Source organism: Podarcis tiliguerta (assembly GCF_965153285.1).
Source record: "Podarcis tiliguerta genome assembly, chromosome: 13".
NCBI lineage: Eukaryota > Metazoa > Chordata > Lepidosauria > Squamata > Lacertidae > Podarcis > Podarcis tiliguerta.
The window spans coordinates 1,815,537-1,953,800 of NC_139546.1; the positions used below are offsets into that span (position 1 = coordinate 1,815,537).

Sequence of the window (138,264 nt, forward strand, 5' to 3'; positions counted from 1 at the left end):
CTGCCTAAATACCAGCCAGCTTGCACTTTACTTGCCTCCAGGTAAAAGCAGTTTATTAGGCGCCTCCACACTCACTTAACATGCTGATCCATGTCAGCAGAGAAGCAAAGCAGCTTGCCCAGAGCTAGAACAGCACCTCTTCACCAGTTTTCATGTTGAAATGGCCTAAGGAATAAATTTAAGAAGATGTATCCGTATCCCTCCCAGCTGAAAAATAATAATCTTTTAACTGTAATCAGTTCCAGTAATTAGAGATAAAAGAGAGAATACCAGGGGAATATGCAGAACATGACATTTTCAATAGCCTACAAATCACACTTTATGCTCTTTAAAAAAATGCAAATTATCTAATGCATGGGTACGAATTTAAATGCTTCGCTTGATTTTAAATGGCAGGACACCTTAGAAGTATAGCCTGAAGATTGAGATGGAGTTCTTGATGGGAGTCTAGGATGAGACACACACCAACCCCCAGCCCCATGTGTGTGTTAATATAGACACCAGGTTTTCAGGCCTGTGAACGGCCTCATTCATTTCAATGGAGGGAAAACATTCGCTCACAAAAGAACCTCTACTCAGAAAAAAATGTGAGCAAACTTCCAAACGTGGAATGAATGAGCTCCTGCCTGCAGAGCTTTGCCTCTGCATTGGTGCTCCCATATACCCAGAAAGAAATACAGGCTTGGGGAAATGGTCTATATCTTTCTGATTCTACCTGTCCAATATGGAAGTTCTTTCTTTCTTGCTATCTTTACAGATGCCTGATGAGCATTAACTGGAAGTGATTGATTTTAGTGATAGCATTGTGTTTTGCTTAATCATAATACTGTTTATTCTGATCTGTGGAAACTGGCAAAAGAACTTCAAATCCTGGATCCTGAAGATGACATCTGTGAGGGTGGAGGGAGAGACAGTGGGGCAGTGGTGCTTTGTTTCAGCTGCTCAGCCTTCCCGACTATCAGCTGACGTGTGCAGTTGGGCAGCAGCTGTTTCCTGCATGTCCTCCAGTCTCCTGCCAACCCCAAAGCTTCAACTCCAGATGTTTTCGTCTGAATTGGTCTGGATTGTAACCAAGGGTCATAATGAAAGCCTCAGATGCATAACCCTTTCATCCAATCTATGCAGTTCAGCACATTATTTCTCTGACATTTCTTATATGGTTAAATGTCAAAAAGTACCGTACATGCTCGAGGATGAAATGTCCTGAATTTTAATGACTCATCAGGGAACTGCATTTCTTCCAACCCATTCTTCCTGGTTAGCTCATGATTTCCCCTAACAAAACACCTGCTTTGAACTGAAAGAAGCTATAATGTGCCGTTTCTATTTAACATTTAGAAATATAAAGTTCACATTTTGGCCCCTCCAAAATATGGACTATGAACTTATACATTTTTCCAAACAATTTCAAAGTAGTTTTACAATTTAAAATGCAACATTTAAAAGCAACTAACTGAATGAAAATACAGTTATGAACAACAGTACAATATAGAAGCAATTGAGGAGCAAGATAAAAGTGATTCAAACAAATGATTGAAAAATATAACAGGCCCACTTTTCCCCATTATTATCAAATCTTGTCTTAGGCAGATCAAGTTTAAATTTATTCACTCTCACCCAGTCCATAACAGATTGCAGACACGCATTCCGGGACCCTCTCCGCAGGGGCATACGAAGGGGGGGGGCGGGGGCCGCCCCGAGTGGCACTCTGGGTTTTTCCCGCTCACAAGATGGCCCCTGCCTCCCTCCAGCTGTAGAGTGGCTGAGGGCATGCGCAGTCAGCACACGGCATCTGTACAGGCTGCTGCACGCGCCGTCCATATGGACCACCTCGTGCACGGTGACCGTACGGGCTGCCACCCGTGCGCTCTCTGAATGGGATGCCGCTTGCGTGGCAGCCTGTACGGTCGCTGTGCAAGTGGCAGCCCATACGGAGGGTGCATGCATGGCAGCCCGTATGGTCGTCGCATGTGCACACTCTGTATGGGATGCCACCCATGCACAGTCCATACGGGATGCCACACATGCGCACTCTGTATGGGGATGCTGCATGTGTGGCAGCCCGTATGGTCGCCGTGTGTGCGCACTCTGTAGGGGATGCCGCACATGCACAGTCCGTACGGACATTGCGCGTGCGTCACCAGGGGGTTCGACAACCTCTTGGTGTCCTGCCCCGGGTGCCGGAGAAGGTTCCTCCGCCACTGCCTCTCCCAGATTCTATGAAAATGAGAAACAGAGTTGGGTGTCATCAGTATATTGTGACACAATACCACAGACAACTGCCTCCCCAGTGGTTTTGTGTAGATGTTAGACAGCACAGGGAGAAACACCCAACTTACCATTCAAAAAGAGCCAAGCCCCATATGAGGCTTGAATATAGGCTCCAGTGTATAGCACTGCCTTGCTCCACCCCCAATCCAGGAAAGAGAAAGGGGTGGTTAAAGGGATTTCAAGGGAATTGACAAGGTTCCGCTCTTATCTCTCTTTCCTAGTGTAGGTTGTGATCAATGGGATATCAGTGACAAAACTAGGCCTGAGATCAGGCTGAAATATTACCAGATAATCAGCTTCATGCAAGAGACTGGAGTTATCCAGCCACCATCTGCTAAAACATCTTGCTAAGTAAATAAATATGAAACTGATTTGCAAGTGCCCAAGATGGGAGCACTCGAAGGCGACTTCTTCAACAAGGGTGCATTTACCGCTCTGTTTACTTCTTCCATGACCCCCAGCTAGTTATTTAATGGGAGAGGCCCCCTGCAGCACCCGTATCAACATCCTTGAAATTTCAGTGCTTTTGACATCTCTAAATGCATCAACATTTCAACAATCACAAGTTAAAATCACATGAACATCTGCCTTCACAAATCCCAAACTTCAAAACTAAGCTTCTCAAGATTTACCAAATTATTATCAGTCAATATGGCTATCAATACAAAGTTTCACATACCAATGAATTCAACTTATACATTCTGAAAACGTTTCAGGGTTTCTTTATTATACTGGAGATTTTTTGTGATTTTTTTAAAATTGGGTTTTATAAACAAGAATGTTATACTAACAAGTATACCAAGTTTTCTCATGTCATTTGTATATCACCAAAATAGCATAATAAATTTGGAAAAATATCTACAACATGTTTCATTATTAGTGGTCAATGTATATGGTCTTGGCTTATGAATTGGTTTAAACAATTAGGAAGAAGAAAAGAAAAGAAAAGAAAAGAAAGAGGGAAGGGGTGAGTGGGGTTGGGTTGGGTGGTTATGCTTCCGTTATTCTGCGTGTGTGTGAGGGGTTGTGTCAGCATTACTTGTATGGATCCTCTTACTATTCACTTTCCACTGGAGACTGGAAATGATTTTCTTTTTTGTCAGCTTCCTCTCAAGCTTTATATGCTCCTTGAGGAGCATAAAGTTTTTTGGTTTTTCATGTGGGGTTTTTTATTCAGAAGTGCTGACCAGTTGACCTCTTTGGGTTTTTATGGGATGGGCTTTGACTGCATGGCTAGACCAGGTGAGGTTGGCTGATGGTCTTAATGACCCCTTGGTGAGTTAAGGCCTTCTCCTGCATGCAAAGACAGGCGAAGGAGACCCAGAGTGGGTCCAGTGGTCAAGAAGGCAAGATGGGGCTCGTCCACCTGGGAAGAAGGGAAACTCTGATCCTAAGTCTCTGCTGGCTTCCAGGATCTCTTCAGGAGAAGAAAAGGCGCAGGAGTAAACCCTCCACAAATCTGGAGTAGAGTCCGTAAGGGAGCTGGGTGGCACCTTGTATGCCTCCTTCTGTCAGCTCCTGCAGCCAGGTTGTCACATGGTAGCCCAGGACCTCCGTGCCCCAGGAAGGGCACCTGGGTGCTGCAAAGATTGGTTTCACATCACCCCTGGAGGCACACTCCATTGTCTCTTGAGGCGGACGGATGCCATCAAGCAACCGATATTAATAACAGTATGCTTGTAATAGATCTTTTAATATACAAGGAGTCTTTTTTCTATTAATGTTGAATGGTTTTCAAATTCTTGGTTCCCCTCCTTCCCCTTTTGAGCTGCTCTTCTTTCCCTCTTCCCCCTTCCTGGAGCCCCGTCCGCAGAAAAGAGCAGGGGGCAAATGAAGGGAGAACCAGAGGAATCCTGCGCGTCGTCGCGCTGTCTCTTCGAAGGGCGGTCGTCCTGCGGAGCGCGAGGGAGCCGGAGCTGCTGCCCGCCCAGCCGCCGCCGACTCGGGAGCCCGGCTCGGCGCGCCCGCCGGAAGAGCCGCCCCGGGGATCCCGGGCGGGGAGCCGAGCGGGGGCTTCGCCTCAGGCGCCCTCCTGCCTCACTCGCCGCCCCGCCGTCCCCCTCAGCCTCCCCGAGCGGGCGGGCGGGAAGCGGGCGGCTCAGCTCGGCGCCCTCGGCCGCGGCTCGCCTTCCGCGACACCAGCGCCCCCGCCCCGCCCGCGTCAGCAGCTCGCCGCGCGTCTGAGGCGGAGGCAGCGCGAAGGACGGCGGCTGAGGGAGCGGCCGGAGGAGCCGGGCAAGCGAGGAGCCCGCGGCCGGGCGGAGGAGAGGCCAGGGCGGAGCCGAGGATGGCGGGCAGCCCCGAGGAGAGCCGCCGCTGACGGGAAGCCGAGGGCAGCTGCTGGGCTCGGGCTATGCGCGCAAAGGTAAACGGGCGGGCGGGCGGGCGGGCGAGGGGATCCTTCTCCCCTCGCGAAGGGGAACTTTTGCCTGTTTGGGGAGCAGGGAAGTTGCGGGTCGTGGGTCGCGGCGTCGGCAGCCCCGACCAGCCTCTGCAGCCGAGAGCCCCGCGGCGCCTTCCAGGCAGCGCCACCGAGCCGCCAGCCTCTTGCGGCAGCCGCCTCCCGCCCGGGCTGGGTCCTGCAGCTGCAGCCCCGCCGGCTCCCCGTCCCCCCGGCGCCGCCCGCCCGCCCTCTCGCCCGCTGCCCCTCGGCCGCTCTCCCGCCCAGCCTCCCTCCGTCCCTCGCTGCCCAAATGCGGCTTCCTCGGCTCGCTCCCGACATGCCCACCTGGAATTGGCTGGAAGATGGAGAGGCGACCTGCATTTGGTTTCCCCGGAAGGAGCGGGGCTGTCTTCCAAGAAGGCCATTACAGGCTCAGAGTGTTTGTCCGTCTGTTTGTGTGTTTCTCTTGCAAGCCATCGCCTTCATAGCACATATTTTCCTCCAAAGAATCGTGGGAACTGTAGTTCACCCTTCAAAGAGCTGCAGCCCCAACCGGCCCCTGTGCGGCTTTTCCTCCGATGCGTGTGGTGTGCAGCCTCCCTGAACCCTGAGGTCTTCTCTTCATTTTATTATTGTCACTGTTTTGTCATTTTCTTTGGGACTTTTGGAAACATGAAATGTTCCTTACAGTCTTCATTCTCCTGACAATCCCCGGGGGTGTTATTTCTCATTCTCAGAGAGCCCATTACTCTGGGGTTGCATTCACATCATACATGTTACACCTGCCTGCCCCAAATCCTGGGAATTGTAGTGTACCCCTCACAGAGCTACAATTCCCAGCACTCTTCACAAACTACAGTTAAGGCATATATGCAGTCTTTATTTCTGGTGTTGTTTTTTTTAATGTATTGAAATGTTTTGCCTTGTTTTTCAACTCAGAGGTTTTAGCAGTTCCCAAGTGTCTGAACCCTGAACTTTTGAAACATGAAAAGTGCTTTACAGTCTTCATACTCCTTACCAACCTTGGGTATTATTTCTCAGATAGGGAAACTGAGGCTGAAGGTGAGTTGAGGTGTAAGATCCTAATTAAATTAAAGGCAGGAGACAAGAGCAGTGCTGGAATTAGAAGTGGGTTGGGAGCAGTGCTGTTTTTCTAGGAAGCGAGGCACCAGAACTCAGCTGGAGCATCTCCCTCGTTCTCTTACAAAAAAGCCCTGGTTGGGAGAGCGATCTCCATGGTCTACAGTTGCGCATATTGTTTTTTTTTTGCCATTCTTTAAGGGGCCCTTTGCACGCTTTGATCACGAGAAGAGAATGTGAAAAGATGGAGCAGACCCTTCATAATGGTGTCTGTTTCCAAGCATCTGAACAGATGACGTAGGAGAGCTCAGGACACTCTAGTCTTTAAGGTATGCAAATGTAACTGACTTGTTCAAGTGAACTTGAATATAAAGGTAAAGGGACCCCTGACTGTTAAGTCCAGCTGTGAATGACTCTGGGGTTGCGTGCTCATCTCGCTCTATAGGCCAAGGGAGCTGGCATTTGTCCGCAGACAGCTTCCGGGTCATGTGGCCAGCATGACTAAGCTGCTTCTGGCGAACCAGAGCAGCGCACAAAAACGCCGTTTTACCTTCCCGCCGGAGCGGTACCTATTTATCTACTTGCACTTTGACGTGCTTTCAAACTGCTAGGTTGGCAGGAGCTGGGACCGAGCAATGGGAGCTCACCCCGTCGCCGGGGTGCATTCCTGATGTTGGCCGGGGGTTGATGAACAAAAAGCAGTATAGAAACCCAGACAAAAATAAAACAAAGTTCTGAGCACGGTCATCTTCACATTTTATACTCTCTTAAATCATAGCACTATAATGATTACAGGAATAAAATGGAACTTGCCTCTGCTGCCCTGATGTGAATTTACTTGAATTATAAGCATTTTCTTGTGGAAAAGGATAATATGTTTAAAAATAATAAAATGAGCTTCTGTAGCCAGGTATACACTGTTTGTGTCTGCATATATGAGAATGAAGTGATGCTGTAGCAAGTGGCATCAGCCCTGGTGGGCCCTTGCATGCCCATGGGGACTCAGCTGCTGACACGAAACCTTTCTGCTGTGAACTTGGAAGGTGAGATGAGGTGTAAAAGGTAAAGGTAAAGGTACCCCTGCCCGTACGGGCCAGTCTTGACAGACTCTAGGGTTGTGCGCCCATCTCACTCAAAGAGGCCGGGGGCCAGCGCTGTCCGAAGACACTTCCGGGTCACGTGGCCAGCGTGACATCGCTGCTCTGGCGAGCCAGAGCCGCACACGGAAACGCTGTTTACCTTCCCGCTAGTAAGCGGTCCCTATTTATCTACTTGCACCCGAGAGTGCTTTCGAACTGCTAGGTTGGCAGGCGCTGGGACCGAACAACGGGAGCGCACCCCGCCGCGGGGATTCGAACCGCCGACCTTTCGATCGGCAAGCCTAGGCGCTGAGGCTTTAACCCACAGCGCCACCCGCGTCCCTTTAGAGATGAGGTGTATTTACCTTTAAAAATAGAGGACCTGAGTGGAAATGGTGGGAGTATTAATTTATAACCAATCTTCAACCGATTGATTGATTTATAGATAGGAACATACAGTCATACCTCGTGTTGCGTTAGGTTCATGTTGCGTCTTTTCCGCTTGCAAATGTGGCAAACCCGGATGAGTATACTTCTGGGTTTTGCCACACGCACAGAAGCACTCTAGCACGCTCCGCACTTGTGTAGACGTGCCACTTTAGTTGCAGACTTTTTGGGGTGCGAACGGCACCCTGGAACGGATCATGTCCACAACTAGAGGTACCACTGTTTGAATCAAGCTAAAGACCCATCTAGTCCAACGTCCTGTTCTCATAGTGATCAACCATGGGCCTGTGGAAAGCCTATATTGTAATTTTACCTTACAAACTGCCCTTAGATCTACAGATGAAGGGTGGTATACAGATTTAACAAATAATAATAACAATACATGGGGGACCTGAATGCATTCAGAGCGCTCTTCCCTCTGGTGATTCCCATCTGCTGGTACTCGGAGACATAAGAGAACAAAGCCATGTGACAAGGAGCCGCCTTTTCCTCCTCCATGAATTTGCCTGATCCTCTTTTAAAGCCATACAGGTTGGTGGCCACCACTATATTTTGTGGGAGCAAGTTCAGTTGTTTTACTATCAGTTGTGTGAAGTATTTTCTTTTCATTGGCAAGCAGCAGAAGAGGTTGCATGTTTTACATGCTGATTAATGTGGAGGGTAATTGATGACACATCTAGATTCACCTTTCTTTAATCCAGGGAACTTATTATTCGAGACTGCTGTTTCTAACTTATTTTAAATTATACACCACAGTTCTCTAATGAGAAGCATTCTGTATATGAGAAAGAAAAGTTAGGGAATTTTGTTGGACGGAATTCACATGGAAGTTTGGTTTTAGTTTGTTGAACTTAGCTTGTTGGACTGTGAGATTTTTCTCTGTGTAGGCTTTTTTCCTTTATGTGTGTGTGTGTAGGCTTTCCCCCCATAAACCTAGATTATAATTTTATTCTCTGGTATGCAAGTCTTCTACCCAGACTGAATGAAAAATTAGTGAAAATGCTGGCACATGAAGTCAGAATATGGAAATATTTTGACAGATGCTTGCTATGTAGTCTGTTGTGATTTGAGGAGGTTCATTTCCTTCCATGGACATCCAGTTTAAACAAAGCTATCTGTGAAGTTTGTTCCCTCTTCAGAGTGTAAAAAAGAAAGGAAGATGGTTTAAAGCTATGCAAAGCTTATCTTATTTGGAGCTCTTCGTTGTACTAAAATACAGTAATACTTCCCTCTCCAGTCTTCAGCATCTGCCCCTCTTAGTGTAATCTTTTTATAAATAGCATTTATTTTTGTATGACTATCTATTTATCCAGATGTTTTGGATTCTCATACGCATTATATTGATTTATCCTTTCTAATGATTTACGGTGAGCCAATGGGTCAGTGCATTATTCAGAAGGTTGGTGGTTCGAGCCCACCCAGGGTTAGCTATGGGCAGGATTCCTGCATTGCAGGGGGTTGGACTAGATGACCCTCAGTGTTCCTTCCCTGATCCTATGATATGATACCAAATCTCTGACCTATCTTTTAAAAATAAATAAATATGCTAACTGTGCAGGTCTTTTTTCAAGAATGCCAGACAAACCCATGGCTGTGTTGCAATTCAAAATCCTTGACTTTCTATACATGACAGATAAAGGTGTATATATTCTGTTTGCAATGAACAAAAAATGCATGCTGAAAACTGAGGTATCTGCTCTCTTTCCAGGGACTGTGGCCTGATAGAGTGGTTCCCTTGGATGTGAATGAAGCGTGCCCTGCCCTTCTGGGATGCCTTAGGTGATGCCACGCTCTTCTGCGATGGCAATTGGGGCTCTCTCTGGCTCTCTCCTTGTGACTTGCTGCTTGATGGCTGCTCTCTGCAGTTCCACTGCATCTTTCCCAAAACTGGCAAAAGTTCAAGACAAGCAGGAGATAAGACCAAGCCAAGAAAAGCGGGATCACACATCAGCCCGGGAGAGCCAGAACCAGACAAGACCTGGGAAAATGAACGAAATGGGCAGGAGTGGGAGGGAGGAGGGCGCCAGAGACTGGAAAAGCAAGGGCAGCAGAAATTATTCCAATAAGGAATCTTGGACTAAGCAAAAACAAGCTTTGAGTAGCCAGGCAACAAGTGGCAAGTTTGGGAGTCTCCAAGCCCAAGGGCAAATGGAAGTTGTTCAGGAGGAGTTTCCAGCTGCTGAAGAGTCTTCCTTTTTGGATGTTGCTGGTGGCACCCCTGAGCCTCCAGAGGAATATGCTTATCCAGATTACCGTGGGAAAGGCTGTGTGGACGAGAGCGGCTTCGTTTATGCGATTGGGGAGAAGTTTACTCCAGGTCCCTCTGCATGCCCGTGCCTTTGCACTGAAGAGGGCCCTCTGTGCATTCAGCCCGAGTGCCCCGGACTCCACCCTCGCTGCATTCATGTGGACACCAGCCAGTGCTGCCCACAGTGCAAAGAGAGGAAAAACTACTGCGAGTTCCGGGGCAAAACCTACCGAACACTGGAGGAATTCACGGTAAGGAGAAAGGGGCGCTGGGGGTGAGCAGAAAGGGGCTTGTTCTCGTGACGTTGCCCTCCTGTTGGCTTTTGTGTTCACAGAATGGTTTCTTTGACATTTCTTTCACATCCTTTCTTGCACTTTATAGTCCTCCAAAAATACAAGCTTTTACATTAGACAAAAGCACAATATTTTAACAAGGAGGTTCGGATCATTCTTCAATTCCTTTGTTATATAATTTTCTAAAAAACGTCTGTAAAGCTCATAATCACAGTTAAGTAATTTAATAATAGCTGGGATGTCCTGTGGATGTCCATTGTATTTTAAGAATAATAATTTTATTGTTCCTGTATTTCATTAGCATTATGGGGTTTTGTGGGGGAAGGTGGAGGAATATTATTTGTGGTTAAGAACACAGTATTTCTGATTTGGCTTTGTACATTTTCTCCTGCTTTTGCCTCTTCAAATGAGGATGTCAGAGTTATATAATCTTTCTGTCAGGTCTGTTAGTCTGCAGTCTAACACTAAGAGCATATTTCAGGGAGCATGCTATGGCTAGTTTAATCAGGGTTGGCATTTCTATCTGGTAAAACACTCTAATGAGGCAATATTTTCATTAACTTGGGAAATGTAATTAATCTTTGACAGAACACTGAAATGATTTGTCCTATAGGCTCAGTGACATGGTTGATTTCAGGGGAACTTTTTAAAAAAATACTGGGCAATGTGCTGCCTGCTTATTGTTTGCAAGAGTTCTTATCTATCAGTATGTAGAGAACTGCACTTTATTGACATGCCACTTGGAAAGCATGTTTCTAGGGCTGAAATTATATGTGACATGCAGGGAGGCGGCGTTTTTCCCAATTTTTTCTTTTAAAAGCAAACAAACCACAAGCTGCCATGGGCGAGTTCAGTCTACAGCAGAGGACCAATGGGGGAGGAACTGCTTAACTCTTCTTCTTTTTAGCAGAAAACCTCTGAAGGTGGAAAGAGTTGAAATAACCTTTTTGGTCAGCAGAACAAACCAGCTAACTATGCTTAAAGTTGACTTCTGAATTTTGACTTGCTTAGAAGCCGTTAACCATAGTTCTTGGTTCAAGCAAGGCTGGATTACCAGTGGTACAATTGCACCAGGGGGCAGGGCTGCAAGGGGCGCAGATTCTGAGCTTCCTTTTTAAAAAGTAGGAGATGTGAATGTCTCGTTGTCCTTGAGCCTCTTCTGCTCCGCTTCCTCCTCCACTGCTACAACTTGCTGCTCTGATTCCCCATGAACTTGCTCTCATTTCCTAACTCCTCAAAACCTCTCTCCTGGTTACTTCTTAACTTATTTGAAATATGTCTCATATAATTGGCAAGCATTGAACAATCCCCAAATAACTGAATTTTAAACGTTAGCAGGCCTTACAAAAAGTCATACACCTTACTTGATTGTTTTAGTGGCCTGACAGATTTAAAACATTCATCTTCCCAAATGCACAAACACTTCACTGGGAGCTTTTCTAGAAATGTCACAGCTCCTTCCTTGCTAAGCAGCCTCTTGACAGCACATGTTGGTGTGGCAGTCGGTGGTTCTGGCAAGGTTTAAAGATTTTTCTGCAATCGTGAAAAAGTTTTACCTGTTGCTTATGTCACACACGGAATATGCTTTCTCCTTCTAAAACTGGCTTTTGTCCCAGATGCAGTTGTGATCAGGAGTTGTGTTCCAAGGCACTCTATGAAAGTGAGGCCACCCAAACCTTCAAAAGCAGAAATAAACTATATTGAGACCTATGTTAATCTCACCTAATATATTTTAGAACTACATAAAATGTTCCAAAATCCAATATGTATTGAAGAAAAAAATTGAGACACTCCTTTGTGTTCTTCTGTCTCTGGTATTAAGTCTGGCCGATGGTCGATAAGTGTTTCCAAGGCAACTGCAGAAAGAAAATTACCTAAATTTTAATGGAACATGAACAATTAGGGATTCCACTGAGTCTTCCACAAAGACCCTAGACATTTGCAAAACCAGCCTCTGCCTTTTAAGTACAAACCCTCCCATGAGATGATTAACCTCAAAAGAAAGAATATTCAAAGTATTTGCATGAAAACTGAGGATGGGTGCAAGTGTTACATAAATTTAGGGGTCCACGGGTCAACAACTCTGACATTAAATTTTGTTGGTTTCAGCTTCAAAGCCCTCAACCTTTAAATCAATGTGGTTTGGCTTGAAAGCCCTAAAACTTTAGACACATGACACTCTCTCTCTTTCTCGATTGGCAGTTAAGGGAAAGCTCACAGAAAGCTATAAACTAGAACTAGAAGTTTCATACTGCCTGTCTCCACATTTTGTGAATAGCTTGCAAACACTCTGACCCCCCCCCCCCAGGTGTACTCAGAAAGGACCGGATTCTTTTGCAGAGAGTCAGTATATGCATCCACTACGAGAACGTGATTACCCTTCACCTTATGCTCAATAAAGGAATACACCAAAGGAATGAAGAAAGATTGGTTTATTACATGAAACTGAAAGAGACTGAGTATATAGATGCTGCTTCAGGGAGCAAAATTTGTGGGCAATAAATACAGTCACTAACAGTGGCGTAGCGTGGGTTGTCAGCACCCGGGGCAAGGCAAGTAATTTGCACCCCCTAGCCCGTGGATTTGCGCCCCCTAACCCTAACCCCCAGATGTTGCGGCCGGTGCGGCCGGCCCCCCCTACGCTACGCCACTGGTCACTAAGCATTTATACACCTTAATTATAGAGTGCAAAGAGAGTCTCTAAGTACCTAAGCCTGAAGAGTGAGTGCAACAATGTGCCACAGACTCACATTAAAAGAGCAGATAGGGAGGGATCCAGATCTAGAAGCAGGCCCAGCGGAAAGCCAAGGATCAGAGATCTGTATCTCCTGTGAGAGTTAGGCTCCCCCTTCAGAATCCTGTGCCAGAAAAGCAACAGGTTTCTCACCTGTTCCTTTGCTTATGATCCATCAAAGCGTAAGGTTGGTCCTTGAGAATGTAGAACAAAAAGAGGATACCAGTGGAGATTGTGAGCAACCCAAGCTTTGAAAATCTGGGGTTTAAGTACAGTTTGGGGCCAACTGTACTCTATGGAGAAGAAAGAGGGTTTCCTTAGTGAGTTCTTTCAACCATTGGTTATATGTGCTAGTTTACTATTCTGTTTACTAATGTATTTTGAAGCTGAGGGGACGTGGTCTTTAATTTGGGAATATCACATGACCATACAGTTCCTGAATAAGAATGGCATCTTGAAAGGAACTTCATTGTCTGTACAAAGTCTGTTTCCTACTTACATAAGGGTGTTAATTACGTTTCCCAGTCAACACCAGATTATTATGCTGATCCTTTCTGTAAGCATTAAGGGTCAAGATGGTTGCTTGTACCTTCCAAGCTAGGTCTTAGATAAAAGCTTGTACCTGGGTCACAGATAATTGATGAAATGCATTTTTGTATTAAACTCATTCTAACTGCACTGATGGCATGATTCATAGAGATAAATGGTGCCAAAAGCAGACAAGCACCCACCATTACAAAAGCCAAAAGAGTAAGCAGTGCGTCGTGTTCTTTGGAAGGAAGTAGTATGCCATATGTTTTCATTTCAGGTGTTATCCAACAGGCAGTTTCTGTGGGTGTTTGCAGTCCCCCAAAATAGATCTTTACTGTCCTACCAAGTTATAGTGGCCAAATCTAATGTTACTGCTGTCCCTTACATAGATATCTTACACAACTTCCAGTACAGCTGCTGTTTTCTCCATATGTTTCTATTCACAAATCAATGACCCATCTAATTGCCTGTTAGGTAGCCATCTGCCTTTAGGGTTATTGGCTGTCTAGGACAGGGGTTTTCATCCAGTGTGCCGTGGCACCCGGGGTGCCTTGAATGATGGTCAGGCATGGGCGTAGCCAGGGGAGCAGAGGCCAGCTGCCCCCCATCAATAAAAATCAATACAAATACGAGGTTCTGCTGCCCCAATGAAAGCCTGCCCCTGGCTATGCCCTTGTGGTCAGGGGAGCCGTGGGCAACACTAGCCTGAATCCCTCTTTCCTTCCACCCCTCCTCTGATGCCCCCTCGCGTCTCTGCCTCCCCAATACATGCATGGCTGTTTGTTGCAGCAGCCCTAGCTACAAGCTCCACATTCGAATGGTGCCTCTGGGTCTGGCCAGGAGGTGCCAGTTGGCAGGAACTGAGGAGGCCTCGGAGTAAGCAGGTAAGCAGGTGAGGGAGCCCAGATGGTTAGTCCACCAGCCCTTGCTGTTGGGAATGGACAGACAAGTGGGAGGCTGGGCAGACAGGCAGGTGCTGCCCTTGCTCTTTTTTCTTTTGCTTGCTGTGTGCAATGCCTGCCTGGGAGCTGAGTGCCCAGTACCGAAGGGGAGCCTTTCTGCCATGCAGGTCCAGTGGGTGCCCACTGCTGCCACTGGTGCCTCCCAAGGTGAGTAAGGTGCTGGCCTGACATTCACCTTTGGCCAGTCTCTGTCGGGCCGTGAAGGCTAGGGTATCCTCGTCCCAGGCCCCTGGGGGGCAGTGTGAGGAGGTTCCTCTGTTTGGGGTGGGCAGGCGCAGCTCAGAGAGCAAGGGCAACTGTGGTGGTTGCCTGGAGGACTCCCAAGGAGAGGGGAGAGGAGGCTGAGGGAACATTCCACAAGGGAGGGTGTTCGAAAAGGGGTGGGGGGCTGCTGGCTCTGCATTCAAGGGCTGTGCTTCTGAGGCTCAGAGCACATTTCCCTGGAGGGGAGCCACAGAAAGAATGTAGTCGGTCAAGGGAGCCATGGACTTTAAAAGGTTGAAAGCCTCTGGTGTAGGACGTGAATGATGGCATGGCTGTGCTCCTCACCCCACTCCCCCACCCCGTGATGATGGAGATGTGATGAGGCTTGCTCATCTGAACAGTATTATTTTTAAGTATATTGCAATGGTTGAACCTCATAAGTTTGAGGTGATGCCAAAAAGGGCACGTGGAAAATTTACTCCAGCTTTATTGTGCACAGCAGCACCCTGGTGAATGCTTTGGTTCTGTTTTTGTGATTTTCCTAAATATATTGTTCAATGTTTGAATTGCAGCCACCAACACCTGGTTCACAAACAACCCTGGGAGGTTGTGTGGCAGGCTTCAGTTTTTAAACCATCACAAGGTCACACAGCGAGCTTCATGATTACATGTTTTTTATGCTGATGTCAAAGGACATAGTCTTTACGAAAGACTGGTTATGGCTCCAAAGCATATCTTGTTTGGGAGTTTGTTAAATGAAGTAATTATACCTAGAGCTGACCCCCCCTCACAGGTTTTTGTATGCGTTGTAATATGGTGAGGACCAGTAGAAAGGGGGGGGGGGTGGAATTGGACTGCAACCCTGTGTAGGCTCACCTGGGAGTAAATCCAGCTGAACACAATTACTTCTGAGTAAACATGTACATGATTGCATGCTCTTATAATTCTGGTTAGTAGGTCCTATGCACTTACCTCCTGTTTTATTGCGTATTTTAATTATGAATATTTGTATTTTAGTATTTGTATAGTTGGTTTTCATGTTGAACCATTAGAAGCCTATTTTGGCATTGAACAGTATATAAACAATAATAATGATTCCTAAAACCTCAAGAAATCTATACTGTGAAACTTTCATTCACCTTTATGTTCCAGCTTCGCTCATTACAATTATGGTTGGAGCCCTGCACACATTCAGTGTGTTCAGAGTTTTTGCTTCAGGCATCAGACTTCTGAAAAACATTATTTTTGTCATTCCATTGACTGAATTTGCCACAGTACCAGTGTGACAAACACCCAGAGAAGTTAGCATGAATGGAATAAAATAAAACCAATGTTGAAAGTGATCTTTTTCTGTTAATGATGTCGTAAAGGCGCTTTGTGCTCACATGGCCAATGTGTGAAGTGCAGCAGAACTTCTGTTTGAGCTTTGGACTGGAACAGATTTCTCCCCCACCCCTAGTCTTTGGTGCATGCCCACTCTCTTATTTGGATAATACTCGTGGTGAACTAGTAACAAATTTGAATTTGGAAAGTTGCCCAGAGCATCTTAACGACACATAATTTCAGGAACATGAGTTAATTATGTAGATTACTGGTGAAACAAATAGGTTGAGAAGCAATTAGTGCAACCCAAATGCAAAATCCACCAGGATTTCCCAGCTGAGTTGTGGCGATGCTGGCATAAATCCTTCACCCCAGTTCAGCCGGTGGAACCTGTGCCCACTTAAGTCCCTCCAAGGGGGGCTCTGGGGGGGTGGCAGGAGGAGGATGGGGCAAGGAGAGTCTTGCACCTATTCTGAATCCTGCTCAGCTTGGTCATGGGACCTAGGACCCAATCCTCTAAACTCAGGCCGACACTCACCTGCTCCCTCAGCCAGCACTAGCCCCCTCCCAGGGGCTTCTCAACAGAGTTTAGGATAGGGGCAGCTTGCCGTCAGGTACGTTGCACCAGTTTCCTATAGTCAGGATTTCTCTGTCTGAAATAGCAAGGATCATAGTGGGGTGTCATTAGTATTTGCAGTATTACTTTTAAAAAAGTATCCTCTTCATGCTAACATTAAATTGCTTTATACAATAGATAATTTCTATATACTGTATTGGCCTGAATATAAGCCTCACTTTTTCCCTAAATTCCAACCGTGAAAAGTTTAAGTGTGGCTTAAATTTGCGACCTTACAAAAATTGGTTTTTATGACATCACTGCTGAAACAGTAAAACAGAACAGGTGTGAGTGCCTGCGGAATTTTAAGGGAGCAGCTTATATTCGTGTATTGTCTTTTTTATATTTTCCCCTTGAATTTTAAAGGTACGGCTTATATTCAAGTGCGGCTTATATTTGGGCCAATACGGTATTATGTAGCCAAGGCAAGGCGAATCGCAAGTAGCCTGTTGCCATTTCCCTCCTTCTTTTAGCTGATGTGGAGCAAGCAGAGAACTCTGTCATTTGCAACAGCTAAATTGGCATCCTATGCAAGAAAGTGGAGCAAAGTTATAAAACCTGTCTAAACTCTTGTTATACTTTTTTTTTGCCAGCATTACATTGGGCTGCTGGACAGAAGTACTTGGACTGTCCTTAGGATGCTCCTGCATGTGTGTTTCTCCCTCACGTTACTACTAAAAGCCATTCTTAAAGGTGGGGCTGGCTCTGGGGACAGAGCAGTAATGCTTGAGTCCAGTGTTAGAAACTAGGATAGGAGAGCTTTCTGTCGCACGGCTCCTGGAACCTACATTATGGGCGCAAAAACAGAAAGTCTAGTTGCCATTTTGTCCTTTTCACAAGAGCTACTCCTGCTGCATTGGGGGAAGTGGCATTTCCCACAGAAGCCGCAGTGATCTCTCCTACTGTGGAGGTGGGCACGGGGGCATTTCTCCTTCTGTGCCGTCAGTGCCAGCAGCGGCAAATTTATTCTTGAGTCTCAGTTACCATACATGGTGACAAGATTTCTCGAAATGCTCACATTCTGACAGTTCCGTTGCAAAATGCGCCTGGTGCCTGACTAATTTCAAATGCTGCTTGACCCTGTGCAATGTTGCTATTTCATTCCTAAGCATAGTTTAGAAATTATGTTCTATTCAGTTCTAGTCAGCAATACTTATTTTCAAGCTAAAGTGTCCGTGACTGAGGTATAGAACTGTAGTCCTCAGCTTCTGTTCCTCACTAAATTGTTCTATTCTTAGTTGGAACACTACACTTTGGATATGAACTCTTGAGAGATTATCTCCTAGACACCTATTTTCAGCCTTCCTACAAGCAAGACTTGTTCAGAAGGCTATTAGAAAATGGTTATGATGACCAGAAGTGCTGAGCTTTTTGCAGTGTTCATAAAGCAGTGGGACAGCAGCGCCTTCACTTTTTGAAACCTGCCATTCTGTTCCCTGCAGGCGATACACATGTGCATAAAAGAGTTTGGTTCCTTTCCCTTTTTTAATTTCAATTTTTATTGGTTTTCCATAAAGCCAAGATACACAGAGTCAAGCACAAAACATTTTGTTTCATATAAACAAAACAGAATAGAAAATTTAAACTGGATTCTAAGAGGACATGGCAATATTGACAGTTTTGGCAATACAGAAAGGTAGGTTATACCAGTTAAACAGAGAAGTAATACTTGGTTGTTACCAATAACAATTACATTTGTGCACTTTTAGTTATATCCATTAGTTACAGACCTCTTACATCTGTTTTCCAATACAGTGGTACCTCAGGTTACATACACTTCAGGTTACATACGCTTCAGGTTACAGACTCCGCTAACCCAGAAATAGTGCTTCAGGGTTAAGAACTTTGCTTCAGGATGAGAACAGAAATCAGGCTCTGGTGGCACAGCGGCAGCAGGAGGCCGCATTAGCTAAAGTGGTGCTTCAGGTTAAGAACAGTTTCAGGTTAAGAACGGACCTCCGGAACGAATTAAGTACTTAACCTGAGGTACCATTGTATAAAATAAAGAACATACAGTGGTGCCTCGCAAGACGAAAAGAATCCATTCCGTGAGTCTCTTCGTCTAGCGTTTTTTTCGTCTTGCGAAGCAAGCCCATTAGCGGATTAGCGCTATTAGCGACTATTAAAGGCTTAAGGGATTAGCGGATTAGCTGCTAAAAGGCTATTAGCAGCTTAGTGCCTTAGAAAAAGGGGATGGGGAGTGGAAACCCCCCCCCCAGGAATCGCAAGACATTTTCGTCTTGCGAAGCAAGCCCATAGCAAATTCGTCCTGCGAAGCACCTCCAAAACGGAAAACCCTTTCGTCTAGCGGGTTTTCCGTCTTGCGAGGCATTCGTCTTGCGGGGCACCACTGTATGGGAAAAACAAGAAAGCAGAGAAGAATTAACCACCTATAGACTCCACCATATTATAAACTGTAGGCATCTCTCTTCCATGGGCTTCAACATTTGTGTCATCAATAAAATCAAACGACATAAAAACATCTCCTATTATTTAGCATGAGAAAATGAACTGATTCTTTTTCCCTGTAGCTTTTAGGGGAACGAAGAAATTCACTGGCGTTTGGTCAAGGAACACTCGTGTAAGATGGCCTTAGGGAGTCCTCAAGGGGCAGAGTTAATGTTGCTTTAGCATCGCTTTACCTTCAGTTACAAATTATTCCCCAAAAGTGTTACTGTCAAGAACTGTTTGAAAAGTGATGAAAATCTAGGCCACGTATGACTAGACTGTGTGGCGTATTTATGAACATTTATGCAAGAAGGCCTTTTTGTTCACGTAAAGCTGTAACCACGTCTTCATTAATTAGAGCCAGCATTCTGTTATCCTTCTAAGCCATGCTCCCTCACATGTGTCCTTTATGCATCGCAGTGCATTTGCTCTGCAGTTGTCAAGAGTGACCTGTGCAGGGGAAACTCCTGGCCATTGCACTTCCATAGCAGTGTGTTTAATCACACAATTTGAGCTACTGCTAGCTCACTTTTCCTGCCGTTCTAATACAGAGCCACAAAGGATTTAAAATCAGGTTTAATGTGAGAAAGAGCTGGAAGATTATTGAGAGCAAATAATTCCATTAACTTCCTAGGAGATACACAAGTAGACACCAGAAGACAACAGGGCAACCCTTAATATTCATTTTTCAACAAACACAAAGATAATCTTTAGAACCAATTTTCCAGAACATGGACTCTAGTTTATCATAGTTAATCCGCACCCCCATCCTGCCAGCCCCTTAAACTTCAATCTCTTGGTGAAGGGCAGGCAGAGTGTGGAGAAAGAATGGGTCAAAATCCACTTCTACCAGTGTGGGGCTATATAATCTAGATACCAGGGCCATCTCCAAAGTGGTATTTGTGAAGAAAAGTATAGAAAAAGACCACTCAGTGCAGTCAAAGGCCTTTAAGGGTACAAACCAGGGGATTTCTGTTTTGTCTGCTGTGGCGTATATTTAATACCCTCTGGATGGAGGAAACTATCTTTCTACTTGAAATAAACCCTACTTGGTCCAGATGAAATGCATGCCACAAGTACAGCTGTGAATATTTTCTGGTCCTGCTGAAGGAGGGAGATGGGGCCATAAGACTCCAGCAAGGGAGGGCTCTCCCAGGTTTAAGTATCAGAATCACCCACTTCCCCAACTAGGACTCAGGAATGGCATCTCCTTGCATAATGTTATTAACAAGAACAGACAACTGCAAGACAAAAGACATCCTTCAAACACTTGTTTGGATCACCCAGAATTCCCATCTGGGCCTGTTGACTTGCGACTTTTAAGCTTCTAATTATGGCCTGTTTCCTTCTTAGAAATTATTTGAGAAAGAGCTTCCCTGAAGAGATTGAAAGGTACAAAATAGGGACAGAGTGAGTCCAAAAAGATGTTGTAATTTGTGCAACATCTGGATTGGTGGGGAAGTATATATCTACATAATACTTCAGATTTGTTGGTGCTGACCTTTAAAGCACTAAATGGCCTTGGCCCTGTATACCTGATGGAGTATCTCCACCCCAATCGTCCAGCCCAGACACTGAGGTTTTGCTCTGAGGGCCTTGTAGCAGTTCCCTCAGTGCGAGAAGTGAGGCTACTGGGAACCAGGCAGAGGGCCTTCTTGGTGGTGATGCCCACCCTGTAGAACGCCCTCCTATTTAAGGAGATGAGTAACTATATAACTTATAGAAGACATCTGAAGGCAGCCCTGTATAGGGAAGCTTTTTAATGTGTGATGCTTTATTACGTTTTTATATATGTTGGAAGCCGCCACCCAGAGTGGCTGGGACAACCCAGTCAGATGGGCGGGGTACAAACAATAAAACAACAACAACAACAACAACAACAACAACAACAACAACAACAACTCACAAATACTTTCCTAAACCTGAGACCCAGAAGGATCATTCACTGATAAGATCTTGTGTGTAGCTCTACCTTTTAAACACATTAGTCAATAATTTGGAATTCTTGTTTCTAAAATTTGTAGTATTTTTTATTAACATAAATAAAAGACTTAGCAATCATTGAATCCTAAAGCTTCAAGTATGCACCGCTTAGATTAACGATATTTTAGGTCCCTTGGAGAACCGGTGTGCTTCTGTTTCCATTCCAGTCCCAGGACATCGGTGGCTAATTGGGTTTTGAAACAGGATGAGTTTTTTTATTTAATAGATTTGCCTGTAGGGGCTCCACAAAGGACCACCGTCATGGCATCCTAAACTGCTGGGTATGCCAGACCAATGTCCACATTAAATTGAAAATATTGTGAGAGAGAATCGCTAATGGTTACAGAGTGGTATTGTAAGTGAGCAAGGTGGAATTAAAGTACCAAGTTGGAGAACACACAGCAGAACTATATAAGGTGCTTGTCTCCCAAAGTCCCTTTGAGAAAAAAGTATCAGTACTTTGATACTATGAATCACAGTATCCTTCTGGATATGTTGTCCAGGCTGAGTGGCTGAATGTTTCCATGTGGATGGATGTTTCCAAAAAGTGGGCAGGAAGATTACTGCTTGACCATTGGCAGTAATTTTGGGGGAGCTCCACAGATATCTAATCTTTTTCTTGTGTTGTTGAACATTCACCCAGAAATTTGGCCCAGGGTTTAGCTAGTATTTACTGTAGTATATGACATCAGGCTTTAGTTCTATTTTTTCAGTAGGCTGTGCTTGTCCTTGACCAGTGATGGCCTGGATGAGATGGAAACCAAGCCTTAGGAGGAACAGCAGAGGGAGTTGGGTACATTTAGCCTGGTAAAGAGGAGACTGACAGAAGACATGATAGGCCTGTCACATGGAGGATGGAGCAAGCTTCTTTTCACCTGCTCCAGAGGGTGGGACCAATGGATACAAGTCACAAGAAAGGAGATTCTGACTAAACACCAGGGATAACCTTCTGACAATAAGAACAGTGGAATGGCAGTGGAATGGACTCCCTCAGAAGGGACAGATTGATGACCACCTGTCAGGTGTGCTTTAGTTGAGATGATTCTGTTCTTGCATTGCAGGGGGTTGGACTAGATGACCCTTGGGGTCCCTTCCAACTCTGCCATTCTATGATTCTATGCATAAATGGAGTCTTAGCCCAGACAAGATGGAGGTCCTGCTGATTGTTGATTCATCCACTCAGGTGAATATTCTGGACGGGACTGCACTTCCTCCAAACCAGGTCCTCAGTCTGGGCATGCTTATTGATCCAGCACTGTTTTTTGAGACTCAGCTGACTCTGTGGTCAAAGCACCTTTATAGAGCTTCAGCTGGTTCACCAGCTTTGCCCTTCCTTGAATGGAGACAGCTTGACTTAGAAATCTATTTATTATTAGCCAGACATGCTCACAGGGCAGTTTACAGGAATATAAGGTGACCTAAAATGTAATATGCAAGAGCATCAAAAACAGTGCTTATTAAATACACTTATTAGATAACTAGAAGCTTCATAAACATAGCAAAAAAGTGAGCATCTATAAAAAATACCAAAGCTGGTGCTAGACAGACACCCTTCAGTGGAGTGGTCATTCCACAGACATGGAGCCACTACTGAAAAGGCCCTTCCATGGGACCCCACATCTTGTATCACACCAGGGAGCCCTAATCTGCTGATCTTAATGCATGGGCAGGTTGGCATGGGAGAATGAGATCTTAACCTATTGCAATGTGTTATGTGTGGTGTTTTCTTTAAAAAACAGTCTGGAAACTGCCACAAGATGATTAATTGCAATGAACAGCTTGACCATATTAAGTCTGCACTTTTTAATCTGCACTGGTTCCCAGTCTATTTCCAGGTCTTGCCCTCCTTCTTTGAAGTCTCACATACAAGAGCCAAAGCCAGTTGGTGAGTCTTGGTTTGCAACTTGTGAGTTTCTTAAATATGTGATTATTTTTAATTCTGGAAGTGCTGTTCCAATCACTGTTTTTATTTCTTACATAATTGTTCTGCTCAGGTTTCTGTTACTATATTAGGCTACTTATAAGGACTTCTCTGTTGAAATGCGTTTGTCTTATGTTGTCATATATGGTTATGATTTGGCCTCTTGCGGGTATTTTATTGTCATTGTTTATTCATTTGTGTAGCTGAAGCCAAAACAAGAAACACACAAACAAAATATGTTGTGCAGTTAAAATAACAATTTAAAATAGGCATTCTGCCAAATAGAAATTTGCACCACTGAAGAATTTAACTTAGCACCCTCACAAACGTTTCTCCTTAAAATTGCTGCTCTGAAGGCAAAACAACCTGCCTTTCAGAAATGTCAGAGAACGGGTCTCCTAATAGAAAGTTAACCAAGCACTCAATTGATCTGTCAGCTGAGATATTTAAGTCTTTGAACAAGGCTGCTCTTAAGGCCTTATAAATGGGGCAAACAAGTAAGCAGTGGGATCAGTCGTCAGGCACATTGCCCCACCTGGATGCGCTCGCCTCCCGCAGAATCCACCAGTGGCGTCCTTCAGCTAGAGCAGAGAGCAGAGACTGGAATTGCAGAGCTGTAAACTCACTTTTCCTATTTAACATTTGTAATGCTGGTAAGGAGTCTGAATGAGTAATTTTATTGTACTGTCATGCTTCCCCCCTCCTTTTTTGCACATGTTTATCCTTAACTCTGTTTGTGGTTGTTCAAATTCATTTACAGCACAATCTGAACTGAGATGAGATGAGAGAGTTTGGATTTGGCAGATCTAAGGATTTTCTGGCTGATCTAGGGATTTTTCAGGGGGGCACCTGGCACCAGCATGTTCACATGAGCTCATGCTATCTCCTTGTTCAAATTACTATGAAGAGGAATTTACAACATGAAATCAAATGCTTAGAGCCTAACCTGCTGAAATATACTGACTAAAACAAGGGTATGCAGAAGATAGATGAGGATCTATTGGTGTATGTCGGACGGTCTGAAGTAGATTGGCCAGGAGTTTACAGTTCAATACTGGTTAACAGCAACACCAAAAAGTTTCCCCTGCATGAAATTTGGCTGTTTGAACCCTGATCAATAGTAATCAGATGTCTTTTTTTCTCTTTGTAATTCTTGTTTTGTATTTTGTGAATGTACCACCCTCCAATCCATATATAACACCCATCTATAACATGGGGACATTTATAGAAGCTGGTAATAAGCCCAGTGGGGCTCTGTCCCCTGAGCTACCATTTTGCATGGAGCTCAATAGCATCCCTCCTTCCCCAAGGAACTACTTTGTACCTGACTCTGCTTGGTGGCCATTTGGATTCTAGTAAAAACAATGTAGACCTCAAACTTGAAATCTGACAGCCCCCAAGCTAAAACATAGTTTTGTTTTCAGGTTTCGCCTTGTGAAAAATGCCGCTGTGAAGCCAATGGCGAAGTAGTGTGTACAGTGTCTGCATGTCCTCAGACGGATTGCGTGGATCCCGTATATGAGCCAGAACAGTGCTGTCCTATCTGCAAAAATGGTAAGCAACAAATTCAAGCGACAGTTGGCTTAAAGCTTCAGCTATTTGAAAAACTATCCCTACAACATTAACAAAAGTGCAGTTTCGACAAGCCTTTCTTGCAGGGAATGGTATTTGTTACCTGGTGGCCAAATAAAGAGCCCAGCACCCAGAGGTGTATGAACTAGGTCTACTTAAGTTTAAATCGGTAAGCAACGGATGCAGAGGGTAACAATTATCAGCGCAGGAGCTAACTGTAACGTAAGGCGAAACCGCAGCCGCTTGTGTGATGGAGCTCATGCCTTTTGCAAATGGAAGTGGGCTGCCTTTCCCCAGGCCACACCATGAAGGGAGAGTAGATAGGCCTTGCTGCACCCCCCCCCCCCGGGCAGATGAGGCAGGTGGGCCTCAAAGGGGGCTCATATCCCACTCCAAGGCCCCATAACCTAGAGAACAAGCCTCGAGGGCAGGAAAGGTGCCTCAGGCTAAAATTTGGCTAAAACTTAACTCTTTTCCTTCTCGTACCTAACCACCAGTAAAGAGACAGAAATCTTTTTAGTCACCCTTTTCTCCATTCGAGAACAGTTTATCTCGTGCAGGCCCTTCTGAAGGTTTGTCAAAAAATTGTTGTTGCCAACATCTGTGAGGCGAATTGCATCTGGCCTATGCAGTTCAGTGTTACTGGGCATGATATCTGGGGAGCGAATTAGTGACCCTCCCTGTTTATGCACTGCCAACCTCAGCTTCTGCATTAAGTTTTGAATGGGCCCTGTTAATCACACTAGGGTCCCCTTCACAATAGGCAGATAGTTGTACATGTGACAGTGGGAAGTCCCCACTCTCCGGCTGGCACACTATGTGCATAATTGTCCATGTAGCTTACTGAGTTTCTGCACAGAGAGCTTGGGTTTCCTTTAGGACAAGGAAAGGAGGGGCACAATGGTGTTCCCTGGCCTCTTTGCCCTGCTGCTGAACATGCCTCTCTGCTGAACTCGCTTTGATCTTTGTGAGCTGGGGTTCCCTGGAGCTCATGAAGCAGACTCCCTTCACTAGCTTGCTCTGGCCAGCATGTGTCTTATGTGGCACTGGTCTGTCACCTCTCCCTGAAATAGGACCCCATGGATCCTATTTCTGACTAGTCCCACAAGTGCTGGCTGCTCCTATCCCCACAGCTTCCACCAGTGCCCACTGGCAGGAATGGCTCTCCACCCTGGCTTCTCCAAATATTCAAAATGAAAGGTGCAGCCTGTGCTACTGACCTCTGTGGCTGCACCAACACACTTTCTCTGGCTGCCTGACATAGGAAGGACACCACCATCCTGCTGAGAGTGAGGTCTGATGGCAATGTGCTGTAGGGAACCATGAGCTCCATCAGATGCCGGACAGATCTGAACAGGATGAAACTGTTTAATGCCAATGTGTCTGGTGGCTTGTCTTGGTGCTTGTCAGGCTTCGGGGGAGCGGCTCCCTCCCTCCCTTCGGCTGTGTATAAGCAGAACAAAGCGAAAATAGTCTCTTACCAGTTAAAGAGTATTTAATGGTCACAGCGAAAGAACAAAGACTCCATCTCGGAGGAAAGGTGCTCCCAATTAAGGTTTCCACCCACTCCCCCCCCCCGAAACACCCTTGTCACTTACTTGTCTGGAAACCTGATCTCGCAACCATTTGGCCTTCTGTGTAGCTACCTTTTCTGCTCTCCTTGACCTTGGACTGAGCGCTTGGACACTTTCCAGTGAAAGGGAATCTGTTCATTCTCTCTCTCTCCCTGTTCTTCTTCTCCTAGCTGTTCCCCACTCAGTTCTGCCCAGCTGTTGTCTTCCAAACTATATCCATCTGTAAGCCGCTGCTCCAAATCTATACTGCTCCACTGCTCCTGGGCAGCTTCAGGGAGAGGGGGAGGCCCCCACCATTCCTCATCAGAATAGCTCTCCTCAGCCTGGTCTCTGACAGTGCTGCAAATGGCCGTCTCATGTTCCCATGGTGCCCCCACTGTTCTAATCAAGTATCTAAAAGAAAATCTGTTTCAGGCTAAAAACAGACATAACACATAAAAACATAAGACCATTAATTCCTTGTTTCTTTCTTTTTGAACCAATGTCAATGCTTTCTTTTTGAACCAATGTCAAAGATTATTAAGGCAAAAACTCATGGGAGCGCCACCTCAAACTATACATTTCAATAGTTCTTGCCAAGCACAGATGTGTTAACCTCATTGACAAAAGCATAAAGAACCCATCCTTTTTCTTGGCATCCATGAGATATAGATCACCTCTTAGAAACCTCAAAACAGGACTGTTTCATGTGAAATCTACTTCCCTCTTTTTATATACTGAGTATAGTAGTGCTTTATATTTTTTTAGAGTGAAAGATTACCTCAGACATAGACATTAAAATATATTGCACTAGATACTCAAGTGCAAGGCTGAAGAAGTCTGGAATTCCATCAACAAACAGAGAGATTAAAGTGTAATAAATGCTTAGCGGCAGAAATCCACTCCAGGATCACCCTCCATCTTCTGTGCAAATTTAGCTAATCTTTAGGTTATTGACACAAATAGAAGTTGATATATAGGTTTATGTTAACCTAGCTTTATGAAATAAATTCTTTTTATTAGCATTCACAATATTACCTTTCATTTGAGCTGAAATTTTTATTTGCTGAAATTCTGGCCTCCAGCAAAACTAGGTTCAGAATGTCAAATCCATCTTTGCCTCGCTTGTAAAATATAATTTCAAAACAAATAGAGATAAATATAGGGCAGAATGGGAACTAGGGAGTGGAATGAAACAGGAAATTGAATGACCATTAAAATGGAAAGTCAATTTTAATAATAGTTCAGCATTTGATAACTTGGAAATTTACATCACACAGAATTTAAAATGATCTTAAAATTAAAATTAATTAAAATGATCTTAAAATGATCTTGTTATGGGTTTTGAATTAATGATTCCAGCTTTCAAACACAGTAAAACCTCATGGAAATTAACAAGGCCTCACTCTGTAAGTTATATTGACAAAGAGTCCTTTAATCAAATTTCAGCCTGATTAATATTTATAAATTAGACTTTTGGATACCTGTGAGGTATTCCCCCCCCCTTGCATTTTAATGTGTCATATTACTGTATTCAGCTACCACCTTGAGGACAAAGCTTTGAAGTGTTCTAAATTACTAATACTTTAATTTCACTCTTTTAAGAAGTCAAAAAGTTTGGTTAAAAAACAAACAAACCTTGAGTGGTAGTTCCAAAGTAAAATAGTTTGAGGTCCCATTGATTTCAGATTTAACAAGACATTTTACTTTTGCACTGAAGAAAATGCTATTTTGGCTCAACTGGAAGGTTCTGTTGAATAGTGGGGTGCTATTTGTATTAACTTCTAAGTGCATTGACCATGACTTGTCCAAGACATATGGGCATCTGGGGCGAACCACAGTATGGTGCCCGGGAAGAAGGGGGGAGTGAAGTTCTGCATAAGGAGCAAGGGGAGAATAAAGATCTCCATTGGGATCTGCTGCCCCTATAGCTGCTGCCGCCTGAGGTGGTTGCCTCACCTTGCCTCATGGGTGGGCCAGCCCTGCATATTTAAGCTGTTAGGAGCTTTTTCTAGTGTTTCCTGCTGAAACAGGTAGCATGCAAGGTCTCCCATTCATATTGTGGATTTATTAGAAAAACAAATGCTGTAGGATTTGACTTTATGGGAGATCTCTAGAAATAAATGGAAGTATCAGAGAGGAATAATCCCGGTGATTGTGGAGATAACTATTGCCTCTGAAGAAATTGCCCAATGCAATCTGGAGGGGAGTGCAGACTGGGGAATAATATGCAGCGTGCTATTGTTCCTTCCTATGCTAGGAACCTATGATGTAACTGCTGGTTAAATCTCTTCTTTGGAAGTGTCATTGAGCTTAAATTATTGCTGCAGTTTTTATCACATAGGCAACTCATATGCCATGAGCATGCATCACAGAGCTTTTTCCTGCAGAGGCATAGGTAGGCAAGCAAGCAGTTTTCTGAAGACTCCAGACTCAGCTATACAGCTGCAAATAAAATGTTCTAAGTGTGCTTTAAGTGCAATATATAATGTGACACTAGACAGCGATAGTGAGCCTTAAGGAAAATTCAGTGTATTTTTATAAATGCTTTTAAAAAAGCATTTTCAGAACTTTTTTTATATTGTGTGTAGATTTCACCTCCATGAACTGGCAACAATAGTGGAAGAATGAGAGAGGCATTGCCATGCTAGGCCAGGAGAGGGTATCTCTTATAGATCGTTTGATTTCATAAAATTTATATACCACTTGACTGTAAAAAAAAAAGAAAACCACCTCAAAGTGATTTATAAGAAGATTAAACTATAAAATCAGGAAAAACTTACAATGCATTAAAATATACAAGAAGTTAAGCATCTGCCACAAGGTGCCCTTCCTTCAACAGCTTCAACAGCGCAGCCACAACTGTAGATGTTAATTCCTTTGTTTCAACACAATACTTCAGTTGGTGATAACTTCTTTTGTGTTTTGAAGTGTCTTGTTGTTTCAGTACCATTCAGTGCCTTTTTTCTTCAGGCCTCTTTAGCAAGCTGTGATTTCCGTGAATCTTGGAATTAACTGGAAGGCCTGGAAACAATGCCTTATGAGGATCGGCTAAGGGAGCTGGGCATGTTTAGCCTGGAGAAGAGGAGGTTAAGGGGTGATATGATAGCCATGTTCAAATATATAAAAGGATGTCACATAGAGGAGGGAGAAAGGTTGTTTTCTGCTGCTCCAGAGAAGCGGACACGGAGCAATGGATACAAACTACAAGAAAGAAGATTCCACCTAAACATTAGGAAGAACTTCCTGACAGTAAGAGCTGTTCGACAGTGGAATTTGCTGCCAAGGAGTGTGGTGGAGTCTCCTTCTTTGGAGGTCTTTAAGCAGAGGCTTGACAACCATATGTCAGGAGTGCTCTGATGGTGTTTCCTGCTTGGCAGGGGGTTGGACTCGATGACCCTTGTGGTCTCTTCCAACTCTATGATTCTATGATTCTATGATTCTATGAACTTGGATATGCGTGACACCATCCCAAGCACAGCTTCTTGTTCTTTCAGGGGTTTTTGTGCTTTAAGCTGTTTTATGGGTTCCACATCACTTGGGCTGGGTCAGATGCCTCCTTTCTTAACCTCTTCCACTGCGAGAGGCCCATGGGCCAATTCCACGGTCATTAGGATTTTTATTAGTTCAGTGACAATACTGGCTTTGAAGGAGCCCAAATGTTGGCACCTGTTCTTTTAGCAGAGAATGTTCCTCCTATGCTGAGTGATTGTCTGCCATGGTCCTTTGCTCCAGGTGGTATCAGTGTGAGATGGCGGGCTGGGTGCTGTGCACTTACCCTCCTGTGATCAGTTTTAAATTTTATGGGTATACTTTCTGAACCTTTGAGGTTTCACCCTTAAAGCCTTGAATAGTAGCCAGAAACAGTGTTGAGCCACTACTGCCTGATTTCTTCTAGCATCTTCTAATATTAGTTTATTGTTATTATTTATTAAATTAATGCCTAAAGCTTAGCAGCAGAATGGGGCTATCAGAGATCAGTGGAAGGATTGTTCAGCCCCTTTCTCTCTCATTGGGCCAGCCTTCAATCCTTTCCAATATCTTACACATTTCGCCCCTCCCTTCTCCTCTTCCCAGCCCCACTTGGGGCTAAGTCAGCCTGTGAGGGGCTCCTGAGTGGCAGATGTCACACTAGAAAATGTGGGATTCTGTTGTCTCTGTCAGCCAGAGCAAACATTCTGTTCTATTTTAAGGTTTTGCCTCTTTCCTGACAGTTGGTGTCTGTATTCAGTCACAATCTGCCAACACAGTTTTATTTAGTACGAATAAATAGGTCATAATTAGTCAAAAATGAGTCTTGTAATTACAGGTATAGGGTTGTTTTATTTTCTGAGGCTTGATGCCTCAGGGAAAATGCCTCACTACGCCACGGATGTTTAAAACCTGAAATCTACATTTATCAATATGATTATTTAGCTGATTAGAGCTTTCATAGAATTGAAGAGTTGGAAGGGATCCCAAGGGTCATCTAGTCCAACCCCCTGCAATGCAGGAATCTCAACTGGATCCTCCCTGACAGATGCCCACCCATCCCCTGCTTGAAAACCTCTTAAGGAAGACGAGTCCATCACCTCCAGAGAGAGAACATTCCAAAGATGAACAGCTCTCACTGTCAGAAAGTTCTTCCTGATTCCATAGAATCTTCTAGTGTTCATAACTTTTCCTGTCACCTCCCACCCAGTTACCCTGCCATCCTTCCAACCCCCCAGTCTCTGTTCACACCTCGGGGCAAGGGGGGAGGACAGCTCTCTTGCATTGCCAAGGGCTCTCAATGGCCCTCTCTTGTTTCTTAATGGCCCTAGCTTGGCCAGGTTGTTTTGCCTAGGCTAACCCAGGAATTCCTCTGCAGCTTGCATTTCTCCCTTCACATGACCAAATAATGAAATTATTACCATTTATTAATTTCTAGGGTTTAGGGGGTCCCCCATCCAAATCTATAATACTGGGTGTTCTGGGGAGAAGGGAGACTGGCATCCATCTTGGGCAGGCTGGCTGTAGAGATGACTGGGAAATGCCTTGGACTCCAGGGTTGTGCTGCTGTGGGGACAAGCCCCTCTTGAAATGACCATGCCGTAAGATCTGGACTCCCTCCATGCAGACCAAAGTTGTAAATAGGTGGATAAACTATATTTCTTAAAGCTAAGACAGTCTCTGCCGTGTCTCAATTCTCCAAAGGAACACAGAACCTTGGGTAGGTGCCTGGAACCCCCTGGGATCTTGCTTTCGCTTGATGGAGTGGGTGTGGCACCCAACTTTTGTAACCCTGGCGTTATCAGTGGGATCTGGGTTTCCTGGAGAGAAGGCCTAGGAGCAGCGTTCTCCTGAAATTGAAAATGGAGGGAGGAATCACAGGACTCCTTGAGCAGTTCAACATGATGGAGAAGAAGAGGATGGTGGAGCAAGAGCGGCACGTGGAGCAGCCCCACCAGCAGCGGATGCAGAGGCTCAGAGATAAGGATACACAAGTCTCATTCTCTGAGCCTAATGCGTCCTCAGGAAATCATTTGTTAGGCTCACATAACTAGTCCATGATTTCTATTCATTCCCATGGGGAAATTTCTAATGTGTTCCCGACCATGGAATTATGACACCCAAAGTGATGGGAAAAACCCAGGAAAATCCACTGAAACTTTGCAAAAAGCAAACAAGGAAGGGGAAAATGCTCATTTGTCTGATATCTCCCACCTTCTCCCCTCCTCCCACCATGGTTTCTGGTGAAATGGCTGCTGTGAACCAGCAAAACACAAAAAGGAAGGCTTGTTTAAGGCTGCTTCTTTGTTTAAAGCACCACATGCAGGTCCAGCTGTTTGGGTATCTGAATCTGCAGTGTGTATAGTGAGGTTTGGGCACAGATTCCTCATGTTTGGATAAGCGAATTCTCAAACAATGGGTGTTTAGATAGCGGGATATGAGTGCACATCCTTACCTGTTGGTAAAGGGAGGGGAGGCCCTGCCCATTGGTTGCTGCTCAAGACCAGCACCCCCTTCACTTCATAGGTCCTTAAAACTTCAATGTTGTTTTAGCAAGAATACTTAAGTCTCCACAGTCTTCATGTATTATTGGTGAAGCATTTGATTGCGCCACAAAAGCTTGGGACCACTTTGATTGGCAGAACTGGCACTAGTGCAGCTGCCACACAATACCTATTTCATATTTGTAAGAACACGGTTGTTTAGTGGGGCAGCACATGCACTTTGGAACTCCTTGTCTATTGACATCAGGCAGGAACCTTCACTGTCCTCTTTTCAGCACCTGCTAAAAACATTATTGTTTAGACAAGCCTACCCAGATGCTTAGAAAGATGAGGTCATTTTAATCTGTTTTAGTATTTTAACTTTTCTGTGTTTTAAAGTATGGTTGTGATTTTTTTCTTGATATTTTTTCTTTTGTAAATCACTTTGAGGTTGTTGTTTTTTAAACAATCAAGGGGAGTATACATTTTGGGAAATTAATAAATAAAATAAACTCTGCTTCAGAATGCATTTGGAGATTCCCTAAGAGTCATTACTAAAAATAACTGCAATAACACTTTGGAATACACTAAAAGCTTTGCCATTCTTACCATACTGATCCTCCTCACAACCATGTTACGTGTTTGTGGGCTATAAGGCTGTGATTTGCTTGAGTCCACATTGTTAGTCAGAGAGAGGATTTCAGGCCGTCTCCACATCCACCTCTGGCGCAACCTGCACCATGTGAAGCAGCTGCACTCAGTGCCCCCCTCCTTCTGTTCCAGGGCCCAACTGCTTTGCAGAGACCACAGTCATCCCTGCAGGCCGAGAGGTGAAGACGGACGACTGCACTATATGCCACTGCACCTATGAAGAAGTGACTTGGCGAATTGAACGGCAGGCGATGTGTACCAGACATGACTGCAAGCAGATCTAGATCCACAAACCCAATGCCGTGAGATGTTTTTATAAAAATACTTCCATGCTCCAAACGATATTTGAGTGAACCAAGAAACATCTTCAAAAGAACTATTGTTTTGCTTGAGGACAAAGAACCCTGCTGGCATTTTCTTTTTCCACAGTAGAACAGTATTTGAGCAAAAGAAGGTTTGGACTTGATTGTTCACATCTTATTAAATGTGTAATATTTCCAAGGTGAGTACTGTAAATTACATTAAAAGATTATATTATTTCTATAATCCTATTATAGAGTTTAAAATAAATGTTTTATATAGTTGAGAGATTAAATAAATGTTGGGAGAGATAAATGGTTGTCTTCTTGCATACCTGGTCTTGACTAAAAGAAAACATGACTTTGTGATAGAAGCTGTTTTTGTGGGGGGAGGACAAAAAGGCAGGGAAATGATAAATCTGAAAATGATAAGAACTTGACGGTGGTCTACTCTGAAAAGTTTACAATAGGTTCAGTCCTAGCCTCTGGGGTTTTTGTTGCTGACTTCAGTGAGTTTATGAGTGTGCAAAATGTGAGCCAGGTTTTCTTTTCTTGGGTGTGGGACAATATTGATTACACTAGCAGTAATATATTCTGGCTGGCCAAAACCGGGTTACTCTGTGACCTGGCTTGGTATCTTGACAAATTCTACCTATATTAGACTTTACACACTTATTGAGAGTAAACCCACATGAAAATACTAGACATGTACAGAATTGTACTGTTAGCCTTTACCAAAAATGTTCATGGTAATATACAAATAATTACATCAGTGTAAAAAACTAATTAGAGGATTGTCTTTATATATTTCTAGACCTCCAGAAGGAATTCTAATACACAAAATTCCTTTTTGAAAAAACCATGCTCTGATAGTGAGCATAGGAAGCATATTATATTTTTGTAGCTATCACTGCCCAATTGTCCCCAGGGAATGTGTTACACCTCAAATCTCTTCATGGCCCCCCATATCCAAGTAACAGAAATGTGAATAAACTTGTTGAAATGTGTAGCTATAGCAGTCTACGCTAACATCGTTTTACAATACTTTTGGAAAAAATGTTAGATCATGATGTAGGAATCTACACTCTCGAGAGCAAATAATGAAGTATTTATTTGCCACAAATAAAACCATATCACCAAAGCTAATGGGGGTAAGTTTGCTATTTGGAAGTATCATATATTATCCCTAACTTTAGACTATAGCATGTTTTTTTTTTAAAAAAAATACTCTCTTGCAATTATGCTTTTGAAAAAGAATTGGGGTGCAGAGCTGTAATATATTGTAAGATATTTGTTGTCAGCCATTTAAGCTGCCATCTTGTACCTGCTTATATGTATCTTATGTTGCAGACCTATGCAGTTACCTGGGTGTAAGTTCCATTAAACTCAAAACTTAGTTTTGAGCAGGAATGCCTAGGGTGACACCGCTGTCCCACTGACGTTAATGAAGCCTTTGAAATGCAACAGAAGTTTGCATTTTTAGACATCAATTTTAAAATGTGTAGTAAGCCAAAACAAGCATTTAATAGGTAAATAAAATTTTTATCCTTCAAATCATTGAGTGCAGAGTATAGTAAAAGCATCAGAATGGCATAAGCTTGCTATGTTGAGCACACAATTTGGGGCACACGAGAGCATTGTAGGGCAAGTCATGGTGTTCCATGGAAAAAATGTACAGAACTTCATGTGGAAGTGTGAGAGTTCACTGGATTGAGCAGTCAGCTAGCCTTACATGCACGTATTGCAGAGTATCTGCTAAAACATGTCAACATGTGTACGTACCCCCTTTTCCTAACACTGTTGTGGCAATGACCTCAGCAGGATGTTCTTTTTAAAATTATAAATTGGAAAGCTTTTCACATCACGGTGCTGAAGATAAAATGTTTTTATTGAACTCTAGCTTTTTATATAGAATTTCCTCTTACCCACACTTAGGCCTTTGCATGACCATCGCTGCAATGTGGAGCAAGGATGCCCTTCTGCTTTTTGATGTGGTTACAAATGACAAGATGTCTCAGGGGATTCATAATGGGCATTGAAGTCTTTCACATCTAGGTCACTGGACTCAATTCTGGCCTCCATTGTAGCTAGCAAGAGACCATAACATTTGATGGCTGTTCAGTGTGAAATTAGCTGACAGACTAAAGAATATCCGTAGTAGGCAGACTTCAGCAAAACAAACGGCTCCAGGCAGCAACTGGACTGGCAATGCCAACAGCAAGGCAAAAGCCTAGAAGGAACATAGAAACTGAAAATGCCCAAAGGTGATTTTGGTGTCAGAGTGAAAAAAGTGAGTGCAACAAAAAACATTTTTATCCGCTCTCCATGAACAGCCATTTCCCAGTGGCCTTTTCAGCATAAGGGAAAGCTTCCGAGCTAGGAATGGTTTAATGGGGCATTTGCTGTTTGAAGACAAGTTGGTGTGCTGTTTCTTTGGGTGAATCAGAAAATCAGACAATGTATAAGAGCACAAGGAAGAAGAATATTTTTTTCAAATGGCACAGAGAAGTTAAAGCCACAAGCTCATGAAATATATTTCAGATTTAGCCTAGAATATATATTTTTTATAATACCAAAACATACCCATCAGCTCATCATTACGTGGGGGGTTGAAGAACTTATCACTCAGAAATGTTCATTATATAAAACATTTGAATTACTTGGAGGTAAAAAACAGAAGAAATCGCACAGGTTTCATAATCTGAGAGGTTCCAAAAGGGGCAGCCATGCCTCTGTGAAGAGAGATTGCTGCATTTGGGGCATTTTAGTTTAGAAAAAAAGCACAGCACAACATGATAGAGAGCAATAAAATTATGCATTCAGTTACGCATGGTGCAGGTACATTTTCTCTCTCTGATTCTAGAGCCCAGGACTGTTCAATAAAGCAAAATGTTGGCAGATTCAGAAAGACAAAATGAAGTACTTCACACAGTGCAATTGAGCTATGAAATTTCCTCCCCAAAGAAAATCATGGCAGCCAACTTGGATGGCATTAAAAGCTGTCTAGACAAATGTATAGAGGGTAAGCCTTTCAATGGCTGCCAGTCATGGTAGTTATGTACTATCTCCACTGGAAGGGACAGTCTGCCTCTGGGAATTGTAACAGAAGACAGCGCTGTTGCACTCAGGTCCTGCTGGATTATGATGGACCAGTGACCCTGACCCAGGATGGCTCTTCTGATCTAGAAACTGAATCTCTAACAGCTTGCAGTTGTTGCTGAAGGAACCAAGGAAGAAGATAAGGGGAGCATGTTTCCCAGACCGTGCAGGAAGTATTTACTTAAGCTGAGAGATGGGAGCCCATCCATAAGAGAAAGGTACAAACAGCAGCAAAATATGGATGATTTAAGATGGCTTTCAGATAGTTTCCCTTTTCAAGTCGACATATCTGCCATGCAATGGCAAGTTCAATATGCTCTCATTCATCTCAAGAGCTCATGTTTCAGATGGTTTAGTACAAGGGTACCCAGTGAGATGCCGGTTTAGATGTTGCTGAGACTTCAGCTCCCACCATCCCTGATCACTGGCCATGCTGGGTGGGGCTTCTCATTTTCTCCGCCCACGCCTTTAAGTATTTTCTTCTTTCACTTTTTCAATTTCCTTTTGAAAATTTACTGGTATCAATTTTCCTTTATATTTTGCCCATATCTCAATGATGTTTCTTAATAAGGTATTTTCAATATTCTGTCACCATTGCCTATTTGGATACCACTCTCTAACCATTCTAACTCACCTTGTTCTGTTATCCCATCTATGATATATTTTAACTGTATAACTATATATATATAACTATATATTTGCTATATAACTTGATGTTGTTGAGCTACCAGTCCACTCCTTTTCTGGATTTATACCATCTTCTAATTCTAGGTTTCTTATCCCCATTACAAAATTTATTAATCATACTTTGCCAACCCTTTATCTCTGTCTCCGGTAGCTTAATTGGTAACAATCTAAATAAAAAAAATTGTTCAAGACAAAAATTTCATTTTAATTATAGCTATTCTTCCAAACCATAAAAGCTTAATTTTCTTGTATTCCTCCAGCTTTTCCTTAATTTCCCATTTTAAGATTCCCTTGGTCTAAATTTTCTGAATTTCTTGATACATTTATTCCCAATTAATTTATTACATTTCTTAATTGTATTTATTTTTATTTCCTTCAAAAATGTTCATTTTTCATCTTCATTAGATATTTAATCTTCTCTGATTTCAACCAATTAATTCGCAACCCTGTTATTTCTCCCCAAAAAATCAAATGTGTCTCTTATTACCTGCATATTTTCCCATGGATTTTTGATAGTTAGCAAGGTGCCATCTGCAAATAAACTTGTTTTCTATTTTCCATTACTGCTTATGCCTTTTATATTTCCATCTTCTCTAATTACATTGGCCAGAGTTTCAATGACCAATACAAATAAAATTGGGGAAAGGGGCACCCTTGTTTTGTACCTCAGGCTAGTGTTATTTGTTCTGTTATCCCATCATTCACTACAACAAATGCCTTGTTCCTCAAATACAATTGATTTATTAATCCCTTAAATCGTTCTCCAAATCCTAAGCTTTCTATAATCATTTTTAATGCTGGCCATTCTACACAGTCAAAAGCCATAAAAATATCCAATGCTACTATACCAGCTTTCAATTTATTTCTTCTTATATCTACTTTATTCAACACTGTTCTTATTAAACTAGACATCTGTCTTCCTGCTACAAAGCCACATTGGTTTATATTTATATATTTATACATAAAATTATTCATCCATTTTGAGAGCTTCAATTCTCAGAGCAGGAGTGGCTAACCTTTTACTGGCCTGAGGTTCATATTCAAAGCTGGCCAGCTTTCCAAGAGCCACATGCTAGTAATCAGCACAGCCAATGGACCTACTTGCACACATGCATAGAGGGGGATGGAGATTCAAACTGCCCAGTCACAGCACAGATTTAAGCCTCTTCTCAGTCTTAGCACTGTGATAAGAGAACCCAGTGCTTACCTTGAAAAGGCACCTCTTGTCCCTCTTGCATGGTGCCATTGTTAGGAGATCTTGGTAGCCCTTCCTAGCTGCTAGCAACTCCTAGCAAGGTCATCTTGTCACAGGAAGTAGCAGCTTTCGAACGTGAAGAGACATTTGATTTTGCCTGGGGCTGGTGTATGACATGAAGTGGCTAGATGAGGGCTGGATTTGGCCCACAGGTCTCATCTCCATCATCCCACCTTAGAATCATCACCGATTCACAAGCAGCACAGATCTTTGACCTTGCCAGCCGTAAAGGACTCTTCACATTGCTCAGCAAGATCAGAGGCCCATCAGCCTGATGAAGACCAACATCCTGGGTCAGGACATCATCAGCACTCCACACACCAGCATTGGTGACCACACACTTGAGGCAATAGATGATTTTGTCTACCTGGGCTCCACCATAACCACCAAACCTCTCCCTCAAGGCCGAATTGCACAAGTGTATTGGCAAAGCACCTATGGCAATCACCTCTCCAAAAGGCATGGGAGAATGTGATGCTAACGTCCAATACCAAAATGTAGGTCTACCAGGCTTGGGTCTTGAGCACGCTGCTTTATGGAGGTCATGGGCTACTTATAACCATCAGAAGTGATGGCTCAATGCCTTCCACATGTGCTGCACCAGGGTATCACATGGCAGGACAGTGTTACAAACGAAGATGTGCTCTCCCAAGCCCACAATTCCAGCATGTTCGCACCCCTGTCTCAGCGACGTCTACGCTGGCTTGGTCATATCCGCAGAATGAAGGATGGCAGGAACCCCAAGGACGTGCACTAGGCTGTTGACAGACCAGGTCTGTGTTAACCACCCAACAGTTTGATCTCACCCCCAAAGGCACATGAATTTATTTAGTGACCTTTTACAGAGTTTGCAAAAGCCATTTCATATTATGACTTAAATAGTGGGATGAACCAGCACAATTCAGAGCCCTATAGCCCAGAATACATTGATTGCGGCGAACAGATGAATTGTATTGTTCAACAATTACGTTAAGCTAATTTCAGGAGGGTTGCTAACTTTCTCTTTCATAATTTTAGTACATAGCAAGAGTTTCACAACACGAAAAATAGCATTGGCTCCATATCCGAAATTATCACTTACCGTATTTTTCGCTCTATAAGATGCACCAGACCACAAGACGCACCTAGTTTTTGGAGGAGAAAAACAAGGAAAAAAAAATTCTGAATCTCAGAAGCCAGAACAGCAAGAGGGATCACTGTGCAGTGAAAGCAGCAATCCCTCTTGCTGTTCTGGCTTCTGGGATAGCCGTGCAGCCTGCATTCGCCCCATAAGACGCACACACATTTCCCCTTACTTTTTAGGAGGGAAAAAGTGAGTCTTATAGAGCAAAAAATACGGTACTTGCCACATCTGCACCCTATTTATATCTCTCCAAAAGAACTTAGGGAACATGCATTGCTAGCATATTTTCCCCTCATATTTATTTCTTTATGGACAGCATTTAGATCAGGCACAGGCAAACTCGGCCTTCCCGATGTCTTTGGCCTACAACTCCCATGGTCCCTAGCTAACAGGGATGATGGGAATTGTAGTCCCAAAATATATGGAGGGCCAAGTTTGTCTATGCCTGATTCAGATCCTGCCTTTTTGCAACTCTCAAGCTCATCAGGGTGAGTGCTAGTGAATGGCCCAAGGTAAGCATGAGGGTTGAGCAGATCCAGTTCTGTTCAGTCCATATGGATGCACTCAGTTGGATCATCTACTACATCAGACACAGGTCTGATAAAGGTCTTAAGATAAGAGAACTTGGTAAAAATAGCATATCCCTTTGCCCTTAAGAATATGTGAAATATGTGAAACTACCAGAGGCATCAAAACAGGTTGTAGTTTTTCTGGCAGCAATCTCATACCATTTTTTATTCAACCAAATGCAAATTTAATACCAATTAAATTGGAGTTTAAAAAAATCATTTTATTTGCATTACAAATATATTATAAATCAAGAACATCAGTGCTACTAAATATAGCACAAGGTCTATGCTGGTATTCTGTTAACAATGTGTTGCTCCATATTCCAAACTTTTGTTGCATGGAAGGCAGTGAGTTCCTTCACGAGGGTTATAGGATCCTGGACTGCAAACCACTGTAAACAAACACATTGAACCATCATTAAAAAAAACAAAAAACATTTATAGAGTGTTTGTTAGGATTTTTAAATTCTGAAATTCATTCTGCTTTAATTCTTCATATAAATTTCAAATTCTGCCATGTCTAGAAAGGATCTCCAGTAACAAGGCTGGGAAAGAGATGCTGCCAGTCTGAATAAATTATCCTGGTCAAAATGGCCACCAAGTTAATTCCTTGTATCGGGGGTGAGTGAGGAGGCTCCAGCTTGTGGGTCAATTGTGGCTTGGCAGGGGTCCCAACTGAGCCTTCAAGTTTGTTTTCCCCAAAGCAGGCCCACTTGACATCATATGGGACAATCAGTGTGTGGCAGACAGACATATCTGGACCAACTGTGTGACTGAGCTCTTCATGAGGAAATCAACTGTGCACACAATCCTTACAGAAAGCAAGTATAAAGTCATAGTCCAACAGCTGATGGGCCATGACTTCAAACCTGCTGATCAGCAGTGCTCCAAAGCTCTATGCAGGGATCTTTGCAAGGCCTGTGTGGTGCTTTAAGTCCTTACAATCATCACCTGATGCCATTGTGACATCAAGCAATTGACAACTGGATGGCCTCACCCACCCGCCAAATGTGGCGTATGAGGGTGGCCATTCCTGCCTTATATTCGGAATTACTTTTAGGCAAACAATTTAATTTTTAAGAAGCTGCAGTGATAGCTTCATGATTGGAAAACTGAATTGATTTGTGTAAACCAGTTTCCATATACAGATTTTCTGAAGGCATGAACACATGCTATAGAGAGATAATGAAGGCCAAATTCCATGAATTACTCTTGGAGCCATATAGCCCCAATGGATACTATGAGTTCTCTTCATTCTGGTTTCTATTATTCTCATGGATTTCTCAATATGCTGAAACAGCAATGTCTATAAAAGACAAGCAAAAACCTTTGTGTTATGTATTCAATATTGTGGCATTTCCTCCTATTGATCAGTTGTCCCAAAAAATGAACAGCAGGTCACCAAGATTTACTAGTTTCATTCATGCCAACACATTACACATTACCTGTATGTGTTCCATATTCAGTGTATGTGATATTTAGGACATGAGAACACAACCAGAGTTTGCAAACTAACACCTGTGCAGACATAATGCTGGATGCTGGTATGGAAATAACTCCTAGGAAATGGACAATGTTACATTACATACACTATCCATATTTACTTGTAGGTTCCACTGGACTTACTGAGATTTAAGAAAAGAGCACAAGAGCCTGGCTGGATCACAACAAAGGCCCATCTAAATGCAGTACCCTGTCCTCACAGGGACCAACCAGATATTAATGGGAAACCTGCAAGCTGGAGCTGAGGGGAAAAGCACTCTCTCCACGAGATTCCCAGGCTGTTATTTGAAGTATTCAGAGGAATACACTGCCTTATCCTCCTGTTTCTCATATTGTAGATTTTTATTAAATAGCATTAGCTCCACCTAGTGATCAAAATATTGCAGGCCAGTTAGAACTAAGCATTGCCAAACAGTATTTGAATGGTGTTTTAATGAAAATTTAATATTATATCAATCAATTAAATTGAACTATGGTATAAGCATTTGCTTTCATTAAGTAATAACTACCCTGGAATCACCTGTCAGTGAAAGGGTGGGGAGATTAGAAATTAAGTAAATAAATATCACTACTACTATTTTTTTGCAAGAACATTTGCCTATGTTAGCTTATTTGGCATAGAGTCAAAATAAATAGGCATTCATCATAGGCTACTTCAGTTTTAAGAAGTATAACATTTGTGGGGTCCATGTCCTCCTTTAAGCATAATATAATCAACAGTTGCTCTAAATAAATTGATCACCAGGGGATGGATTTGCTCAGCATCCACTATATGAATTTCTTCAAACAGCATCTGCATAATTTCTTCAAACAGCATCTGTATTTAGAGTATCCACAGCAGGGCTCCCCCAGCCATAATAGGAGGGGGGCTTAGTTTCACCCTGTCTTGACCCTTGTAGCTCTTGTTTAAACCCTAGTTACACAATGTTTAATACCACTTTAATTGCCAAGGCCCTTCCACCAGGAGACTGTTCAAGCAGTTTAACAGTCAAACTAGCTGTGGCAACAGACCCCCTAGGCTGCTGTCTAAACTAACAATCCTTTAAATTGGTTTAACAGTTATAGCTCTATGAAGCTATACAGTATATTCAGAAGGGCAGGGTTTAAGATTAAAAAGAAGGGACAGGAAAGCAAGAAGCAGGTTCAGCTCCCGCACTGACACAACACCCCCATCAGCACCCAAGGCAGACTCGGGTTCAGGCAAACTAGTGTGCTTGTGGAATCTGTTGTGTGGCTTTAGTGAGTCATACGAGCTAACACACTAAACATGAACAAAGAATTCTCCGATTCTATGATTTACCGTATTTTTCGCTCTATAGGACGCACCGGACCATAGGAGGGGGAGAACAGGAAAAAAAAAAATTCTCCCCCTCTCTGCTCAGAGCCCCTTCAGCAAAGCGGTTGGAGAAACGGAGCCCCTTCCATTTCTCCTCCCGCTTCGCTGAAGGGGTGCTGCGCAGCTCTCCCTCTCTGGGCAACGCCCCTTCAGCGAAGCGGTAGGAGAAACGGAGCCCCTTCCATTTCTCCGCCCGCTTCGCTGAAGGAGCGCTGCACAGCTCTCCCTCTCTGCGCAACACCCCTTCAGCGAAGCGAAGCCTGGAGAGCAAGAGGGATCGGTGTGCACCAACCCCTCTCGCTCTCCAGGCTTCAGGCGGCTATCCGCTAGCTTTCAGTGTGTGGCGGGAACTCCTGCTGCGCTCCGAAGGCTTGCGGATAGCTGCCTGAAGCCCCCGGAGCACAGCAGGAGTTCCCTGCGCTCCAGCGGCTTCAGTGAAAGCAATGTGAAGCCTCCGGAGCGTGGGGGGAGCTCTCCCTCTGTGCTTTGGAGGCTTTGCGTTGCTATCACTGAAGCCAAGGAGCCTGCATTCGCTCCACAGGACGCACACACATTTCCCCTTCATTTTTGGAGGGGAAAAAGTGAGTCCTATAGAGAGAAAAATACAGTAGTTGCCTGAATATTTCTGCTCCATACAGTGCCAAGGATGGTATGGAAGAGGAGAACCTTTCAAATGTTTAAGATGACATGAGAACTGGAGAGGTTTCTCTTCCTTTTGTCTAGTCTCATTCAGACTTCCTTCCGTGCTGCGTTTCTAGGCACAGGCCTACGCTTTAAAGCTCCATGTTCCCCGTGGAAAACCTGAATTGCTGTTTGTTCCAATTCAGCGGTAAAGAAGCAGGTTCCAATTCCTGGGGGAAATGGTGGGACAAAGGAAAAGGAAAAAAAGAAGATCTTGGGCATGGAACTTTAAAGCATAGATCAGTGCCTAGAAAGTCTAGGGCAAAGGTAAATGTGGCTAAGCCCTGAGTCTTGGAGCCCAGCCCAGAGCTGTGAAAAGACCTTCAGTGTTTGTTTCAAGGCTTCAGTGTACAGTTGTACAGTCCATGTACAACCACACAGGGCACAGCTCAAAAAAGTTCCTCAATCAATTGAACAAAAACTTCAACAGTGTCCCTTTTACATATAACAACATGCTTTAAGTGCTTTTCAACAGCAACAACAAAACTCAAAAGCAAAACATAAATGCTATTTTGGTACAACTAAAGTTGCAATACTTTAGAATAACACACCAAAGCATATACTAGGAATCTAGTACATTGGTACCTCAGTTTACGAACTTAATCTATTCAGGAAGTCTGTTCTTAAACCACAACCATTCTTAACCATTCTTTCCCTGATGAGGCCTCCCGCCGGTGCCCTTCCACTGTTCGGATTCTGTTCTTAGACCGAGGTAAAGTTCTCAAACCAAGACATTATTTCCAGTTTTGCAGAAATCATTCTTAAACCGGACTGTTCTTAAACAGAGGTACCACTGTAATACACTCAAAGACAGATCCAAACGGAAGTAATACAGTTCAGTAATACAATACTGATGACATAACTCATAGTCTTAAATAATTTCAAGTTGTTTTTTAATGGAGGAAATAATCTTTTAATATGTCAGAGCAAACTTAGCATTACATCAACCAGTAAGATTAACTTCTACTCTCTACTCCTTAATAGCAAGGGTTGTTTCAGACATAAGACTCAGCTTAAATAAAGCCAAGAACTAGTATTGTGGTTTCTTCACAGGCTGGAATTGAAGACTTCTAGGGTTTGTTAATTTCTACTTACATTAATACGGGAAAGGGGTTTAACAGCAATGCAAGAAGGAGCACAAAGGTACAATGATCACTCTCTGCTTCATGAACTTCATTTATTAAGCCAAGATTGTTATTTCCTAACTGGCCCCAAGAGTTCACAAAAGATTTCATAAGATTCTTAAGCAAAATCAATGGGAGAAAGATCTAGATCTGCAAGGACTTGCATTTTTGAACACAGCATAATTTCTGTCTCTTAGAAGGCAAGCAAGGGGAACTTGAATGGGTGATCTGGCACTTATTTAGATCACTGCTGATAAAGTAAATAGCATTTATCTACACAATAAATAAACTACACCTAAGTTGTCTTTAGGGGACATCAGCTTCCATGGTGCTGTTTCAACCCAACAAGTATATTCTACTTGATTTATTTTATGGCCTATTGTGCCGTTTCACACCTTACAAATATTTTAGTGCACTGAACATGTTAAATTGTTCTAAGTGACATTTTCTATTTGATTTATAGCAAATGCAATGCAGATTAATTATACACTATATTATACAGAGTCCTAGTTCAGTGGCAAGACATATGCTTTGTATGCAAAAGGTCCCAGATTCAATCCTTGGTATATCCAGGTAGGGCTAGAAAAGACTCTTGCATGAAACCCTGCAGAGCTCTTGGGGTGCAAAAAACACTGAGCTAGATAGACAAAGAGCTGAACTTGGTAGTTAAACATATGTTCCCCTTTGAAATAATCTCCCTTTTCCCTGTGAAATTATACTACTCTGGAAGCATATTTCAAAGGCTCTTTCATAATAAAAGATCATGCTTCAGTCCACAGACTTAGATCTGGATGACTGCACCTTCAGCCTAAAAGTCTGTCTATACTGGCTAAAATGTGACAGAAATGCACCCATACCGCACACCTCCAACAGAACATGAGACACTCAAGGGCAGATTCAGATGGAATTCACCACAATACTGATGACATAATTCATAGCCTTATATCAAGGCTTTAAAAAAAATACAATAAAATAAGCACAATCACTGCTGTATTTTAAAATTTGCACTTCAAATACCATCTATCAGCACAATGGTTTATTTTAGGTCTCCTAGCCAAACTTGCATTCAGTTACAATGAATTTTGCATAATACAAGATCCCTTGGCGGAGACAGGCATTCTCTTCAGCATCAAGCATCATTCTAACACTACTCAAAAGGGTATGAATGTAGCAAGTTAAGTGGCTACATCTATACATCTCACTTGAGGTTGAAGTTTGCACACTCATTCGTGTATTTATTCCATGTATTTGTATGTACTTTGTAGACAGGCCAGCAATTGCAGACACATCTTAAGTGGCTATTAACATTCTAATGCACCATATTAACCAATTAGTAATTAACATATATTTGCAATTAATTAGTATTTTTCAATACCTCCAGCATATGCCCATGAACTAAATTACCTGAAATGATGAAAGGACAATTGCTAATTCCACTGAAATAAAAAGTATTTCTTAAAAATTAAGATTTATAACCTGTGAGATTGTTATACTTTCTACCTACCACAACAGTTAGGACAATCTGGATGTAGTAGAGGATTTATTCCATAACCTGGAGTACAACGATTAACCCACACCATTTGCAGAGTGCCTTCAATATAGTAGATCTCAGGCAGCGGTGCTGTCCGTTTCCCAAGAACTTCAACTTGCTGGCTAAAAAATTTCTCTATTAGGTCTTTTGCCTGAAGTAAACAGAAATGGTTTTCTTGGGGAGGGAGAAAATAAAAAGCAATACTTTTCTTATCTAACTAGATAAGAATACAGAATACATTGATATTCTGTACAGTACGGATATTCTGGCAAGTTATCATATTCAGTGCAATGGATTCCTATAGTCTGAGATAATACATAATTTGTTAAAGGTAAAGTTACAGTGGTTTCAGTCCTCCTCTGAATCGCATAAGGGGCAGCAATAAATAACCTTCTAACTGTAACTAAATTTTATCTGAAATTTATCCTTCCTGTTTTTATGTATTAATTTCACACATGGAAAAATAAATGTGTCATATGACTAACTGAAACAATATTGATTTCAGTTATGGGTAGCTCTACAGTTTGACATTGCATCAACAAGTCCAAGGCTCATTCCCCAGAGGCTCCTGGAGGACAGCCTTTACGCTGCGACGACTCCTCTCCTCTGTCTGGACAGGCAGGCAGGGTCTCATGAAGATCCTTGCTGGGGGAGGAGTCATCCCACGGTCCCCAGACTGTCCCTGCCTTTCGAGATGGGCGGGTGGGTTTTTTTTCTCCAGTGCTGAACAAATTCAGTGACCCTAAAAACTTCATTTCTTCTTTGCTTGGATTTAACTTTGCCTTTCTATGGAGTTATTTTTCCTTTTGGAGGGTTTTCTTTGGATTCTACCTGAATTTAATTTACTTTTACAGTCCTCCTGCTCCTCCAAGGCTTTGTTCCTTTCACTTCCCTTTTCCACCTGCCTCAATTCAATGCCGCAGAGATAGCACTAGAGCAGACTCAGGGGAATTTTGGAACGCTCCCCTTTTCCATGCCTCAGACTGCCTGCAAGAGCAAGGGAGAGCTCTACCTCTCTCTGAGTAGCAGAAGCGTTCTGGGTCAAGAGGGACTGAGCAAAGTAGGACAGAGCGATCAGGAGAGATGCACACCAGCTCCACTGAAAATGTGTTTCCCACCTCTCAGCTGTTTTGTTTAGCACAGGGAGCTCCCGTGTGCATGTTTAGCCTGCGCCGTAGTCTCTATCATTGACAAAACCAAAGGACTGCTTTTTAACCTGAGAGTCTTCTTCCGCCTGCAAGCCAACTGCAGATCTGGAGGCTAGCAAGGGGTAGGAGAGCAGTGTGGCCCATGTCCATCGCCTTATTGGCCAACACAGCTGCAGGCACCATCTTGGGCCTACCTTGCCCACAAGGACCCAACTCAATGCACTTCCCTCCTCACCACAGGCCAGAGAACAGGGTAAGAGGCATTGCCCAGCACCCAATCTCCACCATCAGAGGGTGCCCTCTCAGAGGAGGCTGGAGAGCAGGAGACAGGATCCAGCTGCTACCAAGGCCACTCAAACCGGTACCAGGCACCACTGACACAGCCATCGGAAGGGGAATGTTCCCTAGGACCCAATGGGGCAGCATCCACATGACCAGGGGAGAAGATTCCTAGATTCATATCCTGGGTAAGAGGAATAATGACGCAGGGGGCTCAGGGGATAGTAGTGGCCCAACTGGCATCAGCTACCCAAACCTCCACTCCAGCACAGGCAAACTCACCACCCCTCCCCAACTAAGTCCCACCCCAAACCAGCAGGAGAGAAGGGGACGGGGAAGAAAGGGCACAAGGGAAACCCATAGCTCAAGGAGGCAACAGAGGGCATCTCCTTTCAGCCCATACTCATCTCTTTCACCATTACTATCACCAACCTGCTCAGTATCAAGGGAGTCCCTCTCATCCTCAGTCCCAGTACCGGAAGAAGGCCGCACAGGAACAAGCAGCCTAGGCAGATAAACTGCAGGTCATGCAGTGACAAAGCCATAGTAAAAAGCAGCTTGAATAGCAGGTGGATGGCTAATGCATTAGGCTTGGTCTCATCAGATGATCTGGATCATACCTCAGAGGAGGAGGGAGAGCTTTCAGAGGAGGAGATCGAAGTCACTCCCTACCCAAGGGTAGGCTTTTCACCTCAGAATACTTTTGATCCATGGTAGCCAAGGCGAAGAGGATTTTGGAACTACCCAAAGAGAAGCTGAAGGAGACAGGGGGGACCAGCACCTGAGGAGGCGGAGCTAAGAATGCCTTCCCAGACGGCCAGTCACACATCTTGGTGCTACCTCTCCCAAATTATTTTCTACAAATGTGACTCAGAATGGGACACTCCTAGCAGAGTTCAGAGATGGCCAGAGTGACCATGCTTTGGACAGATCAGCTTATGAGGAGGACATAATAAAGCAGATTAAAGGCTAGATTTTGATAGCATCTACATTCCAAGCCAACACCTCCAAGGATGCCATGCAGATGTCAGCCAGAGTTACGGCAGCCAGGACAATCATGAGGCAGAATCTGTATCTACGCATTTGTGATGCCAATCCCGGTTCCCAAGAAAGGCTTGGCAATTCACCCTTTGGAGTTGGCAAGTTATTGGGGGGCGCCCTGGGGAAGGTCTTGGTGGAGACCAGGGGCAAAACAGAAAGCACTGCCAAGGGAAAGGGAAGTGGAGTTCTAACTCCTTCTGCTCACATTGGGACAGATCAGGCACTCCAAGACACGATCAGGCAGGGGGAACCGTGCTTCAGCAAGGGCTCCAAGAAAGGGGGCAATGCTCAATGACACCATGCAACAAATAATGGAGCCCCGATAGGATGCAGACTCCTACACTTTGCCCACAAGTGAGCAAGGACAACATTGGACTGAAGGATCAACTGTATGATTTCCTCAGGATACCCTTTGCAGTTTTCAAGAGGAGAGAAGTCTTGCTCCCAGAAAGCAGAGAAGCACAAGGCACACATGAAAGCAAAAGAACACCTAATGAATGTACAAGCAATCAAGCACGTCCTATGTAGGGAGAGGGGTGGGGCTGTCTTCAATTTTTTTCTGGTGCCGAAGATCCTAGATCTCAAATGGCTCAACAAGCACATCCAGTATGAACACTTCAAGATGGAGACACTGAACTCCATTTCAGAGGCGATAGAGTGGGAGGACTAGACAGCCTCCATAGCTCTATCAGAGACAGACCCACATACCGCATACACAAGAGCTAAAGGAAACACCTCAGATTCTGCTACAGAAATCTACCTCTGCAATACTGGGCATTATCTTTGGCCTCATGTCCATGCCAAGAGTATTCAGCAAGGTCTTGGCGGCATTAGGGGCTTACCTCCATACCTATACAACATTCTGATCTGGGCCCTGACAAGAGACAGATGTCAGAGGGATATTGAGAGTACGCTGGACACACTCGGAAGACACAGCTTCATGCTAAACATGGAGAAGAGCTCGTCGAATCCCTCACAAAACATAATTCACCTGGGAGTGCAGATAGCCTCCAAAAAAAATACCGTCTTCACCTCAGAGGAACAAATCTAGAAGCTCAGATCTTTAAGCCAACAGAGACGTGAGGCAGAAGAGGCAGACATCATGCTCCTGGCCCAACTTCAAGGCATGATGGTCTCATGCAAAGGATTGGTGGATTCTTCAGATCCTTCTACCATTTCAGGACCACATCACATCAGCACACCATTTGCAGACAGCAATTCCAAAGTCTATGTGTGAAGAACTGAAATGGTAGCTGGCCCCAAACTAATGAAGGGAGTCAGCCTACAGAATGCCCAATGGAAAGTCATAACCACCAACGCCAGCAAATCAGGCTGGGGAGCTCACATGCAATGCCACACAGCTCAGGGAACTTGATCCAGAGCAGAAGTGAACATGAGTGTAAATTGGCTGGCCCTGAGAGAAGTACACTTGGCAATACTGCAGTTCGGAACTATGATCAGGGGATGCTGATACATTCAGACAATATTTCCGCCAAGGCATATTTGAACTATTGGGGGGATCTGATGGAAGAGGCCAAAAGACTGGTCAAATAGGCAGAAGGGAACATCCTTTCTCTGAAGGCAAAACATGTCACTGGGGTGGAAAACAAAGACTGGCTCAACCACCAAACCATCAGAAACAGACTGACACACCCTCAGGTATTCCAGCAGCTAGCGCAGCTCTTTGGATAACCAGTCATGGACAAAACACTCAGACAGCAATGTTTATGTCACATTACAATGTTCAGGGAACACAGGGCATGGACACTGGTGACAGAACAGCCAATGGGTCTCCTATATGCATTCCCACCATTCAGTCTCCTGCCAAGAATGATCCAGAAGATCAAGCAGCAGAGATGATCCTCATCACCCAACACTGGTCGAGGAGACCATGGTTCCCAGAACTCTTGCATCTTTCCAGACCAGCTCTGTGGTGACTACCAAACAGGAGACATGTACTCAGGCAAGGACTGCTCCATTCCGACTCAGAGCCTTTCCACCTAACTGCTTGAAGACTAAGAGCCCGGGAGGGTCCTAGAAACACTTCTGGCTTCACACATGGCCTCGACTTATAGAACATATAGCTCTATGTGGAAGGTCTACCTAGAGTGGCATGGTCAGAGTAAAAAGGACCCTACAGCTAAGGGTGTCTTTGACATCCTAGAATTACTCCAGGTGAGACTGGATAAAGGGTTCAGCACCAATTCTGTGAAGAGGCAAGCAGCACCCCTGAGCAGCATCCTGGGATGCAAAGGGGAGTTTTCTGTCTTCACACCCACCCCTCTGCTCCATAGGTTTCTAAAGGGGGTGAACCAGAAAAACCCACCAGTAGTGCATAGACTCCTCTATTAGAATATGAACTGGGTGCTAACAGCCTTAACAGGCTCACCCTTCGAGCCCCTGGCAACAACAGATACCTGTCTACTAACCCTAAAGACGGTGTTTCTGGTTGTGATCACATCAGTGAGGAGTTTCAGATAGGAGCCCAATCCTCAGACACCCAGTTATGCATCTTCCACCAGGACAAGGTGGTCTTACAGCTAGACCCTTCATTCCTAAGGTTAATTCCCTATTCCACAGGGCACAAGAGGTAGTACTGTTAGGATAGTTCCGTTCCACCTTAAAATAGTCAGGCATGATTGTTGTGTATCACATGCCTATTTACGTCCAGCACTGTCTGCTGGGAACTTTCTCTTTTGCTCTGGCTGTTTTCCTGGACACGGAGGAAGCAGTCATGTTTTTCCTTTGTTCTGAACTACGTTAAATAAAGCTGTAAATATGCTCTCCTGTCTGAATCTTTCATTGTGGAGACACTGTTGAAAGGGTGTGCATGCGTCTTGGAATGTCTCTGAGGCTTGTGTCGCTAATTGACTGATGCTGTTCCACGGGAGACCAGTGATCGTCCGGAGACCACTGGGGGCCTGCCTGATGCCTCTGTCTCCCTGGCAATATCCCAACAAGTACCACAAGAGGCAGTCTTTAGAAATCTGAATCCCTACTGGTCTCATTCAAGTGTGGAGATAATCAGGGGTGTAAAGTTTTCACCTCCTCAATCTCCAGATAGCTCCAGGAAGCCATCTCAGTGTCGACCACACAGTGGGAAAAACACCCTTGGGAGGGCTGACAGCACATTCCAAGGCGGAAGCGGGGGGGGGGGCATCAACAGCATTCAATGGGGCCATGGATGTTTCCGGCTGACATCACAATTTATGATGATCGTGCTCTGCTGCCCTCCGGGGCAGTGGAGCTGTTTGGGCAGGGGAAAGACAGGATTTATGAGGTAAATTCCTGGCAAGGCTCCTCAGGAGGTTCTGGGGAGTTTACTGCATCCTGCAGTGTCATAGAATCATAGAATCATAGAGTTGGAAGAGACCACAAGGGTCATCGAGTCCAACCCCCTGCCAAGCAGGAAACACCATCAGAGCACTCCTGACATATGGTTGTCAAGCCTCTGCTTAAAGACCTCCAAAGAAGGAGACTCCACCACACTCCTTGGCAGCAAATTCCACTGTCGGACAGCTCTTACTGTCAGGAAGTTCTTCCTAATGTTTAGGTGGAATCTTCTTTCTTGTAGTTTGGATCCATTGCTCCGTGTCCGCTTCTCTGGAGCAGCAGAAAACAACCTTTCTCCCTCCTCTATGTGACATCCTTTTATATATTTGAACATGGCTATCATATCACCCCTTAACCTCCTCTTCTCCAGGCTAAACATGCCCAGCTCCCTTAGCCGATCCTCATAAGGCATTGTTTCCAGGCCTTTGACCATTTTGGTTGCCCTCCTCTGTACACGTTCTAGTTTGTCAGTGTCCTTCTTGAACTGTGGTGCCCAGAACTGGACACAGTACTCCAGGTGAGGTCTGACCAGAGCAGAATACAGTGGCACTATAACTTCCCTTGATCTAGATGCTATACTCCTATTGATGCAGCCCAGAATTGCATTGGCTTTTTTAGCTGCCGTGTCACACTGTTGGCTCATGTTAAGTTTGTGGTCAACCAAGACTCCTAGATCCTTTTCACATGTACTGCTCTCAAGCCAGGTGGCACCCATCTTGTATTTGTGCCTCTCATTTTTTTTGCCCAAGTGCAATACTTTACATTTCTCCCTGTTAAAATTCATCTTGTTTGTTTTGGCCCAGTTCTCTAATCTGTCAAGGTCGTTTTGAAGTGTGATCCTGTCTTCTGGGGTGTTAGCCACCCCTCCCAGTTTGGTGTCATCTGCAAATTTGATCAGGATGCCCTTGAGTCCATCATCCAAGTCGTTGATAAAGATGTTGAATACGACCGGGCCCAAGACAGAACCCTGTGGCACCCCACTAGTCACTCTTCTCCAGGATGAAGAGGAACCATTGATGAGTACCCTTTGGGTCCGGTCAGTCAGCCAGTTACAAATCCACTGAGTGGTAGCATAGTCAAGACCGCATTTTACCAGCTTCTTTACAAGAATATCATGGGGCACCTTGTCAAATGCCTTACTGAAATCAAGGTAGACTACATCCACTGCGTTCCCTTCATCTACCAGGCTTGTAATTCTGTCAAAAAATGAGATCAGGTTAGTCTGACATGACTTATTTTTCAGAAATCCATGCTGACTATTGGTGATCACAGCATTCCTTTCTAGGTGCTCACAGATTGTTTGCTTAATGATCTGCTCCAGAATCTTCCCTGGTATTGATGTTAGACTGACTGGGCGGTAATTATTTGGGTCCTCTCTTTTCCCCTTTTTGAAAATAGGGACAACATTTGCCCTCCTCCAGTCTGCCGGGACTTCGCCTGTTCTCCAGGAATTCTCAAAGATGACTGCCAGTGGTTCTGAGATCACATCTGCCAGTTCTTTTAATACTCTTGGATGCAGTTCATCTGGCCCTGGAGACTTGAATACATCTAAACTAGCCAAGTATTCTTGTACTATCTCCTTAGTTATTCTGGGCTGTGTTTCCTCTGCTGAATCATTTGCTCCAAATTCTTCAGGTCGGGCATTGTTTTCTTTATCGGAGAAGACTGAGGCAAAGAAGGCATTGAGGAGTTCAGCCCTTTCTGTGTCCCCTGTTTGCATTTCACCATCTTCTCCTCTGAGTGACCCCACTGTTTCTTTGTTCTTCCTTTTGCTACGAACATACCCATAGAAGCCTTTTTTGTTGCTTTTAACCTCTCTAGCAAGCCTGAGTTCATTCTGTGCTTTAGCTTTTCTGACTTTGTGTCTACACGTGCTGGCTATTTGTTTGAATTCCTCTTTGGTGGTTTCCCCCCTTTTCCATTTTTTGTACACATCCTTTTTTAATCTTAACTCAGTTAAAAGTTCTTTAGATAGCCACCCTGACTTCTTTAGGCACCTTCCATGTTTCCGTCTCATTGGTATTGCCTGAAGTTGTGCTTTTACTATCTCCCTCTTAACAAACTCCCAGCCATCATGAACTCCCTTTCCTTTTAGTATTACTGTCCATGGGATCTCACCCAGCACTTCCCTAAGTTTTATGAAGTCGGCTTTCTTAAAGTCAAGAAATTGAGTCCTAGTATGCTTGGCTGCTCCTTTCCGTTGTATAGTAAACTTCAGAAGAGCATGATCACTTGCGCCTAATGATCCTTCCACTTCTACCCCATTAACCAGGTCATCGACATTGGTTAGGACCAGATCTAAAATGGCTGTTCCTCTTGTTGCTTCTCCCACTTTCTGGACAATGAAGTTGTCTGCAAGGCCAGTGAGGAATCTGTTTGACCTTATGCTCTTGGCTGAGTTTGACATCCAACAAATATCTGGGTAATTGAAGTCCCCCATTACTACTATCTCCCTTCCTTTTGCATGCTTGGCCATCTGTTCCAGGAAGGCATCATCTATGTCACTTAAGCCCATATCTGTCACCTTGAAAGGCAGAATGGGTGCGACCTGGGAAGTGTGTCCCTGCCATGGACCAACCTCTGTCTCCGGAATGATCTGTGATCAGTTCCTCACTAATTTGGAATATTGGTGTTAATTATGAGGCGCTCCTGAAACGGCATATAATAATGGGCTGCAATAAATCAGCTGCTACACACACACACACACACACACACACACACAGTATTTTTCATTATGGTGCTGGAGGAGACTCTTGAGAGTCCCATGGACTGCAAGAAGATCAAACACATCCATTCTTAAGGAAATCAGCCCTGAGTGTTCACTGGAAGGACAGATCGTGAAGCTGAGGCTCCAATACTTTGGCCACCTCATGAGAAGAGAAGACTCCCTGGAAAAGACCCTGATGTTGGGAAAGATGGAGGGCACAAGGAGAAGGGGACGTCAGAGGACGAGATGGTTAGACAGTGTTCTCGAAGCTACAAACATGAATCTGACCAAACTGCGGGTGGCAGTGGAAGACAGGAGTGCCTGGCGTGCTCTGGTCCAGGGGGTCACAAAGAGTCGGACACGACTAAACGACTAAACAACAACAACAAAATGTATAAGACGACCCCTATTATTTTTAACCCAAAATTAAGAAATTAAGTTGTTTAGCTTTTTGGGGTCAGGGAGGTCATTTCCAGCAATCGCTCACCCACCTGTCCGCCACTGCTGATTGCACACCTCGCCGCAGCCACCAATTGTCTGCCCACTAGCTGCCAAACAGCCCACCTGCCCACTTGCAGCAGTCATCAATCGCCTGCCCGCCTTGCCACAGCCACTCGCCAGCAGGCCTTGCTGCAGCCACCAATTACCCGCCCAATTGCCGCTGCCAATCTCCTGCTTGCCGCTGCCATTAATCACATGTCCTCCCTCTGCAGTCACCATCCGTGTTTAAGAAGACACATTCATTCATTCATTAGCAAAAAGCATTGTCTTATACACGGGAAAATATGGTATATAGGCCTTGGACATATGCAGAGCACTAGACACTACAAACTAGACAAATGAGCATCCACTGACGCAGCCTTCAGTAGGAAGGTGCTGCAAAGGGTGGTACAGCCATAATGCCTCTAGTTAGCGAAGCGCAGGTAGTCCCAGCATAAAGGCTGTCCTCCAGGAGCCTCTGGGGAATGAAAGGAAATTCTTACCGTGAATTTCTATTCCCAGAGACTCCTGGAGGACAGCACCCACCACTCTGGGAGAGTCACACATGGCTGGGGATATAACCAAACTCTTGAACTTAAAGTGGACATGAACGTCACGAAAGATGCCAACCAAAGCGGGGTACAGCAAAGTACCTGCAATGTGGCAATGTATGGGGAGGGGTTCTTTCCTGCTTGATCAGCTGGTCTGGGGACCATGGAATGACTCCTCCCCCAGCAAGGATCTTTATGTGACCCTGCCTGTCCAGTCAGAGGAGAGGAGCCATCCCAGCATAAAGGCTGTCCTCCAGGAGTCTCTGGGAATAGAAATTCACGGTAAGAATTTCCTTTCGTTCCCTCTTCCATGGTAAACCATAAGTCCCATTCAGGCATTATTAGAACTAGTCTCTGGGCCACAAGAGGTTGTCGGTACCATTCTGAATGCTAAATGAGACAGTTTGCTCAATAGCCTACAAGTACACTGACAAAATGTTTAGCCATTTTTATTGAGTTTCCACTGAAAAATACCAAACATCTTACTTGCATAAAAAATAGCCTAAAATACATTTCACACATTTTGTCCATAAAGATTCCAAGGGCGCCAATTGATCAGAAGAGATCCAGAATATATTGATATCATTTGAGAGGTATCACTGATATTTTGAAGATAGTAAGTGATGGGGGGGGGGGAAATCTTTTTTGCATTTAACTTGAGCATAAAAATGGTCTTGGAGGCACAGCTTTAGTCTGTCCTCTGCATATATTACACCAAAACTATCTATATCTAAATATGGTTATTTAAATTGGGCATTTAAACAAAGTACTTTATTTCTTAAATAGCCTATAACCTTAGTAAAATTTTTAGCCATGACTGACATGGATAATGAGTAGCGTGCGTACATGCATACGCGCACACACACACACGTGTAAAACTCAAGGCAACAAAATAATTTAATGTAGCACTGGTGTTCAGTTTGGTTAATCATGTAAAGTTGGACTCAGTCCAGCAAATTTACCTTCTCCACACAAAGGAAGTGGGGATGGTCTTGAATAGCTGGGATTGAACAATTCTTGTCTATGTTTCTGTGCGATCACACACAGAGCAACCTTTTGAGAAAACCATAGCTTACAGGAAGAGTTTAGTTCATAGCCCAGCACCTAATTGAAGCTTATTTATACATGGGCCCTGTTTAGCGATCCTAATGCACAGCTGTAGGTGCCACTCTTGCATTCCGCATGAAGGGTGGGGGCTGGGTGCCATTTGCAACGCCTGCAACTCTTCTCTTCCCTCCACCCACAGCCCCACAACAGGCAACCAGCAGCGGGAGACAGCGCTAATCACCTGTGTGAAAATGTAGCTATAACGGTAGGAGTGAGATGTTTCCACCCACTAGTGCTCAATACAGAGTTCCTTATGGGTAGGCTCACATTGGGAAGACTGATCTGCAGATGGAAGCCCTTTTCAAGATAAGAATTGCTGTTTGGAGTACAGAAAACCTGCAAGTTCACAAATTTCTCTTTTTGAAATGCAAAGTACAGTGGTGCCTCGCAAGACGAAAAGAATCCGTTCCGGGAGTCTTTTCGTCTTGCGGTTTTTTCGTCTTGCGAAGCAAGCCCATTGACGGAGTAGCGCTATTAGCGCTATTGACATTTTAAGGGCTAAAAACGGCTTTTTAAGGGGTGGGGGATTAGCAGTTTTGCTGCTAAAATGCTTTTAGCAGCTTAGCGCTTCAGGAAAAGGGGTTTTGGAGCAAAAAAAAAAATTCAAACTTTTTTGTCATTTTTCGTCTTGCGAAGCAAGCCCATAGGGAAATTCGTCTTGCGAAGCGCCTCTGCAAACGGAAAACCCTTTCGTCTTGCGGGTTTTCCGTCTTGCGGGGCACCACTGTACTATGTGAGAGATGACTTTTGCCTTTCCCTAAGTAAGAAGGAAAACCACTGGTCAGAGTCTTCTTGATCATAGCCATTGTGTGTGACTGCACAGAGACCAAAGAATAAGTTCAATTTATCTTATTCTTTGCTTAATTAATCTGTGTATGTGGATACAGCTTCAGGGTTTCCAATGTTTTTCTAATACTCTCAAGTTAATATTAGAAAATATCATGAAAAAATACCTCATTAGTAGCAATAGCCAGTAATATTACTACAAATTCTAAATAGTGAGAAGTCCATCATTATGACCGGCAGGATATTTGTGGAAAGACTGTATGCTGGGGAACCTCTGCCAGATAAAATTGTAGTGATGGATAGCTTTTGCTATGCTGTTTCTTATTCAGTGCTTTGTATTTCTCCATATGGATGAATGGTGGTCATTCACCTTTATGGGAAAAAGCAAAGGATTTCAGTCAGAACCACCATTTCATTGGAGCAAAATCTGACATCCTGTAGTCTTTTCAGCTTGAAGCCAATTCTGCCCTCTCTCAGCTTTGTAGTTCATTCAGTTTACCCACTATTGCACAATAAAAGCCATGGAGAACTCAACATGCTGCAAGCAATTTCTTCCTCCTTCCATGAACATGCTTCCATTATGCATTCAAATCCATTGTGTGATGCTACTGTATAATGTGTGTCAACAACTGGCTTCTAAAACTATATTTTGAGGGTGCAAGGACTTATTAGGAAATTTGGAACCATCTTCTCATAACCTTACAATGCAACAGCACAGCTAGATCAGACCAACATCTATCTAGTCCAGCACCCTGTTTTTTTACAGTGCCTGACTAGGTACCTTGGGAAATCTTATAAACAGAACACAAAGACTAAACACCACAGTCCCCAGAAACTTGTATTCAGAGGTCTACTGCCTTTTAACCCAGAGGCTCCACATAGCTAACAGTTGTTGACAAAGCTATCCTCCATGAATGCATCCCATCCCAGCCAGGGGTCATCATTATTACCTTTTTAAACATTCCAATCCCTTTTTAAATGATGAAGAGTTAGAAACAATGGTAAACTTCTGCTGACTTTTATTTCCTTTAAGGTGGATCTACACTACCTTTCGTAATCTTCTTGTGACGTCGCATGCACTTTTCTGACACACACTTTTGCCTTTCTCTGTTTCTGAAGAAACTGTAAAATAATGTTCTGCTTTACAAGGGAAGCAACACACATTGCACAACATAAAGCATTCATGTTTTCCAAGGTCATTAACTGCACCCATTTAAATGCAAACCTTTAAGCCACATTTCTTAATAAATCCCAGGAATTTTATGAAGTTAAAAATTCTTTGTTGTTTATTTATTTATATACCACTTGATTGTTTTTTAAAAAGGGTCACCAACTGTTAGGAATTTCACAATTATATTCTTATATCCATACAACTGAAAAAGGATGTTGCTTTTTCAGGAGTGGAGAAATGTTTGGGCCCGACAGGCGAGTTCTTTCTCTCTCCCACCCTAGTGGGCCAACTATGACAGGTGAGTGAAATCATCCACCTGTCAATCATCTGACATCATATCGCCACCAGGTAATTGAGAGGTGGGTATTCTTGCCCACCTATCAAAGTTGGAGGTGGGGGAGGATACTGCTCGAACTGGACTGATGTGCAAGCCTATTTTCTGCAGCCACCAGGTATGGGGCAGGTGAGCATGGTTTTGAGAAAGCAGCCTGGAGGGCCTTGTATGACCCACAGGGTGGTTTCCCATGCCTGCTGGAAAACATTTTGCACAAAAGTTAACACCTTAACTTACAACTTCAATGTGTTTTTGCACATTTCTAAGTCCCTTAACTCTCATCTTCATTGTTTTTAAGAAACACATATACATAGTCATACATTTCCTTCCACATACTTTTGATTAGGACTAAGCCCATTCTGATGTTAAATAGGTTAACTCTGCTCTAGCCCAGACATAGAGCTTAGAATGTTAAAAGCAGTGATAATGCAAAACTGTGGAGATGGATCTTGCTACGAAATTAAGACAGTGCTATCGTAAAAAATAAATCAATTGAAAGCCATACACCAATCCTGCAATGGCTTAAAAATGTGGAAAAACTGTGGGTGATATCCAACAGTCATACTCAGAATAGACCCACTGAAATCAATGCATTTAGTGCACTGATACCACCACCCTGTGTTATTGCTACTAGGAACTAAAATGCTGCCGTACAATAAAAACGACATATTAACATTACTCTTCAGTATCATGTCAGTAACATCATTCTCTGTTTCTCTGACCTTCAGCAACAACTCAATTTGCAACTCTATTTGTACCTTATTTGAGTGAAAGATTTCCGGTATATTCAGAAAATTGAAAGAGCACCCAACTATTTTCAGTGACAACACAGAGACATTTTTTTTAACGTTTGAGTCTTGGAATAGTTTCAGGATTGGCATCCATTATGGTCTGTGATACAAGCTGCAATTTTTTGCTACTAAAAAGTCTACATTTTGAAGGGCAACTAGATCACTATTATTTTAGTAGCCAAAGATTTGGTTTGGTTCACCCTAACCAACCTTAGCTAAGCCCTGGTTGAGCAAAACGTGTGTAGGCTCCTGGAGAGGAATTTGCAGCTGTTCTGCTCATCCCTGGTTCTTTTTCTTGTGCTCTTTCCTTGCTAAACACAAGCTGTAACCAGGAACAAGCCTTGCTTATAGCTCATGGTTAGCGAGAAGAGAACTTACCCATGAGCCCCAAATCAGAAAACAGTTCCATGTGGTGTAACAACAATTAGGACTGAGGAGCAATATGGCTGCAAGCTCCTTTCTGGGTATGTGTGGACACACTAAGCCACTGTTTGGAATAGTTTGGCTTGAGAAGCAAGCCATTATGGGTCAATAAATGAGAAAGTGGTTTTTTAAAAGCTGATTAAAAAATTTGTTCCAAAGAAACAACTGAAATCTCAAACAGTATGTTCTGATTCACAAAATATTTTAAAATAATCCAATCAATTAACAAAATGGGAAAGTTACCAAAAATGCAGTATCAATTGTGCATTCAAATAAGTTACTTATTATATATACTTTTCAGACAGCATTTGTACAAATAGTGCCTTTCCATGTATCTGGCTGATGGCAGTAAAACATTTTTAATACGTGTATCACAACATTTTTTATTCAAGCAATTCTTCAAAAGGCAACAAATTTTACCTGTAAAAGTGAAGAAGATTTCATTTTGCATTCCAGCTCTCTGCATTTTTACATGATGGCATTCTGATTTGCGTAATGCAACCTCACAGGATAGCTCAACGACAAGCTTGGTCAGTATCTGAAGCAACTTCTTCTCAAATGAAGTGTTATAGATACTGTTGCAGGGAGCTGCATGATATCGTGCTGTAAACTCATAGTAAAAGTTAGGGTCAGAGTAAGCTGCAGAAGAAAAACACAAGATTAACATTTCAGCTTTCCCCTTCTATTGATGGTATTATAAAATTACAGTGGTGCCCCGCAAGACGAATGCCTCGCAAGACGGAAAACCTGCAAGACGAAAGGGTTTTCCGTCCGCAGAGGCGCTTCGCAGGACGAATTTCCCTATGGGCTTGCTTCGCAAGACGAAAAACGACGAAAAAATTTGAATTTTTTTTTTTGCTCCAAAACCCCTTATTTTGAATCGCTAAGCTGCTAAAAGCATTTTAGCAGCAAAACCGCTAATCCCCCACCCCTTAAAAAGCCGTTTTTAGCCCTTAAATCGCCAATAGCGCTAATAGCGCTACTCCGTCAATGGGCTTGCTTCGCAAGACGAAAAAACCGCAAGACGAAAAGACCCGTGGAACGGATTCTTTTCATCTTGCGAGGCACCACTGTATTTGAGTTACATTTTGAACTGTTGATTAACAAACACATGCTTTTATTATACACCTTTTGGTTTTCACGGACACTTGGAAAATGCCATCCAAGCAAAAGATTACACCAAAGATCCAAACTACAACAGGCACAACCAAGAGGTTAGGCCATGTGGGTTATTATTTTTACAGTATATCTTACATCTAATTGCTTTTGAAACTTCCCCTAGTTTCAAAAGAAGTTTAGCAGCAGCATAAAGGCCGCTCTTCAAGAAACACAAATCCAAAGATTTCTTCATCATCCAGGGTTCATGCAGTTCTTCCTATCCAGGCCTACATTACAACTCAATCTCCCAATCTGTTTTGATAAGTCAAGAGAGTTTGGGACTAGAAGTGGAAAGCCGAAATCCCTGTTTAATCACAAAGTACACTGGATGACCTAGAGTCAGTTATGACCTGTCAACCTATCCTCCCTCACAGGGTTGTTGGGGGAAGGACCAGGAAAGGCCATGTATGTCACTTCGATTCCCTTGGTGGACGGGGAAGATCTAAATGTAATGATAATTGCAGGGAAATGGTACATAAGAATATCTCTGAGACAACAACTTGTTTTAAAAACGAAGAGAATACAAAAGAATGATTGGTTTCACAAAACAAAAAAGAGTGAAACAGAAGCAGTCAGATGCATCTGTTTAGAATGTTTTATTGGAACTCTAATTGTAATTTTAACAACCTTTTGAAAATACCTCTGTACTGAGCAGTCCAACAGACACAGTGCAATGGATATAATGCCTGACTCAGCATGCCCATGATTACAGTGGTTGGTTCTAAGCTGTGTTTCTCATGAGCACAGCAGATCAGATCAGTTCCACCATGCTCAGATTTCTGCTGACAGGTGGCATCTACACCTATGCAAGCTCTGGGTAGGATGCCAATTGCACCACAGGGCTGCTCAGCTGCTATAGAGAGCCACAATAATATAAGATCTGCCCAATTCAATTCCTTTCACTCCAATTCCTAGAAAAGTATGAAATAATAAGTTTAGAAGGAAGCAGCAGCAAAACTTTAATTCAAGAAAATAACCAGCTCTCTAGGAAGTGCTGACTACAGCAGGGATGGGGACCCCTACAGAACTCCAGTCATCCCTGATCAATGGCTAAGTTGGCTTGCGCAAATGGGAGCTGGGAGTCCACAGCAAAGGGAAAAAGCCCCCCCCCCCCCCGTGCATTCCTAATCAATAAAACACGAACTTTATTTCAGTTGCTTAAAAGTTAGGAAAACTAGGAATTCAGGTATCTGGAATATGCTCCCTGTCAACTCAAAAGTCAGAGAGTGCTTCCTGGGGACACCAACAAAGGCCTTTGCAGACACCATGACGCCCATGGGCACCAGGTTGGTAACCCCCAGTCTAGAAATTCTGATTGAGAAGACTAAAGAAAATCTGTTTGGGACATACCACGTGTTGTCTATCAACGAGAATCAAATGTAAATGGTTTTGATTTTGCTCATTAAGGGTGAAATGAGGACAATGAAGCCCATCACCAAACTCAACTGGGATTTTTAACTATGCACTGATTTCCCCTCATAATTCCAACAAATCCACTAATATTTTTAAAAGGAAAAATGGTTCAGAAATGAAGGTGAATTTCTTACCATAAATGATATATTTGATTAAATAGCTTTTTTCATCTTGTTCAATGGTTGGCTTAAAAACAAGAGAACATGTGTAGACTCCACTGAACTCATTTTTGAAGTGTCGGAATAGCAAAGTTCCTGTTGGTGTTATTTTCACAGTCTGATTTTCTATTTCAAAAAATGTAACGAAGTTAGTTTTACTGAAAAAGAAATTACCACCACCCAACTGTTGCTTCATACTGCAACCTTTCCATATTTATTCCAAGGCTAACTACATCTCTCAGTACCTCATGGATAGTAAAATTATGCATGAACAAGTGATTACACTTTAAGGTCCCAATATCTCACAAATAAGTATAGATTTCTGTGAATATTGCTTTTTCTATTGGACTCATTAGTTTTCAAGAATAAAGATTAAACTGGCCACATACATTCCTAACTCAGTGAGGCTATACCTCATACCCACCCCAAAAGGTATTTCCACAACAGCTTAACACACATACACCATTTTTCTAGGAATACCCAGAAAACGCACCAAGAATATTGTTGAAGAAAATGCAATTACAAATTAAGGAAGGTGGATTTGGAATTCCAAATTTGGAATTATACCATCATGCTTATTTATTGACAAGTATCAAACACTGGAGACTTGCTGACAGTTGTAATCTCCTAAATTGGGCAGGGTTGGAGTATAAATATATAACACCTTTAGTTGGGTGGACAATATTACAATCAAAATATTTGAAAGTTCCAACAAATCTTGAAACAAGCCAGTTAGAAAGATATGGAATATATTCGCTAATAAAAATAAATTTGATTCATTTGCACATGCTAAACCTACTCTGAGAGAAAATTCTATTTTAATAATTGGAAAAAAGATGGTAATGTGGAAAAACTGGATGATAGCAGGTGTATTGACCCTGGACCAACTGAAAGATGAGGAAGACGAATTCTGTACGTACGATGCTCTGAGAGAAAAACACCATCAGCCAGAGGTGGCCCAATGGCAATACTTGCAGCTACAACATCTTTTAGTAACTTTGTTTGGTCCAGCAGCCTTCACAGCATCTGAGACACCTGAATTTTTGGTGCAAATGGATAATTCATTTGAAACTAAAAAGTCAGTGATTACTTTTTAGAGATATTAATTATCAACAAATATGTTTCATACGCAGAGCTTAAGAAATTATTGAAATTAAGAATTGGAATGTTCACTATTACCTAGACAATGGGAAAATGTCTTGGCTTTGGTATCAGATGAATCAGTGGGTCTTAAATTAAGATTTACACAACATAAACTACTACATAGAATCTACTGAACACCCTGACACTTGTATAAGAAAGGCCTATCAAATGTTTCTTTGAAACATATGCTTTTACTATGTCCCACACTTACTAAGTTTTGGGAGAAAGTGCTGGACTATATAAAAAAGACACTATGGGAAAATGTAAGATTTTCAGAGGTGCTCTTATATACCCATTGTATCGAAATTGACATCAGAACAGCAAAAATGGATCCTAGGCACCCTAATGGTGGCCAAGAGACTGGTACTGATGAAATGAAAGAATACGATTCCCCTTAATCAATGACTTGTCAACATGACAACATTGGGAACATATGAACAGGCAGCTTATAGACAGACTTTCTTTGGATAAATACAATGATATCTGGAATGAGTTTACACAGAATATATTAGGTTACGGACAATTATATGTACATTAGGATAATAAGAATATACACATCTGAATATTAATGTATGGTAATGTAAGAGTATTATTTTTTTTTTCATTCCCACTTTTTTCTTTCTTTTTTCTCACTCTATCATTTTATAATTGAAATTATCTTAATAAAATGTTAAATAAAAAATAAAGATAAAAAAAAATGAATTGCTGGGGACACAATAGGTAGACAGTAAGTTATCATGTTCAAATAAACAAAATAGAGCTAATAGACATCCTTTCACTCATGACATTCTCCCAGGATGCCTCTCCAAGAATACTGAGCTGAGATTTCTGCCCAGAAAGTATCACTGTTCCGATTTATTGGACAATCCTATATTATTAGAACATTGATAACCCCTCTCAAGGAAGTGTAGGTTCAAACTGTCCTGTATCCCACTGGATGAAGAACTGAAAGAACTCAAACTCAGATTACAATTTTTACTAAAACCTTCAATATTCAAATTGGTACAATACATAGGCAAAGTAGAATTTGAAGGTCCAGCACATACACCCCATGGCTAAGCAAGCAGAGATGTTGATCCAACAAGAGTCACAGCCACTTTAATCCCATTATATGGGACTGGGGTGGGCACAACTTAGCATGGAAATCAAGACATTCTGACATGACCATTTAATTCCTATGCGGAATCTAAGTCAGTACTATGCAGCTGCAGATTGCAATGAACATTTGAGCACAGGTCTTTCAGGAGGAAGTATGGGACAAAGGACAACAAACAAACAAACAAGCTATTTTAGTTGCAAAACTTTTAGTAGTAATTATTGGAATATCAAGAAGGTTCTGTTTAGCCTAAAGAGAGAGCAGAAAATAAGTTCAAGGGCAAGCTTAAAGAAAGATCAGTCAAAATTATTGTACAATAATTATTTTTTTAATCCATGTGAATACAGTCATGATCTCAGACACATTAAGGTTGCCTTAGGCCTCTTAGTCTCTTGGGAGAAGGAAAATCCAAGAATAAGCAAAGCCACCACCTTGAAATTCCAGATGCAACTAAAGCATATTTAAAAATTGCTTTTGCAATTCCACCATTAGAAACCATTAGGATTGCACATATTCTGTACAAGAAAGGCTTTTGAGAGTCCAAATTACTAAATGAAACTTTTTGTACACCAATTCACTGCCATTATTGGCTACTGGGATTTTTATTTTCAAATAAATCTCAAGCAAATGAAACTGTCATGTTGTTGGCATCCATCTGTCTGGGGAGGAGTGCACCTTTGCAGGTGAGGTCAAGCTGTTGGGAGATTGCAGCACCTGCTGTGGCTGTAGAGACTGATGCAGGAGAGACATGTTTTGCTGCAGCTGGGGTAGAGGAAGGCATCCAGTTGTGCTGTTGCAGATGCACCATGGCATTTCTTCTCTCTATGCTCCACCAGTGCTCATTTCTCCTCCGGTCACTGCTATGGATAACAACTTGACTGTCTACGGGTACTGCAGTCCTCTGCAAGGGATTTTCACATGGCAGGATTGATGTTGCCAGGCTTCATGCCAAGTTTGCAGACAACTTTGTAACTCAGAGTTGGTTTGCCAATGGGCCTGGGGCCAGCTCACCAAAAACATGTCCTTGGGGGAACCCTGCCATCTTGCATCCTGTGGGCATGACCAAGCCAGCGTAGATGTCACTGAGACAGGAGTGTAAACATGCTCAGAATTTGGGTTTGGGAAAGCACATCTTTGTTTGGAATTCTGTCCCGCCTTGTGACACCCAAAATCCTCCTGACGCAGCGCATGTGGAAGGCATTGAGGCATCACTCCTGAAAGTTTTAAGTTGTCCACAACTCACATCCATAAAGCAATGGGCTCAACACCTTGATAAAGCCTGGTAGACCTTCATCTTAGTATTGAACATTAGCATCACATTTTCCCATACCCTTTCGGAGAAGCGAGCCACTGCTATAGCTGCCTTGCCAATCCAGCTCAGCCAATACAATTCACTTATGCAACTCCATTGCTAAGGGCAGAAGAATCCAATTCAGTCTTCACTCTGAAGTAGGTCAGTTCAAGTTTATTAATAGTCTGCAGACCTTCAAATTCCAAAACATTGTATTTGATGCCATACAATGGAAAAATGCAAAGAATAATTCACTTTTCATTGGTAAGAATGTACACAAGATAAAAAAAAAACCAACTAGCCCCCCCATCAATTATGTAAAAGCTGCTAGTCAGATGTCAAGCCTTGCCTAGAACAAGCAGCTAAAGGTGTGTGCTTGGGAGAAGCAAACCTTTCAAGCAAAAACAACAAAATTGACAGAACCACCTCAAGTTTAGAATCTACCCCTAAAATTCACCGTTAGACCCCAGACAAAAGCTATGCCATGGATTTACCAACAAAGTCTTTAAGGGCAGGGCAAAACTGGCTCATATATGTAAGAAAACATTTTAACCAGAATTTATCTCTTTTGGGGGGGGGGGGAATATATCACTGAAACACTGAGTTCTTTTTCCAAGCGGGGGCAGGGGGTGTGGGGGTGTGGGTGGTGTCATTTTACCTCAATTCTAAGCAATTAGAGAGGTTTGGATACAGAGTAGCTCAGTGACATCTCACTAAACAGTTTGTACAACATCCAAATGCAGCCAGCTGGACTTAAAAGGGTAAGTAACCTTACCTGTAACCAGGTCACCTCCAGGTCCATGCCACTGAAATATTGGATCGATCAATTCTGAATTTCTCAGACGCTTTGTTACACATAGAATACGTGGACTGTTATGATTCAACCTGACGTATACTTTGACTGAAAATACAGTATAATTTAATCATCAATTGTAGGCAAAGCAAAGTACATCAAAAGTTCAATGGAATTCTACTAATAAAAACAAGGCTATGCTTTAAACCAGGGGTGCCCAAACATTTTTCAAAGAAGGTCAGATTTGATGGAAGTGAACATGCATGAGGGCCGACCAAAGTTGAGCTTTTTTTTAGGATTGAAGAGCTTTTGGGGGGATGTCCCCCCAAGGTTTATTGACCTTTTTAAAGGATTTGACAGCAATAAATGAATGAACTGCCACAGGGGCCTGATAAAACCAGCCGGAGGGCCGAATTGGGCCCCAAAGCAGACTTTGGATATGCCTGCCTTAAGAACTAGCACAAAATAACCCATATATAAAACACAGTACTTGTTGCTTCTTGTTATGTGTTACATACACACACAGACACATATAAAACACGGTACTTGTTGGTTCTAGCTCCTGAAAGCTCTATCTTAAAAGACCTCCAACCCCTTTGCCACCATCTATTTCCCGAATTCTTCCGTTGTCCCCCTGTTGTTGTCTTTTTATAATATAGCATTCATCAAGAATACAAACAACAAGTAATGGATACCGGTCACCAGCTACAAAGCGAAATGAGGTGGAAAATAATAGCAGCATGCTAAAATTGTACTTTGGCTTCAGGATCAGTGCTACAAACTTTTCTGTTTGTTTGGTTTTTGGGGGAGGAAAGCTGCACCCTACTTTGCTAAATTCCGACTTATCCTCATGAGGGAGGTTATAATCCCACTGACACCAGCCCCATATTTTTTCCACCTCTCTGACTTCCCCCTCTCTCATATCTATATCTATATCGGGGGAGGCAGCCTCGCCTGCACAGTAAGCGATAAAAAAAAGGGCGCTGCTGCTGCTGGGCTTTTCTTCGCGGGCTTTCTGCTGGGGAGGGTGTGGGCGAGGCGGAGAGCGCTCTGCACATGCTCAGGAGACGCCTTAGCCCACAATAAACACCCTCCCCCCCCGGAGGCAGCCCGGCCTCTCTTGGCGGCTCCCCACCTGCGCCGCTCCCGGACGAGGCTCCGCCGTTCTCCTCCACTGGCATTGCGCCGCCGCTTCCGACTTGCGCCGGGTTTCGAACGCCTTGCGGCGCTTCCGGCGGAGTGGGCGGGGGGAACCGCCCGCTTTCCAAATATTACAAGATAAATGTGGCGGCTTCGCGGGAAACTGCCGAGACAACAAATCCCTAGACTGGCGGCCGGCGGCGGCTACATGGGCCATATGACGAGGTCTGGCGGGCCGGATTCAGCCCGCGGGCCTTGTGTTTAAACAGAAAAGTATTTTGATTGCAAGATTAATTCTCAAGCCATACGTTGCATCTTCACCTTTTCTTGTGCATTCTGCTCCATATTTAGAAGGTGCCAACCCTGGTGTCCCCCCCCCCTTTTTTTTGCCAGGCCCCCAGGATCCTTAGAACCTCAAATAGTCTCTTGACCTCAGAGACTGCCTGGCCCTTACTCCCAAGGGCTAGGAGATGACTTTTCCTCACAAGAACCCCTTTTTGTTTTTATTTCCTAGGTGTATGGCTTTTCTCCCTGCACCCACATCTAAATGTCCATAGCATAGTAGTTCCATTCACCAGCCCATGCTATTCTGCAATATTCCCTTACTCCCAGAATCAGTCTCTTTCCTTTCTGGTTCTAATTGCAGCCTGTCTATTTTATTTCTACCTTCCTGGTCTTGTCCTTTCCCCTCTTCTAGCATCTGTTCCCTTCCACTCATGGCTCCTGTATCCTCCTGGCACTTAAGATACAAACACATAGGCAGCTCTCCTACAAACTCAGAACTGTTTGAACATGCTTAATGGCACATGCTAAAAAGCCAACTGGTCCTACATACCCTCAACAAAGATATAACCAAGACTTTCTAAACCATACTAGACACAAGTAGCAGGAAAAAAATGTGTACACGTTAAAGGGGAAACAGGGAAAATCTGGTAATTGTTCTCTCAAAATACGAAGTCACGTGTACAACTTCAAACACCTTTTTATATCACTCCATATTGCTTTGGCCACCTATCAAATGAGAGCAGCACTGTTCAAGAATACGTTTTTGACGCTCCCTCATTCTAAGTTTTAATGTAGTTAAATACTATTTTTAAAAATTTAGAATTATTTTTGGCAAATATATTATTCTGCAATAGTCAATACCACTCTAACATGGCAATCTTATGCATGTCTACTCAGACATGAGTCCCACTGAGTTCAATGGGCTTCCTCCCAAGTTAGATGTTTAGGATTGCAGTCTTAGTGTCACAGAATAATCATATAAATAGTATAACTGACCTTAAAGAAAACAGTATTTTAAAATCCAGCCATAACATTTTCATTGTTCAAAAGACTTCAAAAGATTAACATGAATGAATTAAAAATATTTACTTTATACCTGGTAAATTGGTTGATCCCACAACTTTCGATGTACTAGAATCTGTACTGGCCAAAGTATGAACTGTCAAAACAGAATTTTTAAAAGTTAGCATAAAAATTCAAGCTTCTTAGGAATAAAAAAAAAATGACAACTGATCATAACAAAATCAATGAACTTGAGCAAGTACCGTATTTTTTGCCCTATAGGACGCACCGTCCCATAAGGCGCACCTAGTTTTTTGGGGGGGAAATAAAGGAAAAACATTTTATTCCCCCCCCCCCAGGTGCGGGGCTGGGGAAGCCTGAGCTTCCCCCGACCCCAGCCCTCAGAACAGGCAACTCTCCGCAAGCCGCGGGAGCCCAGCGCGGGCTCCCATAGCTTGCGGAGATCTGCGCAAAGCCTGGTGAGAGGGGTCGGTGCACACCAACCTCTCTCGCTCTCCAGGCTTCAGCGAATGCCTGCATTCGCCCCATAGGACGCACACACATTTCCCCTTCATTTTTGGGGTGAAAAATACGGTATAATTAGGCAGTGACTGTAACAAGAGACATAATACTGTAAATCATAGGTTATGAAGCAGTGGTCAAGGAGCATGGTGGCCCATCCCCCTCCCTTCCCACCTGTCACTTGCTGGCTTTGGAGAAGAACCGACCTTGAATTATGCCAGAGCTACCCATCACATCAAAACTCCAACACAGCCTCAGTGCAGTGCTGTGGATAGAATTTCAGATGTGGATGCTACTGCTGGGATCAAATTCACACACTGTTGGGGTCACTCATTCACTTTCAGACTAAGTAACCTTACAGAATGCAATGTAATGATTCCCATGAAAAGCCGTTTGAGCTCCTTGGAAGGGCAGCATACAAGAACAATTTTTAAAAGTCTGAGAGATTTACTAGAAGAGCTGCTGTAGATGGCAAACACGTAACAATGATAAATATCATTCTATGGTAACCTCCCTTTTATTCCTTTCTTTATCTGCATTTGGAAAGAGGATGGATCTTCTTTTAAAAAGTACAGTTGTACCTTGGTTGTTGAACGCCTTGTGACTCAAATGTTTTGGCTCCCGAACGCCACAAACCCGGAAGTGAGTGTTCCAGTTTGTGAATGTTCTTTGGACCCCGAACATCGAACACAGCTTCCGCTTGAGTGCAGAAAGCTCCTGCAGCCAATCAGAAGCTGCACCTTGGTTTTTGAATATTTTCAGAAGTTGAACGGATTTCCCAAACAGATTCCATTTGAAAAGCAAGGTGCAACTGTACTTTAAACATATTCTATATTCAGTAAAGGGACGCGGGTGGCGCTGTGGGTAAAACCTCAGCGCCTAGGACTTGCCGATCGCATGGTCGGAGGTTCGAATCCACTCGGCGGGGTGCGCTCCCGTCGTTCGGTCCCAGCGCCTGCCAACCTAGCAGTTCAAAAGTACCTCTGGGTGCAAGTAGATAAATAGGGAGCGCTTACCAGCGGGAAGGTAAATGGCGTTTCCGTGTGCTGTGCTGGCTCGCCAGATGCAGCTTTGTCATGCTGGCCACGTGACCCAGAAGTGTCTTCGGACAGCGCTGGCCCCCGGCCTCTTAAGCGAGATGGGCGCGCAACCCCAGAGTCGGACATGACTGGCCCGTACGAGCAGGGGTACCTTTACCTTTTATATATTCAGTAAATAAATTTCCTTTTTTTAAAAAAATTAATTTTTATTAACCGACCAATCAAATCAAATCAAATCAAATCACATCACATAAATTTCGAATTACAAAGCCGAATTTTAAATTTTTGTTGAGGGGACCCATATTTCAAGTTCCAAAGGGGATTCCAATCATCTTCTTGCTGCTGCGTTAATATCCACAAATCTGTCCAAATAATGTCCATAATTCTATCCAGTCCTATCTTGCTGTTCTCACATCTTGTTCGTATATTTTTCTTTTTTTCTTTATGATCTCTTCTGATAATCTCCTTAAGCAGGTAAACACCAGTTTTAATCCTGTGTGAATTTTCCGTTCGTCCAATCATCATATCGAGATGGTTTCCACATATCTTCACTTTTATAAATAAAAGCACTCTTTCCATCATCAGTCTCGCATCTGTCGCCTTCTTTAGTCCCTCTGAGGAGGCTCACCCACAATATGAAAACAGATCTATCCCTCCTCCCAGACATAATGGCGACACTATTTTTTGCTGCGTCATTCCAAAGCTCTTATACTTTGCACAGTCTCCTTAAAACATGCTTTGGTTAGAAAATTATCTCCACAGTCTTAAATCCTCAGCTTAAGTCATTTAAACAGCAGTTCTGACTTGTGGGGGGGGATTCTTGGTTAATCACATAGAGAAAAGAAAGCCCCCCCCCAGTCCCGTTGCCCAACATACCGAGCCTTGGTGTGTCTTCTAATGACTTATTCCTGTTCCTCCGACCCGTCTTGTTTCTCAGAGATCTCTTTGGTAAGCAGTCTTTACTCCCCCTTCTTCCTTGAAATATGTGCATTAGCTTCCTCCTAATTGTTTCTTTTCAAGTTGCTGCAGCTAGAGGCGCGGATCAGAGACAGCGTCCAGGAGCGCCAAAGTCCGCACAAGGGCTTTCTGCCTAGTGCCCCACGCCCTCAAATTCGGGGGTGGTATAGGGCACAGCAGGCAAGGGCAGTCCCACCCACCCACTGGGGGGGGCAGGAGGCTGTTTACTCCCATCACAGCCTCTTAATTACCTCGTGTGGGTCGGAGAGATGTTATTGTCAGCCATCTTCCGATGCGCCCCTAGTGGCCCCTCCTCAGTAAATAAATTTCCTATTGCAAAGTGCAAGATGCTCTCAGCAAAACTACTAAAGCTCCTGATTTTACAAGCGTCAAACATGAAGAGATCTGATCTAGCTAAAGAAAAGGTTTGCAATTATGGATAAACTCTGAAATTAACAGGAAATCCCATATGGCCTTTGGCACAATAGACTTGTGTGCTTAACTATGTGTTAACCCCAGACTAATCATTGGTTTGTCATGGTCTATCTACTAGTTAATATATTAATGTGAAAGATACTGCTTTATTTCTTTTTTCTAAAACTCTGCTATGTTTATATTAAAATAGATATTTGATACTTAATATTCAACACATTTAAGATTTCACTTAAAAAGGTAAAGGTACCCCTGCCCGTACGGGCCAGTCTTGACAAACTCTAGGGTTGTGCGCCCATCTCACTCAAAGAGGCCGGGGGCCAGCGCTGTCCGAAGACACTTCCGGGTCACGTGGTCAGCGTGACATCGCTGCTCTGGCGAGCTAGAGCCGCACACGGAAACGCCGTTTACCTTCCCGCTTAGTAAGCGGTCCCTAATCACAATTCCGTATTACTGAGACAGCAAACTTTAATAAATGGATTAATAAATAAGACCCTTGTATTAATGTTTCTGGAATTGAAATTTTAAATCTAATTAATATAATTATTTGTATATTTCCTTGGGTGTTATTTACAGGAGAGAATTATAGCGGTGATATAAATATTTAACAAGCAACTAGTTATATGGGAATAAGCCAACTGAGCTTAATAGGATTTATGAGTAGATGTGTTTATAGGGACTGCACCATAAAGGGCAGGGGGCTAAACAAGCAAAACATCAAAACACTTTTAGAACTCTATCATTTGAGTAGTGATTTCTTCTAAGCCTAGGACCACAAAACTTCAACAAGTTCTTACATCTTGGAAGTTTTAATCTAATTGCTACCAGAGACAATGTGATCCCATCTGATAAAATTAACTTTAGGTAAAGGGACCCCTGACCATTTGGTCCATTCATGGCCGACTCTGGGGTTGCTGCACTCATCTCGCTTTATTGGCTGAGGGAGCCGGCGTACAGCTTCCGGGTCATGTGGCCAGCATAACTAAGTGAACCAGAGCAGTGCACGGAAACGCCGTTTACCTTCCCGCCGGAGCGGTACCTATTTATCTACTTGCACTTTGACATGCTTTCGAACTGCTAGGCTGGCAGGAGCTGGGACTGAGCAACGGGAGCTCACCCCGTCACGGGGATTCAAACCACCAACCTTCTGATCAGCAAGTCCTAGGCTCAGCGGTTTAACCCACAGCGCCACCCGCGTCCATAAGATTAACTTAATTTGTCCTTAAAACTTCTGGATCCATTGCATATAAAATTGAGTGCTTGTTAAACAACAAATAGGTAAAGGTAAAGGGACCCCTGACCATTAGGTCCAGTCGTGTCCGACTCTGGGGTTGCGGCGCTCATCTTGCTTTATTGGCCGGGGGAGCCGGCGTAAAGCTTCCGGGTCATGTGGCCAGCATGACTAAGCCCCTTCTGGAGAACCAGAGCAGTGCATGGAAATGCCGTTTACCTTTCCGCCGGAGCGGTACCTATTTATCTAATTGCACTTATAATAACAAATATAAACAACAAATAACATCATATAATTATATTATATTATATTATATTATATTATAATAATATAACATAATATAATATAATATAAATTATATTATATTATATTATATTATATTATATTATATTATATTATATTACAGTGATGCCCCGCAAGACGAATGCCTCGCAAGACGGAAAACCCGCTAGACGAAAGGGTTTTCTGTTTTGGAGGTGCTTTGCAGGACAAATTTCTCTATGGGCTTGCTTCGCAAGACGAAAATGTCTTGCGATTTTTTTTCGCTCCCCAACCCCTTTTTCAAAGGCACTAAGCTGCTAATAGCCTTTTAGCAGCTAATCCGCTAATCCCTTAAGCCTTTAATAGCTGCTAATAGCCGCTAAACCGCTAATAGCGCTAATCCGCTAATAGGGTTGCTTCGCAAGACGAAAAAAACGCTAGACGAAGAGACTCGCGGAACGGATTCTTTTCGTCTTGCGAGGCACCACTGTATTGTACTGTATTGTATTGTATTGTATTATATTATATTATCATATCATATCATATTATAATTAACAACAAATAACATCAGTCCAAATATGAAAAGTGGTTTTGGGGGTTTTATTTTTGAGCAACATACCTGTGCTTTTCCAGCATCCTGAGCTTGATCTATTATTCAAGCTACTTTCATCCCATCTGTTCAATATTTCTAAGTTTTTAGTTTCAGATTTTCTGAACAGAAAAAACATGCAGTAGCTAGAGCCACAAGATGGAGCACTTTAACTGCTAATACAAAATACTAGTAGTATAAATAAAAAAACTGATTTATAGAGTATACATCAAACTTCTTTGAGCATGTTTTCAGTACACATCGTCTATTTATTTATAAATGTACTGATAAAAAAGCTTGGTAATGCACCAACATTATGCATATATGTTTATTTTTAAACGTTATGTTAAAAATTCTACAAAAAGCTTTTTTTAAAAATCATCAAATCAAAGTTCAGAAACAGTATAAAAGACTGAAAACCAAAACAAAACCAGTTCTTTAAAATTTAGAACATTTTCCTTGAGGAGAAGAAGAAGAAGAAGAGGAGGAGGAGGAGGAGTTTGGATTTGATATCCCGCCTTTCACTCCCTTTAAGGAGTCTCAAAGCGGCTAACATTCTCCTTTCCCTTCCTCCCCCACAACAAACACTCTGTGAGGTGAGTGGGGCTGAGAGACTTCAGAGAAGTGTGACTGGCCCAAGGTCACCCAGCAGCTGCAGGTGGAGGAGCGGAGACGTGAACCCGGTTCCCCAGATTACGAGACTACCACTCTTAACCACTACACCACCCTGGCTCTCGAGAAAAGAAATATAATTAGAAAGTTCTTATGACAATACTCAAGGAAAAATATATTAGAAGTGTTGTAATGTGTTTTTGAAACCACTTTGAATATACAGAGATTTTGAACAGATCTTACACTTTCTCTCTAGAAATACCAACATGCTTTTTATATTTATTCACGGTCCACAGTATACTACTTACTGACCTGGCTCACATGTAATGCTAAGATAAACCATGGTTTACAACTAGCTGCTTCTCTGGAGGAGATAAATGATGAGCCTGGGTTCAGATGACAGGTAAGGCAAACCATGACTTACCTGACAGCAATACAGCATGACTAGTGGAACACATTGGCTGCAATCTGTTCTCTGGGAACCTGTACGTCTGTGGGAAGTCATGGTTTGGCTTAGTTTATGTGTGAACTGAGCCACAGTACAGTATAGCACATGATATAAGGCAGTAATTGTCAGAGGGGTTTCAAACCTGATGCATGATTTTACACTAAACTTAAAACAATTCAGGTGACCGTGTGTAAGAAAGTATTTCTTATAAGTTTTTGTTTATTTGAGTGTATATAGCAATATAAGGTAGAGGAAAACAAGGACTGACTGATTTGATTTGGGTGGTTTGGGAAGGGAAGCAGCTATAGCTCAATGTTTCCCAGTCTGCAAAAAGTTTCTGTAAACTCAATTACTTAGAAGAAAAGTAGAGTTAATGTGGCAGGGAATTGTTATACCTGACATAAAGATATATTGAATGTATATGTTGTTCATGAAGATGTCAGTCAGGATATTTATAAATTTACTTAAATTTGTGTACAACCCTTCAATTGAAGATCAAAAAACAAAATGAGAACACAAAATACACAATAAAAAAGCAAATAGATAACCCACTTCCCATGGTTGTAGGATGTTATTCAGCCAAAGGCCTGGTTATAGAGAAACATTTCCACATGGCTTCTAGAGATACTGGTATGTAATGAAGGCCTACCAGTCAAGCCTCCCATTTACAATTACCGTATTTTTCGCCCTATAGGACGTACTTTTTCCCCTCCAAAAATGAAGGAGAAATCTGGGTGCGTCCTATGGATTTGGGTTAATTTTGGGTTAAAAAAAATAAGGGTCATCTTATACACAGAAAAATACGGTATGTGGGGGGATGAGCTCTTAGGCAACTATTTACAAAAAGGCAGCAGTCTACTTGTCCTGATAACCATAAACCAGGGAAGGAAATCACAGAATTAATGAGTTGGGAGTCACCTACTAGTCCAACCCGCTATCAGTGCAGGATATGCAATCCAAGATTGCATTATTATTATTATTTTACTTGTCCATATGACTGGGTTGCCGAAGCCTGACAGATGCCTGTTGAATCTCTGTTCAAATATTTTAAAACTTTCAGGAGAGGTAACCACCTCATGCAGCAGTTTCACTGTCAAGCAGCTCTTACCTTTAAGTTCCTTCTAATCTTTAGCCAAAATCTACTTCCCTGCAATTTCCACCTATTATATTCTATTCCTATGCAAAAGCCTTTGACTGTGTCGACCACAGCAAACTATGACAAGTTCTTAAAGAAATGGGAGTGCCTGATCACCTCATTTGTCTCCTGAGAAATCTCTATGTGGGACAAGAAGCTACAGTTAGAACTGGATATGGAACAACGGATTGGTTCAAAATTGGGAAAGGAGTACGACAAGGCTGCATACTGTCTCCCTGCTTTTTTAACTTATATGCAGAATTCATCATGCAAAAGGCTGAGCTGGATGGATCCCAAGCCAGAATTAAGATTGCCGGAAGAAATATCAATAACCTCAGATGACGCAACCTTGTTGGCAGAAAGTGAGGAGGAATCAAAGAACCTTTTAATGAGGGTGAAAGAGGAGAGCGCAAAATATGGTCTGAAGCTCAACATCAAAAAAAATGAAGATCATGGCCACTGGTCCCATCACCTCCTGGCAAATAGAAGGGGAAGAAATAGAGGCAGTGAGAGATTTTACTTTCTTGGGCTCCATGATCACTGCAGATGGTGACAGCAGTCACGAAATTAAAAGACGCCTGCATCTTGGGAGAAAAGCAATGACAAACCTAGACAGCATCTTAAAAAGCAGAGACCTTGCCAACAAAGGTCTGTATAGTTAAAGCTATGGTTTTCCTAGTAGTGATATATGGAAGTGAGAGCTGGACCATAAAGAAGGCTGATTGCCGAAGAATTGATGCTTTTGAATTCTGGTGCTGGAGGAAACTCTTGAGAGTCCCATGGACTGCAAGAAGATCAAACCTATCCATTCTGAAGGAAATCAGCCCTGAGTGCTCACTGGAAGGACAGATCGTGAAGCTGAGGCTCCAATACTTTGGCTACCTCATAAGAAGAGGAGACTCCCTGGGAAAGACCCTGATGTTGGGAAAGATGGAGGGCACACAAGGAGAAGGGGACGACAGAGGATGAGATGGTTGGACAGTGTTCTTGAAGCTGCCAGCATGAGTTTGACCATACTGCGGGAGGCAGTGGAAGACAGGAGTGCCTGGCATGCTCTGGTCCACGGGATCACGAAGAGTCGGACACAACTAAACAATAACAACATTATATTCCTGTCCTTTGAAGCACCAGAAAACAAATATTTTCAATCTTCTGTTGTAACAGCCCTTGAGAGATTTGAGGACTGCTATCATGTTCCTCCTTAAATTTCTCTTGTCCATGCTAAACATGTCAGCTGTTTCTCATAGGACTTGGTTTCCAGCCCCCCACCCCCATCCTGATCACCCTTCTCTGGACCAGCTCCAGTTGGGTAAATGTCCTTAAAATGTGGCATCCAAAACTAGACACAGTACTCCAGAAGCAACCCAACTAGCATAAATGGAGTGCAACTATTATGATTTGGCCACAATCTGCCCATTAATGCAGTATAAGTTTTTCACGTTACAGGTAGGTAGCCGTGTTGGTCTGCCATAGTCGAAACAAAATAAAAAAATTGCTTCCAGTAGCACCTTAGAGACCAACTAAGTTTATTGTTGGTATGAGCTTCCATGTGCATGCACACTTCTTCAGATACCAACTTTTTCAAGTCATGCTTTAGCTTATGATTAGCTAAGACACACACTGTCTTCATTTACATAATGCTAAATCAAGGTGTGATATGTTTAAACACAAGCTCTAGCATTCCTCTATTTGTCCACCCAAGAGCAACACAACCATGAACTTGGCTTAGCCGGATATCCAAATCAGTGTTTGTGGTTTGTTTCTCTCCAAACCACAATGTAAAGCCAAGGTTTGTTCTTGGGTTTCTGAGACTTGTGGGTATAGGGTGGTATAAAAATTTAATAAATCACCTTCCTTTCTTGTTATTGCTTCAAATACAGTATAGTGCTTTCTTAGCATTTCTAACAAGAATCAGGTCTTGGTAGGTTTATTGTACCCATTCTTTGTTATCTGGCCCACCACTTTCAATTATATACTGCTCTGAGATTTTCAGATGAAGGGTGGTATATTAATTTAATAAATCAGAAATATATTGCTTTTTAAGCCTTGACTTCTTGAGAGATCCTCCTCTCTTTTGAAATAGTTTGCACCCACACTTCCACCATTTCACTGTTCAGAATCCCCAAGTCCCCGTTTTCTCTCTCATGGCATCCTCCTCACCATCACGAACAACTGCGGGAGTATTTTTGGGAGGAAGTTGGGGAAATACATATGGGAGCAGTTACGTTTTGCACTAAACAAACGCGAGTAAATGCCTGCGCGCTCGCCTCCTATAGTTATAAATGCCAGAAACCTTAATTCGAAAACAAAAAAAGATGGCAATCTCAGGATCGGGGCGCACGATGCGCACTTTCTGCGCATTTTGAGGAGAACCTGATACGCACGGAGCGCGCGTCAACAGGAGGGCTGGCTTCGCCCGAAGCCCCTCTGGGCCAGATGGAAGCGCCTCCCCCGCCGGCCCCTCACCTGAGGCGAGGCCCTGCAGCACCGAGAGCGCCACGACCAGCAGCGGCGCGCAGAGGAAGGTGCGAGGCGGCGGCGCGAGCCTCCTCCGCCGCAGGCGCCGCATTTCCCCCGCCGGAAAAGGCGCCTCCTGCTGCCGCTCGCGCTCTTTCCCAGCCGGGGCGGGAGCGCAGCGAGGTCGTTAACCGCCGGCCTTCGACTCCCTCGTCACAATGGCCGCGGGAGGCGCCGCCGAAGGAGAAGAACCACCGCCGCGCGCCTCGGGGTTCCGCGCAGCCGCGGAGCATTGGCGGACTTTCCGCCTCGCGCCCCGCCCTCTTTCCGAGCGCCGCTGTTTCCCACGCGCCACGACTTTAAGCGCGCGCTGGCCTTGGATTGGTCGGCTCCGGCGGGGGGGGGGCAGGGCGGCAGAGGCGCCTCAGAAGGTTCCGCTCGGGCCTCCGGCGGCTGCGCCCCAAGCAAATGCCTTGCGGTCTTCTTGAAGGGCAGCATATCAACTGAATGGAGGAGGATATTGGGGGGGGGGACCCCTGGATCCAGCAAGTGTTAAAATATAAGCCGGGTGATGGCCTGGGTGGTGGGCCGTTAAGGGAAGAAAGGAAGGGCTCTTTGCAGATACCCTCCCTCAACTGTTAGTTAAAAAGGACAAAAAGAAGACGGAAGGGCAGAGGAGAGTGATGTGAACAGCAGGCTAGGAAACCGTAGAGCAAGAAGTGAGGGAACCACGAATCCCAGGCTGCAGCCATGGGGGAAGCAAGACTCTTGGGGGTGTTAATGCTGTCAGCCCCTCCATCGTAGACTCAGGTTGTATACAGCGGACACAAGTTGTGAACGTGATCTGTGTGGGAGGCACATTCGCAATGTGCTGCATCTGCACACACGCAGGTTGCGATCCAGTGCTTCTGTGCACCCGCAACGCGCGATTTAGCACTTCTGCTCATGCACGAGCGCCGAAACCCAAAAGTAACCTGTTCCGGTACTTCCAGGTTTGGCACGGTGCACAACCCGAAAACGCACAACCTGAACCGTCCGAGGTATGACTGTATATGCATAAATAAGTCTTATGTCATAAAGACACCACCGTGTCTGCTGTACAAAAGGAAACACAAACCCTGGATGAGTGCCTGGAACCTCGCACTGCTCAGAGATTTGGAGTGGCGTGCAACACGGGGGCTAGAAGTGGGGTCCGTGTTTTCTGGAGGAGGGCCTGTGAGCAAAGTGTGCCTGAATCAAGATGGAGGGAGGAATAGCAACACTCCTTGAGCAGCTTGAGACAATAGAGCAACGGCCGAGCCAGTGGTTTGAGCAAATGACCCTGTGGCAGAGCCAGCATTTTGGTAGAGTGTAGCAGCTGCAAGCAGAGTGTGTAAGAAGCCTTCTTGGAAAGAAGGAATTCATTAGCTTTTAAACAATCATCCATGTAACCTTATTTTGCTAAGTGCCTGAGCTTAAAAGCCTGCCTGAAAGTTAAGTCCTCTGTCCTGCAAGACTTTCTCTTTCATCGAGATATGCCAGGGGCAACTGAGGGCTCACCCACACTTCCACTGGTCCTGTGTTCTCCACCACTTGTGCCGCCGCCGCTTTCCCCCAGAAAACCCACTGTTTACTGTTGAAACACAGCAAACATCAATCGGGTTTCCTGCATATGATGTTTGCTCCGATTCAGCAGTAAGCAGCAGGTTTTCCCAGGGGAAATGATGCAGTGAGCAGTAAACCTCTCAGACCAGTGCCTAGAAAGCACAGGCAAATGGAGGTGTGGGCAAGCAGGAGCAGGGGACTTTGGACCCTTTGGATGATGCTGAGCTGTGTCAGCCGTCCGCCTCAGCCTGTGTGGCCAATGACCAGGGATGAGTTGCAGTCCCACAGTGGGGTGGGTAGGGGACAACAAAAGTTCCCCATGCCCAGATACTGCTCTAATAGTCGCTGCATTCACTCACCACCTAACAGTTCTGCGATCCAGAATCGGAAATGGAATGTCGGTTTAGATACTGAACAGTGCCATAAAAACAACTTATCAGTCAAATGTTAATCGCCGGGATGTTATAAACAGATGTACCAGTCATCTGCTGTCATATTATATTCTTTTTTAATTGCCTTGTTTATATGTTAATTAAATAAAATTTATTATCTTTTTTAAAAGAGAAGGTCCTGCTTGCAGGCTTCCATAGACATCTGGTTGGCCACTGAAAATAGGATGCTGAACTAGGTGGGCCTTTGGCCTGATCCATTAGATCTCTTCTTATATTATTAAAAAGAGTACACAGTGGTACCTCGGGTTACATACTTAATTCATTCCGGAGGTCTCTTCTTAACCTGAAACTGTTCTTAACCTGAAGCACCACTTTAGCTAATGGGGCCTCCCGCTGCTGCTGCGCTGCTGGAGCACGACTTCTGTTCTCATCCTGAAGCAAAGTTCTTAACCCGAGGTATTATTTCTGGGTTAGTGGAGTATGTAACCTGAAGCATATGTAACCCGAGGTACCACTGTACAATATATTTTTTTAAGCACACTTGGGTTTTTTTGAGGGGCGGTGCAAGTAATATTAATCTTTTAGCTTTTTTATTAAATCTGTTATCAAACTTATCAGGTAAAAGATGTGTTTCACAGTTGATTTGGGAGCAGTATAAAGGAATTTGGTCAGCTTTTTTTTTTTAATTAAAAAAAATCATTTTATAAGATTGTGTAGGAAAGTGGAATTGGAGAGGAAGAGGTGGATCCAGCAACAGAACACTGTAGTACTGTGGAATGTTCTTGTTTACTCTTCTAATCAGGTCTGCCCTGTCCTCTACTGTACTGTAATCCTTTACCCACCTTTTTCCAATTCATACCCCAAGAGTCAGTCACAACATCCTGTGGAGTGCGCTCAGTTATGCCTGGGCTCTTTTGGGGGATGGAAGGGGGTTCCTCCTTTAGAATATTGTCCTCTAAAGCTTCTTTGGACTTCTGCAAACCTTGACATTCCCTCCACATCCGCTGGTACCTTCCTCTTGTATGAGGATATTGTTGTTTTGGCGATGTAAGCATTGGTACTCGCATCTACAAGATGGACCTGCAACAAAATGTTGTTGTGTAGAGTGCTTCTGTTCAGGAGACTCTCTTCTCCCTAGTTTTCTGTCTACCCCACACACATTCAGCAGTCCATGCACACTGAACCAAAGTCTCATTGGGCTATTTTGAAGGGGTTCTGTTAGGATTTTTTCTAAAGTTTTTATTTTGTACTTCTGCAAATCTTGGGCTTCCCCAGCACCCGTGTGTGTGTGTGTGTGAGACCATTTTTTTTTACTACGTAAGGATAGGCACTTGAAAAAATGAGTCTGTGAGTCTAGTATTAGCATACTAAATGTGGTGGTGGGTTAGAAAGAGGGAAAGCTTTGCAATTCATTTTTCATTTATCTTCACAGTAATCTTTTGAAAAGAGATAAACAAACATTCCCAAAGCACCAGAGGGCTCTAGTACACTTCCTTCGCTGACCTTATAAAAGGTGACCCCCAAACATTACCGCTCAGGAAGATGAGGAAGGCCAAACTCTAATATTGTTACAAAAGTCCCTCTTGTTACAAGCCTGCCCCTCTCTCTGCCAAGTGGTGGCGAGAGCCCATGGGGTCTGTGTCCCTTTGGAGAACAGAAGACACGGTGGAGACTGTCTGGCTTTAAGAAATATGGTTTATTCAGTCTGCATGGAGGAAGTCCAGATCTTATGGCATAGTCATTTCACGAGGTAGCAGCGCAGGCTGCCTGCAGCCAGCCTCCAAAGATGAATCTGCTCCTCTTCCCCCTTCTTCTTCCCAGAAACCCCTTGTCCTCCATCAGAGCAGTTACCCTGGCAACCTCCCAAATCCCCAGTCTCTGTTCACACCTGGTGGAAGGAGTTCCCTTGTATTGTTCTTGTTCCTCAATTATTCCTTGATCACTGTAGCTCAGGAATTCCTTTGCAGCTTGCATTCTCCCATCATATCACAAACAACCCAAATCCTAGCATTTATTAATTTCTAGGGCTTACCCTAAATCTATAACACTATATAAGGTGATTATTTTGAACTTTGATGTTTGACAATCTAAATCTTTAATACATTTTAAAACATTGCAGTAGGGAAGAAAAAAGCATATAAATTATTTGTGAAGCAGAGAAAACGATTGCTTCATTCATAGATCAGAAAGATCACTGCCTTTTCTCCTGGATCCAAATCCCTAAGAAATGCATCACTACAACTTCATTGTGTGCTCATGTTCTACTGTCACTAAGCAACAAAGAGACTCTTCTCATTTGACAAGAAGTGTTGACTTCTCATTTGACAAGTGTTTTCTTCCATAAGTTGGAAAGGTTTTTGGTTGTGTCGGTGTGCTGTTAGTTTCCGTGTGAGTTCCTGGACAGGATTAGAAAACAATCAAGACTCTAATATCTCTACTTGGAAACAATACAAAAATAATTATGACTTCTGGAGTCACTGCAAGGCAGTTCAGCCACTTCAATTCTCACAAGATGCATCAGAAGCAGCATGAAGGTCTCTTAAAGAGAATGTATATGCCTTTTGTGAGAGGACCTGAAGACAGACACTTTTTTACCAGTTTCCACGACAAATGCAGTAATGCTTTTCTCAAATCCAATCCATTCATTCGACCTGAAGATAAATCCTACCTTTTAGCTCCACATCGGGATGATCTGCCAATAATTAACCCTAGTTCAGGATTTGTGAGCCCAGGAGGTGCAGTTGAAGCTAACCAAATCATGTACAGCAAAAACAAGGAACCCCTGGGGAATGGTAAAGATGTGCAGCCTCCACCGTCGGCCCCCTTCCCACATACGACACACCAGCCTGCAAACAGAAGACTCTCGGTATTGGAAGAGATAAAGCAGGACCAGCAGTGGAACTCAAGAGCAGTGCCAGATATTTCTCTCAGGTCCAAACTTGGAGGTACATGGTGCTATCTTTTACTGTTCTCATTGTATTCACTATATTGTCTGATGAAAGGACACAAGGTGCATAAATGATGTCCCTTGAAGTGCCAAAATGCATGCTATGCAGAGTTTTATTTAACTTTCCCCCTAGTGAATGAAAAAGTTGCAGTGCTGAAGGAGAACAGGTGAGGGGAATGGGTTGTTTAACCTTTTCTCTGCTGACCATGGTTCTACTTAAGTTCAGTTGGCAGGGCGTTTGCAGGGGCAAAATCTGTTTCCTCCCTGCAGTACTGGGTTTATCAAATGTAGAGGGCGGACTTAACCCTCACTCAGACAGGGTTCTGGGTGCACCCTTTTGGTTTCTTCCATGCAGTATGAGTAAATGCTGTCATGCACTTCAAAGGGGGAAAGTGGAGTACTGCATTTGAGGACACTGTTCTATGGAGAGCAAATGCACGCATCCCTCTCCTGATCCTGAATAATCTCTCCTCCACTGACAGAGACAACAAGTTGTCGCTGCAATATACAGGCACATTTCCCACTCCCCACTCCTTCGTGATAGACTGCTTCTGTTGCTGCAATTTTTATTTCCTGATTTATTTTTATATTGTTTGATATTTTGTGGTTGCAAGCTACCTTGACTTATTTTATAAAGAAAGTAGGTAGAAATCTTAAGTTTTTAAAACAAATAAATTTAAATATTGATAGGTGGTTTGTTAGCTATAACATAAGAATATATAAGATGAGATATGGCTTGCCTGTCCAAACAACTCAGATCATGTAACTGTTTGCTAAAGTATACGTTGTGTTGTTCCAAAGGCTCACTAATCTAAAGCAGAAGAGAGCTGGTGGTTCATTTTCAATCTAAGAGGCTAAATTTAATTTCAAGTCCCACCTCTGCCATGGATTCATTATGTGGCCTTGGTTAAATCACCGCACTTCAGCCTCAGATCACATCCACACCACACATTGAAAGGACTCTGTCATTGCTTCCCCCAAAGGATCATGGGAACTAGTTCAAGGTTCCAACAATGCTTAGCACCTGTTACAAACTACAGTTCCCAGGATTCTTTGTGGGAAGCTGAAGGGAGGGTATAAGAGTTCTTTAAATGTATGGTGTGGATGTAACCTATATCTGTGGGAGGGAAATAAAAAGGAACTATATGTACTTCATGGGAGAGTTTGAAGAACAAACACAGAAAAAACTGTAAAACATCAAATTTAAAATGTTATATAAATTATATTAAAAGGGGGAGCAGCAGTAAAGAAAATGGCACCCTATTGGGCCTGGTAAACATAAGCAATTGGCTCTCTGGGTCACAACCTCCAGCCTCCTGTCTGCTTCCTGACAGCAGCTCACTGTCTCTTTTGTCTCTAGATCCAGGGACGAAACTAGGCTTTATTTTAACCGGGCCAAAGACCCAGTTTGGCCCACCCACCCACTCACATTTGTGTACACACCCACCCACCCAGGCTGGGAGCTCAATGGGGCTGCTTTAGAGGCTTCACCCAGGGCAAAAAAACCCAGCTCCACCCCCCCCCCCCCGGTTAAGGCACTGTCTAGCTCTCTAGATCCCAAACAAACTTCCTTCTTAACCCCTTTTTTCTTCAACCCTGCACCCACTGCCCCATTTCCTTGGATCTTTATTCCTTGATGGCTCTTCCCGAACTCTGCCCACCATACCATGTCTTCCTTTGTGTGCCCCCCCGTTTCCTGTCATGCAGCCCCTCCTGACATTATGCGTCTCCGCAGCTCACGCACATTATTAAGTGCTCATTTTGTCAAGCCCTTTGTTTCTCCTCCATCTGCCCTTCCTTCAGGTTCTTGCTTCTCAGTACCTGCTCTGCCCCTTCCTTCAATTACTCTGCCTCGTTGTTACCTGGCTCTTAGGTTCCCCAGCATCTTGGGACCACTTTCTCACTGTGTCTGCTAGCCACTGATTTCACTCTCTCTTTTGACCTATAGTGCTCCTTCAGGGTTTTCTGTGGTATTTTCTCAGCCAAACTCAAAATTCACTTCAACTCATTGAAGTGGACTGCGGCAACCATTCAGTTGTTGATATCATCCCTCATTAGAAAGTATGTTTGCAAGCATTTCATGGTATAACTTTAGTTTGGCAAATTACTGCCATAGACTGCATTGTTTCCACCACAGTCATCATAAAATCATTTAAGTTAGTTAACATAGCAATATAAGAGTTATTTAACTTAGTTGTAATCTTTAATACTGTAGTAGGCTGCATAGAACAAGAAATTCAACATTTTTTTCAGGATGGACAAGTCCAGTAAAAGTTATACCTGCTCCACCTAAAGTCAAAGGAAATTTTTCACCTCATACATTTGCATTTCATGTGGACCCAGACATTAAGGTATTTTTGTTTCCCGCTATTGATTTTGTTGTTGGTATAAACCTGGAACATATTTTCAAATTAATACTAGTCCAACAGGCATCTTAAATCTAGGGGGCCGAGGTGTCTTCAGCCCCCTCTCTATTTGTTAGAAAGGGGCTGGGCCTCCTCAGTGTTGAGAGGGTGTGTTGCAGCTTCAGCAGCTGGCTCCTCCAGAGTGCTCAGCCTCCTCCAGACGATGTGCGGTTGTCTGTGTGGGGCGTCATTCACATGTGGCACGCGATGGGCCCCCTCAATTGTAGGGGCAACCTGGCACCTCTGTAGTCCAGCTACCTGCAATGCAGTATCTTTAGCCCAGCGTGGGGCTCGAATCCATGCTCCTGACATTAAGAGTCTCATGCTCTATTGAATAAGCCACTCTGAACATTTTAGGCTGCTCTAAAGGTGCAGGAGTAGGAAAAGGGGTGGCAATCTTATGCTTGTGTGCTTGAGACATTACACAGCTTGGAAAACTATTCAGTTAAAGGACTAATCCCTGCATTATCTTTTATGATTTCTCTTCATCATGGTTTCTTACGAAGTCAAGTGATCCGTCCTCTGAAGCCTTCAGAGATGAGAAAGCGCGGAAGTATATGTATACCTCAATGGCTCAAAGGTGAGCTTCTGTTTCTGGTAAGGAAAGGATTCTTTAAACAGTTGGTGTTCACCTGGATGACAGGATGCTACGTAGGAGCTTTCGGTTGAACCCCTCCTTTAGGTCTCACTTTGTTTCTGTGATTGTAAGTTGTTTTAAACTGTTTTTAATATTACATTTCAATGATATAGCCTGCCCTGGAACATTACAGTCAAGTGAGGGTAAATAATAATAATAATACAAGTTGACATGCTTCTTTTCCAAAGATTAGCCATCAGATAGGGGAGAGCTTGTGAAGGGTTTTTTATTTAAAAAAAAATTCATGGAAGAACATTCAGTCATATGTATCCCCACTTGTAATCTGAAATGCTACAGCTGAGAAATTTAGGGAAATGCTTCTTCAGCTCCCACTTCCAAGCTCTCTCCTACCTGATATATCTCAATATATCAATATATCTCAACTGAACTGAAGAAGGCATCCTGTTTCCCTTCCTTTCCCCCAATGTTGTGCCCCACTTTCCTCCCCCCCCCTATTACTTTTCTTGCCACCACTGCCACATTGCCAACAATAGCACTCGTAGTTTCTCCAGTGCCTCAGTAACGCAGGACGGGATCTTTCCTCAGAGCCAACCATTCTGGATGGGGTGGGCAAGGGAAGGCTGTTTAGACTTAGAGGGGTGGAATAAAATAGCCTTTTCTGCTGCAGTAAACTCTGCCAGCACCCGCACCCTTCCTCAGAGCAACGTAGGGAGAAGAAGAGAAAGGGGCAGCAGAAACCATTCCTTCCACAGGTAGGGGGGTGAACAGGTGACTGTGCCCGCAGCAGGGAGAGATGGGGGGCCAGGGGGCATGCCAGTTCACCCTTCCCCTTTGCCCACTGCTTGAGGCAATTGTCTCATTCCACTGCATGAGTGGGCTGACTCTGCCTGCACATAAGAAATTGGAGGTCAGGGACAATAATTTTTGCCGAAATTTCTTCATGACATGCTAGTTTCCTGTGTGGAAGGATTTGGGTTTTGCTTTTGAGTGCGAGACCTGCAGTCTGGAGTGATGCAAGCCAGACACAGGTTTACCACCTCGGTGAATATTAGGCCTAAAACAAAGATCTGTTGGGATATTTTAGAGCCATTCAGGTACACATGGCCATGTCATTGATCTGAAGGTATAAGATGATGGTTATTGTTTATTAAATTTGTTAGACATAACATTCAAATGTCAGAATGAGAAAAACTTGGGAAAAATGATTTGAAATTTACAGCTTGTACACTAATTAAATAAAATTTTATGAAAATGATGTACAGGTGGTATCTAACACCAGTTAAATTAGCACAAATGTATAAATCAAGAGAATACAAATGTTGGAAATGTAAAGAGCTAGAAGGTATGTTTTATCATATGTGGTGGCAATGTAAAGTTATAAAAAAAATGGGAAATGATATATAAGGAACTGGAAAAAAATGTTTAAAATAACCTTTGTTTAAAAGCCTGAAGCCTTTTTATTAGGAATTACAGGAAAGCAGATACCAATATATATATATATATAAATCTTTTTATGTACGTGACTACAGTGGCACAAATATTGATAGCCCAATCTTGGAAAGAGGAAAAGATCCCCACAAAAAAAGACTGGCAAATTAAGTGAATGGAATACGCAGAAATGGCTAAATTAACAGAGAAACTTAGAAATCAAGACAATAACATTTTGAGATGAATGGGAAATCTTATTGCATATATATCAAAGCATTGTATACAAGTTGATACATTAGCAGGATTTTAAGAAACATTTGCATTATTATGATAAAAGATAGAACTGGAAACAAATAGATTAATAATATTACATAGACATGCATGAATTGATCATGAAACAATGGAACCATGGGAGGGGGTGGAGGGAAGTCAAGGGATTTGAGAAATCCCACATCTGGATGTTTTATTGAATGTATAAACAGCATTGTGAATTTTGTTAATGTTTGTTTTAAGTGATGTTTATTATAATGAAAATCAATAAAAATATTATTAAAAAATTGTTAGTCGCTTTATCTTGTTCTTGTTCCCAAAGCCCCCTACAACCAAGTAGATATTCCATCATTCTGTGTGTTAACATTAAGGCAAATAGACACTTAAACACCCATGTAAATGAAACTTGTGTTCAATGAAAACACAACTCTGTGTGCACCGAAAGTATAATATGCACTGAATGTCCCAATGCAATAGGTATTGCAAAATACCTATCAAAATAATATCCACACAAGGTATGTACAGTCACAAAGAACTTGAAAATATACATATGCAGGCATGCAAATTGCAATGCAATATCACTGAGTTCAATAGTTCGACTCTGGTGTAACTCTAGATAAGACTGTGTACACGAGGGACTCCAGTTGACGAGACCTCCTGGGTGTGGTCTTTGTTTCGTAGGCCTTCTTCAGTTCAGTTGAGATATATTGATATATTGGGATATATTGATAAACATCAAGTCCGTGCCCACTATTGGGTCAGCTTTTGATGCCTGGGCGCTCAGCTCCTAGTGTTCAATCAGCAAAGATGCATTTACATCCTCCAAGCTACAGCCCATCCTAAATTACACTTTGGCTGTGAAGAGGCAGCGGAGGAGTCGCTCAGCATTTCATCCATGTGTGGCTTAGCTTGTTCTGTGAGGGAATAGGGACCTTTCTTAAGAAATAAAGTTAATAGTTTTGACTATTAGATGTAAAAAGCCAAGAACTCACATGCTTCTGTCCTGGCTCTCTCCATGTATAATTTTATCATACATTATGGAGTATGCATATTGTATTCTGTGCTTCATAATACAGCCAGATTCCCCCCCCCCCATGAAATAAGCTCTTCCATCTTAGACACTTTTTCTGTGAACGTATAACATAACTAAGCCCCCTCTGCCCCCCTCCTTATATGCACAGCCAATGGCTCTTATGGAACCAGCATTACAAAATCTGTCCACCTTTGGGGGGGGTGGAAATCTGTGTTATTTATTTCACTGTCTAGCCACAACCACTGCTGTAAAACCTCTTTCCCTTCTTTTTAATGAAGAGCAAATGAAGACATTCCCTGGGATAGAATGTTGCCCCCCAAAGTCAAGCCTCCAGATTCGACATTAGAGCCAAGGGCTGATAGAGTCTCGCAGCGTTTTTCAATGAAGCAGTATGAACCAGAAGCAGAAACAAGCCAAGTCAGTGAACTTCATTTTAGCTTGTTTATGGGTTGTTGTTTAAATCATAGTCATAGATCAGTGGTAGAACACACACTTTTTATACAGGTCCCCCCCCCCCATGTTTAATCCCCTGGCTCCCCAGTTAAAAGGATCTCAAGTAGCAGAGCTGGGCAAGAACTCTACTGGAGACCCCCCAGAGCTGCTGCTAATCAGGAATGAACAGTATGAGGCTAGATGGATGCTCTGACTAAGTATCAGGTAAGTTCACGTGTAATGTAGGAGAGCAATAGTTCCAACCGTAGATGCTGAGCTGCTCTGCATTTCCCTCCTGCTTGATTGTGGGTTGATGGCTCTGTTTAAATGCTGTCTCTTTTCATTATGTTTTTTGTAAGTATTTAGCTAAGTTGCCTTGGGGCTCATTTTTAGTGCTGAAAAGTGAGGAATGAATTAACCAGGCAAGAAATTGGGGACTGGGACAGGATTTTTCCATGTGGAATTTTTTTGTTTACTCTTTTATTAGTAACAAACTTAACAGAGAACTAAGAAAGGAAAGGAAAAAGGAAAGTGTGTGTGTGTGAGAGAGAGAGAGAGAGAGAGAGAAGGGGAAGTGTGTGAGGGAAAGCCCATAAGTTCACATTATAAATACAATAACCAACCCATCCATCCATATTAATTTAAAAACATAAATCCATATGTGCTGCCCAGACAGGTATCCACATGAAGCTGACGTTCGTCTGCTCTTAATAGCTGCTCCGTGGGGGAAGCCTTCATGTAGGACTTAGATGAGAGGAGCTATAGTCATTTAAGAAGCCTTTATGTCACAATTAAAGGCATCCTGTCCCATGGCAGATCAAACTACCTCAGTGCCAAAACAAGTTTTGTTCCATTCCTCTCATCCATCTTATTCCCACCATGCTCACTGGCTACAGCAAAGACCTGCCATGGCATGGTGAAGGTCTTTGCTGTAGAAGTGAAGGTAGGTGTCATAACCTCACCCCTCTCCAGAAGCCATCTTGGTATATAAGCAAATATCTAAATGAACAAATAATAATCGTAAGAATTCGTGCCTGTGTTGTCTTTCTGTGACACTGAGCGAGCTTCTTGTGATACTTTTTACTCTTCCTGTTCAGAAATGTGTGCTGAAATTGTGACCCAGGCATGTCCCAACATCTGCATCCCATGTACGTTCTCAATAAACTTCCAGTTCTTCTTGTCTGCCTGAGAGAGAATAACCAGCTACAATGTGCCAGACACTTTTCAGTACAGTACTGAAAATTCCTGTGGAGAATGCGATTATTCTTATTGTTACTGTGATTATTAGCAGTAACGGTGTTATTCGCACAGGTGGTGATCCCAAAAACATTCTTATTGTTCCAGGTTGTTGGAAGCCTCTGGGACAGATTTCAAAGAAGAGCCTTCATATCACCGGACAAGCCAATTAATTTGTGAGCTTCATTGATTTCTATAGTTTGAAAATGTTTGTAGATTTTTAAAAATTATCTGTACTTTCTTTTATGGTTTCACATCATGGGAATTTTAAAGTGACACGAAGCAAGATTTTTGCTGTACGCATATGTACAGTTGTTTTGGTGGCACTGAATTTGGGCTGGGAGAGAGAGTGCAACTGAGCTAGACGGATCTTTGCTATGACCAGAAGTGCTTTTCTGTGTTTGTAAGGTGGAGCAGGGTGGTGGCAGGGAGCTCTGTCAGGGGCTGGGTCACTCTCTATTAGCCCCTGACAGAGAGGGACCAGCTGAGGTGGGAATAACTTATACTGCAACATTTGCTGCCAGCGACCTTGAAGGCCAAACTATTTTAGGGGTTGTATTTGGGGATTTTTTAAAGGGGAATGCAGGGTACAAGGGCCTGATATGCTGGTTGCAGCAGAGGTGCTTTCCACTATGCCTGATTTTGCTATCCCCGTTACCCTTCCTCGCAAGAATCCATCTGCTCCCCAGCGCCACCTGGGAAAGGAGTTAATTCTCTCCCAGTACTGCTTCTGCAAAAGGACAGTTCAGATAATACTTGCACATTTGAAGAATGCACACACACACAGGATTGTGTGGACTAACTCCACCCCAGCTGTCAACTTGCCTAGTACAGGAGGTTGGTGAATCTTGCCCATTTCCGCCTCTCCCCGTTTCTCTTTTTTCCTAATCTTAAATTCAGTTCTCTACATTTCTGTAACAGTTTGTTTTTCGTTTCGGAAGGTGCAAATCAGGTTGATTCCCTTTACGTGCAAGCTGAATTAAATCCTTTGTCCCTACTCTAGGCAGCTTAAGTTCCCCCCAGGCAGCATGGCTTCCTTAAACGTCAGCCACACCTATGACTCTTCTCATTGACTAAGAAGAATGGTATAAAGCCTCAGAGTTCTGTGATGAGGAGGAGGGACAGACTGACAAACAAACAAACAAACAAACAAACACACGGGAGTCAAATAGGTGTAACCATGTTTCTTTAGCACATAAACTTAAGAGCGATTAACAATCGCAATGCCCACCCTAACCAGTCCCAAACCCTGCAGGCAGGGGCAGCCTGTCCTGTTTCACCATCTGAGGCGAAATGGCAAATTGCTGCCTCCTTCACTGCCCCCGAAGCTTCACCTACCAGGCTTCTGGCAAGATCTCACAAGAGTTCTGTAATTCATTGCAAGATTCCACCCCCAGCCACTGCTACTGTGCAATTCTGCCGCCTGAGGAGCTGCCTCAGTCTGCCTTATGGGTGAGCTGGCCCTGCCCACATGAAACTTGGCAACAGCAAGTTTGTCGAGCTGATGAATAATGGCAGTTGGCTGCTGCTATAGTCATGTGACAGTCTGTGTCCCTGGTCCTTCTGTCCCAGGTCTTTCAGGCCACTAGAGTTTGCTTTCCTCCTTGTTCTCTCCTTTCTTCCTCAGATCTCTGTCTCCAGTTTCTTCAGTCTGCTTCTCTCCTTTACCAACTGCCCTTCCTTAACTGACTCTCCCTCTTTCCTCATTATGTCATTGCCTGACCCTTTGCAGAGCTGCATTCTAAGGAGCAAGCATCACAATGGAAGCTCTTCAAGACTTGCTGTGTGTGTGTGTGTGTGTGTGTGCGCGCGCGCGCGCATGTGCGCACGCACATGCACATTCACATGCACACTTTAAGTGAAGTCTGGTGATCCAGGGCAAGCTGGTGGTGCAAAAGGCACCAGGTGGCAAGGCTAGAATCTGCAGGACCCAGCCGGTCAGGCAATGGTATCACCCTAAGTGTTGGAAACCCAGAATTAAAGTTTTAACTACCTACCAAGACTGAACTAGGACCCTGCGTCCACTATGTGCTCTTAAAAATATACATGCCATTGTAAATTGTCTGAAAGTTGTCACATCTGATAACATACCAAATATTGATTGTACATTAGTAGGGAATAAGTTAACCAATTTAATGTGCCTTTCATCTTTAACAGTGTTAGTCCTTCCTCTCGAACTCAACATCTCCCTTTATACACGTAAGTAAAAGTTGTTATGTGAAGATATATCTTTTCTCTTAAGTAGGGAATTTGTTCGTGCAAAAAGAGACAAAGCCACGCAGTCTGTTTGCATAAGTGCTCCTTGGTCCTATGGATGCCGTTGACTCCTGTCTTCTGATTTACAATGGCATCCATAGATCAAGGAGCACTTAAGCCTGAGCCACAGAGAAACAAAGCAAGAGCAGTAGGCAACGGATCACAGAAAGAGATTCCAAAAGTGAGGTGGAAATTCAACAATATGAGGAGTAATGTCATGAATCTGAGCTGAGGAGATAGCAGGACTCTGCACCAGAAGTAAGCCCAGTTGAGCTTGATGGGTCTACTCCCAGGTAAGTGTAGGAGTGCAGTCTTCTATAATGAGAAAATGGATGTTGTGTGAGTTCATAATATTAGAATTCAGAATCACCAGATAAATTAATTGGCAGGAGGACAGAAGAAAAATACATGTATTTATTTAAAGCATTTTTAACCCACTCTACAACCAGAAATAAGGTGGTCAGACACGAAAGAATGCAGGGCTCTTGCACTTTTAATGGCGGTTTAGGGGAGAAAATTTCAGCAGCCATAGCTTGTTATTACATGTATAGCTACTGAAATTTCTTCTACACAAACATGCATCTTTTGCATCTAGTCACCCTAGCCATAAAATGTTTTCAGAATGGCTTACAAATGTCATTGATAAGAAAATCCTTGTCTTTAGACGTCCTGTCTCAAAATACATGACAGAAAGAAAAGGGATTGGGAAGGAGGAGGAAAAACCAAAATCGGGACTCATCAAAACTTCCTTTTCCGCTGCACTTCCGAGGCACAGGTCCATGCTTTAAAACTCCATGTCCGAGCAGTTATTGTGTTTTGTTTTTGTCGTGGCACTTTCCCTGGGAAAACCTGCATTTTACAATTGAATTAGAGCAACCAGCAATCTGCAGAAAACCCCATTGGCATTTGCTCTGATTCAGTAGTAAAACGTGGGTTTTCCTGGGGAAAGTGCCAGGGCGAAAAGACACAGAGTTAAAGCCTGGACCTGTGCCTAGAATGCGGCACAAAAGGAAGTCTGGATGAGCCCTTTAGCACCATTTCTTAAGTTACAGAATGTAATGACCAGCTGAAATGGAAAGATTTAAAGGAAGAGATAAGCCAAATGTTGCTGATCTTCCAGTGGAGTCCATGAGGAAACACAGTACATAATTAGCATATTAAATTAATTGCCACAAAATATACAGTATGTTGTGGCCACTAGATTAGCCTGATATTTAAAGGACTGGACAGATTATAGAGATTTTTTTTTTTACTAAATATCAGCCATGACAGTTAAACAGAACTTTCCCATTCAAAGGCAGTGTGCCTATTTATGCTGGAGATAAACAATGTTGACTTCATATGAGCTTCCTATCTAACTGGTCACTTCTAGACTCACTGGATGTTTGGTCAAAATTCATAGAGTTTGGTCAAAATTTGTAGTTTCTTATACTCGTATATGCTTCTTCTCAGTTTATGGCCGTTCATGGCAGAAAAATCAACTTTGTACCACCCCTCCACCATTTTAATATACATATTTTCCCTACATTGAGATTATCCCAATGTATAGAATTGATTTTAGAAGATTGTCAGTTGAAATGAACTCACTCTCATGCTTGACTTCATATTAAGAGGGCTGATAAATAGAATAGGCATGCAATTCAGGCTATTACCTGCTGCAAAACCTATCCTATGGCTGTGTGATTTCATAAATCATCTATGAGCAGCTTGGAAACTGACTTGAGAAGTTGCTCTAGCAATTGTGGTCCTTGTGGACAGTTGAACAGCCAGCTGGGACAAGTCAGACCTATGACAAAATGTTGCAGTGAATCTTCCCCTTGAAGCACCATATTGTAAGGCAGAAGGCAGAAGGGGCTCCAGCAGACCACCCCCACCCTTCTCTCCTCTCTCCTTTTCATTGTTCTTTTCCAAGTAACACTCAATGGGCTATGGCTACTGAGCATACTCAGTTCTCATTGGGCTATGCAGGAGAGGTCCCCACATCTACCGGTGGTTTTTAGTATATCTACTCCCCGGTTTCTCAGTGTCCCTTTTTGGCTCCAGTCCTGTTGGCACTTGCCACATGAGTTTTGCCATTCTAAGCAAGAGGCAAAAAACAGGAGGTGGTCTTTTTTTTTGGGGGGGGGGGTGTTTCACTTGGAGGTGAGGCCAGGCAGTTCTAAATACCAGCACTGAATAGGTTCAAAATGTGCAATAAGGAAGCCCCACTGGAGGATTTAAGAGGGTCTTATTAACTCCTACATCCCCGGGCAGGGTCCTTGTGTTTAAGAAATTGTGTCTCCAAAGCATAGTGTCGAGTCAGACATGAGAGAAGAGATGCTTGTCAAAAGGGATAGGAACAAGGCACTACAGAAATGGCGATAAGCGCCTTTTGTGGACCATTCTGGATATACCAAGGCATTTTGTCTCCAAAATGCAGCAGAAGGTCAAAGATGATACTGTGCTCCTTCCTCTGCACCCGCTGTCCATGTTAGGATGCAAGTGTGTATTAGGGCTTGGCAAGAAACTCCATCCATGTCTGGTTATTGAGGCCAACTAACATTTATTTGCCCCAGGCCTGCACAACTTGTGATCCAGCAAGCCAAGCACAGTCCGCCAGCCACATCCACTGCTTTCCCAGTAGCTTGAGAAACCTCCTGTTTTTTGCCACTTGCTTGGAATAGCAAAAGCATGAGGGGGATTATCAAGCATGTAGCATATCACAACATGAGAGTAATGGGCTACATTCAGCATTGTGGATCAGAAATCATGGCTTCTGAGACATTGCTCTGCTATTTCCTAGTACTATTACTATGGTTGGTTTTTTGTGTACTGGATATAGAAATATGGAAGAAACTAATGAATCGTTACAAAAAAATGAGCTATACTAGTTTCTTGGGGCTGAATACAAAAGGCAGTGGAAGCAATGATGACTCCATTTCTTTCTCACATTATTTACAGTTTCCCCAAATTAGCTTATTCCACCTACGTGGTAAAACGTTGTCATCCATTTTTTCCTACAAGCACACTGCCTAGTTTTATGTGTATTTTGGTACGTGACTGCACAAATCTCTGTGTATGTTTTTGTGCACCTTTTAAATAAATAACGAAAAACTTGGAGCTTCAGTGGCCTCAGCCAGCTGTGTTATAAATAATACATATTTGCCTCTTGATTCATTCCCCTTTTCATCCAAACAGGGGCTGTGTTGGTGCAGAGAATCCTGATGACCTGGACAATCCCTATGTAGATGTAATTGTTCACAGCAGAGTTCGAACTGCAGAACCACAATATGTGAAATCTTCCTAGTATGTAAACCTCAAGTTTCCTTTCTTGTATAGTAATTACTGATTGAGAACCTGAGAGACTCCATATCATGCTGCCAAGCAGGATTTAGGTTTATTTGGAACCAGAGCATATGGGACTGGATGCAGGTGACTCAACTACAGACTTCTAGGATAGTAAAGGTACCCCTGACCATTAGGTCCAGCCGTGAGCGACTCTGGGGTTGCATGCTCATCTCACTCTATAGGCCAGGAATCCCCTGGATACAGAGTAAACCAGAGTGTGTACACAGCCTTCATGCTTAAAGTCTTTTAAAAAAAAAGTTTTAAGGTGTAATGCTCAGATATCTGATGGCTTTAGGAAGGTGACAGAGTGGGGAGCTCAGCCACATCCGTGGGTCTTGGAAGATGCCACCAGCATGACATAGGTGCCCATGGAGGAATCCTGATGGAAAAAAGTGCTGGCAGAATACACACATTTGCCAAGCCTTACACCCCTTCATTTCCCCACCACTCCCAGGCAGACTGTGGAAATTTACAGCCACCCCAAAGCTGGTGTGAGGAATTCCACTCCCAATGACTTTGGGCTCACAGGAGACTTTAATGGTTTACTATGCATGGTGCGTAGTAAGGGACACGCGGGTGGCGCTGTGGGTTAAAGCCTCAGCGCCTAGGGCTTGCCGATCGAAAGGTCGGCGGTTCGAATCCCCGCGGCGGGGTGCGCTCCCGTTGTTTGGTCCCAGCGCCTGCCAACCTAGCAGTTCAAAAGCACTCCCGGGTGCAAGTAGATAAATAGGGACCACTTACTAGTGGGAAGGTAAACAGCGTTTCCGTGTGCGGCTCTGGCTCGCCAGAGCAGCGATGTCACGCTGGCCACGTGACCCAGAAGTGTCTCCGGACAGCGCTGGCCCCCGGCCTCTTGAGTGAGATGGGCGCACAACCCTAGAGTCTGTCAAGACTGGCCCGTATGGGCAGGGGTACCTTTACCTTTACCTTTATGCATGGTGCACAAAGGGAAATCCCACTTTACTGTCTCATTTGAAAGGCAAGTTATATGTGTGTACTGAAATGTAACTAAATATATATATATTCATTTCAATTATAAAATTGTCAGGTACGCTTTCAAAACTAAGAATTTTCCAGAGAAACACAACCCTGTATTTCAGGGGGCTGGGCTAGACAGAATACCCTTTGGGTCCCCTCCAACAGTTCTATGATTCTTCACCATTAACAACACAAGAAGAAAACATGGGGTTATTTGAAATATACTCTCTGCCCAAGCAAAGTACCTCCATGTACTTTAGGTGTGGAGAGGACATTTGGCCACTAGAGGTCACCTGAAGATGCTAAAGGTTTACTGCTGTAAAAATGTTGGTTCCTTTAACTTTTCACACAGCTGCTAATCGTGCTTCTGCGGCATGCCATTTCTGAAAGATAGTCTTATATGAACTAGAGAATCTTAGTAGTGGAGCATGCCAAAAGGAACAAGAAACCAGAAGAGGAATATTGTGCTACTGCCAAATAATCATTTTTAAACCGTGTGGGGAACTCTGCTGTTCCTTGGAAGCCTCTTAGGGATTCCTGAATGAGGAGATCAGTTATGGCTTGCAAGCTTCCCTCTATGACAGCCTGCCATCTGCAGCAGAGTGGAAAGTGGCAAGGACAGGGCTTGCAGGGGGAGGCCAACTACACCCACTGCTGGTTGCAAGAGCAGTGGGAGGTGCCAGGGACACCACGGGGCCAATCCCAGGGCCCAGCTGTTGAAAGGAGCAAGTCTTGCCATAGATAACAGAACACTGTCAGTCAAAGCAACACCAAAGATCCTTTGGGGAGATCACAGAATTGTAGAGTTGGAAGGGACACCAAGAGTAACCTAGTCCAACCCCCTGCAATAAGGGGAGACATACACACGCACACACGTTGGTTTGGCACAGGGATTGGAGTTGGCTGGGTCTCTGGACACCAGATATCTGTGACTCCTGAGGTGAGAGCCTGGACAGGATTAGCTTTGGTGTGGTGGTATATTTCCTGGGTGAGAGACAGGAGGCCACTGGAGGAGGGGACTGCTATACTGAGCACTGGCCGCCTATTGCAGAAAATCTTTGGCCATCCCTTAATCAATTAAAGCTGATGGTGCTGCAGGGTGGTTTGGTTTGGTTTGGTTTTGCAGCATCACACTTTAAGTTGGGTGGGGAACCTCTGGCCCAGGATACAGCCCTGCAGGCCTCTCTGTCGGACCCTCAAAATTCTCCCCAGGGTTAGCCCATTAGCTCATTAGCCCTGCTTGGCACCAGTTGTTTCTGCATGGCTTGGATGTGCCTGTTCCTTTCGTTTGAAGTTAGAGAGGGGTGTGCGTGTCACTGGACAAAGGCAGTCTTGGTCTGTCACTCCTGCAACCAACGGAGAGGAAAGAGGCAGCCCCCTTGCTCAGGCGAAGGCAAGCGTGCAGGCAGGCAAGCAGATGGGAGAGCACCTTCTTAGGCTCCCTTGGCTGAGGCTGGGCTGCGGGGGGAGGGAGGGAGGGATCAGGCAGGAGCTCCTTCACCTGAGTCAGCAGCAGCCTCCTTCCCTTCCTCCTGGTCGCTTCTCCCTCCCTCCCCAGCCCAGCTGCTTTCTCAGCATTATTTCAGGCATCGTGATATATCACTATATCACCATGGTTAGCTGGTGATATATCACTATGTTGAAAAACAGATATTGCCTAGCCCTAAAGGTGAGGTCTTGCACTTGGAACATGGTCCTTTTCTGTTATTAGATACTTTTATTTCTTCTATATCTGCACTCCATTGCTGCTTGGCACTTAGGCAGTTTTACACAGGGTTGTTCATTACTGCATTTGTTGACTGTTGCTTGATTGAGAGGAGATGGCGTTGTGTGCCTCGGCTAGGTCCGGGATTCCATTTTTGTAGTGACAAGCATGGGGCCGGTATGACAGTGGGGTACAGTGAGAGAGTTTTTAATCTATCATTCCTTCTGCACTTGTCATGATTTGGTAGAGCGTGCCAACCAATCCCCTTCTGGTGATGCCACTAACCTCCAGGGTGGTCCAAAACAAGTGATCTGTCATTCATGATCTGATCATGGGTGAGTGGGCTGACTTGGCATGAGGGGGCTGTGATGACTCAGCACTGCCCCCCCCAGGTACTTGGTGCAACACCAACCCAGCCAGCCCAGGGGGGCAGGGTGCAAGGCACTGTCATCCATAACATTTCCATTGCTCTCACCAGGAGGCCAGCTTGCTCTGACTGATTTCAGGGGTTGTTCCCGGTGTTGGGCCCAAGATGATGTTGGTGTATAGCCCACCCAAATGCACCGCATTTGTGCTGTGGTGGCCTTGTCATGGGCTAGCTCGCGATTTCATGGTCTCTATGACAACCATGGAGCTATCTCAATATGTCACAGGCCTGACTGATACATAGATGTGGCAGGGCAGCTGTTTGGTCTGCAGAGTTGGCTGGCACAGATCCAGTGTTAGGAGGGCTTGGGGAGACCAATGTTATGGACAGATCATTCCCCGGTGAGATTTTTTTTTTTTTTAATAAATAATTTTTATTCACTTTCCAATAAACATTTTTTCCAAATTTAACATTTGTTTTGACATAAACATCTTTTTTGACTTCCATCAGCCTATCTGAGAATTCTCCATACTCTCACTACGTCTCACATTTCTTACATTTATATTGCACATTATATCTCTTAATCTTAACCTTTCTTTTTAAACAACATTTCTATCAGTCTTTTTCACAAAGCCTCCTGAAAGCCAACAAGCGTTAGTTGCTCCTCACATTCAGTTTTGATATATTCTGTAAATTTACTCCAGTCCTCGGAAAATCTCTGATCACGTTGGTTCCTTATTTTTCCAGTCAATTTGTCCATCTCTGCATACTCCATCAATTTCATTCTCCATTCTTCCTTGGTCGGCATTTCTTCCTGCTTCCATTTCTGGGCCATCAAAATTCTTGCTGCTGTCACTGCATATCTAAACAGTTTCACATCTTTCTTACTAATTTCATTCCCTACTATCCCAAGTAGAAATGCTTCTGGTTTCTTGATAAATGTATATTTCAACATTTTCTTCATCTCATTATAAATCATTTCCCAAAAGCATTTCACTTTTTTACATTCCCACCACATGTGGTAAAATGTTCCCTCTTTTTCTTTACATTTCCAACATTTGTTACAGATTTTATACATCTTACCAAGTTTCACTGGTGTTACGTACCATCTATACATCATTTTCATTACGTTTTCTTTTATTGTAGTACATGCAGTGAATTTCATTCCCTCCTATTCCCCGGTGAGATTTTGGCTGACTGGCAGTGTCCCCCAGCATGGATTGTTATGGATGAATGGAATCTGGTGCATTCCTTGTTGTCATGGCCAGTGCTCCTGCCAAGGCTGTGGTCTTGCTATGGAAGTGCAGAATGGGCAGGGCCAGGGATACAATGCTTTTCATGTGCCCTAAATGGCTTGTAACAGCAGTTGGGAGATATTGCTTTTAAGAATAGTCCTCATGATGACCTAAATGTCAGAGAAACCCCAAAATATAAATAGCAGTAGAAACCCTTCTTCCCACCTATGGTGCGGTTTGACGTTTTATCTGGATATAATACTTATATCTGCTTATGCTGTATATCTCAAAATAGTATTGTTTTTTTGTAGTAAAAGTTCAAAACATAGGTGCTGCTGTCTACATTTACCCTAGTAGAGTTTCTGGTTTCCCCCCAATTTATTTTCTATTTATATTTTTCCTTAGTTATATAGTTATATTCTTCCAGTACTAAGCATACCTGAAGCTACTGAATCCAATGATCTTAATTTATTCAAATCCAGTGCTTTTCACTGGGTCTACCATAATACCCAACTTTTCCTCTAACTTTAAACAACTGCTGCTCTCAATCTCATGCCTAGTTTTCAAATTAGCAGGGTCTCTTTTTTTAGCTTGATTGGTGCAACTTGTCATGAGCGTGATGAGAAGCTGCATCTGCAAAATTCTCTTTTTACACAACAATTTAAGGCACGGAAACCCTGTCGTCTTCTGCACCTGCATGCTGCTACCTCGATACCCTAGATCAGGCATAGACAAACATGGCCCTCCAGATGTTTTGGGACAACAACGCTATCATCCCTAGCTAACAGGACCAGTGGTCAGGGATGATGGGAGTTGTAGTCCCAAAACATCTGGAGGGCCGAGTTTGCCTATGCCTGCCCTAGATACGCTCCCAATGAATGGATTTGTAGAGGAGTTGCTGGACTACGTTCCCATCATCACTCATCACTGATCAGTGATCAAGCTGGGCTGAGGCTGATGGGCATTGGAGTTCAGAAACATCTGCAAGGCCACACAGTAAGCAGAAACCTCTATTTTACAGGAAGTTGTATCTGGTAATCTGAACCCCTCTGTTCCTTATATATTAAACAGAAAAAACATACTATTAATTTTTCATTGGCAAACAACAAATGATTCACACACATAAACATAATTGCACAGACTTGATATTTAGCACATTTCTCAGCTTCATTTAGCTGTATCTTATCCTTTTTTCTGCTCCCCCTCCCCACAATGCTGCACTGAGGTTACAGCACTCAAGAAACTTTGTTCTGCAGGTGTTCTAAGTCAATGGGGGAGAAGCGTCACTAAAGATGGGGCTTTCCTGTGGAACATTCATGGGAAGGAAGAGGGAGGGCCATGCAACTCTTAGCCAAATGTCATTTCAACAACTACAAATTCCTTTTCATTACAAGTGCTGCTAACACATCATTGCTTTGTGTGACAATGCTCAGTGCTAGCAAATCTCAAGTGCCCTGCTCTCTAGGCCTGGTGCATGCATGCATATCATTAAATTTATCTATGTTGCACCGTGGCAGGGCTGGCCCAAGACATTTTGACCCCCAAGGCAAACCACAAAATGGCGCCCCCCTCTCTGTCAGGGCAGAAGGGGTGAGTGAAGATGTACATCAGGAACAAGGACAAAATAAATATCTCTATTGGGATCTGCTGCCCAAGTGGATCCTGCCACTGGAGGCAGTTGCCTCACCTTGCCTCATGGGTGGGCCTGCATTGCATCACAGTACACTTGAAGACTAGCTAAACCTGAAGTTAAAATTTCCATGCTGGGGATACAAAACAAGTTTCCCAGCCTCTCATGTGATTGGATGCTGATTATTGAGCAATGTATCACAATAGCAATCAGGAATTTATCACATCATAAATTGAGAAATCCTAGATATGGGAAGGGGGAAGAGAGACACAAGTCCACTTAGCCTTCCTGGTGTGGCAGCGTTGCAGGTGAGTGACGCCTCCCCAGCCTGGATCCAACGTGGTCTTTGGTTGCTGGGCCTGCCCAGCTGGCAGGTTCCCTGTTGGCTTGTCACTACCCCAACTTCTGCCATTTGAGCTAGAAAAGGCAACCGTTTACACTAGACAGAGCTTTGGGTCTTAATTTGCAAAATTCACTAGCTCTGGCAAACGGGGCTTGCTCACCACTGTAACCCGGACAACAATCTAGTAGTGATTATCAACCTGCTAGGTATTTGCCCATCAGTTTGGGAGACAGAGATGAATTTGATGCTTCAATTTTAGTGGCAGTTTCCAATGCTTTCGATGCCATCAAAACAATTATTAATTGTCTGTATTTTTATCTATTTCTCATTATGTATTTATATATTATCTTTCTCCCCACCCCTGTCTCCTGTTGTTGTTTTGATAACTCTCTACTGTATTTTATGTTTATGGCCAAATAAACTGAACCTGAAATTTATTTTTTGCCCACAGACTAGACAATTTGTATGCACAAATTCATTCTACATGTATGTAGTTCTGTTGCTTGAATCTAATTTGTACTGTCAGGGCTGGCTCCTGGTCCCAGCTCACAGAGGACCAACGCTGGCTGGTATTTATGTACAAAAGTCTTTATTGAAGTACAGTATCCATTTCCACTCCGCAGCGCTCCAGCTCTACGTCTAGGCTTTAGACCGGCGAAGCTCCATCTGAGTCTCCGCCCCCTGTACACCAGTTTAAGACTCTAGCTTTACTCCACCTCTTCTTTCTCCTCTGGGTCCTGCTGCCCTCCGGGGCCCCTGTCTCCCTGGATTCTTCTGAGGCTGACGATGACCCCCCTGACTCCTCCCGCTCTCTTCGGCGGGCTTTAGGACCTGGCTCTCTTCCCGGGCTGCCAACTGTGCCTCCCTCCTGTACATTTGAACTTGGCGCGCGCGCGTGTTTAACTTTCCTGATGACCGTTTCCTCACTCCCCGACGGAGGTGTGGTCAATCCTGCCTCATGTTCTCCCGCTGGCAGCGCGCCACCTGATCCCGATGCCTGGGACTCCTCCCCCCTACTGCACTCTGGGGGGGACGTGGGCCCGGATTTCCAACTGCTACTCTCTGAGTCCCCTCTGCCCCCTTCTTCCCGAGGTGTTCCCCTGGGCACTCCCCTTGCCCTGACCATGGGAGCTCCTTTCTGTGAATCGTCCGATTCACTGGAAAGGCTCAGAGACCTCGGATCGCTGTCATCACTGACATTTCCTTCGGACTCCTCCCCTTCACTCTCCATTTCCTCCTTATCCTGTGCCTCTGCTCCTGAACCCCTGACATGTACATTGGTACATAAGATTCTTTGCTGCTTTATTGTGCTGCTTTATTTTTCAAATGGGCCTTGTGCTGTCATTTTATGCTTTAGAGCTGTATGTGGGAAATTCCATATCCATGAAAATACAGCTGCCAAGAGTATGTGGCAGTATCTAATATCAGTTCTTCTAGAATCAGATGGTATTCCATTAGTGCAAAATGTTGCCCATGGAAAAAAGTGAGAAATCTGATATTGGGGTGTAAAATACAAATATGTGGAATTTTGCATCCTTCTGTATCTGTGCAGGATAGGGCCTGCCGTCTAGCTCCCAGCTGAGGTGGCCTGTTCCCCCCTCCATCTGCCACTAGCGGCTACTTGACCATTTTGCCCTGCATAGAGGAGAGATCTGGCTTTCAAAAAACCCTTCACTCCCCACCCTTGTAGCTTTCCTTGACTGTTTTTGTTTAGCTGATATTTAATTGTTTTTATAGTTTAATGTAAATTACTTTGTGAGGTTAAACTGAAAAGTGGTATAAAAGTATATTAAATGTCAACAAGATCCTCATCTAAAGTGATTGAGTTTTATGAAGATGAGTGGAATAACAATTTTCATTTAGGAAGTAGCCTGGTATTTTCCTGCTGCTGCATCATCTTTTCTCTCCCCACCCACCTCAGATGCAACAACAAAAGCTTTTGCCTTAATTAGAGCTATCAAGAAGTCATTATTTCAAGCCTGTGCCCATTTAATCAATTCCTTTTCTCCCTTTAACTTTTACCCTTAGCTCTCCAAACACCTCTGGATACACTGGCAAGGTTCATTGGTCAGCCACCCAACCAGCAAATTCTAATCTTCCACCAACATCACCATCAATAATTTCACGAATGTATTGGTAAGTGTGAGGCACATTACTTAATTTGCTCAGATACATTAGAATTCTAATTATGGTTATTTCATTAAAGAACAATTAAATATTAAGCACAACATTTCTTTGGTTTTGAAAAATTTGGAGTCAAAACCCATAAGAAAAGCTTTCAAAATTATTTGACATCTGCTGTAGTTTTCAGATTCCTTTGTATTTCCTTTGAAATTTGTATTCTTTCCCTTTGAAAACAGAGAGAGAGGGGGAAAGAATTCTAAAGCATGGAGGGTAAAACTGGGCTTCTCCAGATGACCTATTTATTGAGCCATCATCCTGCCTTGCTAGCTCAGAGTTTTCACAGAGCTCAGCTTGTATGTGGTCCTCACAGAGCATTCATTCTGATGTGTTGGTGAGCAGTGGGGGTTATACAACAACGAGCATTCCTCTTTTTTTGCTTGCAGGCTGTTTATCTGTCTTCCTAGGAATTACTCCTTCATACCACACTTTTCAATGCATTTTCCTATTACTTCCTAACCACAATAAGTTGCATGTTTTTAAAATGGATTAGTTGGGCTGAAGCAACAAAGCCCTTTAATTCACTTTAATTGCCGAAAACTAAAATTCTGGTATGTACATGAAGTCCTCCCACAATATACTGCCAGTCTGCCTGAAGGAGCATCTCCACCCCTGTCGTTCTGCCCAGACACTGAGGTCCAGCGCCGAGGGCCTTCCAGCGGTTCCCTCACTGCGAGAAGTGAGGTTACAGGGAACCAGGCAGAGGGCCTTCTTGGTAGTGGCACCTGCCTTGTGGAATGCTCTCCCATCAGATGTCAAGGAAATAAACAACTATCTGACTTTTAGAAGACATCTGAAGGCAGCCCTGTTTAGGGAAGTGTTTTTTATGTTCCATGTTTTATCGTGTTTTTAATATTCTGTTTGGGGCTGCCCAGAGTGAGTGGGGAAACCCAGCCAGATGGGTGGGGTAATAATAATAATAATAATAATAATAACGTATACTCTGGAAGCACCCTATGTGTCATATAGTTTAATGCCATTTGTGTGTGTTTTAAAGTGTAAATTTCTCAATGGCTGCTATCAGGCTTGTGAACATGGCACTTGGAATGGGGGTTAACTCTTCCCTCCATATCGTGATCCTGAAACTTTTAGGCATCAGAAGTTTACCCCAGAGTGGTGGCAGAGGGACTCGGGAGCGGCAGTGGCGGCTTCACCTGTGCTATTCCACTGGGTGAAGCAGCCACCCCCCTTGGCCCTCGTACCAGTCCTGGGCAATGTATCGGTGCAACACCCAAGCCTAGTGTGTACTCGCATGGCTTGGGTCAGGCGTGTGTGTCTTTTTCACCTGACTGCCTTCCCTTCAAGCTAGGCAACAACTGGGGCAGAAAGAGCCACACCACTGACCCCAAACACGGGGTGCCTCTGTTTATTTGCACGCATGACACAGCAGTGCAAGATCACGCCAGGAGGAAGCAGCTCTTATGCCTCTGCAGGTCAGAGGGAATGACTGTTCTTGCTCATTAAATTTCTATACGGCCCTTTGTACAAAGATCACAGGGAGGTTTACTGTATACAGTGGTACCTCTGGTTATGAACGCTTTGGGTTACAAACTCCGCTAACCCAGAAGTAGCTGCTCCTGGTTGCGAACTTTGCCCCAGGATATGAAAGGAAATCGTGCACCGGAGGCGCTTGTGCAGCGGGAGGCCCCATTAGCGAAAGCGCACCTCAGGATAAGAACGGTTTCAGCTTAAGAACGGAGTTCCAGAATGAATTAAGTTCGCAACCAGAGGTACCACTGTAACTATATAGCATAATAACAAAGAAAAACAACAACCCCTTACAGTCTACAGTTGTTTGGAATACCAGCAAGTTCTACCCACTGTCTCTTGGTGTCAGTAGTGATTGTGACCTTGAAATTCACATTCAGGTGAGAAAGATGCTTGTCTCCTCTTGTGATTGCAGTTACCTGGCTAAGCATGGGCAACCATCTGAATTTCCGCATCTGGGGCCTTTGTCACAGACCCTTGTACCCACTGAACCTCAAAATCCTTTCAATAAGAAGGAGAAAAAAAGAATTGAACTTTGAAAGAATATCTGTCTCTGACGGCACAACTCCAAGCTTTAAGAGATAATGGGAAACAAGCAAGGCTGTGGAATGAATGCCTTCTTCAAGAATGGTCAAGAAACAAAACTTCATGAGGGCATGCCTTCTGTATATTCCAAACGACCATTTCAAGCATACACCGATTAATGCATTTCTTTTTTAATGTACTTTCTCTCTTCGTGTTCATTAACATTTCCTCATGCCCGGCTGCAGAGGCCACGCGTGTCTGAGGTGCTTCATGCTGTTCAGCCCACACCAGTTGTGAGGCCGCTGGCATTGCTTCAACTGCTGGGGGATCAACAGGCCTGCCCGATATGCCACCCATCTGCTGCCAGGTGGGACTCCTGTGTGTGCCCTCAAATAATGTTAAACTGATCTTATACTGCAATCATTACTTTGGGTCCTGTGGAATGTTTTGATTGACTTAAATAAAGAGATATTTTTATGAATGTAGCCTAATGTGGAGCATTTTTGCCTTTACCATGTCTGCTCAGCTAATTGTGCCTGAATTTAGCCTGCCAGCCACACAAGAGCCTGTTTCTTCAGCCTCCTTGGAGGAGGCTGGCCACAGTGCATGCAGGTGGAAAGCACTGGACTCGACAGGTCAGAACTTGTGCAGCAGTCTCTCTAGTCCGTACAAAACGTCATGCTTTGTTCCAGGAGCCACGTTTTTTGAAATGCTTCTCAGAAGGTCCCTAATCCTAGTTTTACAGCCCCCTATTACTGTCGTCTTTTCCATATGTATGTTGAATTTATGAATGTTTACCCATTCTCCACCTTGTTCCTTGTTATTACAATCTTCCCCCCTCCAACACTTCAAAAGAATTAAGCAGAATTTGCACATTCACCCCACTCCAGCATTTTAAGTCCCTGTTGTTCTAAATATGTGCTTTCATTTTCTTTCTCTCATTATTATCTCTGGCCCAGCAGGTTTTGTATGTTATAGATTACTGACGTGCAATCCTCTGCCTGTATTTCAGTGGTGGTGACACACCAGGAGCAAGACCTTGGGGTTATAGCAGGTAACTGGAGGAAGATGTTGACCAAGTGTGTGGCAGCTGTGAAAAAGGCAAATTCCTTTCTAGAGATCAGTAGGAAAGGAATTGAAAATAAAACTGCCAATATCATAACGCTGCTATACAAATCTATGGTGTGGCTACATTTGGAGCACTGTGTACAGTTCTGGGCACCTGACCTCAAAAAGGGTATTGAAGATTTGGAGAAGGTTCAGAAGAAGGCAACCGAAATGATCAGGGGAATGGAGCAAGTCCCCTGTTTGCTGGGGTTAGGGCTTTTTTGTCTAGGGAAAAGGTGAGTAAGAGGGGACATGACAGAGGTTTATACAATGATGCATGGCATGGAGAAAATGGACAAAAACGGTTTTTCTCCCTCTCTCCTAACACTAGAACTCCCTGGTGTCCAGTGAAGCAGAATGCTGGAAGCTTCAGGACAGGTCAAAGAAAAGATTTCTTCGTGCAGCACATAGTCCACCTGCAGACTCCCCAGGAGGCAGGGACAGCCACCAACTTAGATGGCTTTGAAAGATGATCAGACAAATTCACAGAGGAGGAGGAGACAGCTCTCAGTGGCTCCTGGCCATAATGGTTATGCTCTACATCTGCAGCTGGAGGCAGCAATACTTCTGGACACCCCTTACTGGAAACTGTAGGAGGGGAGAGTGGGGCTCATGTTCTGCTCCCCGGTTTCCCACAAGCATCCGGTTAGCCTCTATGGGAACAGAATGCTAGACTAGATGGACCATTGCTCTGATGCAGCAGGCTCGTCTTCTGTTCAAAGAGAAAGGTGTTCATTAGATGGGGAAGAGGACAGGAATGAAAAAGCCTGCTGCGTGCCCCTGATCTCCTAAACAGAGTTCAGAGATTGATAATGATACATCTATGCCAGAGACCTTAGTTAACATTAACATTACTTAAGTGAACAGGAAATGAGTTGACTTCCTGTGTGAAGTTAAAACACTAAACAAACCAGCACTCCACAGAAGGAGAAGTTACGCTTCTTCAAGCCATCATCTGAAGCTGATTATTTTGTTCACACAAAGCTATACAACTTGTTGCTTGCAACAATAGCTGTATGAACTAACATGAATACTTTGAAAGTGAATGAGCCTGGAATGATTCAGTATCAATTAATTTGTGTGTGATACTTACACAATACTTAGCTTCAATTCCTAAGTGCACAGCACAAAATAATAGCTTGAAGGTGGGGTGAGAGCAAAGGTGGGCAGAGCAACCAATGTGAATTTTATCTTTGTACAGTTTCTACCTGTGTTGTCCCAACTCCTCTCTCTTCCCATCCAGGCAAGCAGAAATCCACGTCCAAGGAGGACTCATTCCAGCCAGGCAAGCACAATCGAGGTTGGGGCAAAGCAGTGGCTGGAAGCAGTGAAAAATGTGTCCCCTTCACCATAAGCTGCCCATCAGAACAGCAGCCCTGGTCCTTTTGCTGCAACAGACATTTTGAGGATTACTAGGGTGGGAGGAGGGATGTCGTATCTCTAGCTAAAGAACAGCAGCAGAGGTGGCATGACTGGAAGCCAGGAAGCTTGAGCTCCCAGGAATGCCTTACATCCCTCACTATAAGCTGTCTCCTGGTCCCTTTAGTGGTTGTAATTTTTTTACTGATAATTTTATGAAATAAATGAATAAACAAACAAGCGAAGGATAGCAGCAAGCAGGGGCTCATTTCAGGCTCCAAATGCCCTCCCTAGTCCACAGCCAGACACAAACCCACCCCATGTCGCCCAGCGAGTAGCTCTTCGCAGCGCACCTAGATCTAACGGGCGCTCCAAGCAGGACTCTCAAGCAGAGCAAACAGCACAAGACTCCTCAAGTTTCTCAAGCAGGAAGAGAACAGCCAAGGAACACCTGGGGGAGACCTGGCTTTCGAGTAGTCTGTGTGAAAAAGGATCTTCAATATTGTTGAAGCATTAAAACATAGAATCATGGAGCTGGAAGGGACCCCAAGAGTCATCTTTCAAGTGCAACCCCCTGCAATGCAGGAAACTCGGCTAAAGCATCCCTGACAGATGGCCATCCAACCTCTGCCTAGAAACCTCCAGAACCTCGCAAGCAAGATCCATCTTCCATGCACTATAAAAAGTAAACAGCACTCATGTTATTTGACACAAACTGGGACAGCTACAGATACAGTCCAAAAGGTGCACAGGGTGTTCTGTATATATGGGAGAATTTTTAAAAGCAAGTGGTCCTCACTGACCTGATGCAAAAAGATCTTGTCATCCGAAGGAGTCCTGGCTGCCTAGATAAAACATTATAGCCCCCCCCCCCACCCTAACCTGGTAGTAAGGCCCACTGAACTCAGTGCGGCTTTCTTTTGAGTAGACAGTTATTTACTAGATGCAAGTCAGCGACACCAGACGACCCTGTCTGGCTAGGTGCTGGGGTAGATTTCACCCCATGCCTTGCAGAGCCGGGCTGGCACTGCTGACAGGCCCTGATCCACTAGGCGCTGCGGTGGATTGCATCCTGCACCTTGCAGAGCCAGGCCCAGGCCCAGCACTGGCGGCAGCAACAAGCAGTTCTGGCTCACCCAGCCCTACCCATTGCCACCCCACCACCACACTTAACCTGACCTGGGGGTTCTGGATTGCGGGCTCTACTGCTCAAAACGGGAGGCTCAGCGATCGCCCTCTGCTACCGGAAACAAACCAGGATTGCTTCAAGAAATGCATGTGGCAAAAAGGAGCATTAGGCCCCAGTGAGCCCCCCCTTCCTGGTTGTGATTGGTAAGTAGTTAGCCAGCCAATCAGGATTTTGGGAAAAAATATGTTTTTTTCTTCTTCATTTCTCACTTTCCACTGTGGCCCCCCATTTACACATTTTTCATCTGTGGCCCCCATGGAATATTCTGGGGGGCCCAGGGGGCCATATGGCCCTAGGTTGGGGAACACTGGGCTAGATGACCCTTGGGGTCCCTCTACAATGCTAGGATTCTGTCCACTGTCTCCGGACCCTGATTCCCCTCTGGTTTCCCCCATCCATAAGGAATGGTGCGTAGTGGGAAGGTAAGGAAAGACAGTACAGTGACATGGGACATGGGAGATGTTCCTTAGAGCTTTTGCAGTGTGAGGCTACACATGTTTAATCAGAAGAAAGTCCTATGAGGTCAGTGATGTTTAAGTGTGCTTAGAAGTGCAGCCTTAGTTCTGTTTGGTTTTTTAAAAGCTGGGGTATGGTCCGAAGGCCATGAGGCACCAGCCCTGTGAAAGCCCAGCAGACTTGGGCTGGAGATGAGCTGCGAACCTCATATCCTAGGGGATCTCATCCACTTACCCTTGAATTCCATGGCGGAAGAACGGAGAGCAATAAATGTAATAAATAATTAGCCCAGGGTAGCAGGGTTATTTTAAATTTTAGTTTATCTGACATCTTCGTAACGAGCAGGTTCTTTCCCCTCATGCTCATTTTTAGCACAGGCTCACAAATGTGTAATTTCAAGTACACCTCTTTGGGTTTGTTTGTTATTTTATTCCTAATGCTTCTCGTCTGCCACCCGGTAAAGGTCACAGAAATATTAATGTACTTCTGAAGCAAGAGGACCAAAAAGCTTAGCTTTCAACATAACTTAAGAGTGTGCTGATGCAAATTGCAAAAAATCAGTGGCCTGTATCTTCTCAGAGAATTATTTCATAATGAATATACCAAGTGAAAGAGAAATGTCTCTTGGATAAACAATACACAGAAACAAATGAATGGTTGAAAATGAGATGGCACGAGGAGGAGCTGGTTGCTGGTCCTGACATCATGAAAATGAATTTGGAGAAAATAATATGTTTAAAGAGGATAGGAAAGCATATATTAATCAATAAGTTTCAGTCTATTTCTTTTGAGTCTAGAATACCTTTTCTTCCTGAAAAAAGAAATGATCAGAAACAAAAACATGGTGAAAGAGGTAAAAGGGTTTGCAGAGAACTGTCCACCTCGGAACTGTTCCAGCATTAGCAGTTCAAGACCTGCCAGAACGGTTTCATTTAAATGGAGTATCTCAACAACGAGGCGCACACTCCAGCTGCAACAGGCAGGAATTTTTTGAAAAGCAACAGGAAATTTACTCCACACTCTGACACAGTAGTGAAGTTTACCGAGATTCATGGATTTAAAAAGAACAGCCTGGGAGCTCTTGGTTTTTATCCTTCTTATTTAATTTATTACTTTAACTTATTACCTAGACTTTGCCAGAAGGTGCCAGGGTCACGACAATTTAAAATACAGTATTAAAAACAGTTTAAAATAATAGCCTTAAAATATACATATCTCAAGTGTCAAATACCAAATTCAGTTGCAAAAATAAAAAATTGTCTCCCATTTGCTTCTTCGCCACGTTTTCTAGTCATGTTCATCTAGCATATAACCTGGAGCTCAATTAATGTGATTTAAAAACGGCAACAAAAGCCTGTGTCTGCTTTGCGGTCATTTTCATATTTTTCGCTGACAGCCTTGCTTGTGGGACTATTAAACAATTTAACTAAGCAGTCACCCCAATCAAAGTGTTTTTTTCCAGCTAATTAACAGATCAGATATCAGTGAGAAAGCATATAATTATATTAGCTACAAACAGCTTAACACAGTAAATAAGCTGGTATTTACACGGCTGAAGTGCCAGTGCTCTGCTCAGGCTGCACATCCTCACCGCTGAGGCCTTGAAGGGTTTTCAATGCAAAACCGAAAACGATGAGAAGAAATGGAGGTACAGGACCCTGCCCACATCTAAAAAGTTAATTCAGCCAGACACTCCTCCCTGGTGCTCCTCACATATCTACAGCTTCCTCAGGAGAGAGAAGGAATGACTACTAAACAATTTTACAGCGGAATATAAAAAAAAATCTCCCCAGAAGAAAGTCCCATTGAGTTCCATCTGGATTTACTCTCAGGTAAATTGAGTTCCATCTGGATTTACTGCCACTGGCAGTTCTCTCTGTCTCTCATGTTTTCAATCTTAAATTCAACTCTCCACATTTCTGCAGCACTTTGCTGTGCAAATTCATCATCAGCATTTTATTATGAATTTATCCTAAAAGAAACATTTTTATATACTATTTTGACTAGTGCACAAATTTCTGCAGGCAATTTCCCTTTATTTTTGTATGTTATTTTCGATAATAAATTCATTTTTATGCACACTTTCCCCTAATGTATACAATTTTGTAACTTGGAGAACTGAAATGAAAAATTTGGATAAGTGTGGATTTTGAAGGATGGCTGTGTTTCAGCTCTCATTTTATTTCAGAAATGGCAGATTTGGTAAAAATCACCTTTAAATGCAAATAAAATCAAATTTATCCCCCACCCCTACTCTCATAAATTGTAGTATGCAATGTACATAGGCCACAGTTTTAGTCTTACCTGCCTCTACTCTGTGAGCATTGATGATGTCACAATATTCTTTTCTTCAAAGTGTTGCTTCAGCTTTGCCCTGGCTTGACCCCCAACAATTAATGCCAGTAAATGGGCAAGTAATGCAGCAGATCATTTCATCGCAGTTTTTGGGGAGCTCACACCCAGCTACAGAGTGGAAGGGGGACACGGCTGAAGGGGGAAATTGTGTGGGCTGAGAGAATTGAAAAGGAAATCTTTTCAAGGTTGGGAGCTGACTAAAAAGGCCACCAGATCTTTCTGTCCTGCAAAAGCATTTGTGGGAATTCTGGGATGCTAATGCTGCTGCTGTTGCTGCACCCAGGTACTAAATAATAGTACCGTATTGGCCCGAATATAAGCCGCACCCAAATATAACCCGCACCTTTAAAATTCAAGGGAAAAAAGAAGATGACAATAACTGAATATAAGCCGCTCCCTTAAAATTCCACAGGCACTCACACCTGTTCTGTTTTACCATGTGTCTGTTTCAGCAGTGATATTGTAAAAGCCAATTTTTGTGAGGTCGCGAAATTAAGCCGCACTTTAACTTTTCACAATCGGAATTTGGAAAAAAAGTGCAGCTTATATTCGGGCCAATACGATATAAACAACACAATGTCTTTTTAATAACTAGCATTGCTTTCAAGAGGTATTTCCTCCAAAAGAAAACAGAGCTGTTAAATATTAAGTATATGCAGAATTTAACACGTGCCCCATTTTAACTCAGAAATAGTTATCAGAAAAGGATCACAAGTTTGTGCTTTTTCTATCTAAACTGAACTGAGAATCAGATTATTCTCTGCATTCATTTTAAAAGAAAAATGAGGTTCTAGCAGTTCAGGCTGCAAAAACAAGAAAGAAAACATTGGTAAAACCTTTTTAGAAAAGGGCACAAAACTGACAGAGACCAGTGAAGCTTCAGCTGATATGGAAAGTGGCTGCTCAGATTGCATAACTGAATTAAATGGGACTGTGCTGCATATGGCCAGAAATTAAACTGAGCTGGGACCTGCATGGACAACCTGTTAGTAATATTAGCATCGTGGTGCTGAAATAACAGCAACCGGAGGCCAGTCTGAGTATACGAATAATGCTTCCCCCTTACAAACAAGACCACCGCCCAAATATCCGAGTTTGGGGACAGAGCTGCCAGTCAAGGAATCAGACTTCCAAGCTGCACCTCTCTTCTTAGAAATCATTCATTTCCTGCATACACCTTCAGAATTCCCTTTAGAAGTTTCTCACTCTGCTGCTCTAGATTCCCCCTCCCCCCGGCAACTGTGGGTACCAGGAACAATTTTACAGAGGTAGGTTGAAAATTAGTTTGTTTCTCAGTGCAGACTCTGTATGTAAGAAATGCTGTCTTGTCCCTCATGCCAACTTCTAATTTATTTTATGTGATTTAATGCAGCTGGGTGCTTTCACTCCGTCATTTTAAAAAGTGTCTTTTAGAGAAATGAATGTCCAAAAGGAAGGGGGTGCACGGAATCAAATGAGACAAAATGCAATCCCATCATATTTGCAAAAACTTTCCCAGGAAGAAAATCTGTCAATCTGCAAAAACTTTTGCATCCATCCAGGCATTTCACTTAGAGCTGTATATAATAAATTGCTTCTAGTTGGCTGAAAAATCCTTTTTTGAGCCCTTATCTTTGTGATCGGTTACCTTTGCGGCACTTTAATGGACTTCACCTCATTATATGGCTAGTCATTAAAAGCTGAAGCCCCCAGTACAATGGTACCTTATGTAAAGTGATCTATGAGAGCTTTATATAGGCTTACCAGCCCCAGCCTTAATTTTACTCATTCGTCTTAATTTTTTGTAATCATTTTTGTGAAGAGGGTATAATGTCAGGCATGCTTCCCTGCTACTGACAGATCCAATCTAGCAGATAATTACCATAAGGAAATTGATGCTTTAGAGTGAAGGGAGAATTTAATTTACTCCAACATCTTGCAATACAATGCATTCCAGAAGATATGAGGATTTAAGTTTTTAAGAAATATAATTTTACTATTTAACATGATTACTTGTGTTGAACACCATTAACTCGTTTTTTCTTAACTGTTTGATGTCATTACTGGCTCGGTTATTTTGACCTAGAATCCCAAAGCTTTCATTAAATAATTGTTAAAGATCCATGAAGTCTAAAATAGAGATGCTGTATTTTCTTCCCACCTTTCCATTGCGGACTTTGCACAGCAGCTTAGAAAAACCCAGGGATTCAGCAGAGATGGTGTATTTTGTGATTGATAAAGCTTTTCTGCAATAATGTTTTAATAGATCTTCACCACTTATCTGTTCCAAGTTCAAGTGCAGTAGCTGGGGAAGGGAGAAGCACCTTAAATGTTTTACAATGTGAGCTGCTTCAAAGCTGCGCCTGTCCTCAAAAGCCTAGCTGACCGGGGCAGAGTGGCTCCATCTTGGGTTCCTCCAATGAATCTAATCGGCAGTAGATTCAATACAGACAAAAGTTGTTCTACACATAATTAGAGATGTAAAATTTCCATAAATTTTGAATCCATGGAGGAAAAATCCCCTCCCCCACAAATGGAAACCTTAAACCTGTAAACCACCCTTTGATCTTTGGATAAAGGGAAGTATATGAATTTAATAAAAAAATAAAGAATAAAATGGCTAGGGAGGTTGAACAATTTGCAATTTTTTAGTGCCTTTTGCAGAATGAAAGCAACTATGTTCCTTTAGGATCCTAAGTTGTAATTGCAACTTGCTTTGCCCCAAAATGACCACATTTACTTATTGAAAGTATACTTTATTCAAACAACAATTACAAACTGATTTTTTTATATTACATTTACGTTACAAGCTGTTGAAGTGTAAGGAACCTAGCATCTTTTTGGTTTTGGTAGGTTTCACTGATTTCTGAGAAGCAGACAAAATAAAAAATACAAAACAGAAGAAACCGCCATTATTATTATTATTATTCAGATCAGATCCCAGCATAGCAAAGCGGTCTAGGGCTGGCAGGGTGGCCGGAGGAGCCAAATGTGCAGAGCCCCCTTAAAAAATGTGCCCTGGGCTCTTGCCCTGGCAGCCCACCATGCTTGTGTGGAAGTGTTTGGATCTTGCTTTTTGGAACATTGATTTTGTGAGAAACTGAGGGGTCAGCTCCAGACCCATCCCCAGCAGAGGAAACAAGGAGGCAGAACCCCTCTCCCCCCTGCCCGGCAGGGCCTTGGTTTGTTCTAAAAGCCCATATAAACTTATGCCAGGACAGAAGTGCCCATTAAGTGCAGCCTTCACATGACTGGTCTCTCAGGGAATGGACAGAGGCCTGAACCTCCACTCTGTTAGGAATTGTGTTTTGCACAATTTGGGAACCAGGCGGTTAAGCAAGTTAACACCCTGCCATCTTGGAGGATTCCCTTTTAAGCATGTTGCAGGCTTTGTGGGAGAGCATAGAAGGACTACCTGCATAACCCCAATCATACTTCTGTTCAGAGGTGAAGTCTAATGAAAGCACTGCTCCCAGGTAACTGGGTTACAGTTACATGCTAACTGTAGTTCTAACCCTCCTTCCTGGGAGTTGTAAGTCTTATTGAAGTCAATAATAGACCTGATATGGAGCATTGTAGGTCACATCTCTCCAACTTTCACAACAAAGGTAGAAATCCCACACCCACTAACCTGGGAGTAAGCTCCAATGATCTTAGTAGAAGTTGCTTCCAAGTAAACTTGACAAAGGATTAAAAACAAAAACCACTCAAACCACCTGCACACGTACCATAGCCCAATGTGCTGCTTGCTTTCCGGCCAAATCAGTATTTTTCTGAAACATTAGTGGTCATGACAAGTAGTGTTGCTTTCTGTATATACAATACTGTAAATACAATATATAGACTCCATGGCGGATATGGCTTACAAAGTGGTGTAAGACTGAAGATTTGAGACCAGAACCACACATTTGGAAGAATTTTGCATCTCTGACTTAGAGTGGCGAAGTTGTGAAAGGGAGGGGGGGGGGTTCAAAGGGAAACCAGTGAGAGGAGAGGTGGGACTTAGATTTCCTCAAATGCTTTCCCTCTAACTGGAGTTCCAGAAATGTGATTGCAGAGAAGCAAGTGGGACAGCCGGGATCCCTCTGAACCAAGGCAGACGCTTTTCAGCACCAAGCATTTGTATAACTGCACTGCTTAAGGGCACACTGTTTATTTGCATGGGGCGGGGGGGGGATTTCTCAAGGAGTCGCTTCCCAGGCTCCACCCAAGAACACCTTCAAGCCGATCTGCCACCAGCCTTCGCTGCTGAGTAACCAAAGGAAGAAACAATTTGGGGGGGACAGAATAAAAGCCAAACACCAAAAAAACAACCAACCCCAAGTGCTTGTTACAGAGAAGGTAGCCCACAGCTTTGTTCTCCTTTTGCCTGTTGTTTTAGGACAAGAGGAAGTGGGTTCTATCTGCAGAGATTCAAGACAAATATTAGGAAAAATTTCCTAGTAGTAAGAGAAGTTGGGCAATACAGCAAGTTGCCAAAGAAGTTGCAGAATCTTTGTTGGTTCATGAAGGGGTAGGATAAACATCTGCCAGGGATGGCTTCAAGTGCCCAACGCCATTGGCTCAACATCAGTTCCAGAGAATCTTGTATTATGCAATGTTTTAGAAACATTCTCCCTCCAGAGAACACTTTCCACATCAGCTTCTCTGCTGGAGAATCCTTGAAAGCCCCCTACGGAGTCTGCCTGTTACAGAGAATTGTGTTCCAAGGGATTTTCAAGAGAACACACTCAGCTCATATGAGCATACTCTCCAATATTCCGTAGGTGAAAATAGGAGCACATGACAATCCTATTCTCATACCAAGGATCACCACCTTCCAGCTACACAGGCGCAAGCTGAAGGTTCCACTCCAACCATAGGAGCAGGCACATCACTTCAGGGTCCTCCTGGATCCTTTGCTGTTGCTCGAGGCCCAGGTGGCCTCAGTGGCCCGTAGTACCTTCCTTCGGCTTCGGCTGGTGGCCCAGCTGCGCCCCTATCTGGACAGGAACAGCCTAACTACTGTTGTCTATGTTCTGGTAACCTCAAAGATAGATTACAGCAATGCGTTATAAGTAGGGCTGCTTCTGAAGACTGTTCGGAAACTTCAGCTAGTGCAGACTCAGGCAGCTCCCCAGGGCAAGAAGGTTTGAGCACATTGCACCAATCCTGGCTCAATTGCACTGGCTGCCAATTCATTTTGGGGCTCCATTCAAACTGCTGCTCTTGACCTATAAAGCCTTAAATGGCTCAGAAACTCTATATCTCAAGGACCCTAAGATCACCACCGGAGGTCCTCCTTTGTGTTCCTCCTCCATGAGAGGTCTGGAGGGTGGCAACACAAGAATGGGCCTTTTCTGCAGTGGCTCCCCATTTGTGGAATGCTCTCCCCAGGGAGGTTTGCCTGGTGCCTTCATTAGGCAAAAAGGTTCCTCTTTGACTAGGCTTTTGGCTGATTGACATCCAATGCCCTTTTAAAATGTGTTTGTGGGGTTGGGGGAAGTAGGGTTATTGGTTTGTGTTTTTATTTTCATTTTCTTCTTGTTTTTGTTATGCATTTTGTGTTTTAATCTTGTATTTTTATGTTGTGAACTTCCCTGAGATCTGAAAGGCAGCATACAAATTTAATAAATAAAAAATAAAAAGTATACTATTTTAATTTGTTGTCCTCCTTTCACTTAAAAGCCAACTGTTATTTGGGTAAAGCTATATATACAAACTATATCCCTCTTCAGTCATTGAAGCTTTCCTGATCCGCACAGGAGAACAGCCTTGGGGCCAGCCGGGTGCCCAAAGTGGAACTGCCCAATGCTTCCCTGCTTCCTTGTAGCTCTAATAGGGAGTCTAATAGCCCCCACTGAGAGAAGGGCACAGGAGGGGCATCCTAGGTGTGTTTACTCAGAAGGGGTTGTCAATGTGCATAGGATTGCACTGTTTGTTTGTTTGCTTGCTTGCTTGCTTGTATATAACCCACCTTTTTCCCTGACAGGGAAGGCAGCTAAAAACAAATGAGGGACTCATTAAAAACAATCAATAGATTAATAGAATTAATTAATAGAATTAATTAAACATTAATAGAATTAAAATACACACACAGAGAGAAATATATCTCCGTGGTGTGTCTCTGCATCAGGTGTGACTGAAGTAGTTGATTGCATGTGATGCAAAGAGAACGGCCACTTGCGATCTGGCAGATGTGATCTCAGAACCACTGGCAATCATCTTTGAGAATTCCTGGAGAACAGGCGAAGTCCCGGCAGACTGGAGGAGGGCAAATGTTGTCCCTATTTTCAAAAAGGAGAAAAGAGAGGACCCAAATAATAATCGCCCAGTCAGTCTGACATCAATACCAGGGAAGATTCTGGAGCAGATCATTAAGCAAATAGTCTGTGAGCACCTAGAAAGGAATGCTGTGATCACCAATAGTCAGCATGGATTTCTGAAAAATAAGTCATGTCAGACTAACCTGATCTCATTTTTTGACAGAATTACAAGCCTGGTAGATGAAGGAAACGCAGTGGATGTAGCCTACCTGGATTTCAGCAAGGCATTTGACAAGGTGCCCCATGATATTCTTGTAAAGAAGCTGGTAAAATGCGGTCTTGACTATGCTACCACTCAGTGGATTTGTAACTGGCTGACTGACCGGACCCAAAGGGTGCTCATCAATGGTTCCTCTTCATCCTGGAGAAGAGTGACTAGTGGGGTGCCACAGGCTTCTGTCTTGGGCCCGGTCTTATTCAACATCTTTATCAACGACTTGGATGATGGACTCAAGGGCATCCTGATCAAATTTGCAGATGACACCAAACTGGGAGGGCTGGCTAACACCCCAGAGGACAGGATCACACTTCAAAACGACCTTGACAGATTAGAGAACTGGGCCAAAACAAACAAGATGAATTTTAACAGGGAGAAATGTAAAGTATTGCACTTGGGCAAAAAAAATGAGAGGCACAAATACAAGATGGGTGACACCTGGCTTGAGAGCAGTAGATGTGAAAAGGATCTAGGAGTCTTGGTTGACCACAAACTTGACATGAGCCAACAGTGTGACGCGGCAGCTAAAAAAGCCAATGCAATTCTGGGCTGCATCAATAGGAGTATAGCATCTAGATCAAGGGAAGTTATAGTGCCACTGTATTCTGCTCTGGTCAGACCTCACCTGGAGTACTGTGTCCAGTTCTGGGCACCACAGTTCAAGAAGGACACTGACAAACTGGAACGTGTCCAGAGGAGGGCAACCAAAATGGTCAAAGGCCTGGAAACGTTGCCTTATGAGGAACGGCTAAGGGAGCTGGGAATGTTTAGCCTGTAGAAGAGGAGGTTAAGGGGTGATATGATAGCCATGTTCAAATATATAAAAGGATGTCACACAGAGGAGGGAGAAAGGTTGTTTTCTGCTGCTCCAGAGAAGCGGACACGGAGCAATGGATCCAAACTACAAGAAAGAAGATTCCACCTAAACATTAGGAAGAACTTCCTGACAGTAAGAGCTGTTTGACAGTGGAATTTGCTGCCAAGGAGTGTGGTGGAGTCTCCTTCTTTGGAGGTCTTTAAGCAGAGGCTTGACAACCATATGTCAGGAGTGCTCTGATGGTGTTTCCTGCTTGGCAGGGGGTTGGACTCGATGGCCCTTGTGGTCTCTTCCAACTCTATGATTCTATGATTCTATGATCCTCCCTCTTCCAGGAGTCATAGACTGAAAGGCGGCAAGGGCTGAGGTGTAAAGCATGCAGAGACACTGCAGGCAGCCTCCACCCAAGTGGACTCTTTAACTGAGTTTCCTTTTCCCAGCACAATGGCAACGGACTTGGGCGCTCTGCTGTGAGCCAGGACACAGCTTTGCACTTTGGCCATTATCACTCTCAGGCAGCTGCTGGGGGCCCAGCACGGAGGCCTGTTCTAGGATTTGCTGTGGACCCCCTCCACCATTCAGCTTGCAATTTAAAATACAGTCACACCTCGGGTTACAGATGCTTCAGGTTGCATTTTTTCAGGTTACAGACCACCGATACCCAGAAGTACCGGAACAGGTTACTTCCGGGTTTTGGCAATCACGCATGTGCAGAAGTGCTAAATCGCACTTTGCACATGCACAGAAGCACCAAATTGCAACCTGCACATGCGCAGATGCGGGTTGCCAACACTGCGGGTTGTGAACGTGCCTCCCACACGGATCACGTTTGCAACCCAAGCATCCACTGTAGTCACGCAAAGCTCCCTGCTGCCGCCATCACTGAGCAAGCCCCCCACTGGAGGCCCCCTGGGAAGGAGAGCACCAGAGGGCATTTTGCTGAGGATCCCTCAAAACCTGGAACCAGCCCTGCCCAGGAGACCATTTGGGGGCTGGGAAAATCCTGGTAAGTTTGCTTGCTTGCTATGTTTACTGGTCGCCTCAAAGACGGGTCTGTAGGCTGCTCCTCTCTGCAAAAGAGAGAAACAGACAGAAGCGTAGGTGTTCCTCTCACGTGACACTATATCCTGTTGTCAAATGGCACCAAGACATTTATTGGTCTCTAGTGGTTTAACTGACATGGTTTTGGTTACAGAAGATGTACTATAAATATCATGCTCAGTGTGGCTGCACAGTGCACTAAACGTTCAGGTGGTCGATAATGTTGTATTCTCAGCAGGGAAATCAGGGCATTTGGGAGCTCGGAGAAGGTTTGCAAGTCAAATCCTTTTTTAAAAAAAGAGTAACTGCAGAGGTAAAATATATATTGAACATTAACAGGGAAAGCATATTTGGGCTGCTTTCTGCAGGCATGCCTTCAACTTTTCACAGGTGCAAATATGGATCTGAATTTGTAAAATTTATTCCTTGTTGTGCACAGCATTCCTTTACGCCGAAATAGTCAATCCTGCAATGGCTTCTGAAGGGTGTGTGTTGGTAAACTGACTAGCAGAATCTCATTGTTTTAGGATTTGTGTTAGGATTGCCTAACCCTTAAAAAACCGCTACTGCTTGTCTTCATGCAATGGAAAACTTCACTTGCTGATTTCTGCAGAACGAACAGTTTGACACTCATAACCTTAAAAGAGACCATTCAGATTAAAATCTCTTCGATCCAACTGAAGCCAAGGTTTGCCGGACTCTAACTTTAAGGCACTCTAGTGATTCTGCATTTATTTTGCAGCAAAGTCTTGCCTCGTTAATATTTAGGGGGCATGGAAGACCCCAAATTCAGTTTCACCATCTGCCCTGTTTTCATAATCTAGAATTAAAATGACAGTCTACACTGGGGCTTTAGAACTTGTGACCCACCAAACCCAACTCAGCGTTGTGCAGCCTGGCAGGTTCTTATAACCTACCCATTTTTCTTTTTCATTTGGTAGTCCCAACTAGGCAACAAAGGCAGAAGCTTGCAGGAGGTGCCGTGGTAACTCACTTTAGTGCGTTGCAAATTGTGCAGGTCTGATCATTTTCTACACTGCACTTTCAAGATTGTTATTATGTTATTATGCTTGAATTACCATCCTTTCCACAATAATATGCTAGCAAAAAACACATTAAAAAGAAGGTGTGGCTTCTGCCCACCCAGAGGCTGTGCACCCGGGGGCAGGGCGAGCCACCCACAGGGGTGGGGCGGTGAGCCTCCCAGAGGGGTGGGGGGCGATGTCACCCCCCTCAGGAATGACACCCGGGGCGGACGCACGCCCCCTTCCTCCGCCAGCGTGCCCACCCAATGCATGTTTATGAAAGCAGTCCGTTAATTTTTATTTAGCAGGAATATTCTCAGAATCAAAAATGCAAATGTTCCACGCTAAGAAGCAGATAGAGGAAGGAAGGAAGAAAGCAACTTCACACCCCTTTGCCAAGCTTTACACACAGAGCTGCAGCAAAAGGTCAACAGACACCTTCAAGTGATCTTGAGAGTGTGCCCACAGATACTTATCATCTTCCTTCCTCCTCCAGCTCTTCAGTTTTCTGATTCTTCTGATAGGGATCAGTTTGCAGTTGGATGAGCATAGTTTTTCTGGAAAATAAAGTTATCGGCATCTCTAAAGCTCTTTGGAAGAAGAATGTTTAAGGCATGCCTACTTAGCAGCCCTTCAACCGCTGCTAAATCCAGGTATCAGTTGCAGCTGCTCCCAGCTTTGTGAATGATCGCCCATTGAAAGGGCCTCCTAACCTCAAGGGGCTCCAGACATTTTGCAGCATGAGAGCATGAAATACATGCGCTTTCTCTCACCATACTGTCACATCTGAAGTCCAGAATCCACATCTTTCCTCAGAAGATGCACATTCTCCCAATGCTTTGCACTTGTACATTCTTTGCATTTGTACTTGTGCACCCACCGGAGCACTTAATTTTCACTAATGTTACTACATTAAAACAAGTACCAGCTACAGCATGCAAAATGCTGGGCTATGCTTCACATGACACCTCAGAATTTCATGAACTTGCGTTTGCATGTATATGCATTTGAGACAAGATGCATATGCCTGCTAGTCAGAGATTAACTTTTAGACTAGAGACTCCTGAATCGAAGGGGCCAATTCCTGAAGATGAGCAGCTCACACTACTAGCCTCCTGTCCTGGCTCCCAATCTCAGAAGACAGAACAGGGACAAGGTAAACTCCGGCCCTCCAGATATTTGGGACTACAATTCCCATCATCCCTAGCTAACAGGACCAGTGGTCAGGGATGATGGGAATTGTAGTCCCAAACATCTGGAGTTTGCCTATGCCTGGTCTACAAGGTGCAAGTCCCAGAAAACTAGGACTGAGCTTGCCAAACGCAATAAGTAAGCCCACTGACATGCATGTCTATTCCGTAAATCCCATTGCATTTGATGGCCTTACAAGGGGCCTTAGGGTTCCTTGCACAAATCTTACACCCTAACCCACAATTTGTAGTGTGTATCCCTTTTCTAGTAAGTAACCCCAATATGTTGAAAAGCATGCTGCACTTGCTGTTCAAATCCTCCAATTGCCACCTGTTTCATTATCTCCCACTTCCTGACTATAGCAATGGCCTCCCTTTTCCTGTTACTCAAGGTTAGTTATTTGCATTTTACAGAGCATGTTTATTGCCTTCCTGGTGCTAATCATGAGCAAGGATTTCTTTCATCTTCCTTTGTTTGATTCTTCTCCTCTTTGCAAACAGGAGCACTTTTCATCAAGGGCCTCACCCCCCCCATCCTTTCCCACTCAACCACCACAACTACCAGAAATCTTATCCCTACCATTTTTTGGGCTTCTGAGGATTCACCTCTCTCTCCACAGATCTTCCTATCTGTGTGGGGGAGACACTTTTTTTTTGTAAAGGAAAGCTGAGATTTGGTCCAAGTTAGTGAGGCCAATTGTCAGGGATGATTCAGTCAGTAGACCATGAGGCTCTGCATCTCAGGCTTGTGGGTTTGAGCCCCACATTGGGCAACATAGTCTTGCACAGCAGGGGGTGGACCCTCATGATCCCTTCCAACTCTACAATTCTAGGAATCTATGATTTCCAGAAAGCAGAATTCTGCGCCCACTGTCCCCTCTGCTAAAGCACAGCATCTACAAAATGATGCTCCGCTCGTGAGCTTGGGCTGACATGATATATCTTCCTACTCTACTGAAATTGGCTTTTTATAAGATCAGATTTGCTTGGCCAATGTGGGAAATATATCAGTGGATGAAATATTTGAACACCCAGTATTTGAATACCCATCTTTCCTTTCTTGCTTTTCTGTCTTGATCTACTATTTGACTTCTGTTTCTTCCTATTCATCCGTAAACCTAGCACAAACTCCTGTGTAAATCTATCATTTTTATTCAACTAAATAAAGTATTCAGTACAACTAGTTAAAAGCTGCTGAATTAAATAACAACGGTTTTTATTCAGGGTTTCCATTTCTGATGCGTTGTCTCTAATCTGTTTCAGACCCTCTTCTTCTTATCCTTGAGTTTCCATGCCTTTGCAAGGTCTGTATTCCATAGATCCCTGACATTTCTCATCTTCCAAAGCTTAAAAACCCCCACATGATTCTACTGCTATTCTTTTTATTTTCCAAGAAATAAGAAAATAACAAAACCAAAAAGAGGATTTGCCCGCCCCCCGCGCCCCCCAGTTGCAGAAAATCTGAATTAGGAGGAAGTGCCACTTGGAGGTGACTGTCATGTGAACAGACATGTACATGGAGTTGGCACTCAGTCCACTTTAAACTGTTGTGTACATATGCGCACACTGAATTCACAGTATAGAAATGACTGTATCATTGCTAATTATCATCATCATCATCATCATTATTAACTTTTTTCTTTTTCTTTTTATATAGCCAACAACTATACTGTATTAGCTAGAATGTACATTTAATTTGAAATTAAATTATCCAACTTTCTATCTGCCATTTCTATTTATTCTATCTGATTGCATGTACGCACAAACAAGAGAGGCTCAATGGCACTTTGAGTGTCTCTAGAATGCTGGTGCCCATGGCAAGGACAGGATATGTAGTCTCACTCAAGACTCCCCACCTTTCAGAAAACTGGCTCCTCTTTCATCACACGAATTTGAAAAGGCAAGAAGCAGAGAAGCGCAACGTTGTGCACAATTTGTACAGAATGGTGAGAGAGGTGGCCATGGATTGCTGCCATGATTTGTACACAAGACAAGCTTGCGGGCATCATTCGTACAATCAGTGCTTTTTTCAGGGGGTACTCAGAGGTATGCAGTACCAGCACCTCTTCTGTTGTTGTTAAAAAGTGTGGCAATTACTGTAACAACTTCATGGTGCGTATCGGCACCTATTTTTCTAGAAGAATTAAAAAAATGCTGCATACAATACATTCAGTTAAATCAGAATCAGAGGCAGACCTTGGGGTCTTGAATTTCAGCGGTGCCCTATACAACACCAAAATTTGGTTGTCCGTCTCCCCGCCCCCTTCCATTCTAAATAATAGTGGTGCTGTGTCCCCAAGGCTTCGCCCCCAGTGCAACTGAACTGGTCTTGCTCCCCTAAATCTGCCTCTGCCAGAATGCAGGACAGCACTCACACAGAAGATCTACAACTGATTTGGATTATAAAATACCTGGGCAAATGAGGGTTGGTGTGAATTACTGTTGGCAAGGCTTTGTGTCAGCAAGACTCAGTTAGGCAATGTTATTATGATCTGATAAGGTACACCCCAAGAACTGCAGCAATGCTACAAAGGGTGCTTGGGAACTCTTCTCGACTCGCTGGATGGAAGAGCCAGCCTGGCGTAATGGGGAGCATGCGGAATATGGATCAGGGAGTCCTGAGACTCCGTGTGACCTTCAGCCGGCCAATACTTTTCTGCTTAGCAGTGCTTGGTGTTGGGACAATAAACAGGACAGCCTCTGTCTTTAGCTCCTCGGAGGAAGGATATACAAATGTGATTAGTAGTAATGATGTGGTACAGCAAAATGACTCTGGCAGGTTCTTGTAGTTAAGAATGGAAGAAGTTGCAGCAGTTTTCAAATAAATGTTTATAAGTACATACATGCATAGCTTCTAAATGATTTTGTAAAAATAAATTCTTCTTCTTTAGTTTATCTTGTTTGTATTCATCTGTCTTGGGAGACATTGGGAGAAAATTAATTGATGCTTTCTGTTTTATAATGTACACCGCCTGGTACACTATAACTTGGTATAAAAATACTTTTATAAATAAATACATAAAAATATACACAGTTATGTCAGCAAGCTTGTAATCAGTTACAGCATGGACCAGTCTGAGAGTGTTGCTCTTACTGGCTCTAAGAGCAACAGTATGTAATCAAAATAGCAACGGTGCATCTCTAGATGAAAGGAGTGCCAATCGCTTGCTTTCTTTGACAGCTGTGGGGTAGAAAATGGATCATTGGACGATTGTGAAATGACTTCCCTCCTAATCACAATATAGAGTTCTATAAGCCTTATAATTGCTTGTTTTACAGCCACTTACTTGTTTTTTTTAATTCATGATTAATAAAATGGGCCTGTTTATTAAGTAACAGTTTTAATTAGGGTTCATTTTTAACATGTGCCATATTCTTAATGTTTCCCCCTCCTGCAATTACTTAGATGAATGCTTGCATCTGTTTTAACTTCATTGACAACAGTAGCCAAGGCAGATGTGCCTGTGCTGTTGAACATGTTGCTGTTTTGAAGTAACCTCTGGCCTTCCTTGGAAGCAAAAATTAATTCATTCCTGTAAAGTGTCATGTCCCAGCACACAGCTATCCCTGTACCACTAGACTTGCTTGAGATGCTGTGAATTATTTAAAACATTTTGTACCAGGGTGTGCAAACTCCACAATTCAGCTGAACACTTACATCTTCTGCGTGCAGAACATAGCCTGCTAGCTGTAAAGTGTGCAGTATTGCTCAGGAATGGCAAGAAACAAAATAAATACTGAGATTTATAACTGGATAATATAATTTGTTAGTTTCTAGGGCTGGGGGCACCAGTCACCCTCCCACCGACCCAGATCTGTCCCCGAAATAGCCACCACCACAATGTATAATTAAGGTTTTTAAATGCTATACAAGCAGGAGGGGGGGGGGAATCCTGCATCTTCTCCCCACCCACAATGGCCCTGCAGAGAGCAGGACGATTCAATCCTGCTGGGTGCTGCTTCAGCAGCACAAGGCCTTCTCGCCATGCCCTCCTTCAGCATCATTGTCCCCAGCATGTCCTTGCTCCATGCAGTTCAAATCCCAGTCATCCCCCTCTGCGCCCACCATGGATGATGGCACAAGCCCACCAGTTGCTTCCCAACAGCTGCTGCATTGTGAGAAATAACCACCTCATCTGGACCCACCTCACTCGCCACAGCACCCCAAACCAACTTGTGCATCCACTGCTGACATCACCATGACAGGCCATGTGGTGGTGACAGACCACCTGATCCCCACCAGCATGAAGGCAAGCTGAGAGGAAGGAGTAGGAAGTGCTCAAGCCATTGGTTTCCTGCCTTTGTAATCTATCCCAACAATATCCAAATATGCTCCAGAAGAGAACAGGGGAAGACTCAAGAACAGCCATTGCAGACCTCAGAATACTCCAAGGAGGCTTTGAAGGCACAATGTACAGAACAATTCCTGCCACTGCCCAGAGGATGAAGTGATGTGTGGTGCTGATAGGTGACTCCCTACAGGGGGGGGTGCAGAGGTAGTAGCGTGCGGAGGAAACTGGGTGTCCCAGGAGGTGTGCTGTCTATGAGACTCTGTGCAGGAAGCTGAAGAGCCTTGGGGCACAGGTGGTTTTTTCATCACTCCTTCCTGTTGAAGGTTGTGGCCCAGGAAGTGAGAGGAAAATGTTGGAGGTAAACCATTGACTGCACAGATGGTGACATCAGGAAGGGTTTGGTTTCTTGGGTCATGGTCTCTGCTTCCCTGAGGAAGGACTTGTAGCAAGAGATGGGCTGCACCACTCTCAAGCAGTTGGCAAGAATGTGTTTGTTAAGAGTCTTGCGAACCTGGTCAGGCGAGCTTTAGATATTGAGGGGGAGCGAGACAGCATTACAGACAACAGAAGAATACACGGTACTGGGGATAATAGCTTCACTGATGCACAGGAAATTGAGGTGGTACTCCAGAAACTTGCTAAAGGGCAAGAAACTAAAAGAAGGAAGCAGCTAGAGGGAACAACTCATGGTTTCAATTGTCTCTACAGAAGACGCACAGAGTATGGGAAACAAGCAAGATGAATTGGAGCTTTTAATACAAATACAACCTGGTAGGCATTGTACCAGTCTTCATTATTTGCATGCAAAACACCTGATGCTAAATCTCAAGCAACTTGAGTTAAAACATCTCCAGCTTCAGGGCTAGGAAAGATCTATGTCACAGTCGGTCTGAAAAAACACTGTCAGTCTGGGTTAGACTGAACAATAGTCTGACTTGGATTGTATAAATTAGTTTTGTATCTTCTCCACTGCACCCTCTGAAAAATTTCACAAATTTTATCAAGTGCCTTGTGTTTCCCCAGTATTCTTCGTCTCCCATTTGCTCCAAATTTTGAAATCTGGCAACCACCTTGGGGGGTGTGGAACCTTCCCTGGGAATTTTTGCTAGTCTCATTACAGATGTTTCCCCTCAGATTTCTTCACATGTTTCACCTGGGGGGGGGGGTCTTCCCTTTCCTGTTTGCCTCCTTATTCCTCGAGGCAAAATTTCCTTGGTGATCCTCCGAACGCTCTGGCAGATTCCCACTGTTAAATGGCTGTGCCAGGGATTGAGCAGCATTTGATGAGTGCCATCGCAGGAGATTGGACAGGCTGCCTTTGCTTTGTTCAGCTCCGTTGCCACTGAGCCAATGGACAGGAATTACTTACTCATCATGATTGCCTCAAGTTACCCATGCGAAACTAAGCCAATATGTTTGGAAACATCCTTTGAGCTTTCCTTTAAAAAGAGAAAGTGAATGCCAATGCTCAGCCTGGACAATTAATAAGTGCTTAGCTCCATCTAACAATGTCTGGTCCAGATTCAAGGAGAGAGGAAAAACAATTCTTGTCAAACTTGACTCTTTTTTAAAAAAAATACTGGCTTTTTCAGCTGCCGGTTCTCCCTCAGATTCCATTGCAATAGCTTGTCCTATTTTAAATTTGTAATGAAGGGGGGAAAGCCCTGAATTTCTAAAGCTGGTAATCATGCTCCTTCCCTGTGCAAAACACAGCTTGTTTTTATCATCAGTAACCTGTACTACACAAGAGCGCTGACACTTGCATTTCAGGATAGATTAGGAATTGCTAGCTGAATTTACATAACATTAAAATCAATGTCTAGATATACAAAATAAAATGAATATACTATCCTGGTTCTTCAACATAGGCTTGCTTAAAATTCATTTTACCTTTCTTTTTAAAAAATGTTTAAGGCGCTCTTTCTTTTTTCTGCTGTAGATTTCGGGAGAGAGATTTGATGGGTGAGAAGAGAGGGAGACAACCCACACAACCTATTTGCCCATCAGCCTCTGAAGTTTTGACAATACACACCAAGCCTACAAGGAAGTTTGAGAATGGGAAGGCAGCATGCAGGCCCCGATTCCCATCATTCCTTGCAACTTCAGGGTGTCGCACGCTGGTCCAAACCCCATTTTCCTGTATGTTCCTCTGGTTTACATGGTTCAGAAGGGAGGGGAGAGTGGAATCTAAAAGTGTGCTCATACCTGGGTAGAGCAGCCCCCTTGCCCAGCTTGGGGGGGGGATGTGAAAGCTGAGAACCAGTGTGGATCAGAGGGATGGATAGTTGGAAAGCGGGTGCTACGTAGTGGCTAAGTAGAGCCTGGTTATACTGGAGGCATGACATTGAAGGAAACCACTTGTAAAACCAGGACCCCACTGCTGAGAGTTTGCGCCTCCTTTTGCAGTGTTGGGAACAAGGATCTGTGCCACACAACATGTGGCACCTCTACAAGAACAAAGGTGACTGCCATGGCTGTGGCAACAACTGTGGAATCTCCCTGCTGAGTACCGCGAGGAAAGCCTTCGCCTGTGCAGTTCTTGGCAGATTACAGTCATCTGCTGACAGGGTCTATCCCGAGTCACAATGCGGCTTTAGAAATCAGAGGTCAACAGTCGACATGATTCTCCCACTGTGCCAGCTGCAGAAGAGATGCCGAGAGCAGAGGTGCCACTTGTACATTGCCTTTATAGACCTGACAAAGGCCTTTGACCGAGTTAGCCAAAAAGGACTCTTGACATTGCTAAATAAGACAGGATGCCCACCTAAGCTCCACAAGATTATGGTGGACATGAGTGGCACCGTCTAGTATGACGGCTCCTCCTTGGACATAAGGAGCAGTGCAAAACAGGGCTGTGTTCTCACCCCAGTTCTCATGGGGCAGATTCTTCTCCCTGGTGCTCAACTGAAGATGGTGTGTACATCCAGTCAAGGAGCGACTGGAGTCTGTTCAACCTGGCATGTCTCCATGCCAAGACAAAAGTGTATCCGAAAGGTGGTGTTTGCAGATGACGTGGCCTTGACAGTGCACTTCGAGGAAGCTCTCAAGAGACTCCCTTACCATTTTGCCCAAGCCTGCAGGGAGTTTGGTGTTGCCATCAACCTGACAAAGACCGGCATCTTGGATCAGGACCTCGCCAGCACTCCATGCATCAGCATTGGGGACCACATGCTGGAGGGAGTAGACCATGCTGTCTATCTCAACTCCACCATAACCAGCAACCTCTTCATCGATGCCGAGTGAGACAAGCGTATTGGCAAGGCGGCTAAGGCAATGGCCCACCTCCCAAAAGTGTATGGGAGAAGGTGATGCCCATCATGGCACAGGCGTCCTGAGGCAGGCTGGCAGCAGCCCCAGTGCTGGTGTGCCTGCATGGAGTGGAGGGGCTGCGTAGGAGTCAGCAGATTCAGATCCAAGGAGCATGCTCCTCGGAGGCCAGAGGTGCTCTGCCTGCGGATTCTGCTCCCTGAGACAGGTGACTCACCTGGCCTCCTGGCTGGCTCAGCCCCCACTCCACTCCACCCGCTCCCCCTCTCCCTCCCCCTTCCTTTTTAGAACACAAACGGAAGATAAAAATAGTGGCATGTTTGGGTAAGAGTTTCCTTGAGAAAATTGTCAGATCCTGACAGAGATTATTAAAATGTTGGCTTCCTCTCTTTACACAGTTGCTCTAGGGCTGAGGTTAGTAGCGAGGGCTCCTGGGGAAACCACAGAATACTTGGCATCCTTGATTCGAGGTGGTGGGATGAACATGACTAGCAGCTAAGAAGCTGTAGCTTCCAACTAAATGGTTCTCTCCCTATCAGGCCCACACATCTGATCCGTCAAGCCTAATTCAGCCCACCAGCCTTGTATTTGTGGCTGGCCAGGGACTTGAGAAACCAAAGGCCCCCATAATGGGAGAGTAGGGCGGGGGGGGGGGGAGGAAGGAGATGTTCAAGGCAGGAGTGTCCAAAAGAGCAAGAATTCCTGCCTTGCACCTCATGGCATGACTTGAAATTTCAAACTTATTTCAGCTCCACACACCCCCACACCCCACACCCTCCGCTTTCCTTTTCACACTAGCTTACGCACAGGAAAATGAAGTCGGAGAAACAGGGAAAACAGTTACTATTCGCCATTCTTGAGATGAATAATATTTTTCACTGAATTAGCTGTGGTCTGTCAAGAGCTATTTGTCAGCACAGCGTAGCATGAGAAGGTAACCTCACTGCTATTGCTTTGGCAGGAGTTTAAGTCCAGCCGCGCACTTGCTCCATGTGGCACATCCAGTCGGCCTCTAAAGAGTTTTTCTCTCATATAAATTGCATAGAACTAAGCTTGAATTATATAAACCAATTATAGTGTAATGGGGCAGTTGTAGTAAACATTTCTTTTCCTGACATTTACTCACTGCAGTCTAATAGCCCCAGTGCCCCATTAATCATCCTTCCTGTGGTTAATTTCCCCTTTACAGCACCGTTTCCATCTTAAATGTATCCTACCTAAGGCAGAGCCTAGTGAGAGAGGAGGACCAGAGGTACTCAGTGCGGGCATCACAGGAGAACACTCCCAGCCTACCAAGAGCCAACATATTTAAATATATATATATATGTATGTAACAAAAGGCCTGTTGGATATGCTTGGAATAAACTGAATAAACTGAGTCACTAATTCACTGAATTAATTTGAAAATCACTGAATTACACCTGAAAGTAGTTCCTATAATTTCCAGGTGAACTGAACGTGAAGTGTTCCCTTCATGCTGAAATTTATTTTCAATGTTAAAATTTATATAGAATTGAATTTAAAATTGCCCAATTTTAATTCAACAATTTGCATACATAGAAGTTTCATTGCACTTAACTCTGTGTTTGATTGTGGACATTGTATTTATTGTTTTTTACCTATATGGAAAATGCTGCTGCTGTTTAAAGCTTAAGGATCACAATTGATGGGAACTTAGTTCGTTTTTGGAGACGGGAACTGGAATTAACTCCTTTTTAAAATGAACTTTCCAAGCAGTGGAGATGTATATTGGCTCACGTCACTTGGGCTTTGATAAGAGGCAATAGCCACGTTTTTACAATTGTCTATTTAGAATCCCTTTTGCACTGCTTAAGGACGCGGGTGGCGCTGTGGGTTAAACCACAGAGCCTAGGGCTTGCCGTTCGGAAGGCAGTTCGAATCCCTGCAATGAGGTGAGCTCCCGTTGTTTGAGCGCGCAACCCCAGAGTCGTCCATGACTGGACCTAACGGTCAGGGGTACCTTTACCTTTACCTTGCGCTGCTTAACAAAAGCTTCTACTCAGTAGAATTTTGTTTTTTTGAATAAAGACAGGTTCCCAGGAAGTGATACGAGATGACAGAAGCTGTTAACATAAAGTCCATTGGGAAACCTCATGTGTGAACTTGCCATCCCCACATCCCTTTAAACATGCCTCCTTGACAGGGGCGGGGTGTGTGTGTGTTTTGCGAGTAATAAACAGGTGCTGTCCTTGAATGTGCTTGAATACTTGTGTAAAACCCAAGAATGTATATCCAAATGAGACTGAAGCAAAGCTTTCTTTCATTGTAAGAAACAGAGATTTGGGGTGGTGTTGTAGCATTAATTATTAATCACCTAGCCCATTCATAACTCTATTAATTTAAATTTGTATTGGAATTTTATTTACAACATAACACCCCCCCCACCCCCAATACACAAATCCACCCTCATTAAACGTGAACATAACATACAACAATACAAACAACCAAATAAAAGACTTCCTTTATCCTGTATCTGGCCTCCATTCATAACTCTAATGCTAAAAGGCCTCTATTGCTACAAGATATAATAGGTACCAGAAATTCCTCTTCCAGGTCCAAAGGTGCAAGTAGTGGAATATGGCTTTATTCTGTGAAGGAGCTTTGACCCAAAGCCAGGAATGGAATTTCCACGCCTCCAGGATTGCACCAGAAGGCTACAGAAATTCCCTTCAGGGCTGTGTGGTCCAAATTAAAGTTTGCATCCCTGGGAGCACTGGGACTTAGCAGGAGCTCAGATCGTCATATTTTCTGCCTAAGCTTGACTCTTAAATGCACTTAGTTCTCTCAAATTTATACGAAATGATGGTATTTGGGATATGAGGATGTAGTTTCTGTCCCTTCGTAGAAATGTCTGGTTCTGCTACCTTAAATGGGATTTTCTGCCCAGCTAAAGAAAATTTGCCAGAGTGGTAAGATAATATGACTTCTATCTAATATGTAAAACAATAGAATGGGAAGAACCAGAGATCTGTTCAAGAAAATTGGAAATATGAAAGGAACATTTCGTACAAAGATTACCATAATAAAGGACAAAAGTGGTAAGGACCTAACAGAAGCAGAAGACATCAAGAAGAGGTGGCAAGAATACATAGAGGAATTATACCAGAAAGATATGGATGTCTCGTACACCCCAGGTAGTGTGGTTGCTGACCTTGAGCCAGACATCCTGGAGAGTGAAGTCAAATGGGCCTTAGAAAGCACTGCTAATAACAAGGCCAGTGAAAGTGATGGTATTCTAGCTGAACTATTTAAAATTTTAAAAGATGGTGCTGTTAAGGTGCTACACTCAATATGCCAGCAAATTTGGAAAACTCAGCAGTGGCCAGAGGATTGGAGAAGATCAGTCTACATCCCAATCCCAAAGAAAGGCAGTGCCAAAGAATGCTCCAACTACCGCACAATTGCACTCATCTCACACGCTAGCAAGGTTATGCTTAAAATTGTACAAGGATGGCTCAAGCAGTATGTGGACCGAGAACTCCCAGAAGTGCAAGCTGGATTTAGAAGAGGCAGAGGAACCAGAGACCAAATTGCAAACATGCGCTGGATTATGGAGAAAGCTAGAGAGTTCCAGAAAGACATCTACTTCTGCTTCATTGACTATGCAAAAGCCTTTGACTGTGTTGACCACAGCAAACTATGGCAAGTGCTTAAAGAAATGGGAGTGCCTGATCACCTCATCTGTCTCCTGAGAAATCTCTATGTAGGACAAGAAGCTACAGTTAGAACTGGATATGGAACAACTGATTGGTTCAAAATTGGGAATGGAATACGACAAGGCTGTATATTGTCTCCCTGCTTATTTAACTTATATGCAGAATTCATCATGCGAAAGGCTGGGCTGGATGAATCCCTAGCCGGAATTAAGATTGCCAGAAGAAATATCAACAACCTCAGATATGCGGATGACACAACCTTGATGGCAGAAAGTGAGGAGGAATTAAAGAACCTCTTAATGAGGATGAAAGAGGAGAGTGCAAAATATGGTCCGAAGCTCAACATCAAAAAACGAAGATCATGGCCACAGGTCCCATCACCTCCTGACAAATAGAAGGGGAAGAAATGGAGGCAGTGAGAGATTTTACTTTCTTGGGCTCCATGATCACTGCAGATCGTGACAGCAGCCACGAAATTAAAAGCTGCCTGATTCTTGGGAGAAAAGCAATGACAAACCTAGAGAGCATCTTAAAAAGCAGAGACATCACCTTGCCAACAAAGGTCCGTATAGTTAAGGCCATGGTTTTCCCAGTAGTGATGTATGGAAGTGAGAGCTGGACCATAAAGAAGGATTGATGCTTTTGAATTCTGGTGCTGGAGGAGACTTTTGAGAGTCCCATGGACTGCAAGAAGATCAAACCTATCCATTCTTAAGGAAATCAGCCCTGAGTGCTCACTGGAAGGACAGATCGTGAAGCTGAGGCTCCAATACTTTGGCCACCTCATGAGAAGAGAAGACTCCCTGGAAAAGACCCTGATGTTGGGAAAGATGGAGGGCCAAAGGAGAAGGGGACGACAGAGGACGAGATGGTTGGACAGTGTTCTCGAAGCTACCAGCATGAGTTTGACCAAACTGCGGGGGGAAGTGGAAGACAGGAGTGCCTGGCGTGCTCTGGTCCATGGGGTCATGAAGAGGCAGACACAACTAAGCGACTAAACAACATTAATGGCACATCTCTCAGGTGATCTTTTGAATATGAGAAGCTAAGTCCAACTATTAAGAATCTGACTTCCCAGTTTAACTCTCCAGACATTGATCAAATTCTATCATTTACTAAATCCAGGAATTATGGGTGTCTTGCACCCACATGCCCTGGCACCCAAAAACTCATAACAGTACTTTTGTTGTTGTTGTTTAGTCGTGTCCGACTCTTCGTGACCACCTGGACCAGAGCACGCCAGGCACTTTAGGCGCTTCCAAATTTATGAATTTGAGGATTGTTGCAATAGATGCCTGCATTCATGTCACATTAATTGGGTGAGATTTTGGAGATAGCTCAGTTGGAAGAGCACGAGTCTCTTAAGTGGATGAACCAGATAAAAATGCTAATGATTTGGTTTTTGAGCAGAGGTTGGATGGCCATCTGCCATGGATTGTTGCACCTGGGGCAGATGAAGGTGTCTGGTTATGCGGCTGCAGATGCACCAGGGCATTTCTTCTCTTTGCACTCCTCCCAATGGTCATTCCTCCTCTGGCCACTGGATACAGGACCTGATTGTCTATCTCCAGGCACTGCAGTCATTTGCAAGGGATTCCCACATGTTCATGTGGCCAGCCTTCATGTCACATTTGCAGACATCTTTGGAGCAGAGAGTTGGTCTGCCAACTGGCCTGGCGCCCAAATCCTGCACCCGTTAGAGCACATCCTCCCCATAGATCCTGCCATCTTCCATTCTGTGGACATGACCAAGCCAGCACAGACATCGCTGAGACAAGCGTGTGAACATGCTGGGGATGTGGGTTTGGGAGAGCACATCTTTGTTGGAGACTCTGTGACACTAAGGGATAAAGTCCAAAAGAACTGCTTCTCGCAGACAGTTGAAAGTGATAGTTAAGGTAGAACTCCAGAGTGGATGAATTCAATCTTGGTTGTAGACAAGCCTAGCCAAGACCAGACAATAATTTGTTTAGCCCCAAGAGACAATTTTAAAAAGAACATGTTCTGTTGCCTACCATACAAGAAAGTACCAGTAAGCTAACAGAAGTGTTTACCATCATCGATGCCAGTAGCGGATTCTGGCATATTCAGCTTGATGATGGAAATTCCAGGCTAAGTACATTTAATATGTCTTTCTGCAGGTACCAGTTTACAAGGATGCCATTAGGTCTCCAGCTCCCAAGTTCTATGACCCCAAGGTCTGTGACCCCACAGACATCTGAGGGCATTGGTGGGGGTGATAGACTACCCAGATGATATCCCGATGTGGGTGGAAGACCAAAGAGGAATGTAAGGAGAGACTGAAGCAAGTTCTACGCAGGCGCCACAAGACAAACCTACACCAAGTGAAGGGCAGATTTGCCGCGTTTGAAATAAAATATCTAGGACAAATCTTAACTGCTTAGTAAAGTTTGTTCCTTCTAATCCGGTCTCTGTGGCTAATTCATAATCTTGTGAATACCGAAAAATCAGCTTCCAAAAATGTTTTACTTGTTGCTTATAAAAGATGCTGTTTTTAAAAATTTCCATTAACGTTTATTTATTTTCATTTTTTATACCAATTGATTGTAGAAAACCCCCTCAAAGTACTAAAAATGTGTTTTTAGATGTTTTCCAATAATAAGATACGCACACACACACACATCACATAAATAAAATGTATTGGGAGGGGGAGGGGGAATGATCACATAAAATAGTTGGAAACCTCAAAAGTTACTGCTTGCACTATTGTAAAATTCACGAGTTAACGCCCCCCCAAGCTACCAAAAAGTGGGCAGAAAAGCCCCCCCCCCAGGCATTTCCCCCCAATGGGGATCTTCTTCAACTGCAGGACCACTAAAAAGCCCCAAGATCT

The 138,264-nt window shown here is 43.6% G+C and overlaps 3 protein-coding genes and 1 long non-coding RNA gene across 6 annotated transcripts; 2 read left to right on the forward strand and 2 right to left on the reverse strand.

Annotated features, from left to right (window-relative positions):
• Positions 1-4,527: 4,527 nt before the first annotated feature.
• Positions 4,528-34,106, forward strand: VWC2 (von Willebrand factor C domain containing 2). Of its 2 annotated transcripts, none has more exons than XM_083407941.1 (4): positions 4,528-4,636; positions 8,969-9,759; positions 23,948-24,077; positions 32,386-34,106. In XM_083407941.1, exons 2-4 carry the CDS (start codon positions 9,043-9,045, stop codon positions 32,535-32,537), a joined length of 999 nt encoding a protein of 332 aa, XP_083264067.1. In that variant the 5' UTR covers positions 4,528-4,636; positions 8,969-9,042; the 3' UTR covers positions 32,538-34,106. The 2 variants fall into 2 exon arrangements, with proteins under 2 accessions (XP_083264067.1, XP_083264068.1); XM_083407942.1 differs by lacking the exon at positions 4,528-4,636 and adding an exon at positions 5,930-6,063.
• A 5,379-nt stretch (positions 34,107-39,485) lies between these two features.
• ZPBP (zona pellucida binding protein) lies at positions 39,486-78,905 on the reverse strand. The gene is made up of 6 exons (XM_083408004.1): positions 78,784-78,905; positions 69,185-69,247; positions 66,646-66,771; positions 62,317-62,466; positions 60,032-60,250; positions 39,486-39,677 (listed from the first exon to the last, which is right to left on the reverse strand). Exons 1-6 carry the CDS (start codon positions 78,884-78,886, stop codon positions 39,586-39,588), a joined length of 753 nt encoding a protein of 250 aa, XP_083264130.1. The 5' UTR covers positions 78,887-78,905; the 3' UTR covers positions 39,486-39,585.
• LOC310661675 lies at positions 45,456-58,013 on the reverse strand. Its single transcript, XR_014504042.1, has 3 exons — positions 57,941-58,013; positions 57,060-57,262; positions 45,456-45,634 (listed from the first exon to the last, which is right to left on the reverse strand). It is a non-coding gene; the product is annotated as an uncharacterized lncRNA (long non-coding RNA).
• A 137-nt stretch (positions 78,906-79,042) lies between the features above and the next one.
• On the forward strand, positions 79,043-108,200 carry SPMIP7 (sperm microtubule inner protein 7). 2 transcript variants are annotated; one of them, XM_083407921.1, is made up of 9 exons: positions 79,043-83,695; positions 85,951-86,048; positions 86,609-86,682; positions 89,710-89,848; positions 91,208-91,275; positions 93,257-93,298; positions 96,533-96,640; positions 104,969-105,076; positions 107,025-107,615. In XM_083407921.1, exons 1-9 carry the CDS (start codon positions 83,212-83,214, stop codon positions 107,146-107,148), a joined length of 1,245 nt encoding a protein of 414 aa, XP_083264047.1. In that variant the 5' UTR covers positions 79,043-83,211; the 3' UTR covers positions 107,149-107,615. The 2 variants fall into 2 exon arrangements, with proteins under 2 accessions (XP_083264047.1, XP_083264046.1); XM_083407920.1 differs by lacking the exon at positions 107,025-107,615 and adding an exon at positions 108,097-108,200 and having other exon boundaries at positions 79,614-83,695.
• The last annotated feature ends 30,064 nt before the right edge of the window (positions 108,201-138,264 follow it).

Coding starts and splice junctions, on each gene's coding strand:
- ZPBP (XM_083408004.1), bottom strand. CDS start 78,886: ATGCGGCGCCTGCGGCGGAGGAGGCTCGCGCCGCCGCCTCGCACCTTC. Junction 62,467..66,645: donor TGGAGGTGACCTGGTTACAG/GTAAGGTTACTT, acceptor TTTTTGAAATAG/AAAATCAGACTGTGAAAATA. Junction 39,678..60,031: donor AATCTTCTTCACTTTTACAG/GTAAAATTTGTT, acceptor GTTTGTTTACAG/TGGTTTGCAGTCCAGGATCC.
- SPMIP7 (XM_083407921.1), top strand. CDS start 83,212: ATGACTTCTGGAGTCACTGCAAGGCAGTTCAGCCACTTCAATTCTCAC. Junction 86,683..89,709: donor TATACCTCAATGGCTCAAAG/GTGAGCTTCTGT, acceptor TTTTTAATGAAG/AGCAAATGAAGACATTCCCT. Junction 91,276..93,256: donor CCGGACAAGCCAATTAATTT/GTGAGCTTCATT, acceptor CATCTTTAACAG/TGTTAGTCCTTCCTCTCGAA.
- VWC2 (XM_083407941.1), top strand. CDS start 9,043: ATGCCACGCTCTTCTGCGATGGCAATTGGGGCTCTCTCTGGCTCTCTC. Junction 9,760..23,947: donor GAACACTGGAGGAATTCACG/GTAAGGAGAAAG, acceptor TTTTGTTTTCAG/GTTTCGCCTTGTGAAAAATG. Junction 24,078..32,385: donor CTGTCCTATCTGCAAAAATG/GTAAGCAACAAA, acceptor CTTCTGTTCCAG/GGCCCAACTGCTTTGCAGAG.